Genomic DNA, 144,179 nt, shown 5'->3' with positions numbered 1-144,179 from the left:
GCAAGTGCATGGGAGAGGAGGAGGGGAAAAGTGCATGGAAGGGGGGAGAAGTGGAAAGTGTGAAGCAGAGGAGAAACAGAAAAATAACAATAAACAAATAATAAAGGCAACAAACAGTGGTAGTGCAGCCAGCAATTTGCAAGTGCTAGGTTTAAGGCAGCAGACAGGGTAGGTCTGATAAGTGCAGGAAGAAAAAGGGGGGGCTGTATGTGTACAGATACAGACCCCAGTGCAAGGGGTGGCCCAGAGGCAGTGCTGGGGGGTGGCAGGGTGAGCAGGTACCTGGGCTCGGAGGACAGAGGGTGGCCAGGTGCACAGTGCCAAGAGAGAACAGATCAGCAGGGGGGAGGGGAAGCGAAGGCAAAACAAAAGAGGAAGGTCTTGAGGTGCTTCCGGAACCGGAGATGGTTCTCCTCAAGTTTTAGAGTGGCAGGGAGGCTGCTCCAGAGGGAGGACACAGCCAAAGACAGAGATCTACCCCCAGCTGGTTTCTTTGAAAAACGACTGACCCTGAGAGAGTTAGAGGTAGAGGAGCGAAGAGCTCGAGAGGGGAGGTATTTGCGGAGGGATAGCTGAAGGTATTTTGGACCCAGGCCCCAGAAAGCCTTGTGGACAATACAGAGGGTTTTGAATTTAATCCTTGCATCCACTGGGAGACAATGGAGAGATTTCAGAGCTGGAGAGATACGATCCAAGGGCTTAAGGCCAAGGACAAGTCTTGCAGTCCTGTTATGGATTAGTTGCAGAGGGCGGAGAGTAGAGGCAGGTAGATTTAGAAAGAGGCTGTTACAATAGTCCAACCTAGAGAGAACCAGAGCTTGGGATACCATGAGCTTCTAGGGGTAGGAGAGGAAAGGCAGAGTACCTCTGAGGAGGTGCAGTAGGAAATTTGACTATTTAGAGACCTCAGAGATGCGGGTAGAGAAGGAAAGGGTAGAGTCAAAGATGACCCCGAGGTTGCTAGCCTCGCAGGTTGGGCTAGGAGGAGGGCCAAAGGAAGCCGGCCAGAGAGTGAGGGGAAAGGATGGTGAAGGTGTGCCGATGAAGAGGATCTCCGTCTTGCTGGCATTCAGACAAAGATCATTGGCTGCACACCAATCTTGAATGGCAGCTAGGCAATCAGAGATGAGAGAGGGAGAGGAGGTGGCAGAGGGCAGCTTGAAAATGAGTTGAGTGTCATCAGCGTAGCACTGGACATTTTAGCAGAAAATGGCAATGCAGTGGGCGAGAGTTGCCAGGTATTGGTTGAAAAGCCAGGGCGAGAGGTTAGACCCCTGGAGAACACCACAGGTAGAGAAGAAGATAGATGATAGGAAGGACCCAATTTGGACCTGGGAGGGTCGATCTGAGAGGAAAGAGGTCAGCCAGGCCAGGGCCTGATCAGTGATACCCAGGTTTTCACAGAGACAGTTGAGCAGGATGGTATGGTTGACCGTGTCAAAGGCAGAAGAGAGATCAAGGAGGATGAGGACCGAGGGAATGTTAGAGTCAAGGTTGGAGGGCAGATCTTCACGGATGTTCAGGAGAGCAGTTTCTGTGCTTCTGGCAGCTCTGAAACCAGACTGGTGGTCATGGAGACAGCCAACAGAATTGGAATGAAGGTTAAGCTGAGAGATGGCCAACTTTTCCAGGAGTTTGCCCACAAAGGGAGTAATGGAAATTGGGTGATAGTTAGCTGGACAAGAAGAATCAGCTGTGGGTTTCTTGAGAAGAGGATGCACAAGGGAGTGCTTCAGAGGGGGGGTGGATCCTGAGGCAAAGGAGTGGTTGCAAAAATCAACAAGGGCTGGAGCGAGGGTGTCAATGTGGTCCTTGATGGGAAGAGAATCAACAAAGAAGTGGGAGACCTCTACTTTAAAGGCAAAATGTCCACGGGGGATTGACTAATGTAAGCCTGCAATAAGGGGTCCAATCCCTCTCCTTGTAACAAGTGGTCTTTTTGATATTGATATTTTATTTCTATCGCGCTCGTACACAAATGTTTCAAAGCGCAACAAGGCAAGGGAGGGGAACAGGGGAGAACAAAACAGCGATCTTACTAGGCCCAGTGACATTGAGAACGCGCAAGTGCATGGGAGAGGAGGAGGGGTAAAGTGCATGGAAGGAGGGAGAAGTGGAAAGTGTGAAGCAGAGGAGAAACAGAAAAATAACAATAAACAAATAATAAAGGCAACAAACACTGGTAGTGCAGCCAGCAATTTGCAAGGGCTAGGTTTAAGGCAGCAGACAGGGTAGGTCTGATAAGTGCAGGAAGAAAAAGGGGGGGCTGTATGTGTATAGATACAGACCCCAGTGCAAGGGGTGGCCCAGAGGCAGTGCTGGGGGGTGGCAGGGTGAGCAGGTACCTGGGCCCAGAGGACAGAGGGTGCCCAGGTGCACAGTGCCAAGAGAGAACAGATCAGCAGGGAAGAGGGGGAGGTAAGGCAGAAGAAAAGAGGAAGATCTTGAGGTCCTTCCGGAACCGGAGATGGTTCTCCTCAAGTTTTAGAATGGCAGGGAGGCTGCTCCAGAGGGAGGACACAGCCAAAGACAGAGATCTACCCCCAGCTTGTTTCTTTGAAAAACGACTGACCCTGAGGGAGTAAGAGGTAGAGGAGTGAAGAGCTCGAGTGGGGAGCTATTTGCAGAGGGATAGCTGCAGGTATTTGGACCCAGGCCCCAGAAAGCCTTGTGGACAATACAGAGGGTTTTGCATTTAATCCTTGCATCCACTGGGAGCCAATGGAGAGATTTCAGAGCTGGAGAGATACGATCCAAGGGCTTAAGGCCAAGGACAAGTCTCGCAGTCCTGTTATGGATTAGTTGCAGAGGGCGGAGAGTAGAGGCAGGTAGATTTAGAAAGAGGCTGTTACAATAGTCCAACCTAGAGAGAACTAGAGCTTGGGATACCATGAGCTGCTGGGGGTAGGAGAGGAAAGGCAGAGTACCTCTGAGGAGGTGCAGTAGGAAATTTGACTTTTTAGAGACCTCAGAGATGTGGGTAGAGAAGGAAAGGGTGGAGTCAAATATTACCCCGAGGTTGCTAGCCTCGCAGGTGGGGCTAGGAGGAGGGCCAAGGGAAGCTGGCCAGAGAGTGAGGGGAAAGGATGGTGAAGGTGTGCCGATGAGGAGGATCTCTGTCCTGCTGGCATTCAGACAAAGATCATTGGCTGCACACCAATCTTGAATGGCAGTTAGACAATCAGAGATGAGAGAGGGAGAGGAGGTGGCAGAGGGCAGCTTGAAAATGAGTTGAGTGTCATCAGCGTAGCACTGGAAATATTAGCAGAAAATGACAATGCAGTGGGCAAGAGTTGCCAGGTATTGGTTGAAAAGCCAGGGCGAGAGGTTAGACCCCTGGGGAACACCACAGGTAGAGAAGAAGATAGATGATAGGAAGGACCCAAGTTGGACCTGGGATGGTCGATCTGAGAGGAAAGAGGTCAGCCAGGCCAGGGCCTGATCAGTGATACCCAGGTTTTCACAGAGACGGTTAAGCAGGATGGTATGGTTGACCGTGTCAAAGGCAGAAGAGAGATCAAGGAGGATGAGGACAGAGGGAATGTTAGAGTCAAGGTTGGAGGGCAGATCTTCACGGATGTTCAGGAGAGCAGTTTCCGTGCTTCTGGCAGCTCTGAAGACAGACTGGTGGTCATGGAGACAGCCAACAGAATTGGAATGAAGGTTAAGCTGAGAGATGGCTAACTTTTCCAGGAGTTTGCCCACAAAGGGAGTAATGGAAATTGGGCGATAGTTAGCTTGACAAGAAGAATCAGCTGTGGGTTTCTTGAGAAGAGGATGCACAAGGGATTGCTTCAGAGGGGAGAGGAAGGATCCTGAGGCAAAGGAGTGGTTGAAAAAATCAACAAGGGCTGGAGCGAGGGTGTCAATGTGGTCCTTGATGGTTTTAGAGGAACAGGGATGAACCTGTTTTGACGAGGCTTTCATAGATCGGACTTGTCTAGCAACCTTGTCAGGGGAGAAAAGAGGAAAGGACGAGAAGGATGGTGGGGGGTGGCTAAAGGAGGGTCAGCAAGCACAAAGGAGAGGGGAGTGGAGGAGAGGGGGTGCAGAGGGTGGACAGGATGTCCTGCAGTTTTTAAATGAAGTGAGAGGCAAGGGCATTGCAAAGAACCTGGAAGGCAACAGGAGGGGTAGAGACTGCAGTACGGTTGGCGAGCTCCTTGCAGATTTTAAAGGGTTCGACTGAGTTGTTAGATGACGCAGAGACACAAGCTTGAATGTGGACTCTCTTCTTGGTGAGGACAGAGAGTCGTTATTGCCTTTGTAGCAGGCAACAGGCCAGTTTGTCAGAGGATGAACAAGAAGCCCTCCATTTCCTTTCAGCCGCCCTACACTTACGTTTAAGTGTAGCTAGGTCAGAGTCATAACAGGAATTGCACTTGGCTTGGACTTCAAATGGATCCTCATGACAGGGGCAAGAGCATCAGAAATTGAAGAGTAGAGCAGAGACAGGGCTGTGTCAGGGTGTAAGACAGCCAAAGGTGGAGGGGGGGGAGAGAGTGGTGGCAAAAGCCTCAACTGACACACGCTTCATGGGCCGGAAGTCTGAGAAGGTAGGTGGCAGTGTTGGGGTAGGCTTGGCTTGGAGGGAAGAGAGGGAGAGATAAGAGGAGAGGAGGGAGTGATCGCTCCAGGAGAGAGGAGTGGTCAGAGGGATGGAGAGGTGGAGGTAAGAGGAGATCAAGACATCGAGTGTGTGCCCTGCAGAGTGAGTCGGGCCAGAGGGAAGTTTGGACAGGGAGAGGGAGTCACAGAGGTCATGGAAGAGTACAGAGGAGGAACAAGGAGAGTCTAAATGTATATTGAGGTCACCGAGGAGGAGGAGTTGAGTAGTAGAGGCCAGGAGGGAGGAGTAGAGGTCTGCCCACTCAGAGAGAAATGAGGTGATTTGACCAGGAGGCGGGTAGATGGTAGCCACAGTAAGAGCATGGGTAGGTGAGAGTGAAAGCCTACAGACAAGGCATTCAAAAGAGGAGTAGGTCTGAGTGGGAATGATAGAGGCAGGAATCCACTCAGGAAAGATCAGGGCTATCCCCCCACCGGACCGGGAGTATCTGGGTGCGGAGAGGATCTTGTAGCCATCAGGGAGGAGAGTGTCAAAGCTTGTGACAGAGCTTGCCATGAACCATGTCTCAGTAAAACCAAGGACATCAAGGTCTAGTTCTTCAAGGAGGTGACAGATGTCAGAGGAGTGTTTGACAGCAGAGCGAGAGTTGAGAGTGGAAATAGGAAGAAGGTTGCCAGCCTTAAAGACCTTCCGGGGAGAGGTACAGATCAGAGGTACACCATGCGGAGGAGAAAGAGCCCTAGGAGGGGCAGAGGAGGAGGGGGAGAGAGAGGGCAAGGTAGCCAAGCGGGGAGAGGAGGGTACAGCAGGAGATGAGAGGAAATTGATGAGGCGAGGGAAGCACCTATAGAAGAGGAGGAGATTGGCATGAGGGCCTTGGACCATGATGGTGCCATTTAGGTAGACATTAATGATGACTTTAGTGGAGTCAAAGGAAGCCATGAGAACTTCCCAGTGAGTGCCACCATTAATGGGAGAAGGGGAGATAGGGCAGAGCACAGAGATCATATGAGGAGTCCATAGATCTAGCGAAGGAATGACAAAGAGGATGTCAGTGAGGGTCTGTCTGGAGGATATATTGGAGTAGGTGTTGGCGATAGGAAGACCAGGGTTAGAGACCAAGATATCCTTTTTGAACTTCTTACTACCAGACTTAGTGAGAAGGGAAGGATAGTCAATGGAGAAGCAGTTGGAAAAGATTGGAAAAACAGAAAGCACCATGGGGGTGGAAGTGAGGAGAGGATGGAGAAACTGGGGGGGCTAAGGCAGGTAGGTGTGGGACAAAAGAGAGTGGTGAGGTCACTGGGCTGGCAAGTTACAGAGAAGCATCAGTATACAAGCAAAATACAGAGAATTTCACAATGGGCAGCAAGGTTTGACTTTTTAGCACAAAGCAAATAAAAACAGCAAGATTTGACTTTTCAGTCTTGGAATCAGATGTTAGCAAAGGGTTTTAGGAAGCACTGTGCATCAGGATGACAGCATAGGAGTAACAAGCAGAAAGAACAGTGATAGTCAAAGGTGATAGGAGTGAGTCCATAAGGAGGAAACTAACTCATAGTTCTGGAGGAGGCAAAGTCAAGGAAGTCTGGGTTTCTTAGAGGAGTGAGTTGGCAGCATCATTGTGGTACGGAGCAGGGAGGACCCCAATTAGAGTTCCGGAAGCGGACAGGGAGCAGACAGGGGCCTTAGAAGTGGGCCTTCACTGAGAGGGACGGCTAAAGCCTGCCGGTCAATGATTGGATGGAAGAAAACACTCAGCAACCAATGGGAGTGCTGCACAGGGAGAGTAACAAGCAAAAAGAACAGTGATAGTCAAAGGTGATAGGAGTGAGTCCATAAGGAGGAAACTAACTCATAGTTCTGGAGGAGGCAAAGTCAAGGAAGTCTGGGTTTCTTAGAGGAGTGAGTTGGCAGCATCATTGTGGTACGGAGCAGGGAGGACCCCAATTAGAGTTCCGGAAGCGGACAGGGAGCAGACAGGGGCCTTAGAAGTGGGCCTTCACTGAGAGGGACGGCTAAAGCCTGCCGGTCAATGATTGGATGGAAGAAAACACTCAGCAACCAATGGGAGTGCTGCACAGGGAGAGGTGGTTCAGCGCAGCCTGCCTACACAACCAAGGAAAACCATGGTGGCCATCTTGGAAGGGCCAAAAAACCGTCAAATAAGCAGGCAATAGTGGGAAAAATGTGTGCTTTCAAAATAGCAAGGCAGCTCCAGGTATTAAAAAGCTCCAAAAATTGCAGCACGATGAAAGTGCCAAATAAAACGCTCCTTTCCAAAAAATGTATGCAAATTTTGTTTTTTTTCTTAGTTTTTTTCAAATTTCGATTTTTCAGGTTCAATAATTCCCCTGGAGATGCAGAAATGCACAGGAAGTGCACCTACCTAATGGAAGGGCCAGCAGACAGGCACAAACTCCACATGTGCAGCAAAACAACAGATGACCAGGAGGGTGGAAACAGGACCTCACTCTCAGTGAAAAGCAGATGAAAAAAGTCCCTTCTTGCAGTATACTGAATGTGCTAAAAGAAGTGAAGGAGACAGAAGGAAGGAGAGGCACAGAGAGAAACTATGCTGAGCTCCCTCGGTCTATATTGACCCAGCCCAATCCCAAATCCACAGCATCAAGGGCCTATTGGTATGCAAAACTATGGTGTGAGGCTAGTCCTTTTGTGTAAAGTGTGCCCTTTGATTCATTGTTCCTAGGATAGCTCCTGCTGAAGGTCTGTCTTTCTGTTTTACCTGAACTCACAAACGATCAAAAGAGAGGCAGCCCCATCTGGCAGTGGTCCTGCTGGGTTCAGTGGATGCAGCCAATCTCGGTAGAACACACACAGCCTCTGCATGAATGGTTTGGCTTCAAGTGTGGGCACAAGTACGATACAGATCAGGAATGGCTTTAATAATAAGATGAAATACCAGCCACCATACCCCAAACTCTGTTATGTTTTATTGTTAAAGATTAAACTGCCACTGGGATGGTCACTCGTTATAATTATTTAGTTTTAAATGCAGCTACTGTGCCAAAGTGGCTTTGCTGTCGCCCAAGCTGTCAAGAGGACACCTGTCACCTCTGAACATGCTCTATGCCACTGAAGAGCAGGTACTGCAGTTCAGGATACTGATGCAGTAGGGCACAGGACTGATTTAGCAGGGCACAGGTGTATATGCTTTTGGCCTGGCGTTTGTGGAAAGACGCATCTGGCAAGCAGATAGAATTACTCACATCATTTTATTATTAATAAAAATAATTAAAGTCAGGGTTTCTACACCCTCTTCACATGGTGATCCTTCATACCGGCACCTCTTGCTGCCCCTACCCCTCTACTGTTTCATGTGCCATTTATTTATTGGGTTGCCTTTTCCCCCAGTTGTTTTCACTGTTTCCATATCAGCTATACATATGTATCGTTAATGTGGAAAATCGTCAAATTGGGCTGGATCGGTGAATTTTCGATTCTCTAAATGTTTTTCATCACCTTGGCTGCAACCTGCAGTAGTTTTCACTCACATAATTGTGCAACATCTTTTTGGGGAACGACAGCTAAGGTGGTCTCTATGTGGGGGCTCTCTGTCCTCCATGGTTCCCTCGGAGACAGTGGCCTTCTTGGAAAAAGGAAGATCATGCAGTGTTGCAGGTATGCATTACAAGTGAGGATACACTGACACATGTCATAAGCCAGCAAAAAGCTGGCATGTTTTCTGGGGAGGAAGCAAAAGGCTGGTTGGAAATCTAGACGATGGTTGTCATGAACAGCATACTCGAAATTGAGATATTAGGTGACGCTAGGCTGAGACGTGGACGCTGAAATTCTCATTAGGCAGGGAAAGGCTGGTAGGGAATCTAGGAGATGGTTCTCATGAAAAACAAAATCGAATTGAGCTCCAAAAACAAGCTAGGCTAAAACCTGGACTTATAAGGAAAAGTTGTACTTGGAATTTAAGCCAGACAACAGGACAAGGGAACCTGAATCAGGACGCAAGTAAAGGGGTAAAGGAATGCAAAGAACACAAGAAGGAAATGAAAGAACAGAAGGAAGCTACCAGAAGACCAGAACTATTTGTTATGTTGGAACCAACACAATGAGCTTAGAAAAGAAAACAGGCCATAAAAATGAGGGTGCTTTTATAATGCAAGCATATTGAAAGCCAGGTACAGCAAGGAAGGCAGGACGAACAGACATTGGCATTACAAAATGGGCCTTCAAGCTTAATGGGTGCCAGTCTTGAAAGGAGCATACGTATGGTTCAATCTTTTAGAGAGGATGTTCTGCAAAGAATTTGAATAATATTTCAGTAAATGTTCTGTAAGACTTGGGCACTTGCCGTCGGTCCTGCAACACTTGCTTCAAAAAGAAAATTGTGGTTAAGAGATCTCATCATTTCAAAAACAATAATTTGACGTGGTGCAAGTTGAGTGGGAATCCGTTCATAAAAAAACAAAACAAAAAAGAATGGGAGATTTGACCGAATTTCAGGCGTATGAAAATTACGTGCGGCTGAAAATGTTGACCAAGTCCCCCATTGGGTGGCATTACAGCAAGCAAGGACAGCAGTGGCTGCTGGGGTGTCCCCTGCGCCCTTGTTCACTGTAAAGTCAGAAGCGGTTGTGGGTGTTCCCCCCACACCCGTCAGGATAAAGTTTTAAAGAAGAAAGAAAAGAAAAGAGGACCCTGCAGCGCCGGTTGCTGTCCATGCAAGTGAAGGGAACTGGCTTTGCAAAGGGATACAGAACACAGCGGCACAAAAGGAGGTGTGCGGCCCAGAGATATGCAAGGGGGTGGGTGTGTGAAAACAGAATCAAAATATTGAGGCTGAGTACCCCAAAAGGAAATACACCGAACACGGGTTACAAAGGAACATACAAAGTACTTTATTTTATACTGAATCCAGTTACAAAAACAGAGCAAAATCAGATAGCTATCGGCCCTCAGTACAACACAATGAACTCCAGTGTGGTTCAGTTTGTTCAGTGAGAGACGTTGTACATTAGAATGCATTAGCTTTTTATACACTTGGTGGGCACGATGTCCAGCCCCACTTCGGGTTAATATTCCATTTAATACATCACCGATCTAGGGTTCATGCCAAGTCTCGAACAACCGCATACATGTATCAACACGCCTATGCAATAACTGTGTATTCTAAGATTTTCCATGCAGGCCTTCTCAAACATTAATACAATGTAGTTAAACAGATGTTCTACGTTCAGTATTTGAATACATTGTTTCAACATATGCTCATGGATTAGTTTCATTGCACGAGTAATCCTTTTACACACAGGTCAACGAAGGACAAGGTCTCAGTTCATGACCTCAACAAGTGGCCTGCAGGCAAGTTACATATTAGCTATGTACAGAGGTCAAGACAGCCATGTTGTATTTTGGAATGACATCGTCCACCATTTTAACTCACAGGGTGACTTTTACAAAGCGAATCCTAAAATGGCCGATTGACCTAAAATGGCAGCTTACATTGATTTAAGGTCAGGACCTTGCAACACGGATTCTTTTGCAAGCGACGTTCGAGCAGCTTGGCGTAGGCCAATATTCATATATTTATTGCAATAGTAGGCACGATATGATTTCTCTTTTGACAGGCGTAAGGGGGTAGTCCAAAATGTCGAGAGAAGAGAAAATCGAAAGTTATTTTTGGTAAAATAACTTTTGTTTTTTTTCTCCTTCAGACATTTTGGATTCATTCTTTTCTTGGTAATCCAGTTGAGTGATCTCTTTTAGATTGATAATAGGGTGCAGGCTTTAGTAAAAGACCTGACGAGAGAAAGATTTTCTTATATGAGACAGAATATGATGGACTACCGAGGGGTTAATAATTTATATCTGCATTGTTTTGAAGTTTATCTCCATTATCTGTCCATTGGCTCCTCTACCCACTATCTTCCTGATGCATGTTACTGTCCTTCCTTTCATACACAAAGATTAGAAATGCAGATGTAGGGATTGCATCATACAACGTTTATTTACTGTATGTTCATTTTTTATTATTACTTATTGGTTGAATTTATTGTCACTTTAATATTTTCATAATTTGAGATTAGCATTCTCTAGATGTATGATTGTATAATCCCTGTGGGTCAGGTGCATCTAATCTGGAAAGCACCTCTGGAACATGGCCATGGAAATAAATTGTGAACTGCAGTTGATTCATCCATTGGGGCTGAGCCACATTGTAATTCTGTGCTGTCTGTAGAGCTGAATTTTGGGAATTCTGCTTTATTTCCCATTGCCAAAAGGGAGGTATGATGAATGAAAGGCTTTGCAAAAAAGAGAATCCCTAGGATTGCTCTGTTTACCCTTCCGGACTATCATTTTGCAGCCTACCAAACCATCAGAGAAGGAGAAAAACAATGTGCAAATTAGCTTTAGTCACACCCTAGTAGGGTCAGTCAAAGCCAAACTGCTCAACATATCCTTCTGCCAAGGACGACAAGCAACCCCAGTCCTATTTCTGAACTTAATAGGCATCATCAGCTGTATCTGGGAATCTAAGCACAGCAAACTCATAACATAAATATCTGTCCCTCTTAGGTTGGCTTATGAAAACTTGAAAAGTGATGGATAGAAGATTTAAAATAAAATCATAACAAATGTCATTGCTCTGACCTAACCTCCAAATCATTTTTTTTTGTGTCTTGTCATTACAGAAGTGGAACCTTCATATGCAAATTAGGCTCGGCCCCACCCAAAAACTGCAAGGTCACACTCCTTCGGCATAACATCACCAGCAACCCCATACATGTTTCGGCCTAATCGGATATCCTCATTGAATCGAGGAGGTAGCAGGAGAAGGGTGATTTGGGCTGGAATGAACTAGAATGCGTTGTACTGCACCAGGCAAATGGTCAAACAGTTCTGGTCACCTGACTGGCAGAAACTCAGGGCATTCTAGGAACATTCCAGCACTGTGATAGGGGCAATTGCAATTTGGCAAGGGTATGAAAGCCATCTTTGATTTTTATTGATGAATTAAATGATGCAGGTAATTCCATCTCTGAAAGATTCAGAGGGGACAGTTGCCGATCGGACAACTGCAGTGAGAGCCAAGTCACTGTAGTGCCGGGGCTGTATTTTAGATATGCAAACCTGTAGAAAAAGTATGATCATTAGAAGTAGAACATGATGGTGGCACGGTAAACTCTAAATATTAGGCAGGGTAAATTCTAAATATAAGCTATGCCTTAGTTTAGTTTAGTTTAGTTTAGTTTAGTTTAGTTTAGTTTGTTTATTTATAAAGCGCGTCCGAACCCTCAGGTAGATGGGAGCATAATCATGTGCACAGCAGAGTTACATATCGTTACACAAACACCTTAATACACCAGTCAGAGCATACATTAGTCCAGGCTCTGAGTAGTTACATACAAGAATAAAGTATACAGAGAACAGGGTACAAGATAGTTACAGTGGAGAGTGAGGACCGGGTTACAGGGTGGTCCTGAATCGGATAAAGCCAGGGTGAACATTACTACATGGTGGCGAACGGCGGCTGGCCGAATGTGTCATTGAGAGATTGGATGTTTAGGCTAGTAACCATGATTTCACCATGGCTCTGAATGGCCAGAATGCGGCTTCCGATCTAATTGCAAGAGGGAGGGTATTCCAGCATTGTGCTGCGAGCACTGGGAAGCTTGAACCTCCTGCTGTTTTTAGGTTATAGTTGGGGATCTTTAGTTGGTGCAGGTAAGGGGTTCTGGTGGGTCTAGTGGTGCAATGTCTAGCGAATTTATCTGAGAGGTAGCGAGGGGCGCTGCGTGACAGGCACTTATGGGTGATGACCAGGGTTCTTAGCTTGATTCTGTCCCGGATCGGGAGCCAGAGGACTTCTTTGCTGGCGGTGGATATTTGAGCCTTGCGCGGGAGTTTAAGGGCACATCTTAGTGCATTATTTTGCAGGATCTGGAGCCTGTTAAAGTTTTTTGTGGTAGTGCCTAGGTAGAGTGTGTTGTAATAGTCTAATTTAGACAATATCAACGCTCTTGATAAGGTGAGGCAACTAGAGGTGGAAAGAAAAGGCCTACAGGCATTGATCAATTTATTGGTGTAGGTGTTGGCTGAGATGGTGGAGTTTATTTGTTTTTTTAGTGACAAGGTGGAGTCGAGGTACACGCCTAGTGTTTTGACCTCTTTAGAGACTTTTATAATGTTGCCGTCAATGGTAAAGGATTGATACCTTTGGTCTAGTTTGTTGAGGCGAGCCTGGGAGCCTACGATAAGCAGTTCTGTCTTATCGTCGTTGAGGCAAAGACTGTGTGTGGCCATCCAGGCTTGGATTTCTAAGTAGGTTTCATTAAGCTTTGCGACATCCTCTTCATAGCTACCAGTAAGAGTGATGAGGTCCTGGGTGTCGTCTGCATAATTAGTGTAGCTGACACCTATATCGTCAAGACGGTCAAAGAGGAGCTTTGTGAAGATATTGTAAAGTGTGGGGGAAATACAGGAGCCTTGGGGCACTCCACATGTGATTGCGATAGGGTCCGCTGCCACAGTGGGGGCGAAGACCCTAGTCGACCTGTCAGACAAAAATGACTGGGTCCACTTGGTGGCATTCTGAGAGAATGCAGCAGCCGAGGAGAGGTGTTGAGTGAGGATCTGGTGGTCAACCAGATCGAAGGCAGCAGATAGATCCAACAAGAGCAAAATGGCCAGTTTGCCCTTATCTTTGGCATCATCCATTTGGATTTTTAGACCAGGAGAGCAGTTTCAGTCCCGTGCCTTGGTCTAAAGCTGGATTGTCACAGGCCTAGGATGTTGTTGTCTTCCAAATGTTGTTGTATTTGGAGGTAGGCAACCCTGTCTAAGATTTTGAGGAGAAATGGGACTGTGGTGATGGGCCTGTAATTTGTGGGGACGTTGGGGTCTAGGTTGGGTTTTTTGAGCAGGGGTAGGACCCACGCTTCTTTAAGGTTATTGGGGACCACTGAGTTTTTGAAGGAAGCATTAATCCAGGAGGTGATGAGAGGGGCAAACTCATTAGTCCCGTCTTTGATGACGGAGGCGGGACAAATGTCACCTTTGCAGTTGGATGGTTTGAGACTGGCGATTATCTTGATTACGTCCTCTTCTGTGACTGGTGAGAAGTGGAAGGAAGGGCAATTAGGGGTGGTGTGGTTTATTATGCTCATGGGATTCTGTTGGGAGGCAAGGTTGGCTTTTTTTGCTTCTATCTTAGTTTGTAGGAGGGCAATTTTATTAGCGAGGGCCAGCTGGATATTATTGCACCAGGCCTTGTCTTTAATCCAGTCCTCTGAAGGAGGCAGTGGTGATTCGAGTTCCCTTAGTATAGAGAATAGTTCTTTAGTGCCAGATTTGGCGTTTTGTATTCTCATGTTATAGATCTCTTTTTAGCATTTAAGATGGCGGATTTGTAGGTGGAGTCTGCTGAGGCGAACTTATCTTTAATGGAAAGAGAAGGGACTTTTCTCCAGCTAGTTTCTGCAGTTCTTTTGATATTGCGGAGAGCCTTTAATTCTGCTGAGAACCATTTGTTGGAGTGGGCAATGGGTTTGGCTTTTCGTTGTTTAAGAGTCGCTATCTGGTTGAGAGCTAGTTCTAGGGTATTGTTGTATAGGTCTACAATGGCTGATGGGTTGTCATTTTGCATAGGTAGATTAGTTTTACTGATAGGCACGAGAAGAGGTCTAAGGTTCTCTATAGTGATGTTGCGGTTATTAATGGAGATTATTTGAGGTAACCTAGTGGGTAGTGTGGTAGATGGTATGGATCTGGGTAGAGAGAAGGTAATAAGGTGGTGGTCAGTCCAAACACAAGCAGTGATGTCGGTCAGTGAGAGGTTGCAGTTGGCGTCTGCAAGCCAGTCCAAGGATCTTCCTTTTGTATGTGTAGGTTTATTAATGTGTTGGGTGAGGCCTAGATGAGTAATGGTGTTATTAATGGAGGTGGCCTGATTGTCATTGGGGTCATTAAGTCCCAAGTTGAAGTCGCCCATAATGATGATTTGAGATTTAGGTTTCAGGTTGGTAGTGAGTAAGAGAGAGATATCTTCTTCAAAGGTGGAGGGGGGTCCTGGAGGTCTGTATATAATGTGGAAAAGGATATTTTGAGTGTCAGATAATGGGAGTTTGATGGATAGGAGTTCGGCTGAAGGTAGGGTTGTGCTAGTTACTTCTCTGATGTTTAGGGTGGATTTCGCAATAATTGATATTCCTCCTCCTATTCCATTTTTTCTGTCAGCTCTGATGATGGTGTAGTTATCCAGGGTGGCTAGAGCTATTGTGGGACTGGCTGCTAGGTGGAGCCATGTCTCCGTGATAGCGATAAAGTCTAGGTGGTTGGTGGAGATAATGTCGGCGACATCAGTAGCGTGGGCTACCAATGAGCGTGCGTTGATGAGAGCTCCCTTGATGGAGGTCAGTGGAAGGTTGACTTTCGTGTGTGGTGGTGGGTGAGGTGTTACAGGCTTGTGACTCGGTGGAGGGTCAGTAAGTGAGGTGGGCTGTGTGAGATTCCTAGCCTGATTAGTGAGCATTCTGGTGAGTTTTACAACAGGATTAGTGCGATGGCTGAGTCTAGCGTTTCTAATCATGGTCGGTGGAGCTGCTTTCAAGAAGGTGGTAGAGGGTACAACAAGGCGAGAAGCTAATCTTGTATTTCTAAGAGGTGTGGGACAGGGTATTAAGGGTGTAGCAGGGCTGGCAAATCTGTTTATCCAGTCCGCTGGAGATAGTAAGTCTGGGTAAAGTGGTGTGGTTGTGTAGGCACAGTTCTGAAGTGAGATATTCTGGAACAGAAGGAGGAGAGTAGCCATAGTTAGAGTGGCACCTCTAAATGAGGCCATCATGGGTAACTTGGCTCTGGAGATAGAGGCAGTGAGGTTCATAAATTATTAGCAAGAATAGTTTGTACGTTCAGCTAATGTGTGTGTGGACACTAGTTAGGCGATCAATGGCAATAACATGGGCATCAACTCAAATTGCAGTCAACTCAAATTGCAGTGTGCAGAGGGCAGTGTGGAATGCAATTCAGGGCACAGGGCACCTCTAGGCTAGTCAATGCAATTTACAAATGGGCTAAATGCAATTCAGGGTGCAGGGCACCTCTAGGCTAGTCAATGCACTTTACAAATGGGCTAAATGCAATTCAGGGCGCAGGGCACCACTAGGCTAGTCAATGCAATTACAAATGGGCTAAATGCAATTCAGGGTGCAGGGTACCTCTAGGCTAGTCAATGCAATTACAAATGGACTAAATGCAATTCAGGGCGCAGGGCACCTCTAGGCTAGTTGATGCTAAATAAAGAGACATTTGGGTGCAATGCATCCATTGAGTGTCGTAGTACATCTTAGATAAAGTACATAGTGTAATAGTGCTGCTGAGCAGTAGGCGCTTAATGGCGCAGTAGGACGGGAAGGCCAGGTATAACAAGACATGCAGGGATATCACCCACAAGACACATTTGGCAGTGGGAGTAGATGAGTAGGGAGGAGGATGACAATGCACGTGATTCAGGCTAGGGGCGTGGTCATAGCAGTCAGGCTGTATAGGCATAGGTAGGACCATCAGTACATGTTGAGAGAGTGGTCACACGTATGTGCACTGAGGCAGTTAAGGCATGGTGCTTGGCACTACTCATGATTATTGCTACCACATTCACATTGATATCACACATGTGTCAGGTCCTGTGAGCCTGCTCAGCCATGGAAGGTAATGTGTATTCTGGCCAGTCAAACTGGCTCTTTCAACTGACACAATAGGAACCGGAATGACCAGGCCTCTTCTATGGTCTCTTTGTGAGTTTAGGTAACTCCCCCCACCAGAAAAAGCCAACAGGACACTGGGCCCATGCATCAAATGATCATGCCAATTCCAAACGAGGAGCCTTACACCAGGGTGCTGCATTTGTAAAGGTTTGTGAACCTAGTGAGAAGGGGAGGGGGCAGGGTGAATGTAGACAGAGGAGCACTTTTCAGTGGAGGAAGATGTCCGCCACCTTGCTTCTCTCTACCTCTTTCTCTGCTTCCTGTTCCTTGCACTTCCTCTAGAGTAAAGAACTTTGGGTGTGATGTCAAAAGAGCAAAGTCCACTTATTTCATGCGCATAAATGGACCCCTACAGTCCAATCACCTACAGGATTTTGTCTTTAAGAGAACCCGTCTCCCACCATGGGTGCAGATCATCTTTTCAAATGCAACTCTGGAAGACGATTTCATTGGACCTCTTTTTGGAGATTTGAGTTTCCAGAGCCCTCCACCAGTGAGGTAAATACTGACCGACCAAAGCAGAGGTGAGATCTGTTCCATCCCCTTCCACAGGGAACATTGCGGGTGAACTTGCTGCTGGAACAAGACTGGCCTCTCTCCCAGCCACACTGCTGTCAGGACCTTAACTTGATGAAGGACCCCTGAAGGTGTGCACAATCCTCCCTTGCTGGGAGCCAGAGAACAAGGACTGAACTGCTCCCCGATACCCCCTACTGGGAATCGCAGCATCCAGAGTGCCAAGACATCCCAGAGAACCCTACTTCTGCGCATCAAATCGGTGGAACTTTTTTGAGCCAAATCCACTGCAATTTGAACAAGCAGGATCATCCGGAGCTGCCTTTGACCCTCATAAATCTTTTTGAATTTTCACTCATCATTCAAACCTGTTCACCACCACACTATGCTAGCTTAGTGTGTTGTTGCCTTGTTCGAAATGCAAGCTCCTATGTTGCATCTGCCGCTGCCGAACCCATGCTCATTCTGCCAGCATCTTCGCTGCTGATCCTCACGAGCGGTCAAACTGACCCTGGTGGATCTTCAAGCACCAACCGTTAGACGCCACAGTGAATTGCTCAAACTGAACCTGCACATCCAGTCACCAGCATCTTCAACATCTACTTGACCATCGAACCGACCCTGGTGGCCCTCATGATCCGGTGTTTCTTTTTTGTGCAGTTTTTCTTTATAGTTTTCTTGCATATGGTGTGTTTAATTAAAGTATTTTTTTTGTATAGACGCTTGATTGGACATTTTCTTTCTTTTGAATTGTGGTACCTTTCTGTTTGGGTTACTACTGAATCACATTAACACCTCACTTAAGAGTTTAGCCTTCCCTCGGTCCACGTTTCCACAAAAGCCGAATGAGGGATATATCTTGACTGTGCCTGTTTTACCTTTATGACTGTGTTGGCTCTTGGTTTGTAGCAGTATGATGGCTGAGTGGCTGTCCTGCAGGACAGAAGTCAATTTCTCACTGTGATTTGTCAAAACATTTGAATGCCCTGAATGGGTGACCTGCCCGCCCACCCGGGTCTCTCAATGGGAAGAACGGCCACCATTTCACCCAATCAGTTAGTTTTGGGGCAATAACACATTCCAAACAGTTGTTGTGGGAAGTGTGATAACAAAGGGATTGTGCCCTCAATCTATCGTTCTGCTGCACAGTACTCAGGCTTGCTTTTTTGACACACCCTAACATCAATGCAATGTTACCTGTAAGAGACAGGAGAACAGGGGTCTGAAGACAGTCACCTGCAGGGACCTCGGAAGCAGCCCCTGGTGGCAGGATGACAGGATTTGATAAAGGCAATTTTATGATATTTCCATTTCTTATATTTTATCTACTTTACAATACAACATATCTCTGACATCTGCCAAATGTACTCGTCCTCCCCATCTGAAAGTGTTATCTATTCCCACCTCTAATCAATCTTCATACCCCAACTTCCTGCCTTGCTTTCTGGGACTTACATCAAGTTCCTCCTATCCTTCTATGTTTATACTGGCCCCCTGCATCATCCCCCAAGATAAACATTTGAAATCACCATCTCACCCCCGGAAGGAGGGCCAGTATGGCTTGGTACTGCTGCTCCGCTTGCTCAAAAGGGAGCTTGAGTGTCAAGAGTGCCCCTCTGCTGCCCGTGCCTCAATTTGTGTACCCAAGCCAGTCTACCTACCCTCCATCTCAAGGTCAGGTAGGGCCTGGGATTGGGCACCACAGTCAGGAGACTGCCAGGTGTAAGAGCAGTCCTTAGGCATCCTCACGCTGGGCATCTCAACTATAGGCTCCACTGACCACGGTAGGATCTGTTTGGCCTTGCTTGGGACTGGTAGATCTGTGGGCCGTACCCCTTCTCTCCTCCACCCGGAGCACAGTATTACTGCAGCACGTGGGTATATCATTCATAGCTGCGTTGTTTCTTTCACTGTTCTCTCCTTTACTATCTTCGATTTCCTGCTCCTAACCTGGCATGCCTACATCTTTCTGCGCTGTTGTGAACCTAAGTTTGGCTTAGGTCACACTGGTGGTAAAACTATACACGCTCTGTGGTTTACAAAAACTAAAACAGATCTAGTTTTTCCTGTGCCTTTAAAAATGAATCCTGGTCTATTTTATCTGTGTGGGTATCCAGCTAGACTGATCTATTTACCTTTGTGTTTAAAGCATCTTGATCTATTTCAACTATGTGTTTAATTCACAAATAAGATCTGGTTTTCCTGTGCATCAAAAGCAGTTGTGATCTATTTTATCTGTGTGCAAAGGGCAATCCCGAGCTACTGTTCCCTGAATCTTAATTTCCCTATAGCCACCAATTTCACCGTTGCTACTTCAGTCTCGACCCATCTTCTCAAGTTATTTCACTATTATGTACCCTCTGGTTAGATCCTGGAACCGGCCAATAAACAAAATGGAAATGGCTACCCTTAAAGGTAACACTGGAATGGGATGCCTTTTGCCGAAACCAATGCAAACCTTGCCTCTAGGGAGAATGTGAACCAAGCTTTCTTCCTTTGGAACCGTGCAAAATATTGTGGCACCAGATGGAATATTCGCCAAAGTTCCTCCCTGAATACTAATATGGGCCTTAACATCTTCAGAACTATCATGACAAAGAGCAACCAGTTGAACTTGATTACTTTTGATCACCTGCATTCAACCTCCTTTCCTTTCATGTATCTAACCCCTCTGCTGGAAGTTCCCCTGTGTGAACAGCCTCCAGGTCTGCAACCCATACTGCCCATTTGAGGTTGACTGCCACCATCAGCTATGTTCCCATTGCTGCCCAATTTCACAATATTGCCTGCCACTTGCGCACCAACAAGGGCAGTCCTAAATTATATTTCTATTTAGTACCTGGCGAGAGTCAAGCAGAATGCAACACCCATTCTGATTGGCTCTTGCCGGGTCCTTATGCGGCCAAGAATCCTTTGATTCTCGGCCGGGATTGCAGCCACCTTGTCCTCGGCGGGGGGCGTGGCAGACCCTCAGCCAATGAGGAGGCTTGAAGCGGGGCCATCTCTGCTCCGAGCCGCTCCACGGCTGAGAGGCTACCTTCGCCCCCCACTGTGGACTCAGGTAAGCTTTTTTTTTTTCTTTCCCTTCCCTCCCCGCCCAATTATCTTCTATCCCTTGGTACCTGGTGGGGGACAATGGCAGCCCCCTGCTGTGTGGCGACTCGGAGCGGGGCAATCCCCGCTCCGAGCCTCCACACGGCTGGGGGGTTCCATCACCCCCCACCGGGGACCCAGGTACGTTTTTTTTTGTTCATTTTTTTCCCCTTCCCCTCCCTTTTGAACTGCACTTACCTTCTTTTTTTTCAGGAGCAGACGCTCTGGAAACGCTTCTGTTTCCAGCGCGTCCGCTCCCAATGGCAGCCATGGAAAGGGAAAACGCATTCCGTTTTCCCTTTCCCGGCGGCCATTTTCTTTGTCATCTTTTTTTTTTTAGTGCCCCGGGAACGCAGTTTTTGTGGACCGGGGTACTAATAGCTATATGCCCCTCGTGGCCAGGGCATTACCAACTCTGGTAATGCCCCAGGGCCTTCGTTAATGCCCTCGCTTCGCTCGGGCCTATAACTATGGGCCCTGGGGCATTACCTGAGTCAATAATGCCCCCGCCGCTCGGGGCATATAGCTTTATTGAGCACCGCAGGTCTGCCAGAATGCCTCCAGCATTAATGACTTGCTAAAGGAACATTAAATTGACTTCCTTTACCTCACAGATACCTGGTTCTCTACTAAATATATGGTCACTGTCCACACCTGGCTCCATGATGACTTCAAGACAGGCTCGGACTGGCCTATAGGGCAATAGGCCCATGGGCGAACCAAAAATGGGGGACATTTCATTTTTTGAGGTGTCAAAATGTGCCACTATATTTGACCAATGTGGGCCAGTGTGATGAATTACTTCACTATGCAGCTAATAGTTTTGACCAGTGTTGCTGAATAAATATTCTTTAAAATGCACAATTTGCATCATATTTTATCAAAAAACTCCCCCTTGGGTACTATTCAAACTGTGCCACAAGGAATGAGTAGCCATTTACAGCTGTGGGCGACTATTTCATTGGTGCCAGAAACAATCTTATGGCCCAGCTGACCCTGCTTCAAGATCATTGCAAATAACAGACTCAACAAGATGGGTTGAGGTGCTACCCTTATTTTTCCTGCTTCCATCACTACCACCAAGATTGCAATGATTGACTTTCCTTCGCTCGTAAGCCTAGCAGGGAAATGTATTCTAGATGCTAACAAGAGCCTTGCCACTTTACCGATTTAAATGCCCCTGGTGACACCACCCCCCTCTCTAGGAAATTGCCAGCATCACTGAAAGTAACCCACCTGTCTCTATCATGATCCTCATTCTCTGAGAATTCAAAATCTGTTTGTTTATACACCCCTAAGAACGCAGAAACTTTCCTTTTTCTAAACTCCTGTTATTCCCTGGCCTTTGAAATCTGTAATGGGGACTGTCATACTCTGGATACTGTATTATCAACTCAGATGTCACTTCCCAACATCATCAACATAGCCTTGCCTTGGAATGACCATTCACTTCTAGTTAGGTGAAACCCACTGTAGTCCAGAGCTGAGGTGAAGTTCCTTTGCCGCAGACCTACAGTGAGGGTCTCTACTGCTTCTCCGTGGTCTATCATGGACCTTACCTACTGGGATCAGCTCCTGAAACTCTGCTTGCTAGACTCCATAGAGTGCTTTGCAGCAGTCTGGATATTCTTGCTCCTGTTGTCAGCAAGAGCCCACCTATAATATAGTTGTATTAACTCTGAGCCTGCCAGTAAAAGAAGGAATAGAGAAGAGGAATGCTGCTGGCACAAATTGCATCGAGGGAGAACAAGCTGGCTTGTATATGCCATATGAATTACTACGCTACTATCTAGCACGAGGAACAGCCTCCTGCACCTGCACATCGGCCTGGTGACCAAAACATCTGTGTAAGTGTTCAGCACCTACAGGAAGACAAGTAACCCTGCTGCTTTCTCTGCCTCACCTATTGCCACCCAATCCCTTGTGGACAACGTGTCTTCCTGCTTCATGGGGAATCGTGACTCGTTCAACAGCACCATTGATTGCTATTCTAAATCCATAATTTCTACCTCCAGACATTTCAGCTGCGCCTGCTTCCTCCTCCTCTTTTAATCTGGTGTCTCCAACAGATATCATGAATGTGGTGCAAAAGATGAAGACATCAGCAGAGGAAGTGTTCCCCTGCACTGCCAGAAAAATAACATAAAATATTGACACCCTGATCCCTTCCCTGGCAACCCTGTTCAACAGCTTGTTCCATTCTGTTATCTTTCTAGAAGACTCACAAAAGAATGGCATGCAAATGCCAGTTTACACGCAAATAATCCCATGAATCAGGACCTAAGTGCCTGCCATTGTTTTTTCAAAGCAGTCTTCTGAGAGTTCATGTCTTAATTGGAGCTGTAAAGTCACTACTGGTGCAATACAAATATCTGAACCAGGTCTGCCTTCTGCCATTGGATTTATAAGCACTATGCATGTTCTACACTGAAGTCCTGTTAAAAGCGAACATTAGTAAAGCCAACAGTTTGTGAGTGTGTGTGAGTAGATTGAGTATTTAACAGGCGCTGCAATTACATGCCGAGCTACTTGCACCATTTTGCCCATGCTATCATAAATGGCCAGTTAATACCACTACGGCAGTGCCTCACAAGTGCCTTTCCCATGCCTACACAAAAGCCGAAACTGTTGGCGATGCCAATGCTTGCTTTTTGTTTCTCAGGCTTGCCCTCTCTCTAACGAATTGCTCTCAAATAGCCATCAGTATTAACACTTTGCAACAAAATAATTCCCTCCTCCCCACCTACACTAAGAAATACCCACTCTCTCATCACATCGTCTTTGTTAACAGGAAAGAAGTTCAACTCTACTTTAATTATTAATTTGGACAAAAATACTGACGATGGGGAAAAGCCATCAAACTGCGACAGATAAAGGCCACTGGTATTTGAACAACATGAAAGTTGAAACCGTGTCTACTATGAAATACTTGGGAATCATGATAGATTCAAAAAGGTCAGAAAGTGCGACCTACTCAGCACTATGGACTAAGATCAAAACTCTGACAACCCAAACAAAACTAGTAGATCGGAAATATGGTAAATTCTCACTTCTTCCAGCGATCCAATTCTACAAACAAAAGGTAGTTCCGTCAATAATCTATGGCATGGACGCTGGGTTAAACATTGACAATACCATATGGACAAAGCTGGAAGGCCATCTATGGAAAGCCGTGCTAGGTCTGCCTAAATCCTCCTCAATTGCCGCGGTTAGACGTGAATTGGGCTTATTATCATTGCAAGCATCAGTTGATCAAAGCCAGATGCGTCTCTTCCGGAAAATTATTCTTCCAGATACCCTTCCTTTCTACAAGCTGGTTCAGATAGAGCTCAGTCAAGGCCATTGCATAGCACTAAATAATTGGGACCAAAAACTCACAAAACAATTAACAGATCTGGCTTGCTCAGCAGAAGACCTGATTGTGAATCCCAACAGAATCAAGGCAAAAATAGCACAAGCCGATTGGATCCAAACTGGTGAAAAAACAACAGGAAACAAGCTCCTGGCTCATTTACCAGCAACAACAAATAAACTTAACCAACCCATGAGCTACTGCATAAAATTTCCCAACAAAAAAATGCTGAAAACCTTTATGAAAATAAGATTCAATCAACTACCAACACAGGAAATCATAGCAATACGCACAAAAAACGATGCTCAATCTTGCAGATTTTGTTCGGATCCAGAAACAGTGGAAACTTTAAGACATTTACTCATGACTTGCACCAGAACTGAGTTCTTGCGAGAAGCCTACCTGCTCCCTTTGATTTACAATGTAACACTACGAGAGGAAAACACATGGTGGTGCCATCTGATTGTAGGAGACAGAACTAAGTGGTCGATAGCGACAGTAAAGATTTTAGAAGAAGCCCTGAGCCTAAACCAGAACTTACAAACTAGACAAGTCTAACTCAATGAATACTGATTCTCTGTGCTGTTTGGACATTAAGTTTCTGTGGTTAAGTACCTAGTATGCTGGTTTCAACTTTTCTTCTTGTTATCTTCTTGTATCTTTTCGCTTCTTCTCTGTCTACATCTATGATATTTATTTTACAGATGCAAAACCGCACTACAGGAAATGTGCACGACAGGAAACATGACGAGAATAAATGGCAGTGGTGGAAGTGGAGCTTGTAGAAAGGAGCACTAGGTCAAAATTAAGGAAAAATCTTACATAAATATAGACACAAGAAGAATATAAACCAGCCACGCAACTGAGGGAAAGGTCAACGTTACATAATATTGCAACTCTTGCAATCAGAGTTCCTCTTTTCTCTTCTATTCATTGTGAAGTTATGTAATTCTGTGAAAGGTCTCCGCCCCACCCCTTGGCAGTGGCAGTTTAGCGCATACCATAGGTTGCTTAATGCTTACGGCGCATGAAGTCAGTAGGTAGGAACAGCATAACAATACACATAGACTAGAGTGTGTTAAGAGCCAGACTGAGATATGTGACAGCGGGAGCGTGCTAACACCTGCATTGGGAAGGTCAAAGGGGAAAAAAGACAAACATAGCAATTCAGCCAGCATTTCTGGGCGCAGATTAGCCAGCACCCTCGCGCAGTGGCGCTGGCTCCCAATATGGTTTATTTGCAATGCAGGTCTCATTATAAGAAGGAACTTGAGAACAATGAGAAAGAAAAAAAAACAGGCAATGGGAGCACTGGCCAGCGACAGCAGACAGCAGAACAGATAAGAGAAAGGATATGGAATAAAGATCACTTTATGCAAACTACTACTGGATAATACATGTTATTTTTGCTTTGTGAGTGGGACTTGCAGAAATATGAAAAACCCATATTGCAACAGGAATTGGGTTCCATGTGATAATGTCGCCTGGAAAAAGTCCCCAGGTTGGCGACTTTTATTTCTTGACCCTCTAGAATACATTCACTAAATATTCAAGGAGGGTTATCGTTGTATATTATAAAGTCCCATTAGGTAATATTTGGGGAAAGTGTTTGATTTTCATGAGGGTACATTCACTAAATATTCAAGGAGGGGTATCATTGTATATTATAAACTCCGATCAGGGAATATTTGGGGAAAGTGTTTGATTTTCATGAGGGTGCATTTTTTGGGAAATGTCGCCCTCTGGCGGCCATTTCCCAGGCAACCTTATCACTGGACACCAGTTTGTACGGCAGAAGTGAGTTTGGAACATCCAGAAAAATGTGCAAACCGCCTGAACTTCCATTTCTGATGTCCCTTTTTGTTGTTTTATTAATGGTGTTCCAGTCCATATACCATCCTTTCCCCAGCCTACTCAACACCCACACTTTTATAAACCAACTGGGAGCCCAATTATAAAGGTTAAATTGGCACAGCCAAGAGATTTAGCTCTCTTGCCTTTTGGGGTAACGTGGGCAGAGGGAATGGTATACTCTGAGAAGGGGTGGGGATGTGATCCAGTAGCAACCCAAACAGCAAAGTGCAACAGTCCGCTCAAGTTTCTACATACAAATATATATTTTAGTTAAACACAGCAATGTAGAAATAACTATAAAAACTATTAAAAAAGCACCCCTGTAAAAGAAGACAGAGAACTGCAAAAAATACTGATGCAGGGACCTGGCAAGAAGGAAAGACAAGAAGTGCAACAAGGAATATAAAAATAATATGTTCTTAGTGGAAAAAGGTGCAAAAGGAACTTATACAGTCTCTAGGGTCCTGAAAGGAGGACCAGGGTCACAGGGTGAGTTCAAAATATCTTGTTCCAGGCTCAGGCCGTTCAACGTCATTGAACCAGGGTTTGAGCTTTAATGCCGTGGAGCTTGAACCATGTTCTGGTGCAGCGAGTTGTATTGGGTCAACCTGCGAGCTGGCATCTATTTGCACCTTGAAACACTTCTGTATAGACGCATTACAAATACCCAATCAATTAAAAGAAATTCAATAAATATTTTGTTGGAAGTGGGAGTTTGTTGCGTTTCAAGAGCAGCACTCGGGTCGTGCAGATCAGATGGCTCACAAGGGTCAGTTCGAGGGTCGATTTAGGTCCAGACGTTGGTAACTACCAGCTCGGTTAGGCGAGTGATGCAATGCTTCAGCGGTTTCAGTCGAGATCCGGCTGTTTAAAGCGATGACCCTGATGATCCAATGCAAAGTTTGAAGAGGCACTGGTTTGAGTTTTCTGCAGCAGTAAGCTGGTCATTCCAGCCAAATAGGTGACAGGCATCACCTGTGATGTGCAGCAGCGAGTCAGTTCAATGGATGCACAACAGTGGAGGTTTGAATGTCCATGGAGTGCCAAAAACAGCACTGACGGGTCCCTCTTGTTCAAAAGCGATGAACACATTTAAAATGAAGTTTGACGGGCACAGTGCAGCAAAACAGGGATCCAGGTTGATTTAGCTCTCCAGATGCTGTGAGACAACCGGCAGTGGCTGTAGGATAGGGTGAGTCCTTCCAGGTCCTGCTCTCCCAGCCAAGGGAGGTTTGCTGTGGAGTAGCAGGTCCTCAGCAAGAGGTCCCCCCAACGTGCCCTGAGAGTGGGTGGGGAGCAGAGCTTACCTCTGCCATGGCGTACTCCTTTTACACCTCAAGGACAGAGGTCAAACTCACCAAAAAGAGGACCAAGTTGATTCTTCCTTAAAGCCTGTATAGCCCAGAAGTGAATAAAAAAAGTAGTGGGAGACCTCTACTTTTAAAGGCAAAATGTCCTTCACTTCCTTTAGGACATTCAGTATGCTGCAAGAAGGGAAAGGCCACTTGTTACAAGGACAGGATTTGGACCTTATTGCAGGTTTACGTTAGTCCAATCCCTGTCCTTGTAACACGTGGCCTTTCCCTTCTGGCAGTATACTGAATGTGCTAAAGGAAGTGAAGGAGACAGACGGAAGTAGAGGCACAGAGAGCAACTGTGCTGTGCTCCCTCTGTCTATATTGATGCAGCCCATTCCCAAATCCACAGCATCAAAAGCCTATTGATATGCAAAACAATGGTTTAAGGCTAGTCCTTTTGTTTAGAGTGTGCCCTTTGATTCATTTTTCCTAGGATAGCTGCTGCTGAGGGTCTGTCCTGCTGGAGAGAGGTTTTACCTGAACTCACAAACAACCAAAAGAGAGGCAGCCCCATCTGGCAATGGTCATGCTGGGTTCAGTGAATGCAGCCACTATTGGGAGAATACACACAGCCTCTGCATGAATGGTCTGGCTTCCAGCATTGACACAAGTGTGATACAGATCTGGAATGGCTTTAATAATAATAAGATGAAATACCAGCCACCATACCCCAAACTCAAGTATGTTTTATGGTTAAAGATTAAACTGCCACCAGGATGGTGATTCATTATGCTTATTTAGCTTTGGAACAAAAGTGCATGTTTTAAGAGAAGCCACTGTGTCGAAGTGGCTTTGCTGTCACCCAAGCTGTCAAGAGGACACCTGTGACCTCAGAGCATGATCTGTGCCACTGGAGAGCAGGTGCTGCAGTTCAGGATACTGATGCAGTAGTGCACAGGACTGCTGCTGAAGGGCCCAGGTGTATATTATGTTTTGGCCTGGTGTTTGAGGAAAGGGGCATCTTGGCAAGCAGATAGAATCACCTGCATCATTTTATTATTAATGCAAATAATTAAAGCCAGGGTTGCTCCACCCTTGTGACATGGTGATCTTTCATACCTACACCTCTCGCTGCCCCTAACCCTCTACCTTTCAGTGTGCCATTTATTTGTTTTGTTGCTTTTTTCCCCAGTTGTATTCACTGTTTCTATATCAGCTATACATATGTATAGTTAGTGTGGAAAATCATCACATTGGGCGGGGTCTGTGAATTTGGATTCTCTAAATGTTTTTCATCACCATGACTGCAACCTGCAACAGTTTTCACTCACATAATTGTACAACATCTTTTTGGGGAAAGACAGCTAATGTGGTCTCCATGTGTGGGCTCTGTGTCCTCCATGGTTCCCTCGGACACAGTGGCCTCCTTGGAAAAAGTAAGATCCTGCTTTGTTTCAGGTATGAATTACAAGTGAGGAGAAACTGACAAGTGTTATGAGGCAGCAAATAGTTGCCATGGATTCTGGGGAGATAGCACAAGTGTGGCAGGAAATCTAGAAGATGGTTCTCATGCAAAGCATACCTAGAATTGAGATATTAGGTGACGCCAGGCTGAGACGTGGACACTGAAAAGTCTCATTAGGCAGGGAAAGGCTGGTAGGGAATCGGGGAGATGGTTCTCATGAAAAACAGACTCGAATTGTGCTCCAGAGAAAAGCTAGGCTAAAACCTGGACTTAAAAGGAAAAGTTGTACTTGGAATTTAAGCCAGACAACAGGACAAGGGCACCTGAATCAGGACCCAAGCTAAGGGGTAAAGGAAAAGAAAGAACAGAAGGAAATGAACATGACCGACCAGAAATATCTCTTACGTTGGAACCAACAGAATGAGCTTTGAAAACAACACAGACATTGGCATTACAAAATGGGCCTTCAAGCTTAATGGGTGCCAGTCATGAAAGTTCGTACTCCCTGTTACCTCTGACAGCTTTTTCTCTTTTTTCTCTTTTACTGGTTTACCTGGGCCTGTTCCCTCAAACAGTGTTCCCTTCTACTGTTGTCCTGTCTCCTCAGACAGCGTACAAATCTTCTTTTGGCGGGGGTGTTGCCAACCAAACGCGCTCCTTTTTCACGCTCTTTTACCTGGCAGACGGTGAGTCACGCACGTATCTAACATCTGTGCTTGCCCCGTGTGTAGCCTACCCCTTCAGAGGTCATTCTAGGCTGCGTGTGACACGAATACGTTCATTCTTGTGTTACTGGGTGCCACAGCGTGGTGTGGTGGTGGGTGAGAACCCACAAGTGCTGCAGGTCGTGCTCTCAAGGGGTGTCTCTGGCTGCACCTCCCCCGAGCTGTACTCAGGTGTAGATTCGGATGATGAGACCTACGTGCCGTCGCAGGTGAGTGTTCCAGGAACTACAAAGAATTGGAATAATATTTCAGTAAATGTTCTGTAAGATCCTTATTCTGTATTCTTGGGCACTTGCCGTCCATCCTGCAGCACTCGCCTTCAAAAAGAAAATTGTGGTTAAGAGCTCTCATTGTTTCAAAAAAATAAATTTGACGTGGTGCAAGTTGAGTGGGAATTCGCCCATATAAATGAATCTGAGATTTGACCGAATCGGGCATACGAATTTCGGGCGTACGAAAATTACGTACACCAGAAAATGTTGACCAAGTCCTCTATTCGGTGGCATTACAGTGAACAAGGGCAGCGGTGGTTGCAGCGGTGTCCCCTGCACCCTTGTTTACAGTAATATCAGAAAGGGCTGCAGGGGTGTCCCCCGCACCCGTTGGGATAACGTTCTAAAAAAGAAAAAAAAGAAAAGAGGACCCTGCAGCGCCAGTTGCTGTCCATGCAAGTGAAGGGAACTGGCGTTGCAAAGGGATGCAGAACACGGTGACACAAAAGGAGGTGTGCGGCCCACAGGTAAGCAATCGGGTGGGGGTAAGGGGGTAGTCCAAAATGTGCAGAGAAGAGAAAACCGAAAGTTATTTTCAGTAAAATAACTTTTTTTTTTCTTTTCTCTTTCAGACATTTTGGATTCGTTCATTTCTCAGCAATCCAGTTGATTGATCCCTTTTCGATTGATAATAGGGTGCAGGCTTTAGTAATAGTTCTGACGAAAGAATGGGCCTCATTACACGGATGGCGGAGAACCATGGCGCTACTAGCGCCATGGTTCATGCCGGTAAAATACCGGCACCGCCTTGGCGGAAAGGGGAATCACCGCCCCATTCCAAGGTTGGCGGGGCAGTAATTCCCCATGCACCATTGGCCCTTCCCCATTCCCATTTTTGCCCCATAGGGCTCAATGGGAATGGGGAAGGCGTTAATTACGGTACCGCAAATTGCGGTACCGTAATTAGCTCCCTGGGTCCATTTGCGGGTTGGTTTTTAACGCCTGCAAAAAGCAGGCGTTAAATCCCCCAACCCACAAAGGGACCTCGTAGTAAGGCAGTAAGGATTTACCGGTACCGGTATTTTACCAGTACCGGTACCGGTAAATCCTTACCGCCATCCGTGTAATGAGGTCCATTGTCTTATATGAGACAGAATATGATGGACTGCCGAGCTTCCTTTAATAATTTATATCTGCATTGTTTTGAAGTTTATCTCCATCATTTGTCCATTGGCTCCTCTACCCCCTGTCTTCCTGATGCATGTTACTGTCCTTCCTTTCATGCACAAAGATTAGAAATGCGGATGTAGGGGTTGCATCATACATCATGCAAAGTTTATTTACTGTATGTTCATTTTATATTATTACTTATTGGTTCAATTTATTGTCACTTTAATATCTTCAGAATTTGAGATTAGCATTTTCTAGATTGATGATTGTATAATTGCTATGGGTCAGGTGCATCTAATCTTGAAAGCACCTCTGGAACATGGCCATTGAAATCAATCGTGAACTGCAGTTGATTCATCCGTTGGGCCTGAGTCAAATTTTGATTCTATGCTGTCTGCAGAGTTACATTTTGGGAATTCGGGTTTATTTCCCATTGCCAAAAGGGAGGTATGATGAATGAAAGGCTTTGAAAAAAAGAGAATCCCTAGGATTGCTCTGTTTACCCTTCCAGACTATCATTTTACAGCCTACCAAACCATCAGAGAAGGAGAAAAACAACGTGCAAATTAGCTTAAGTCACACCCTAATAGGGTCAGTCCATGCCAAACTGCTAGGACACATCCTTCTGCCTGGGACGACAAGCAACTCCAGTCATATTTCATGACTTAATAGGCATCATCAGCTGCATCTGGGAATCTAAGCACAGCAAACTCATAACATAAATACCTGTCCCCCTTAGGATGGCTTATGAAACTTGAAAAGTGATGGAGGGAAGATTTTAAAAAAAATCCTAACAAATGTCATTCCTCTGACCAAACCTCCAAATCATTGTTTTTCAGCGTGCCTTGTCATTACATAAATGGAAACTTCAAATACAAATTAGGCCACACACCTTCTGCATGACATCACCAGCAACCCCATACATGTTTCAGAGTAATCGGCTATCCTCATTGAATCGAGGAGGCAGCAGGAGGACAATGATTTAGGCTGGAATAACCTCAAATGCTTTGTACTGCCACCAGGCAAATGGTCGAAGGGTTCTGGTCACCGAAGTAGCAGAAACTCAGGGAATCCTAGGAATATTCTAGCACTGTGATAGCGAGCAGTAATCTGGTAATGGTATGAAAGCCATCTTTGATTTGTATTGATGAATTAAATGATTCAGAAATTCCAACTCTAAAAAGGTAATCAGCTGATCAGATTCCATACAAAAAGCATAGTGTGTATATGTGCCCTTATGCATTAGCATCCTGATCTGCAGTGCCTGCTCTATCAGTGGCAAATGGCAGATTCAGAGGGGACAGTTGCCGATCTGACATCTGTAATTTAAGATATGCAAATCTGTAGAAAAAGTGTGTTGATTATAAGTAGCTCATGATGGTGGCAGGGTAAACTCTAAATATAAGCAATGCCTTAGTTAAGGCATGGTGCTTGGCACTACTCATGATCATTGCAGCCACATCCACATTAATATTACATCCACATTAATATTACACGTGTCAGGTCCTGTGAGCCTGCTCAGCTGTGGAAGGTAATTTGCATTCTGGCCAGACAGTCTCGCTCTTTTAACTGACAGAATAGGAACCTGAATGACCTGGCCTCCTCTATGGTCTCTTTGTGAGGGTAGTTAACTCCCCCCACCAGAGCCAGCACTGTCCTGTGTCCATGCATCAAAGGATCACACCCATTCAAAGTGAGTAGCCTCAAACCAGGGTGCTTCATTTCTGAAGCCCTTTAATCCTAGTGAGAAGGGGAGGGGCAACGTTACTGTGGACAGAGGATCTCTTTTCAGTGGCGGAAGACTTCTGCTATCTTGCTTCTCTCTGCCTCTTTCTCTGCTTCCTGTCCCTTCCTCTAGAGCAAAGAACGTTGGGTGTGAAGTCAAAAGGGCAAAGTCCACTTCTTTCATGTGCATAAATGGACCCCGACAGTCCAATCACATACAGGCTTTTGTCTTTAAAAGAACCCATCTCCCACCATGGCTGCAGATCATCTTTTCGACTGCAAACCTGGAGGAAGTGTTCATTGGACCTCTTTTTGGAGAGTTGACCTTCCAGAGACCTCCACCAGTGAAATAAATACTGACCGACCAAGGGAGAGGTGAGATCCTTTCCATACCCCTCTCCAGGGCACATTGCGGGTGAACTTGTTGCTGGAACAAGAGTGGCCTCTCTCCCAGCCACACTGCTGCCAGGACATTAACTTGTTGAAGGACGCCTGAAGGTGTGCACAATCCTCCCTTGCTGGGAGCCAGAGAACAAGGACTGAACTTGTCCCTGAGACCCACGAGTGGTAATCAAAGCATCCATAGTGCCAAGAACTGCCAGAGACCCCTGCTTACTCTAATCGAATCGGTGGAACATTTGTTGAGCCGGATGCACTCCAATTTGAACAAGCAGGCCTGCTGGAGATGCCTTTGACAGTCATACATTTTTTGAATTTTCACTGATCATTCAAAGCTGTTCGCCATCACACTATGCTAGCTTAGTGTGTTGTTGCCATGGCTCGAACTACAAGCTCATTGTTGCATCTGCCACTGCCGAACCCATGCTCATTCTGCCAGCATCTTCGCTGCTGATCCTCATCACCAGTCAGATTGACCCTGGTGGATCTCCGAGCCCCAACCGTTAGACACCACAATGAATTGCTCATTCTGAACCTGCATATCCAGACATCAGCCTCTTCAACATCTACTTGACCATTGAACTGACCCTGGAGGCCCTCATGATCTGGTGGGTTTTTGTACAGTGTTTCTGTTTAGTTTTGTTGGAGATGGTGTGTTTAATTAAAGTATTTTTTATAGAAGCGGATTGGACATTCTCTTTATTTTGAAATGTGGTACCTTTCTGTTTGGGTCACTACTGCATCACATTAACACCTCTCTCAAGAGTATAGCCTTCCCTCGGTCCACGTTACCACAAAAGGCGAAGGAGGGATATATCTTGACTGTGCCTGGTTTACCTTTATGACTGTGTTGGCTCTTGGTTTGTAGCAGCATGTTGGCTGAGTGGCTGTCCTGCAGGACAGAAGTCAATTTGTCACAGTGATTTATCAAAACATTTGAATGCCCTGAATGGGTGACCTGCCCACCCACCCGGGTCTCTCAATGGGAAGAATGGCAACCATTTCACCCAATCAGTTCGTTCTGGGGAAATTACACATTCCAAACAGTTGTGGGAAGTGTGATAACAAAGGGATTGTGCCCTCAATCATTCTACTGCACAATACTGTGACTTGCTTTTTTGCCGCACCCTAACATCAATGCAATGTTACCTGCAGGAGACAGGCAAAGAGAGGTCAGAAGACAGTCACCTCGGGGGACATCAGAAGCAGCCTTTGGTGGCAGTATGATAGGATCCTGATACCACATTTGATAAGGGCAATTTTATGATATTTCCATTTCTTACATTGTATCTACTTTACAATTCAACATATCTCTGACATCTGCCAAATGTACTCATCTTCCCCATCTGAAAGTGTTATTTATTCCCACCTCTAATCAATCTTCATACCCCAACTTCCTGCCTTGCTTTCTGGGACTTACATCAAGTTCTTCTTATCCTTCTATGTTTATACTGGCCCTCTGCATCATCCCCCAAGATAAACATTTGAAATCATCATCACACCCTCGGAAGGAGGACCGCAATGGCTTGGTACTGCTGCTCCACTTGCCCGAAAGGGACCTTGAGCGTCAAGAGTGCCCCCCCCCCATTTTTGTACCCAAGCCAGTCTACCTGCCCTCCATCTCAAGGTCAGGTAGGGCCTGGGATTGGGCACCACAGTCAGGAGACTGTCAGGTGTAAGAGCAGTCCTTAGGCATCCTCATGCTGGGCATCTCAACTATAGGCTCCTCTGACCAGGGTAGGATCTTCTTGGCCTTGCCTGGGCCTGGTAGGTTTGTGGGCTGTACCCCTTCTCTCCTCCATCCAGAGCACATTAGTACTCCAGAACGTGGGGTATATCATTCATGGCTGTGTTGTTTCTTTCACTGTTCTCTCCTTTACTATCTTGACCAGCTCTACTCTGTCCCTGCTCTCACTTCAATGTCCTGTTCCTACCCTAGCGTGCCTTCATCTTTCTGCATTGTTGTGAAACTAAGTTTGACCTATGTCACACTAGTGATAAAACTATACACCTTCTGTGGTTAATAAACACTAAAATATGTCTTTTTATTCTAAAGCCTTTATAAATGAATCATATCTATTTTATCTGGGTGTGTATCCAGCTAGACTGATCTATTTACCTTTGTGTTTAAAGCATCTTGATCTATTTCAACTATGCATTTAATTCACAAATAAGAGCTGTTTTTCCTGTGCATCAAAAGCAGTTGTGATCTATTTTATCTGTGTGCAAAGGGCAATCCTGAGCTACTGTTCCCTGAATCTTCATTTTCCTATAGCCAGCCATTTCATCATTGCTACTTCAGTCTCGACCCATCTTCTGAAGTTATGCCACTATTATGTACCCCTCTCGTTAAATCCTGAAACCGGCCAAGAAACAAAATGGAAATGGCTACCCTTAAAGGTAACACTGGGATGCCTTTTGCAGAAACCGACGCAAACCTTGCCTCTAGGGAGAATTTGACTCATATTTTGATAATATGCTATAGCCCTTGTACTGGGCAATCCATCATGTTTTCCAAGCTTTCCTCCTTTGGGACCGTGCAAAATATTGTGGCACCAGATGGAATATTCGACAAGGTTCCTCCCTGAGTAGTAATATGGGCCTTAACATCTTCAGAACTATCATGACAAAGAGCAACCAGTTGAACTTGATTACTTTTGATCACCTGCATTCTCCCTTTTTCCCTTTTCATGTATCTAACCCCTCTGCTGGAAGTTCCCCTGTGTGCACAGCCTCCAGGTCTGCAATCCACACTGCCCATATGCACTATTAGCTGCTGAGGTCGACTGTTACCATCAGCTCTGTTCCCTTTGTTGCCTAATGTCACACTACTGCCTGCCCCTTGCCCACCAACCAGGAAAGTCCTAAATTATATTTCTAATTGAGCACCCTAGGTCTGCCAGGATGCCTCCAGCCTTCATGACTTGCCTGAGGAGCATTACATTGACTTCCTTTACCTCACAGACACCTGGTTCTCTGCTAAATATATGGTCACTGTCCACACATGGCACCACGATGACTACATGACAGGCTCAGACTGGCCAATAGGGCAATAGGCCCATGGCCGAACAAAAAATGATCGTGTGGGACAGTTATTTTTTTTGGGGGTCAAAGTGTGCCACTTTATTTGGCCAATGTGGGACAGTTTGATGAGTTACTTCACTATGCAGCTAATAGTTTTGACCAGTGTTGCTGAATAAATATTCTTTAAAAGGCACAATTTGCATCACATTTTCTTAAAAAATCTCCCCCCCTGGGTACTATTCAAACAGTGCCACAAAAGGAATGAATAGCCACTTACAACTGTGGGTCATTATTTCATTGGTGCCAGACACAATCTTATGGCCTAGTCCGACCCTGCTTCAAGATCATTGCAAATAACAAACTCAGCAAGGTGAGTTGAGGTGCTACCCTTATTTTTCCTGCTTCCATCACTACCACCAAGATTGCAATGATTGACTTTCCTTCTCTTGTAAGCCTAGCAGGGAAATGTATTCTTGATGCCAACACAAGCCCAGTCACTTTAGCGACCTAAAGGCCCCTGGTGACACCACCCCCTTCTCTAGGAAATTGTCTGCATCACTGCAAGTACCCATCTGGCTCTATCATGGTCCTCTCATTCTCTGAGACTTCTGTTTGTTTAGAACGCAGAACCCTTCCTTTTTCTAAATCCTGTGATTCCCTGTCCCTCAAAATCTGTAAAGTGGACAGTAATAATCTGGATACTGTATTATCAACTCAGTTGTCACTTTCCGACATCATCTACATAGCCTTGCCTTGGATGGACCATTCTCTTCTAGTTAGGGGAAACCCACTGTTGTCCAGAGCTGAGGTGATGTTCCTTTTCTGCAGACCTACAGTGAGGGTCTCTCCTGCTGCTTTTGGATCCATCTCCATGGTCTATAATGGACCTAACCTACTGGGACCAGCACCCGAAACTCTGCTTTCTAGACTCCATAGTGTTTTGCAACAGTCTGGATATTCTTGCTCCTGTTATCAGCAGCAGCCCACCTATGATATCGTTGGATTAACTCTGAGCCTGCCAGTGAAATTAGGAATAGAGAAGAGGAATGCTGCTGGCACAAATCTCTTCGAGGGAGAACAGGTTGGCTTGTATATGCCATATTGATTACTATGCTACTATCTAGCATGAGAAACAGCCTCCTGCACATGCACATCGGTCTGGTGACCAAAACATCTGTGTAAGTGTTCAGGAACTACAGGAAGACAAGTACCCCTGCTGCTTTCTCTGCCTCACCTATTGCCGCCCAATCCCTTGTGGACAACGTGGCTTCCTGCTTCATGGGGAATCTTGACTCGCTCAAGAGCACCATTGATTGCTGTTCTGAATCTATCATTTCTACCTCCAGGTATCTCAGCTGCACCTGCTTCCTCCTCTTTTAATCTAGTCTCTCCAACAGATATCATGGATGTGGTACAGAAGATGAAGACATCGGCAGCGGAAGTGTTCTCCTGCCATGCCAGCAAAATAACATATTGACACCCTGTACAGAGCCCCGCCTTTCCTTTCCATGGTGACCATCTTGGGAAAAAGGATTTTCCTTCCTACAGCGGGACGCATGCGTCCCGGTGTAGGAAGAAACATTCTTTTTTTTTGGCACCCCGGTTTCCCGCCTTGGGAACTCGGGGTGCTAATGGCTTTCATCCCCCATTGCCGGGGCTGGAATGGGGGATAATAGTCCAGAGCCCTTGTTATCCAACCTCGCTTCGCTTTAGCCGATAACTTGGGCTGCCAGGCCGTTATCCCTCATTGAACGGGGGATGAACGCTACATTATTCCCATTAACATAACACAAAATGCTAATGGAAATGTTGGAAAATCTTTACTGAGAAATGTAAACTAGATGGAGTCTATAAGATTTTTTCTTTTAGTTCTATTTTTTAACTGTGAAAGGTAGTTCCTAAAGGAACCTTTCTTTTGTTGTTTTTTTAATGTATTTTGTTTTGCAGGAGAGATTAGAAAGGAAGGTGGGCAGCGAAATGAGGGAAGAGGCACCAAGCACAAATATTGAGGGGCAGGTGGACGGGAAGAAGTTGAGCGTGTGTTACTTCTTTTCTTTATCTTTCTTTATTGTTTTACAATGAACAAGTAATCAACAAGACCCTTAATCCCCAAAATGACTCCCCCACCCTCCCCACCAACTCACAAAGTTACTGACAACGATATGCATTTATCTCATTGTTGTTGAAGCTATCATCACGATGTGCGTACGAATGTGTGGAAAAGTGTACCTTTAGGACCACACTACCTAGTTGTGCCAACATGTTTTCTGTCCCCTGCTTCGACACCTTGGTGTAGGTCCTGGACATTATGTTACCAGTATGTTGTCCCACTGATATTGTCTAAAGGGGGACCAATAGTCGAACGGGCAGCTGGTGGGCAGAAGTGAGGAAACATACCTGGTTTCCCTCTGTTCACATAGGCACATACACTCTAACCACTTCGGAAATGTGGGAGTGTTAGATTTCCCCCATGTTCCTGCCACCAAGTACCTTGCTAAAACTCAGGCCATACATAGCAGTTTCTTTTTGGTGCGGGTTCCTCCTTCGATTAGATCCAGGAGCCAGAGTTCCAGTGAGTATACCCTTGTCGAGGGTAGCATTTTGGATATCGCCACCTCAATACTTCTCCAAAATGGTCTAATATGAGGGCAGTTCCAACTAACATGGTAGAAGTCCGGTAATTGCGTATTGCATCTCCTACAGGTGGAGGACCTCCCAGGGAAGTACCCGCTCACCTTGAGGGGTAATAATAGATCTGATGGATGAATTTGTGGTGGATCAGTCTGTATCGGGAGTTTAGGGATGTATGCGGGTTTGCATGCAGATAGGACTTCCACTTTCCACTGTACCCCGTTTAGTGATTTCCCTAATGATGCTGCCCATGTGGTTTTGTACGTGTGTTTCTTAACCCCCCCTTCCGGTTCTAACCAGTCTGTAAATGGTAGAGATAAGCTTGCTAGTGGATAGAGGCTTGATCACGTAGCATTGTGCCGGTTGTGGGATCAGGGCTAGTGTGAAATCGGGCCATTTGTTTCTTAGTATGCCACGAAGTCTGTAGTAATGAACTAAAGTTACGTCATTATGTTCACCCCTAGATCTTAACTCATCCCAGAGCACAAATCGACCATCCTGTACCAGGTCCACCAGGGAATGAACCCCCAGGGTCTGAAAGTGTTCTCTGAAAGATTATATGTGTGTTATTGGTATCCCTATTATGATGTGTACTGGGAGATCAGGTAGAAAGTGGAGGGAAGTCTTCAGCAGCTGGTTCATGCGTTCCCATGCTCTACAGGTGACTGCTATGGGTTGAACCTCTCTCCTAGGGACTGCATTTTTGTTGCCCCAGATCATGTTCATCAGAGCGTCCGGTTGGGCGATGGCCTTCGCTAACTGGGAGTGGGGGTGTCGGGTCTAGGGGGTTCAATCCAGCAATATATTGTACCTGGGCTTCCAGGTAGTACATGTACATATCCGGGTACTCCAAGCCACTGAGTTCGTATGGGCGTGCAAGCGTGTCATAGGCTATTCTAGGTTGCCCATCAGCTAACGATAGTCTTGTCATCAGTCTCCTAACCAGTAGCTGGCGGGGGCCCATATGGAAACATTGTTAAAGATATACAGTATCTTAGGGAGTATTATCATCTTAGCAAGTGCTACATGTGCCGCTTGAGAGATGGGGAATATTATCCAGGCTTCTACTTTCTGTTCTAAGATCTTTAGGGGGCCTATATAGTTGGCTCTGTATAGGGCCTCCCATGTAGTGGTAACCACAATGCCCAAGTAGCGTATCCCCTGGGGGCACCAGTGAAAATTGTCGCTCACATCTGCCCGCCAGACTCCTGGGGTCAAGGGGAGGATCTTGTACTTGTGCCAGTTAATCCGGAGGCCAGAAAATTCTCCAAATCGAACCACCTCTTGTGTTAACTGAGTTACATTGTGAAGAAGATGCTTAACATAAAGACAGATGTCGTTGGCATATAAAGGTATGACGGAGATATGTGTATGTAGGCAAATCCCTCGGTGTGCATGCAGCTCCCAGACATGGCACACTAATGGTTCCATCTCAAGAGCGAATAGGACCGGAGAGAGAGGACAGCCCTAGCGGGTGCTGCGTGTGGGGTAGATATGCATTGAGATCATGCCATTCATGTAAATCGATGCTCTGGGGGCTGTATACAGTAGTTTAACCCATCAAATGTATGTTAGACCGAATCCAGAGCGTCGGAGCACTTCAAAAAGAAAGGGCCACTCAACCGAGTAAAAAGCTTTTTCGGCATTGAGTGTTGCTATCGCCATTGGTACCTGAGGGTTTATGTTGCGCATAAGGGTGAACAGGAAATTATTTTGCATGGACCTACCAGGTATGAATCCAGCCTGGTCTGGGAGTACCAGGGTTGGCATGTGTGGGAGTATACGATCTGTGAGGATCTTCGCAAGGATTTTATTGTCCGCATTAATTAGTGATAGTGGTAAGTATGATGATAAGTGTTGGGGGTTTTTACCGGGCTTCAGAAGTACCTTCACCAAGGCAGATCTGGTAGATTCCGGAAGGATGCCACTGGACATTGCACTGTCGTACATACCCATCAAGTAAGGGACCACTTGATCTGCGTATGCCTTATATAATTCTGCAGTAATTCCATCCAGGCCGAGAGCCTTACCATTGGGAAGTACTTTTATAGCCTTTCGTATCTCTTCTTCAGAGATAGGGTCATTGAGAGCATTCCCTTGATCCTGGTCCATTCAACCTAAAGCTATTTCGTCTAGGTATCGTGTTAGCTCATCATGGCCAGGGGTAGGGAGCATTGTGTATAGCTCATCATAATATTCCCTGAACTCGCTATTGATCCCCTGTAGGTCTTTTAGAAGAACCCTCTTCTGGTTTTCGATCTCTGCTATGCTGGTGGTTGGTTGTTCCCTCTTGATCGCCCAGGCTAGAGTCCTACTCGGCTGGTCTCCCTCCCTGTATCTTGCTGCCAGTATGGGGTCTCCCAGAAACCTGTCCTCGCTAGTTGACAATAGTAGGAGCTCTTTTCTACGAGCCTGTAGCTCCTGGCAGAGTTTGGGCATGTCTAAGGTTCCTTGTCTATTTTCCCCTTCACGAATAGTGTCTTCCAATATTCGCATGGACCTCTGTATGGTTTTTAGTACCCCACCGTCCTTTGAGATACAGCACCCTCTTAAATCACCTTTAAAGGCTTCCCAGATTACGCTTTGTACGGGGACTGACCCTTCATTGGTTTGGAAGTAGAACCTAACGTCCTGGGCCATCTCAGATCGGAAGGCGACATCCTCCAGAGTGGTGGCCCTGAATCGCCATCAAAGCAAGTGAGGGGGGCATAAATTGGTCGTAAACCAGACTTATACTGGCGAATGGGCGCATAGGGTTGGGGGGAGAATGGATGCTGTGGAAACATTTTGAAGGATGGGAGTGGTGACCATAACATAATCAATCCTGGATGAGCAACCGTGCAACCGGAGAAGAATGTGTACCCTCTGTTGTGTGGATGTTCACAGTGCCATGTGTCATGAAGGTCGTGGCTTTGGGATACGGAGGACCATGCCCAGACCGCTTGCGAAGGGGTCAACTGAGATGTTGTGGACCTGTCCAGCTCCAGTGTAAGGGCCAGGTAAAGTCACTAGCCCATACTATCTTATGGTCTGGGAACTTGTGAATGTGTTTGGTGCATTGGTGGAAAAACTCAGGGGAATCAATGTTGGGTGCGTATATGTTTATAAGTAGGAGCTTGGTACCGAACATCTCCCACGCAAGTATTATGTACCGCACCTACTCATCTTTAATCTGTTCATGCAGCCTATTTTGTAGGTAGCAACTCCCCTGGAATGTGAGGAAAAGGTTGAGTTATATCTGTGAATAACCCATCCCGCCATCATCTAGGAAGAGGTACGGCCCGGGCTAGGTGTGTTTCCTATAAACATAATGTGTTTGCTCCATGGTTTCTACTGTAGTTTGTGATCAGTCGAGACTTTTTCTAATTAGTGAGCCCCCTTATATTCCAGGATAAGATAGACAAGTTCGCCCCAGGTTTCCCACTCGTTACGGGTGTAGCTATGTTACTGGTTGGGTTATGGCAATTAATGTTGATGGTTGATCAGTGCGGGTATTTTTTGTGACATCTGTACCAGTTGGGTGTGGTGTACCCTTGTGAGTCATGTGAGTTGTCAAAGAACTACTTAAGAGATGAATAATGTCCAACACTGTTGCTCTTCCCCTTCCCAAGCACTCCCATGCCAGAAACAGTAACCTACCGGCTCCCATACCTCCCCCTATTCTTGTCTAAACCCATAAAAAAACACAACATAACTGTCCTGCAGTGACTGCGGGTAGTGGTGCGCTAGGGGCGGCCAGGGCACTCCAATTGGCAGTGGCCATTTTGTGTCGCCCTTGGGCCCCACCCAGAGGGCTCCGGAGCCGCCTCCCTATTTTGTCAGGATCATGTGGTATGGGGCATCTTGATATCATATATCATTCAGGGATGCTGCGGTGAGTGTCCCTTGGAGCCCCCAGGGTCTGGAAGGTTTGATGCGAAGCATTCGGCTGCCTTCGGGGGAAGTGAAGAAAACAGTGGATCCATTATGTTGCACTCTGTGTTCGCCGGGTACAGCTGTCAGGATCCATGCCCCTGACCCCCTCAGGTATAACAGCTCCCTGGCATCAGTGGGGCTAAAGCCCTTCACACCGGCCCCAAGGGCCTTAAAACTCCATCAGAAACATACACAGAGCCAGTCCTTGCGCCTTTATCATGAATAAAGCAATACCAGTTTTGGACCTTAATCCAACATGGAGGCCTATTACACAGCTCAGTTCTTTAGAACCAAGCTATGCGGTCTAGTGTTTTGGGTGTGGCTTGGCCTGGAACTATTGGCCTGGAACTACTTTACCTAGGCTATTTAAACCACACCCGCGTTATTCTGCACTGCAGCATAACGCTCACTGTGTCCAGCTCATGCTCATCTGCCTCTCCAGTGGCCCGATCCTGATGCCCTAGTTCCGGATTCCATTAATAACCTGGAACAACAAGAACAGCATTAGCGAGCAAGAACACTTACCTGTGAAGTAACCGGCCTTGAATCCATCCTGCGCTTCACTTACCTCGCCCATCTCCGGAGTTCGCCGCAACCTGCAAAGGTAAAGAAACAAGGACAGCATTAACAACAATTATTACCTGGGCAAGCAGCGAGTCCTGGCAGCACCCTACGCTTCTCTTACCTCTCCCATCTACGGGTTTCACTGCAACCTGCAAGGGAGTAGGAACAAGGTCAGCATTAACAAAGCACTTACCTGAGCAAGCAGCGCTTCGATCGCTCATCACTCCGGAACATCACTGCAACCTGTACAAAGAAGAGAAAAGAACACAGGTTAGCAATTAACACCAATAACAGCGCAGCGCTCCGCGCATCAATAACTCATCGCCATCGGCACGGCAACTCCGAGATCGCAACCATCCCTGTGAAAACAAAAAGAGACATTGTTAGGGAACAGCGTAGTGCAGCAAGACGCCGAGAAGACGGAGAAAATGGAGGGAAAGAAAGAGACAGAATAAAGATGTTAAAGATATCATAACTCACCTGGGACACAGCAAGCATAGTCGGAGTCACAGGCGGTCCGTACCCGACATAAGGGCACACGGACCAGTGAAGCAACTAGGTCCACGGAACTCCCACACCAACCACACGCCCCTGCACAGAGACGCAGGATGGAGAGTTCAACGCACAAAACCTAAGGCGCTACCCAACGTCTGGCACATAACCAAGCAGAGAGGGGTCCGGGATAGCGCTTAGACCTCCATCCAGTATCATGTGGCACCCCCGTGGATAACAGGTGAGCGTAACAACAGCATGGCGTATTTGATTCCCTTTCTGTGGAGAGTGTCCTTCGCAGATTGATACGTTTTCCGCTGGTCTTGCACTCCTGCGCTGACGTCTGGGAACAGACAGATTGTGGAGGAGCCCCAACGAAGTTCCCCCTCTCCATGGCAGAATGGAGGATGATGTCTCGGTCTCTATAGCTGAAGATCCTGGCTATTATCGGGAGGTTCTGGGACACCTGGAGGGGGTCTTGTGATTAGAGATCAGTGGGCTCTGTCTATACAATATTCTCCATATTGTCGATAGCAGTCGATTCTGGTATCCCCAGAATCCGAATATTATTGCGCCTGGATCGACCCTCCAAGTCTTCTGTGCTGCACTTCAAGGTCAGTAGTGTTTGGTTCAGGGTTACCACATCTATTTGAGACAGCGCTTGGCCAGGAGAGGATGTCGGGGGCAGCTGAGGTTGGTCGGGGCATGCAAACTGATCCATCCTAGCTTGTTTCTTGGGGTTCACCATGGTAGTGTTACCCTAGAAGTGGTCTGACCCAGTAGTGTCGTTGTTCCAGCCCCAAGGGGGGTGGCACCGTAGCCGTGGTACAGGAGGCTGTGATGTGTCAGCAGGTACGGTTTGTCGTGTATGACTCAACCAAACTGGTGTTGTGTATGACTCACGCCAAGTGGTTGCCCTCTGCAGCAGGTTGGACTGGACTATTTAGTTGACTCGAGTGGGTAGGTCCAAGATTGCGAATTTCCTATGGCGGCAGTATCTGGGTACCGGAATCGAGGTCCTCAGGTAATGACTATCTGATGTTGTGCGATGATATTAAGGCTAGCAGCAACCAGGGTGGTCCAGGTCAGTCTGCGCTGTGCCCCGTGTGGCTGTCCCATTTGCCGGTGGTAGGGGCAGAGGCAATGGGGTCCAAATTACAGCCAGCAGCAATGGCACCCCCGTTATGTGTGAGGCAGCGTTTCCGTTTGGGTGCTATCCACACCGGTAGGTTACTGCCAATTCCCCCATCATCTACTTGGAGTTGCTGAATTGGAGGGGTTATGTAGCGGTCCCTAGAATGGTTCGTTGCAGCCGGGCCCGCCAGCAGTGAGGGCACTTCTCTTGCATGATGTAGTACTAGCCTGTTGTTGCTGTTGTTGTGTCCTATGTTGGGGGCTGCTATCTTTAGGCCCTAGAGCACAGAGGGAGGGGAGTTGTTTGCCAGGAGGATCAGAAGTCTGGTGGTCAGGACCCAAGGGTGTTCCGAGTAGCGGAGTCTCGTGATATGCCGTAGCTTCACTGCTGCACCGGGTGTGCAGTTTTGCCTATTTGGTAGTCCACCCCAAGGAGCCCACCTCCGCGCGCCAGGAGATCAGTGGGTGGGGGTCTGTGTAGCTCACCAGGTCCGCGGATCCTCTATCTGGAAATGTGCTTACGCTAGCAATATGCTCCAGAGTTATAACAGGTTTGGCTCTGGTCAACGGTCGCACTGCCACTTGGTATGTGGTAACTTGTGTGCCGGCTCTCCCCAGGGTCTGTAATGTGGCAGCCTGTTGTTGTGGGGGGGGTAAGTCTTGGTATTACTGGGCACAGGGTATAGTGGGTAGTCCCTTCACGGTGGGAACCAAGAGTATGGCGCTAGTAACAACGCTCTTACGGCCTTGCCCACTCATCTTCTGCTACTTTGTTCTGGGCTGATGCCATGTATTTCCACACATGGACGACTCCCAAAGCTGCCCAGGGCAGCCTGTGTGGACAAAGATTACCCAGATAATAAGTCCTATCCCTCCTGTAGGGCGTCTTACCAGAGCTGAGAGTGGGGTTATAACCCATGGGAGGATACTCTGAATGATGAACTTTATGCCAAAAATGTATCCAGCGCTGCAATGGATCATCGTGGCGGAGTCCCTTCAGCTCCTGTTGGTTCCGCTATCGGGGGTTGTTGGTGGGCTTCCCCTGGGGGTTGTGGGCCATGGATCCACTCTACTCCAGGCCAGGGGAAAGGACGCAGTGCAGCGCTCCTACGGCAGCTCCGACTCCAAGCAGGTCATTCCTAAGAAACACCGAGGTGGCCAGGGGTCATTTCAGTGATGCGTTGCAACTGGTGTTAGGGGAGTCTTCGTTCGTGAGGAGACTCGATCAGTGAGGTCCCATAGAGTGTGACACCAGAACACTGCTGCCTGAGTCTCGGGCCGGGGTACATCACGGCCCGCGTGGACCGCGCCAATAGATCACGCCCCGAGAAGGAATTTAGGGGGCCTTGCCTGTATACTGGATCCTCCGATGTCACGGCATGGGCGCTGGTGGGCAAGCGGTGTGTTTAGAGTTGGTCCCGGGATCCACCTCGCCAAACTCTCCCCGCGCTGGGATGTTGACCTCTGCGTACACGGCTGGCATTTGACGTGGGGTGCAGCTGCCAGGTACCGCACACTGTCTGTCGCAGCGAATCCGCTCCTCCCCCACACCATCTCCAGTGTCTGCGTCGGGGCTGTAGCTGGCTGGTTCCTCGTTTTGCTCTTCTAGTGTACGACAAGGTGCGGTTTTATGATCAAATGATGCCCCAAAGTTTAATATTTATGGCAGCGAGGCTCTGGAGGGTGAGCAGGACTGCAGGGCGAAGGATTTTCTGTAGGATATTGGTGCCACAGCCAGAGCCTTTCAGGCAGCGGCCATCTTGATAGCCGCACAACAGCGCCCCCCTGCGCGTGTATTAATACTAAGGTAGGGGCACTGTTTATCATGCTCCATGATTACAGCTTAAAAAAAGCACTTTGAAATTGCTTCCCCCTGCAGAGTGGTGTGTTGCAGTATATGCAGAGGACTGTTGTCTTCGAAAGATATGGATCAACAGCCTCTTTTATTACTTGCAAAGTAGCTGGTGGGATTTTGTGTCCCACAGAAGTAGGCTGTGTGGTTACAGTATTGGTTGAGGAAGACGACGCCAGATGTTCACAGACATCAACAGACGCAAAAACACTGGAAAAAGTTGTAAAAAGTGTACAGAGTGTTAAAAATGATGCTAGAAGGTGGGAAATTGCAGCGTTTTAAGGTGAAACTTTGTAAATTAGACACAAATATTGCAATATTGGGTTAAATATGATATTAGTAAGTTGTAGAAAAATAGCATGCACTGGTAAAAACCTATGAAATTTACTGGAAAAACTTTGTTAAAGGGACGTTATGGTTAAGTTGCACTAATAAAAATCTATGAAATTCTGACTGTCAGTGAACAAAACCACCTGGCCTAGATATGTCAGTGAACAAAAAAAAGTGGCTCAGATATGTGATGTCATCAATGTGATGTCATTTTTGATGTCCTGGGTGTTAGTCTTAACAGTGCACGGTGGTGAAATGAGTTATGGTTGCTTAGCTTACCATAACCCGTGAATTCCTGAGGTTTTTCCGGTTTTACTTGCAACCTTAATGTCCCTTTAACAATGTTTTTTCATTGAATTTCATAGGTTTTTATTGGTGCAACTTAACCATAATGTTCCTTTAACAAAGTTTTTTCAGTGAATATATATATTTTTATATTCATGGAAGAAACTTTAGTTGTAGGGACGTTAAGGTGAGAACTTAACACAAATAACCCCTGAAATTCAGCTAAAGCCACCTTAACTTTGCGCCCCGTGTTGCGTAGCCTATGACCACAATGATGACATCACAGATCACATCACTGATGACATCACTAATTACATTACAACAGTAGCTGGCATTAAGCATGGCCTTCCGCCATGGTCAGTGTGCATGGCCAAATATATTTTAACACATGAATGGGTATTAGTCATGGCCTTCAGTTATGGACAGTGTTCACAACCTTCACCCATGTGCACTGAATATTAAAAAACACTAACAGGCTACCAGCCATAGATTTTGGCCTTCATCATTGAATACAGCGTTCAACCATGTAAACTGTATATTGTATACACTGATCAGGCACTAGCTATGGACTTTAGCACAGTACAGGCCTGTGGCCATAATCCTTGGATGTGCCCACTATATATTCTAAAATATAAATGGGTCACTAGCCATGGCATTTGACCTTGAGCAGTTTGTACATCTTTTGGTCATGTCCACTTTATATTCTAAAATGATAAAATGCAATAAGCGATGGCCTTCGGCCATGCTCACTGTGCATTATACAACACTAACCAGCCACTAGCTATGGCCTTCGGCCGTGCACACTGTATATTATATACACTAATCAGCCACTAGCCACGGACCTTAACACAATACTAGCCCGTAGCCACAGCCTTTGGCTCTGCTGACTGTATATTCAAACAAATTAATGGGCACTAACTATGACTTTTAGCCATGGCCACCGACTACAGCTTACAATGTTGCCCATTGTATATTTTAAAACAGTGATGGGCTACTAGGCATGGCTTTTAACCATGCACATTGGTATTTTTGATCACTAACCGACCACTAGCTATGGCCTTTGGTGCTGGCCAGTGACAATAGCCTTTGTCATGGCCATGGCCTAAATTGTTATTAAGGTAATCAAACCTTTCATGATCTAACTTAAAAATGATGTTATGTCTAATTCCATTATTAGTCAGTTATATGCAATGTAATTAGTGTTGTCAAAAGTGATGGCATCAGTGATGTGTTTGTAATGTCATCAGTGTTCTCAAACAACATATAATTTGTGATGTGATCAGTGATGTGATCAGTGATATCATCTTTGTGGTCATAGGCTGTGCCACAGGGGGTGTTATGTTAAGGTGGCTTTAGCTGAATTTCAGGGGTTTTGTTGTGTTAAGTTCTCACCTTAATGTCCCTGAAACTAATGTTTTTTTCCTTGAATTTCAAGGCCTGTGTTATTCCATAGATTTTTAGAACGCTTACAGACCACGAGCACAGTCTTCGCCATGGCCAGTGGGCAAGACCACTCTGTATTTTAAAACACTTGCAACCCATCGCTCAAAGACGTTCAACAATCACAAACTGATTTTGTCCTGTTTTGACATTGGTATTGTTGTGTATAAAAGATTGCAGGCTTTGAGAACTCACAATGTTTTTAGGCAATGCACAGTGAGATTAAATGATTTGCCTGGACCATGAACTTTGGTTAAGCAGCATGCTCCAAGCCCCTTCTTTTATGGCCGGTCTCTTGGTGACTGTTGTGATACCTCGCACATCCCCAACTAACTGCATTTAAGCAGCATGGAAAAAGGTAAACAATGACCAGCCTCAAGAATAACATAAGCCTGGGTACTTTTGCCCTCATAGCGAAAATCAAAAGCAGGCACCAATGAATATCGTACAGTAAGTGACAATATATTTTAAATTGAAATACATAAATGTAGTTCAAATGAGCTTCTCCTTAGAAGAAAGTGCACAAAACAAAATAGTATTGGACATTTTAAAAAAGTAATGAACACCAGAAAAATAGGAAATCTCCCAATAAATATGCTGCCAACGTTTAAAAGGTGCTCACCTTTTCAACCCAGCAATATGTAGTGAAATATTCCAATGCAAACAAAATCCCACTATGAAACAAGTGCATGTCGTCTTGTGGGTAAGCGTCTGCACTGGGAATATGACAAGAGTAAAATTATCTTATCCAAATACTTGTGCAAGCTTGCCAACCTCAAACAAAAACAAGGGTTTGCGCCCAACCTCTAAAATAAAGTTACGCTGTCCACTGTCCACCCACATGTGTCATTTACTGGTGCCCTGAAAAGCAGCCATAATTAGGGGAAAATAACTGCACCAGTGTCAAAAACTCTATTGCCACATCGTGGGCAAATACTCATGTTTTATATGCCCTCTCATCATTTCCCCTCTTCACCCACATGCCTGGCTTTAAATAATACCCTGCTTTATGCAGCTAACTTGAAAAGGACACATACCATAGTGTCACTCAAATATATACATTCTTATAGAACTATGTTAGGCAAAAAGTGCAAAATTGTGGCATTATTCCCCCAACCTTGACAGTGAGATTACAAATGCCAGAATGAAATTCAGCAAAATGCAAAAAATGGTTGCTGAGTGCAATAATTCAAGGACTGACAGTTGCACGGTTTAAAAAAAAATAATGCAGTTGCTGTGTGTTATGAGATATTTAAAACTAAGAAAACACACAGCATTCGGGACTATGGACTGTCTCCCATCCATGGAGTAACCTGGACCGACGCTGCTTAGTTTCAAAGCGAGGAAGAATCCAGCCCCATTAGGCCATGTTACTCTAAGTTGTCTTGTAATGTGGGCTCATTTATTAGGCAACATGGCCTTAGGGGGCTGACCCTTTCCTCGCTATGAATCTAAGCAGGGTTCGTCCCAGTTACTGCCAGGATGGGAAACCCACTGTTGCTGTAATAATATGTTTTTTTATTTTTGACTGTGAGACTACAAATACCAAAATACAATTCAGCAAAAGGCAAAAAATATTCTCTGGGTGCAAAACATTCAAGGACAGATATTAGAACGGTTAAAAAATAAAATAATTTGGATGCAAATTTGGTCGCCCATCCATGTATTAACCGGGACTCACCCTGCTTACCTTCAAAACGGGAATGACGCTGCTTACCTTCAAAGCAAGGAAAGGGCCAGCCCCTATTTCTCTAAGTTGTCTTGTAACTTTGGCTCATCTATCAGGCAACATTGCCTGAAGAGGCTGGCACCTTCTTCATCTTGAGGCTAAGCAGTGACTGTCCTGGTTACTGCCTGGTTGGGAGACCTGGATAGCAATCATGAAACTGACCATGGCTCTAGCCAGTGATTTTTCACCCCCAAAGTCACTATAGCTGTAAAATATCCATAGTCCTTTATAGCTGTGAATATCAGAAAAATGGCACTAAAGAAATGCCCCCAGGCCCTCATCAAGCCCCCCCCTTATCTATGCTAGCTCCCTGCACTCCCCAGATGGCCCCCTCACCTTCCAAGCCATCTCAGTTTCCCCCACAACACACGCTGTTTCTGTGATGCAGTTTGCTTTGAGATGTCGACTATTTGAGACTACAGAAAATGTTGTGTTGCAAACCCACTCCACAGACCCCCTCCAAATCCCAAATTTCACTTGGTGCCCTCTAGCCACTCCCCACCTCACCTCTAGTCTGATGGAATTCGCATTTTTTTTTTTGCAATTAGATTTCTTTCTGCATTTCGTTTTCCCATATCCTCAGCTATAGCTTTGGTTATCTCTTGCATCAAGAGAAAAACAAGATGGCGGCTGTTTCATTTCTAAAAACACCCAGTATTGGGTAAATCTTAGAGGTATAGCTATCTATTTTTGAGAAGGGCACCCCCTTCTCCGTCAAATAGTTAAAAAAATGACTGCATGGAACAACCCATGCCACAGCATGGATCGCAAGTCAATGCTTCTTGCCCAAGTTTTTTTTGGACCTGGTCCAAATCTGTCCATTGGTTTGAGCTGTGCACTTTGGCAAAAATGTACATTATTTGTCTATGGGGCATTTAAATGCAGTTAATTTTCACCTAACATTCACATATGTTTGCACTGCAAGTGGATAATCGAACAAGGTTGGAAGGGCTCTGCTTCCATCCTACAAGTGCATAAAACTGTCCGGGCTTGTTAGGAGCATCACCAGTAGTAACAGCCCCCTTACGAAAGGGAAATTCACTTTATAGAGCTAATTCAGTAACTCAAGTTTTGCCATTGCACGACGCTGTTGAATTCGTCAATGATTTTACTATTCTCTATTACTTTAGTTATTAACTGCAGATCTTCTTTGATTTGCTGGGCCCAAAATTGCCCAGGGGCGCTTGTCGTGTACTATATCCATTGTGACATAGGAAGGAACAATTTGACACCTTTGTGGGCCTAACCAGGCTATCACTTGTGGTTATTTTGACCAAAGGACGTGGGGAGCAGGGGGTGGGGAGGAGTCGGACTCCGGGTGCCCCTCACGTTGATTGCAAATTCCCGACTCCTGCACCTTCACAGTTTTATAGTTTTATGCATCGACTGGGGTTGGAAGAGCTTCATTTCGCTTTAGGAGCTTTTTTCATCTTCTCACTATAGTTGCATGTATTACACAATTCTTCTGTTGTCCATTTTCTTCCAGGAATATTGTGTTTCTGTGGTCAATCAAACCCATTAAGGCAATGTCCCAGAGGAAGGCTATCACAGAGACCTCCCCTAGGCTGGGCTCTAAAAAGAAATGTTTACAAAATGTGTCACCCTATCAGAGAATTTAATTTGTATTTATTTATTGTGTTTCAAGGCACAACAAGACATGGGAGGGAGAGGTACATGGAAGGGAAAACAAAGCAATAACATTCCTACTAGGTCTTGAGAAGTGCTGTAACAAGAATGAGGGTAAGAGGGGGAGAAGGTGAGGTGTAGGAGGGGAGAAGAAAAGGGAGGACAGACAATAACGTTCCTACTAGGTCATGAGACAATTAAGATCGTGCAAGAGCAGTAACAGAAAAGAGGGGAGTGGGAGAGGAGGGGAAGTGTTGGTTGGGGACAGGGAAAGAAGGACAAACAGTAACGATACTACTAGGTCAATGGACAATTCGGATAGTGAAAGTGCAGTAAAAGAAAGAGGTGAGAGGGGGAGGATGGGAAGTGCTGCAAGGGGAGGAGGGAGAATGCTCAGGAGGGAGGGGAAGGGTAGAGTAAGTGCAAGAGAGCATGTTCACATCCAGTCCCGGCTGCAAATGAAGAACGACACCTGATTTGGGGCACACGTTGGGGAAACCTCACTCTGTGGTGCAGGGGGCAACAACAAGTTTTCATGTACAAGTATGTAAAATGCAATAGGAGAGCCTCACCATGTGGTGCAGCGGCAACAACAAGTATGCATGTACAGGTAAGTGTAGCAAGGCATGCTACAAAAATTGCTGGTGAACAGGTAGGTCAGATAAAGGAGCAGCACATGGCTCTGAGTGTCAATCCAGTAGAGACAGGAAAGTATGCAGGTAAAGGTAGGAGCAGGGAACCTTATAAGGCCAGACAATCAGAAGTGACAGAGGAGGTAAGAATGAATGCAGTCTGGAGAAGCCACGCCTCATGGCACGAGGGGCTGCATCAGGCAATTCGGAAGGCCAGAGAGATAAGTAGGAGGGGAAGCAGTGTGATGAATACAGAGGAAGCATGGGCAGAGAGAAAGGACATGCTCAGAGGTTACCAGCAGTTCAGAAACTACATGGTGCAAGGCTAAAGTAAAAGCTCAAGGCGGTAGTTGCAGGCCAGGGGGAAAGCAGAAGAAGGTCAAGGCTGCCGAGAGAAGGAGGGATTCTGAAAGGTGTGCACGCTGCTCAAGAATGAATTGGATCAGGAAATTGGGGTAAGAAGGAGTAAAGGCACAACATTCGCTGCCACCTGAAGGGGGAGCATAGGAGGAAGGCAGGTGGGAATGCGCAATCAACGGGTAAGGTGAATGGAGAATAGCCCAGGAGTGGGTCGGTGGATTTGCCCTCCTATGTATGACTAGAGGCAGAATGGAGGGGGCAAAGAAGCAAGTAGAAGGCTGCGAGAAGGGGTGAGTAACCAGCGCCTGTATGTGATCCACAGGCATAGTGATGGTACTAAGTACAAACGGAAAGGGAAAGTGGTTGAAATAGCAGGTGAATCGGTGGGAGCTCAACGCGCAGTAATCACAACTTGCAGTAGAGGCACCAATGAGGGCACCTTAACTCAAGTGCAAAGGGATGGCGGAGATGTAAGAAGGGTACGGCTCCAGTACAGGATTGGAAAGAAGGGGTACCAACGGTGCACTGTCTGTGCCCCGGACAGGCCCAGACAGGGAGGACACCCTTAAACGTTGTCCTTAGACAGGGGCCTTCCGTAGGTTGCAGAAGTACTGCTAGCAGCCAATCTGATGCAAGCAGAGGTGGGTGCAGGGCTGAACAAAGCCCCACATTCAATACGGAGATGCAGCCACCATCTTTGCATGGGGCCTGCCCTCCGAAACGAAAGCATGGGCCGATTCAATGCTCTCCTTGTATGTGAAGCGGGCCTCATACATTGCCTAGTTAGAGATCTGGCATGAAGGCTGGGGGCAAGACGGTCTTCCCCCTTAGAGTGTGGATGTCTTCTGGCCCAGACAGGGAGGGCATCCATAAAAACGATGTCCTTAGATGGGGGTTAGCTTCGCCTGCTGGCACCTTCCATAGGTTGCAGAAGTACTGCTAGCAGCCAATCCGCCATAAGCAGAGGTGGGTGCAGGGCAGAACAAAGCCCTTGCTTTCAATATGGAGATGCAGCTGCCATCTTTGCATGGGGCCTGCCCTCCAACAAGCAAGCATGGGCTGATGCAATGCCCTCCTTGGATGTGAAGCAAACCTCATACATTGCATAGTTGGAGATCCGGCATGGAGGCTGGGGATAAGATGGCCTGCCTCCTCAGAGTGTGGATGTCTTCTGGCCCAGACAGGGAGGGCATCCTTAAACTGTGTCCTTAGATGGGGGGTGGCTTCGCCTGCCAGCTCCCTCCATAGGTTGCAGAACTACTGCTAGCGGCCAATCCGCCACAAGCAGAGGCGGGTGCAGGGCTGAACAAAGCCCTTACTTTCAATACAGAGATGTGGCCGCCATCTTTGCATGGGGCCGACCCACTGAGAATCAAGCATGGGCCGATGCAAGGCCCTCCTTGGATGGGAAGTGGGCAACATACATTGCATAGTTGGAGATCCGGCATGGAGGCTGGGGACAAGATGGCCTGCCCCCTCAGAATGTGGATGTCTTCTGACACAGACAGGGAGGACATCCTTAAACGATGTCCTTAGACAGGGCCGGCTTCACCTGACGGCTCGCTCCATAGGTTGCAAAAGTACTGCAGTGGCCAATCTGCCACAAGCAGAGGCGGGTGCAGGGCTGAACAAAGCCCTTGTTTTCAATACGGATATGAGGCCACCAACTTTGCATGGGGCCTGCCCTCCAAGAAGCAAGCATGGGCTGATGCAATGGCCTCCTTGGATGTGAAGCGAGCCTCATACATTGCATAGTTGGAGATCCGGCATGGAGGCTGGGGATAAGATGGTCTGCCTCCTCAGAGTGTGAACATCTTTTGGCCCAGACAGAGAGGACATCTTTAAACGGGGGCCAGCTTAGCCTGCCGTCTCCCTCAATAGGTCGCACAAGTACTGCTCGTGGCCAATCCGCTGCAAGCACAGGTGGGTGCAGGGCTGAACAAAGCCCTTGTTTACAATAGGGAGATGCAGCCGTCATCTTTTCATGGGGTCTGCCCTCCGAGAAGCAAGCATGGGCCGATGCAAGGCCCTCCTTGGATGTGAAGTGGGCCTTGTACATGCCGTAGTGGAGATCCGGCCTGGAGGCTGGAGCCAAGATGGTCTGCCCCCTGTGTGGAGGTCGTCTGGTCCAATGTGTTAATTACTGAAATTAGTGATCTTTTGTGTGACATAGAAAGCAATACTATTTCTTCTGTAAAAAAGGCACCCTCGATCAAATTGTGCTCTGCTTGGAAATTATGTTAATCGCATAGGAATTTTGGAAACAGAATCTGACTCCATTACCAAATGTTCCCATAACTTGAAATCAAGGGGTAAGGCTGTAGGATTGCATAAAGAGCCATTGAACACCCTGAGCAGGTGTGGGTGAGAACACTTGGCTAATTCAATCCTGCCACGTGTTATTGAGCACTCAGAGGTGACCAGAATGGGGAACACTGATGAGTTTCTTCAGCCCCGGTCATAGTATGGTTGGCCCCAGAGATCGCTGATGCCGGAAGGGTGGTGAAATACCCCTCTATTCTCAGCCATAACATCTTCTCGCCATTGGTCGCATTAGACTCTGGGGCGAATTCTGTAGCTTTGGGGAGCGGTGTGGCTGGGGAAGTAGTTGGGGTGAGAGAGAAAAAGGGAAGGGCTGTAAGGCCCTCAAGGATGGAATCCCCTCAAGGAGATATAGGACGGTACGGGGGAAAGTTGCACTTCTTGGCAATAGAAAACAAATTTCCATTAAGACTAAGCCACAGAGAGGAAAATACCTAAGGGATCGGTGCATAGATATTCCTATTGAAAGGACCCCTTCTGTTGATTTAATTTTGGAGTTCAATCATTTGCAGGACAGTATTCTCGAGTTAATGGTCTCTGTTAAACAGTTAGGCGCCAAGTTGGATGATTTATGCAGCAAACAATCTGGTGCAGTGGGACTCCCAAATCCAAGAGTAGGAAAGTTTGATTGTCCCTCGCCATTAGTCTGGAGTGTTTTAGCTACTACCCGCTTCAATAGTGGAAACCTAAGTTACAGCAATATATTCCAGAGGTTCCTGGACTGGTCAAAACCTATCAATGATGTAATTAAGAAACACATAGAATCTAGACCCCCATATAGGCAGGCACGTACGTCCTTGCCCTGCCCCCCCTTGTAATAGGACACAAAGCTGTCATGCCAATGGGTTCAATGATCCTTTTCAGGGCATGGGGCGGACATACTTCATCTCCTTACAGGACCTGGTGGAAAGGGCTCAAATGATCACTTTGTGATCATATATAATGTTCCAAGGCTAACGCAGGGGTACTTCGAAGGTCAGGATGCACTATATAACAAAGTAATCCATTGGATTCACCACAAGAATACTTGTCTCTCCATAATCAGGGAAGAAATTGTTAGAGGTAAATGACTGTGCAAGCCTTGGGTTCCCGACAACTTTATACAAATATTTCTAAAGGACGCGTAGCTGGTGCAGGGTTGCTGGCAATTGAATTCAGAATGTATCCACCATATGGATCTAAAACTACTCTGAGGGCAGTATCCTATCAAACAATTCTTTTCCCCCTAGTTTTAAAACTGTCAGGAGCAAGGAACCATCCCGGGCAACCAGTAATCCTGGCAATGTCAGCCTCCTCTACCTGTCTGGAGTAAAGGAGTGCTCCTTGGAGAAAGAATACCTAGATGAGATCGACTGGCCATTGTTCAATCTTGGAGAGTCAGACCATACTCTTGGATCATTGTTTAGGGTCTTATCCTGGAACGTTGCTGGGTGTACTAAGCATTTTGTTAATAGTGACTGGCATCTGTTCCTTGAGGGGTTCAATGTAATCTTCCTTCAGGAAACATGGGCCATGGAAGATGTAGCCACCAAGGGGTATTATAAACACCCAGAAGAAGTCAAGGGGGAGACCCTGTGGCATCTCCTCACCTGGGTGGAGGTAGTCTCAACTGTACCATCGAGTATGTTAATACGGGTTCTCTGGATTTATAACAGAGAGTAATTAAAATCCCTGGTTGTTGTCCCTTGCTTTTATTTAAAGTATATAACAGACCTAATTCTACAAATGTCTTCGGTACTACTTCAATTTTAAAGGTCTGATTCCTTCTATCTATGGATCCATCTCTGGGCACATTGAGCGACTATGCTCTAAGGAATGTCTGGACAACAAGGTAATTTTAGTATTTGATAATATGAAGACTTTAATACAGCCTTTTGTTACCAGCTCTAAATGGTAAATTAAAAAGCGTGTGAAGAAGATGGAACTATGGCCCGATAAGGAGTGTAGAGAGGCCAACCAGCCCTATTTTCATATTAAAACCTGCAGTCTCGAGTAGATAGGACCCATCTGCAAACCCTGAGATTAACCTATAGGAACTTAGGAACTTAGTCAAGACAAAGAAGAAAGACTTTCGGAGTAACAAGTGGGATTCCTTGCTAGAGGCTGCCAAGACTGGCGACTCCAGTGGATTCTGGAGACTCATTTCAGATAGAGAGCTCAGGGGTGACACTTTGCTCCAGGCTTGCATTACTCCCGATATGTGGAGGGAGCATTTTGAAAACTTGTATTAGAAATTGAATGTGACTGTGCCTGGAGGACAAGTAATAACTACTAGAACTGAAGGAATATGCAGTTCGAGGGTTCCATATCTTCAGTTGTGATCGAAAGACATGGAGGATGTACTTAAATCTCAAAAAGCGGGTAAAGGAGCAGGCCCTGACAAAATACCAGCAGATTTGTTTAAAGAAGAACCAATCATATGGGTTCCAGTCCTAATGAGAGTTTTCAATGCTATTCTTGTCACAAGGAACATTCCTGAATCTTGGCGGTCTGCTGAAATTGGCCCAATTTATAAAAAGGGCAGTAGGGAATAAACCATCAAAGTACCACCCCATCTGCCTAATGGACATCTCAGGGAAATTGTTTGCGAAAGCTCTTCTAAAAAATCTCCAGGAGTGGGTCAATAGTGAAGATCTCAGCCATTTACAGGCAGGCTATAGGTTTGGCTTGAGCACTGTGGTACACGGCTTTCAGTTAAACTTGATTATCCAGAAACATGTAGTTTTGACCAAGACCAAATTATATGCCGTTTCGTTGACCTAAGAACAGTGCTTGAAAGTGTCCCACGGAGGTTGCTATGGGATATGCTACTGTCCAAGAACATTACGGAAACACTGTTAACACCAATCCAGCCTTTATATTCTAACAATTGAGCGGTGGTACGATGGAACCTAGTGGGAGATGTAACTGCACCTTTTACTGTTGATAGAGGCGTCTAGCAAGGATTCATCCTAGCCCCATTATTATTTTGCATTTAAATGAATGCTGTCATTGAGGAGTTAAGTTGGTTTACCATGGATTCACAGAGTTTAGGGAATTGGAAGATTCCGGCACTATTTTTCGTGGATTCTGTTGCTCTTTTGTCTACCACACCATCTGGCTTGAGAGCATCATCGTCATGTTTTTCTAGGAAGCGTGTTGATTTGGGGCTTGAACTAAATGTTGGCAAAACGAAAACTATGGTCATTAACAAACACCTGCATATAAATGTTAGAGGTCTAAACTTAGAGCAGGTGTCATGGTATGATCATCTTGGAATTCGATTTTCCAGAAATGCCGGGTGGGCATGTCATTTATTTAAGGCCATTTCTGCCCTCGGAAAAAACAAAGAATCTCTGAAAAAAATATTTTTCAACCATGGTGGTGGAGCAGTGCAGCCAGGTTCCAAATCACAAGCTAAATTGGAAGCTTTGCATGGTGCTGAAATGTAGGGATCTACTAAGAGCCAATATTTGACTACAATTGAAAACACATTTTTAAAAGGAATCTTACTACTTCCTCAAAGTTCTCCAACCTCAGCTGTACACATGGAATGTGGCAGTATTCTACTGAAATAGGAATATGAGGGAATTTGACCCTTGTCAAATACTGTGAAGACTTGATTTATACAATGAATTTGGAAGAGGAGCGTAACATTCCTTGGTTAGCTCATGTGAAAAATTGTCTAGCAGCATTGGACGTATTCTGTTATTGGATCACACCAAGTTTGATCTCTAAGGAAACGTATCTGGTAATAAAATTGTGGCAAAAATGTCACCGGTAAAAGAAATCGCTGCAAAAATGCAGTGGGTTTGACCCGGTAAAGGTGTACCTCATTATACCATTTAAGGGGAGCAGGATTTGCAGGGGTGTCCCCTCTTTCCCTTAAATGGTATAATAGGTCCGGGGGTTGCCGGGTTGTCCCCCGCATCCTTTACATGATTGTGGCAGCAAAACCACAGCATTTTTGCCACAATATTTTGAATCCACAGCCATTTTTGCTGCGATTTTAAGACATGCAACCAAGGACACACTATTCATGATAAAAAAGGCCCGAGTAGAATTTAGGACCAGAAAGATGGAAAGATCTTGTAACTGTCTGTCACATCGTATGTATTATCTGATCTCCAAACAAACATTTGGTTATGAGAATTACCTTGATGTGATCAATCCCAGCTATGCAAGTGCACATTATAGTTTGTTTAGAATCTAAGTTACAGTCTTATACAGGAAACATTTGTCTGGTGTAAATTGTCTAATGTGTGGTGCTGGGGAGGATGTTATGCATTTTATGTTCACTTGTAATGGGCTGAAATGTTTAAGAGTTATATGCCTCAAACCCTTGTTTATATTATATAAAATGTGGCACTTTGACTGAGGCCATGCAACTTTGGAAGTGTTCTTGTAATATGGATGTGGTCTATTTTGTTTCAAAATATATACACCGGGCATGGTTGAGAAGATGCACTCTAGCAGTATACTGCATACTTAAGTCTTCTTCCCCATAATTGCACCGCTTTTTTTCTTTTTTTACATGTGATCAATCCCTTTATTATAGCTTGTCTTTTTAACAGAGGTGTTTAACGATTTTAAAAGATTTTGATTAAGATGACTGTTTAACGATCTGTGTTTGAGTTAGGAATTGTATATATTGTGCTGTTTTGTGCACCTGATGTATATTTATAAATATATTTCACAAAACGGAGGAAAGACCTCAAGATTTCATCGCACACTCACAGATACACACGTCATAAAATGTGAAGACACAACATCCAATGTTCTTTTCCGGTAGTGAATTGCAACTGTATTCAAAGCATTTTCAAAAAACAAATGTGAGTTCCCACTAACGCGTTTCCCCGAAAGGGCTTCGTCAGAGTTGAGCACATTAACTTGAATACCGTGTGTCTCCCCTGTACAATCAGTCTGTTTTCTAATTTCAAAGCATGTAAAAGTCAACAGAAGTGTAGTCTTTTTCACTGCCATCTTGCACTGATTTTTTTTTTATTGACATCATTCTGTTTAATGAAATAGTTAATTCATAGATGGTGGTGAGATATGATGTACTTGATCTAAATATACTGATCAGCTGCTCCAGTTAAACTGCTTAATGTACATGATGCCAGTGGCACTTGTAAATCTATACATTGCCTATGTATTATTTGTTAAAGTATATGTAGAATAAAATAAAGTGCATAATGCAGAAGCTTACTATTTGCAAAATAAAGTGCATAGTGCTCACAGTGTAATCCTTGTAATGTCCATTAGGTGCTTAGTGCGCGAGCTCACTGCTTGCAAGAAAAGGTGCCTGGTACCTAAGCCCAGAGCATGATCTTTAAGGTGTCTGTATGTGAAATAATAAAGTGCATAATGTCTGATAGCTTACACTATCAAGAGTACAGTACTTCATCACACATGAGTATGCTTTTTAGATTCACTGTCTATTGTCACGATTAAAGTGCATAGTACTTAAACTGAAGACATTGGGCCTCATTACGAGTTTGCCGGTAAAAAAAGAAAATTACCAGCATGCCAGTGCTACCGTGTCCGCATAGCACTGCTGCCGGAATCTATGGTAGATAATGAGTCAGCATGCACGCACATTAAGGCATGCCAGAAACGGTGCATTGGCATGCCTGTAATGGCCCACAAATCCCTGATACCAGCATCCTAGATGCCGCCAGCACCGACGATGCCGTTATTAGCGGCTCCCTGATGCCGTTAATACTGGCACCGGAAACAACGACATTACGCCAGAACGGGAAATGCACTGGCGGCCATCTTTAAAAAACGCGATACATTGCAAACCTCAGTCTACAGCATTCCAACAGGATAACTGAGTAGGCAGCAACAAACCAGAGCACCATGTCATCCAAGCAAGGCACCGTCCTTCGTAGGAAACCAAGATTTAGTGAGATTGAGCTCAACATGTTGGCGGACACACTTGTCGAACATGCCGATGTCTTTTGTGCTGTCCTGCAACGGCCAGCCCAACTGCGCAAAAAACACATATGGGAGGAGGTTGCCCGCAATGTATCGGCAGTGTGGACAACACCCCGGACTGTCTGCGATTGCCGCAAGCGCTGGGATGATCTTTGTCTGCGGGTCCGGAACCTCCTTGCTGAAGAGTGCTGCCAGGGGCTGGCCACAGGAGGCGGAGAGACATCCCCCCTTAAACTCACATCCTGGGAGGAGACGTGCAGCACCATCATCCACATAGAGGGTATTGAGGGTGTCAGAAATGCAGAGATGGGACCTGTAACATCGGATGATGATGGTGAGTATCCCTTACCGTCCTACCAAAGTCACAACACACACCTTCATGCCCAATGCCAATGGCAAAGTCCAAAGGCCAAGTAGGTGGCACCAGATTCCTGCTGCATTTAAACCCACCGAAAGCCACCTCCCACACAAATACAATGTACCTGACACTAACACATTCAGCACACACCACTGACACAACCCACATGACCCCTGTTTTGCCAACACAAGTACCATCTGCATGTGCACAGACACACACACATCACCGTACAACTGCAGCCGTCACCACCCTGTCACCTCAGGGCAAGATGCACACATCACCACCACCAGTTGCACGCACCCAGCATGTCCATACACTCAGTGTAAACATCAATGCATCAACGTACAGAATGGGAGTACATCAGTCCCACAATGAAACACCACATGGACCACAGCCCCTGTGGCATGGCCACAACACGCAAACCACTAGACATCTGTACCCCACCCAAGAGACACCGTGCACCTCATGGCCGCACCAGAAAGATGCTCCGACACTGCATCAGCCCCCCCCATTCTTGTCTGCACCATGCCAGGCCCTCCAACATGTCCATGAGAATGCGCATGACTCGGAATGTACTAGCACCAATGTTTGTCAGATGGATACACACCCATAACTAATGCCTTGCCTCACTGTCCCCCACAGGCACAGGAACAGACAGCGAGGGCGAACATGTCACAACACCCCGGAGAGCCGCTGAATGTCGACACCACGGCGAAGACACCGCCTCCACCCAGGAGCCGTCCATCTCCACGGCAAGACAGAAGCGTGCCACACCATCCACGGCACAACCCCCCGCCAACAGGAACCCATGCAGCCACCATCAACATCCAGCAAGGCCCCCGCCAAACATCTACTCTGGCCAGCAAAGCCCCCAGCGAACAACTACTCCTGCCAGCAAGGCCCCCCGGCAAACAAATACTCCTGTCAGCATAGCTCCCCGGCACACATCTAAATCTGGGTCACATGAGGCACAATCTGCAGTGCAGAGTGAGAAGGGTGAGGTGGCTCAATCCACACTGCACAGTGAGGAGGATGAAGCAGACTCCCCAGGCCACAGCCAGCATGAGGAGGCCGAATCAACGCCACCCAGGCAGGCTACCACATGTGGCACACCTGTACATAGCTCAGGTGAACACTGCACAGTGGAGGCCAGTCGCCTTGACACACACAGCAACAACACTGTGTTCAGCCCCGCGAGTCCTCACAGCCCACCTCCCCTGCCAGTACCTGGTCTACAGCACATCAGGGACATTGAATGCCGACTCACACGCATGGAAGGGTGGCAGCAGGCAATGCAGGCCATGGTCCCGCTGTACGTGACGGATGCAGAATTGACACGGCAGGCCATGCAGGATGCCCTGCAAGACAATGCAAGGATGGTGAGCCGAGCCATGTACCGCGTGGCCAGGCATCTGTGTGAGGGGAATGCAGTTATAGCTGCCATGGCCCAGTCCATCTCACAGTTGGCAACCACTATAGCAGAACAACGAAATATCACCACAACCCCCCAACCCGGTCCATCATCCAGCACAACACCAGCCAGTTCGACTCAAATGAGCCCTGTGCATTGCTCACAGCAACTTATTTGCCACCCAGTGGCTCACCCCCTCCTCCAAAAAGGGGGCGTGAATAGGAGAACTCACAAATGTATGTGGGGAGGGAGTAGTTGTGAAGTTCTTGTGGGGTTGTGGGGGAGGGGGTGATGGGGTATTGGGTGTTGGGGTTTTGAGGGTGGGGGAGGGGGTGCTGGGAAATTGGGTGTGGGGGTAGTGGGGAGGGGGTGTAGGGGTATTGGGGTGGGGGTGGTGTGGGAGGGGGTGCTGGGTAGATTTAACGGGGCGGTAGTGGTACTTAAATATGCAAATTTATAAATAGTTATTCATAATTTAATACAGCTGGTGTGTAAAAGAAAAACAAATGACTGGACATTGCTTCTTGAGTCTGTGTCTTTTTAATTATGTACAGTGCCCCATGCCCAGTGTGACACATGCCCAGTCCAGTGCCTTGTCTTCTCCAGACCATCAGAGGTAGTTGGCAATTAAATCTTGCCGTATTGCACGTCCTTCATGTACATTGTGCGGCTGAGGTATTCCACCATCTTCCTCATCCTCAGGTGGCATCATGTCCATGTCAGAGGACAGGTGTACGTTGCGCCGAATGCACATGTTGTGTAGCATGGCACATACTAACACTATTTTCCCCAGCTTCTCCGTCCCTAAATGAGTGTCCCCGACCTGCTAAGGCAGCGGAACCGGGCCTTCATGTGGCCAAATGTCTGCTCAATGGTGACACGAGTGCATGCATGTGCACGGTTGTAGTCCTCTTCGTGCCTGTTGACTGGTTGCCTGATGGGAGTCATGAGCCAGGCCTTTGGGGGATACCCGGCATCACCTGGATGGGAGCAAGAGAAAGGGTATTTGTGATTATTTTGTTTATTCCATGTTAGCACTGCCTGTACAGTGTTCATGACAGAAAGCAACTAAAGATTCATAACTGCACATGACATGTTCAATTTTCAATGACCCTGGTAAGAGTACCTAGGGTTGATCCATGGGGGGGGTGTATGCAGTTGCCGTCCCAAGGACCATTCAATGTGAATCTGCGTTCTCACATATCAAGTCCAAATATCCATGATGGCTTACAATTCCATTGATGTGTTACCAATGGAAATGGACTGTGAATGTACAGTGCATAATCACACATTTGCCTAATTCGCTTCATGCAACACAGTGGTATTCCCAGTATGCATTCTACTTATTCATGTCTCCATGTACTGTTCCATCAACATTTTCACCCATATAAATAGGTTAGTATTACTTTGGTGGTATGGTCCATGTGTGAAGGGTTACGTTTCTGTGATATGGCTGCGTGGGGTTTGTCATGGGGGAACTAAGGTACTTTGGATGAGTCCCGCTCCTCTCAATCATATGTTGGTGTTAGTCAATGATTGCAGATTTTAATAGTTTTCATGCTTCACCCATTGTACTTGGAGGTGTCCCTTGAGGTGACATGACCGACATGATGATCTGTGGTGTACCTGTGGACTGAGTGCAGTGAATGATATATTTCAGTGTGGCAGATGGGTTTTTCTCAGGCAGGGCAGCATGACTCGTGATTACCTTTGCTGACATTATGTATTTCATGCATTGTCACTACAGGGTGGTTCATTGTTGTACATGTGGTTCATGTTTTCTGATGTCCCTGGTACATGTGCTGGTGTGTGCACTGTGGCTGTTGATTGGATGTACACACATCTGTGTAGGCCTTGCACATCTGCAAGCATTGGCTGTGTTGCACGTTCTGTTTAATTTACTAAGGTCACAGTTGAAGGCACCCAGGATGCTGTGTGTGGTCTTCTTCCATTCTATGTGTGTGGTTTAATATTGTGCAGATTCGGAATGTAGAGGCTGATATGTCTGATTCCTCTTCCGACTTTGCCTTCTGTTGCCCAACCCAGTCCACTTCATTGCATACCTGGTAATGTTTACTCCTATTTGCAGGAGTGGTGATGGTTAAAGGCATGCAGTGTACACGGTTCATAGACATAATTTCGAATACAAAATATTTGAAAGTCAAAAAGTCGAAAAAAAAATGTCGAAAAAAAAAATGTCGAATTTTTTTTTAATGACGTTTTTTTTTCGAAATGGGGGGGTTCCCCCCCACCCCCTTTTTTTATTTTTACCTATTTTTTTCACAGAAACTAGAGCCAAAAAAAAATCGAAAAAAAAAACAATTCAACATTTTTTTTTTCGACATTTTTGATTCGACTTTTTTTACTTTCGAAATTATGTTTTCGAAATTATGACTGGACACCAGTGTACACTTGTGCTCCTCAGGCATGCATTCCTATGCTATGTTCCGACAGCCCTCATTGCCCAGCCAGCAGACACGTTGCCTATGCTTGGGATTCCCCCACCCAAATCAACACCCCTCATGTCCCTGTGGTCAGACTCAGCCAGCATCCAGGTACGTTGTACAACATGTTGTGCCATGTAGCAGGGAAGCGTAGAGTGCACAGCACCATAGCGTCATGTGTGGAGCCAGGGAATCTTGCACAGCAATGCATGATAAGTGTGGGTACATCACACACCATCTGTACATTCAGTGAATGGAACAGCTTCCTGTTGTGGTACACTACCTCCACAGCATGTCGGACAACCAGCACCACATGTGTACAGTCGAGGGCACTGATTGCATTTGGCATGCTTGCCAGTGCATAGAGTGCTATTTTGGTTGCATTCATCTCCTCCGCAGTCCATGGTAACTTGATGCGGTTGCTTGCGTGTTTCAGGAGTGCATTTAGCACCTGGTTGAGAACACGGGAGAAACAGGGCTGTGAGATTCCATGCAGCTGCCCCACTGTGTGCTGATAAGCGCCTGTGGCAAAGAAGTGTAGCACAGGCACTACCTTCAGCAAGGGGGGGATGGCTGTCTGGATATTGATCAGGTTCATCAGGTCATCATGGATGAGGTCCACTATTGTGGTGATGGTGTCCCTGTCCAGCTGGTACAGTGTGTGGATCTGGGCAGGGGTTAGGTTGAATGGGCTGGTCCTTAGCGGAGGGATTGGTGGCTGCCTGCGGGGTACAACTGCCTGCACAATGGGTATGTGCTGGCCCAATCTCCCCCTCCTTCTCCTCCTGCACCTCTGCTGCATTCTCTGCCTCACTGCCTCCTCAAAGAGTAGCAGTGCAAGCATGTCCTCCAGCTCCAGTACTGCAAGTGCTATTGGTAGCATTGTGGATTTGGGAGGGGTGTGGTGTGTGGGAGTGCTCCTTTTGTGCAGTGTCAGACTCCTATGCCTCCACCTGTGCTGATTGTGTGCACCTGTGGCAGGCTTCTACACAGCAGATTCCTATTAACTCCTGCACCGCAATGCCGGTGTTAACAGCATAATTGTATCCGTTATTACCGGCATGTCAATGCCGGGAATTGCATGTCCGTGCACCTCTTAATGTGCACTTAACTGCGGCATGCCGGTGTCACTGGCACGGCTGCTGCATGTCGCCGCTCATACCGGCTATGATGAGGCAGTTCACAACGGGTCCCTGCTGATGCCGGTGACACAGGCATCGAGGTTTGTAATACTCCAGTCCGGTAAACGATGCGGGTACGGTAATACCGGCATTGATTTTAACAGACCGACAACCTTGTAATGAGGCCCATTATCTGTAAATGTTTAAAATTAGCTTACTGCCTCTTGTGCCATTCTTAGCTCAATGATGACCCGTAAGATGTCTCATGCATATAGTAATTTGGCATACTATACGTCAATAATCCTGTAGTACCATTATCATTTTCTTTATCAATTACTATTGCCTTTGATGGGACCATTGTTATCAGTAGCTTAATGGAGCATGCCCGGGAAAAAGTGAATTACAATGATGTATAAAGTGCTAAGTGCCTAAACTAAAAATCTAAATTTCAAAGCATAAGCATGATTCAAACATGTTCCTTCATATGCTCTTCTAATACAGTATATGCCCATGACATCCATGAAACCTTACCATTGGGATAATAGACCCAGTGCCATTATTTCTAGATTTGACATCTACTTCTACAAATACCTGTAATTTTATCAGATCTCCACTCCTGCTTTAAAGCTAGAGAACAAGGCTGAATGCTGTTTTATGTTAAAACATGTGTGCCAATGCGATGGAACAAGGACATAAAACAAACAATATGACGTACCTTAGATACTATTGTGCAAAATATGTGCAAAAAAATTCAAATTTTAAAACATAGCTTATTTGGGGTCTGCCAATTCTTCTAAGCCTTCTAATTAAACTTAATTAGGTCATAATGGGAAGAACATGCAGAACAATATTCTCCACTCTCCCAAGAATATATACATCTCTTCATCCACATTATGTCTATTAGGCATTTTAGTATCAAAGTCCAATATATATTGAGACTATTTTTGTTGAACTTTTTCTCTCTCTCCTCCTCTGAGATGTGTGTCAATATCGTCTATCACAAAATATCGTAATGATGACAAGTACCCTTGATCTGTTTCCTGAAAATGTTTAGCTAATATGTATGCTGGATATTTGTTGATAATGGCATGTATGTGAGGCAGAATAAACATTTTTGTCATATGCTTAGTGCTGCCAACATACTACGTTCTAACCTACACTGAATGATGTAGATGGAAAATGTGCTCTCACATGACAGATGTTTATCAATAGTCATCTTTTTCTGGGTGCATGGATGGATATATGTTTTAACATTTAAACCATATCTGCAGGCCTTGCATTTACTGCACTTGTACATTCTCTGAATGAGCCTAGCATCAGATTGGTGAGTATCCTCGTTGGTCTACTCTGGATGAACAAAGGTACCACTTTATTTTTTAATGGAAGCAGGTTTCTTAAATGTCATTTGAATCTGTATGGATAGGCATCTAATCTTGGATATCAAAGAGGCATGTTGTTTATCTGTGGTCAGTCAAGGGCAAGCGTATTATAGGTTTTTAGTGCAGGAGGAAGGATTGCTGTCTGACATGGCCATGGGGTAGCTTTGTTCAAATGGAATAAATTACAGCTTCTATGTGATCTTGTGTTGTATGTGTATTATCTTACTGTCAATCCTAGAGCTGCTACAGTGGGCAGACAGTATTAGCCTGATTAACAAAGATTTGCACTGGAGCCAAACAGGGGCTGCCCATAGCACCTCAGATTTTCTCGTGCCGCCTAGTCATAAATTCAAAATCTGAGCAGGTCTCTGGCTGCTTGGAGCATTGCTTAGAAGATCATCCGCAAATGTAATTCACAAATATTTGCTCACAAGCATCTCAGAGATACTCCAGGCAGCTACAGACTTGCTCTGGGTTTAGACTGAGGGCCTCATCATGAATTAGGCGGCAGCCCTTGCATGTGGCGGTAACTGGATTACCGCCACATTTACCGCTCCGCACAACCTCGAGCCCGAGATTTACCCCCAGCTCAGAGCTGTGGGTAAACACACCGGGAAAATGCAAATTTTTGGCACAATTCCTGCCGGTGGTATTACTGCATGGTAATTGCGCTGAAAATTCTCCGTAACGTTTAGCACCCAACCCGTGATCCGCAAGATTGGGTGGGCGCTAAGGCAAATAAATATGGTCGGATACCGAGCAACACGTGATGAGGCCCTTTGTGACTAGGGTTTGAGCTAGCAGGAGCACACTTGTGGTACTCAGGGCATCTCCTTATTTGCTCCATTGAAAATCCTTGTCAATCAGGCCCTATATATCTGCGTGCCATTGGTATTTTTATTACTTTAGTTGTGCCTGGGGCCAGAATAGGTATCAGTGCCTTTATTTCTTCCCCCTACATTCCAGCCTTGGGTGGGGGTGGAGGGGGCTGCTTGGATTGCTCAGAGTCATTTAAAACTTGAATCTTGAAAATGGTTAGTTGTGATAAGTCCTCGAATGTGCACACCATCCTTTCCCATCACCTTTTGTCCAATCAACGAATACATGCAGTGTCAGCTCTGTGGTTCACATCTCAAAATGATGTCTGTCCCTGGAGGCCTCTTCACCTGCAGCAGGGAAAGTTCTCCTGCATATGAAGGCAGTAAAGCTGCATTGATGTGGGTGTTTTCAGTTGTTGAAAGGCAGAAGGGCAGGGCAAAAATGTTATATACGTTTTCTGGGCAATAAGCACTTTCAAGTGGTGAAATGTTCTATTCCCTGTGCACCTATCTGAACACAGTGTCTCTCTCTGGCCGGCCTCTCTTTGCCCTCTCCCTGCTCCCACTTATGAGGCTAAAAACCTCAGGGTCATCTTTGACTCCACACTCTCTTTCTCTCCTCACATCTCCGACGTCTCTAAGAAGTCACACTACCAGCTGCACCTCCTCAGAGGTATTCTTCCTTTCCACTCCTTCCCTCAGAAGCTCACTGTCTCCAGAGCTCTGGTTCTCTCTAGGCTGGACTAATGCAACAGCCTCTTTCGAAATCTGCCTGTCTCTACTCTCCGTCCTCTGCATCTCATCCAAAACAAGACTGCGAGACTTGTCCTTGGCCTCAAGCCCAGGGATCGTATCTCTCCAGTTCTGAAATCTCTGCACTTTCTCCCAGTGGCTGCGAGGATTAAGTACAAAACCATCTGCATTGTCGACAGGGCCTTCTGGGGCCTGGGGCCTCAATGCCTAAATATCTTCCCCCTCAAGCCCTTCGCTCATCTGCCTCCACTCCTTCAGGGTCAGTCACTTCTCCAAGCAACAAGTTGATGGTAGATCTCTTTCTTCTGCTGCAGCCTCCCTCTGGAACAGCCTCCCTGCCGCTCTGAAACTTGAGGAGAACCATCTCTGGTTTCGGAAGCACCTCAAGAACTTCCTCTTTGCTTCTGCTTTCTCTCCTCCTCTCCCCTGCTGATCTCCTGGCTGAAACTGAAATTGCACTGGTCACACAAGCAATGCCCACCTGGCAACTCCCTGCACTCGGGGAGCTGTTTCTGTCTCCCTACAGAACCCTACCAGCACCTGACACCTGATGTCTGCACTTACCCCTGCACTTGCCACCACTAGACTGCACTTAATATTTATTGCATTTATTGGTTTTTATTTATTTTATTGTTGTCCTATGTACTGCACTGCCTCTTCCCCCTTCCCTCCCGCACTTTTCCCTTTCCCCTGTCCCCTGCACTTGCGTGATCTCAATGTCACCTGGCCTAGTAAGATCTCTGTCTCTGTCTTCCCTCTGTTTCCCCCTCCCTTGCCTCGTCATGCCTTGAAACACTTATGTATAGGCGCGTTATAAATGCCATATCATATCACATCATTATAATATCATATAATACGAAATGGGAAGAATCTTTGGAAACTTATCTGGTTGTTTCCCATACATTACATTATAGACTTGTCTTCACTGGATAGTGCGTCTCCTAGATCATGGCAATGATACGAACGTTGTTTCCCTACTGAATTTGTGTATCTCCACAGCATCAACTTGTGGCTTGATCCTGTGGCAAAATCCTAAATGACGCAAGCTGGGCAGTTGGGGAGGCTGTGTTGTGAAAATTTGCAATGAACGGAGAAAGGTAGCCAGCAGCGTAGCAATTACCCCAAGATTCACTTTAAGAAAAGTTGTTGTCTTTGTCTAAACCCGCTAACCCCCTCAAGGTGTGATTAATGGAAAGAGTTGGAAACGCCTTTCAATGTCCCTGAATGTACGTGCATGGTGCCACCACTAATTTCTTCATGCCTTGGGCAATACAGGCAATCATAAGAATGCAGCCCAGGTGATTCCTGTAGTGACGTCTATTGACGTACATACCTATGGAAGCCATGCTCCAATCTATCCCTGAAGGCTGAGTGAGCAGTACAAATGCGTCTAGACTACACAATAGACAATTGCATACATTTATCATAAGTAAACGCGATTACATAAGTGGATTTCATAAGGGTTGGCCCGATAGCATGCGTGGTCCCTGAGGGAGGATGCTTGGAACCGTGGAAGACTGCCCTGGATGCTTCTGAACTTGGCGAGACATCTGTGTTTCTTCATGGCTTAGGGCGGGGCGTGCATACACAGCCGGGGATAAACTGGCTGGCATTTCATGCCAACTTGCTGCTGTATATCTGTACCTCCCTCGTGTATCCTAAGCGAAGGCAGATTTATGTGCCTGACGGTCCTTGGAAGAGTTCTGAGGGAAGTGATAACACGTGTTTAGTGGGGAAGTGGAATGCGTGGAGTTGGCCGGCAGACACTGTGGTGGGCTGGGTGGGACGCCACTGTCTGGATCATTGTCAGTTCTCCTAATTTAAGGGTGATGAACAGAGAAATATAGTACAAAATAAAATACAGGGTTTAGCAACAAGGATGGTGAGATAGAGAGGCCATGATTTCAGGAAGCTTTTACTTAGAAAGTAGGCTGGGCTGATATTATTTGGGGGTTCTCTCACTGCCCCTATTGTCAGAGTGCCTTCTTCTGAGCATGCCTCAGGCTCTACTAATGGTCAGTGTCTCTCACATCCACTCTCTGGGGACGAAGGGAGTCATAATGCGCCCTTCCACACAGAAATGTAACTTTCCAAGCACGCTGTTCAGATCACCCACAATAGCCCTTTGGCTGCAGGCTATCACCACACAGCTCCATTCAGTCACACTCACCAGTAATTTGGTGACATTACTGGCAGGCTTGCATTTAAGCATACCTATTTGCCAATTGTCAATCACTACACATCATGCATTGATAGCCCCGTCAGCAGACAGCTGCTGCTGTGGCAACCTGAACGCATGGAGACTCCCAGTGTCTGTTGAGTATTTGTTTATGTTTTGATCTTGGTTCACACAGAGGTGGCACACCAATTTCCTACTACCATTCTGGGCAAGGAACAGACAGGGAGGCACTCAAAAATCGAAATGTATTTAAAAAAAGAATAAATAAACTGGGTCTCCAGCTTTATGATGGAGATTACTACAGCATTTTATGTATCCAATATTAATACTTAAACTAAACGAAATCTTAACGGGCTCTATGAATCTGACTGTTATAAGTCCACAAAGGCATCCACTTTCAATCATGCAGGTCTTCCTTTATAAATCATGATAATCTCAAAGGCACTCGACATTCTAACATCTCTGCTTTACATTAACGTCCTTAGATCATTTAACTTAGCTTATGACCCGTCAACATAAGGCAAACATATGCATTTACTCATTGGAAAGATTTCACACCAGTTTTAGAAAATATATTTTTTTCCCGGCAACCATACAAGAATGGCACCCGAGTAAAATGAGTTACATTCAAATATATCAAAGCACCCACTCCCGGGTGCACATGTGAAAGTGTATCTATGTCAAGGCCACTTAACCCTTAAACAATGACCGACTAGCATGGGCCTATGTATTAAGCCATGCACATGCAAAAAGGTGCCTTGTTTGCATTGGCTCATGTAATTTGAATTCATGGATAATGTTCTCAGAAAGTTATATTTTCTGCTCTGAACCCACAAATGTATTTCGTTCTCTAAAAGACAAGGTCACAGCTTTTACTAATCATGCTTGTGTGACTTTAGGTAAACATGAGTGGGTGATTCGCAATCTATACATGTTAGTGTATGTATGTATTCAAAACAATGAGACTCCAGGTTTTAATAGTTGAGTGGGTCGTTTCTCTAATAACAAACTAAACAAAAAAAATATAAAGCCATTCAACTCAACATTGTGTAGGTATGACTGTAACTCGAAACCTAAATATTAGAAACGAATAACAAATACATTTGGTTTTCTGGTTACTATCAAAATGAGAACCTGTTTTTATACAAATCCTATGTTGCTGTAACAAAATTGCAAACTCCAGAGTGATAATAACTAAAATCAATATTTTATTCCTATAACAAATCTTAACAGGATACAAACCTGTTTACTGCTAAATACTCAAAAAAGTGACTTGTGCTCCACATATAGAGGCTGATTCATGGAAATTGTGCGCCGAAAAACGGGGATTTGTGCGCCATTCTGCCCGCAAATCCCTGTTTAACAAATGGGGATTTGCGGGAAGAATGGAACACAAATCCCAGTTTCTTTGGCGCACAAATTCCATGAATCAGCCCCATAGTGTCTTGTGCAATAATTAATAATTGACAGTAATTTACACTACATTGATATATCATAAAAAAGTGTTATCCAATAATTGACAGTAATTTACACTACATTGATATATTATAAAAAAAGTGTTATCCAACGCTTATTGCTAACCAGTGTACAAAGGAATTGTAGTCGTGACACATAACAAGTGTGTGTCACACTTCCTGAATATGAGTCTAGAAATGTCCTTGCTATTAATATGCAGCAAACAATGCCAATCAATGGTTTTTGAAACAGCTGCATATAAGTGCAGTTGGTATTGTTCCGACATGATTCATTCCACTTCGTATAGTCATACAAATAACAGAACGTCTTCAGGAGTACATTCTGTAGGGAGTTGATTAGCTTAACAATCGAACTCTCTGACATTTGATAAATCTTCACAATGTCTATAATTCAAATATTTGGATATTGTTTCCTTATTATGGATGTTAAATTACACCACCACTGTTCAAGTATTGTATTAAGGTGGGTTAAGCGCCTATCAAATAGGTATTTTCTTGGGCAATGATCATGTGGCTAGCGATTCATCCTAGATACGCGTAGATATACAGTCCTTGAATTGTTTATTTCTGCATGACCTCTTATCAAGTGTCTCCTAGTGTTGTTCAAGCCCTTTAACATGAAAGAGGGGTTATGGATGGTCAAACTTCCAGCCCCTTACGAGAACATGAATATTATGCAGCCTTTGTCACCACCTATTATTTGCGGTTTCTATACGTCTTGAAATTTGGTGGCACTGCACTGACTCATGTAATTTGAATTCATGGATAATATTCTTAGGAAGTTATATTTTGTGTTCTGAACTGTAAGCGATATTCAATCAACACTTCAGCTAAGTCAATGCCTAGTCTGGGATGCTGAGGAAAACTCTTATTGATGTATTTTTATATCCAGTTCAGTACTCTGGATGACAACCCTTGTATAACACCCCCCTCTTAGAATCCCCCTGACCCCACTGAGCCAAGAAGTAGGTTTGTTTTGCAAATTAAAAGGTTTATTTGAAAAATTAAACAATATATATATCACACTTTTATAATAAATTAATATCTGATAGTACACTTAGACATATGATGTTGATCAACAATGGGTAATCTGGCACTAGCACACTTCTTTACAATCAATGAGGAATTAGTATAGGATGGATAAAGTAGCAAAAATACTTTTATGGTTTCAAGGGAAAAGCAATGAGGAATAAAATGCAGTACAGAAATACTTGATAAGATTTTAGCAAAAGATAAGATAATCACTTTTTCTCTGGCAATTCACCCCCCTCCCCTATGCAATGTAAGTAATGGAAGGAGATGGAAAGAGGAGCACACAGTTCTCAGGAATGCAATCAAATACAATACGAAATTCAGTTCCCCCCCAGTAAGCTTAGAGGAAACAGGTAGGAGTTTGAAACACAGGCGCAAAATGCTTTTTAAATGTGATGGCAATGGATGGGAAAATGTGCCAACTGATTTGAATTCCCTCTAGAGATTCAGGGTGAGTGGGAGATGCGTGTTGGTATTAGTTCAGGCTCACTTTAGCAATGCTCTATGAGTTATTACCAAGTTGCAAACGGATTTTAACAAAAGAAAGAATGGAGCTGCTATTTTGACAAGTGGAGAAACTGAGCCAAAATCGCAAATCACGGTAAATTTCGCGGGTGCGTGAATCGTGATTGTGGAAAAAGTATAAGGAGTAGATTCTAAGCTTTCAGAGGAAACTTAAATCTGGTTCCTAGCCCAAACGGTTCCAGTGATACGGACGATTAAATAAAGGTAGTTTTTCGGATTTAAAGTAAACTCAAAATGACAGGTGACAGCTTGCAGATGCAGAATTTACAGGTGACAGTTGTGCAGCTTTAAAAATGACAGATGACACGATTTCTAGGAGGCAGTTCTACTTAGGTTAAAATAGTTTGGATTAGATTATTTTAACTAAGAGATTGGTTCTGCACAGTTCTGCTAGGTACTCACAATAAATTTGAACTAGGCCTCGTCACGGATCTGGTCAACATGTCCGGCTGCGGTTCTGTCTGCTCGGCGGGTCAATCAGGCACCGGTTCTGCTCACAGCGATCCGGGTCAGCTCTAGCCTCTCTGGATTCTGGATGTAACACTGCTTTCTGGGTACTGCTACAGGTTCTTGCAAAAATTCTCGGCAAAACGTCAAACAGCTCGCCCGGCTGTTGAATAGTTTGGTTAGTTTTGAGGCCCGCCGAAGAGGATTCAGCTGGTGGATTCAGGCCTCTCTGCTACAAATTCTGGAGTTAATTTCTGCTACAGGTTCTGGAGATTGATGGATTTGAAGTCTGGATCTCTGGATGTGAAGTCGTCGGTCAGCATGCTCCGCAGCAAATGGAATTGAATGTCTCTACCTGTCCCAGCAGTCTCTTTTTATGTGTTTTGGAAAGTGGGTGTGTGCGTTGGTCATAACTAAACCTGCCCCTCTCACTTATCATTGGCCAATTCCTCCTCTCGCCCTAGATTGCGGGAAGGAAATGTGAGTCAGAGTGATGCTGTAGGTTTTATGGTCAGAGGAACCTCCCCTTGTCAGATGGCACACAAATCTATTTCTGACCCAAATACATATTTATCTATGTACCATTTTTCTAATATTATAGGTCCAGTTAACATATTTTCTGTAGCACCAAACCATCCAATCCCTGTCTTTGTACGATGTCGTGTCCACTGATGACAGAATTCTCCCCTTTTCATCCAGATAACGACCTCTAAACCTTTTCAGATTTTACACAAATGTGCACCAGGGATATGGGTTACAGATGATAAAGTGTCAGATTTTTAACATGCATACATTTGGAGTGAGACCCTATTTTCCGCTAGTAACCCCCCAGAATACACCACAGGGTCCTAACGCCTCTTAAAATGTTCACAGAAAAATCACAAAAATAATGATATTACTTATATAATTCTGACAAGTCCGCACTATGAGTTATCTATCTTTTTAAAATTATGCTCTGGTCAAAAAGGGGTGTGGCTTCCCACATCACAGGGTGGAATAACTGGTTTATCCACTTCCCCCAAGCCAGCTTGTTCACAGAGGCACAGCTGCCCCCCAGTTTCTCCCAAGAGGAAGCTATTTTACGACGCCCCCAATATAACATTTGCCTGAGTCCAGGACAGGCCTATGTTCAACTCCCTGTAGTCCCCAGCTGCTCCACCCCTAATCTAATCAGAGAGGTGACAACTCCTTTTGGCAAGGGGAAGAGTGGCTGAGCAAGTTTCAACTCCTGTCGGGGGTAGTTGTCAGGCAGAATCCAGTTTCATTAAGCCAGGTTTCAGCTAAATGTCACTTTTTGTTCCCAGTTTAAATCACTTACAATTTTTAAATATACATTAAATAATTACTTCCTTCAAGTCATTTCAGAATATAGTTTTACATTGTATCCACCTTTTAGCAAGTCTTTCCTTGGTCTGGTTTTGTTTAATTTGTTCAGATTTACACAAAAGTCTGGTGGTTTTAAAACGCCGGCTTTCTGATAGTGGTGAGTACTGGTAATGCAACCATTTTTGGGATTAAGAAAATGAATTCCCCACAGTTCTGAGTTGCTTTTTTGGCAATCAGCATTGCCATTCCCAATGGTTTCAGGCTACTGTGTGTGTAGCCAATGGTGGTTTTAGGCAGTGCCCTCCTGTGCTCACAACATAGGCAAAAATGGGTGGCAGCCTATTCTTCATGTTTTCCCTGTGCACTCTCTGGGGAGTTCTGGCCATCATGATGTTTTCCATGCCAGAACTGCACAGTTTTATGTTAGGGCTTGTATGCATGGGTAAAAACATCCCACAAGCCCCCCCTCTTGCAATGGCCATTCTGTCCTTTCGCTGATGGAACTCGCAAGATCTGGGATGTTCGCCTCCTCTTCTTCCAATTCCATGGATGGCACAGTTCAGCATCTTTTCCTCCCTCCAGTCGATCAATCAGTTCTCCTTGCTGGTCCTGATGGGAGGATTGGGCGGTACCCCGGGCCCCTCGGGTCTCTGCTCCCGGTCCCCGGTAGTCCACCTTGGTCAGTCTCCATGGTTTCATCTCTCCTAGGATGATAAAGCAAAGTGGCAATACCTATTTGTAGACATTTCTTCACCACTATTAATGGTGTGGCGAACATATACATTTTATGAATCAGAAGATATGAACACATACATTTTCTTTTTTAAATTAGGAGACAAGAACATATATATATACAAGGATCAGAGAATTTTATATGCTATATGTGGAATATTTTAGGGTTGGAACTGAATTACTCTGGAGCGGCCCCCTCTGGGATTCCAGTGGATTCCTCCAGTTGTTGCAGAGTGTGCCTGGGATGGCAACACTTTAGCTGATTTATATGTACCCACTTGTCTTCCCCTTCCACCAGACTGCCTTTGGGGATGCAGATCTTATAGGCAACAGGGGAGATCTTGTCTATAATTTCAAACGGTCCCTTCCATGTAGGCAAGAATTTTCGCTGTTTGGCCTGGTTCCTTTGGAAATTGTATGGATAGACCCGATCACCCACCTTATATTCCTTTCGGGTAGTTTTTAAATCATAGTGGGTCTTCATGCTCTCGGCTGATCTTTCTAGATTCCTCTGAGCATAGGCAAAAGCATGCTGAAGGTGTTTCCTTAAATTCTCCACATACTCATGAGTTGTGGAGGCATTTATCAACGTTTGCTCTTGGGTTCTGTAGAGCAAATGCTGGGGAAGCACCATTTTGCGTCCCGTCATCAACTCAAATGGTGACATTTTAGATGCAGATGAAGGGGTAGATCTGATGGCCATTAGGACCAGAGGTAATCGGATATCCCAACTTGGCCCAGAATCTGCCACAAACTTTTTTAATATGCTCACAATGGTTCGGTTGTATCTCTCCACTGCTCCAGAAGAAGCTGGCCTGTAAGCAATGTGTAGCTTCATTTTAACCCCCAGTATCTCCCACATCTTTGTCATTACTTCACTGGTGAAGTGGCTACCTCTGTCTGACTCAATCCTTTGAGGTAGACCAAAACGGGAAAAGATGTGGTTAATCATCAGGGCAGCTGGTGTTTCTGCCTTGCAATTTGGGGCCGGGAGACATTCCACCCACTTGGTAAACAAGCATGTAACGGTCAACATGTACTTGTTTCCTCTAGACGAGCGAATCACAAGGCCTACAAAGTCGATTTGCAAATCTGACCATGGCAGTGTCATCCCCCTCTTTTCGAGAGGAGCACGGTGTGTGAGGGATGATGGATGAAATTGTGCACACACAAGACACCCCTTTAAGTATTGGTCGAGATCCTGCCCCATGTGTGGCCAGTATGCAACCTCTCTTAAGATTTCCAGTGTTGTGTGAAACCCCCTATGACCGGCGGTGGCCGCATCATGGGCGTGATTTAACATCAGGCTTCGGAATGAGTTAGGGACCACCCACTGATCGTGGCCAGCTTTGGATTTCCTTACCAGAAAACCGTCTTGGATTCGGAACATTTTTGGACATTTCATCAACACTCTTAGGTCCTCTTTCCCAATGTAATCGGTATCCGTCAGGGGAAAGTTCTCAGGGTCCTCAAGGTGTTGGTAAAACTTACCAATAATTGGATCCCTCTTCTGAGCTGTAATTAAATCAGCATCAGGGATCTCCTTACTCCATTGGGCAGTTGAAAGATCATTGTGAGCATTTGTCTGGGATCTAGTGATAGCAGTGACCTGGATTTCCCCCAACAGGAACTCTATTTCTATTAGATCCCCTTGGATGGCCCCGGTTTTGGCCAGCTAATCAGCTAAGTCATTTTTCAGTTTTGTCTGGTCCCTCTACTTTGGAATGACCCTTGATCTTTTTCCAGTAGATGCTCATCCCATTCGATGTGACCAGATCATCAATATTTTGGATTAGCTTCCCATGTTTCAGGGGTTTGTTATTAGCGCATAACATGCCTCTGGTTTTCCAGTTGACCAGGTGCTCCACGAACCCGTTCCGTACATAATCCGAATCTGTGATTATGACCAGTTCGTGGAGTTGATGCTGGACAGCAGTGAGGATGGCCTGATGCACAGCCATCAATTCTGCCACCTGACTACTTCGGGGACCAATTTTGTATCCAGCGGAGTGTTCTGGGAACTCCTTCACCCATGCATTCCCTACGCCAGCCACCAGTTCTTTCTCCCCGTCGTTGTCAACATGGTAAGAGCATCCATCCACATAGACAGTGGGCATTCCCTCACACTTGTCTTCTTCAAAGACTTTGTGTGGGGAATTAAGGTATGCCTCCATGTTGTCCTTGATTTTTAGACTTTCGTGCTCAAGACAGTTTTCTCTGGCACAATCATGCAAGTCTGCCAGACCTTGCACGAGGGGACTCTTCTTGTTTTGGCCATATCTGACCTCCACGGGAAAGCCTTGCATTGACAGAATCCAGGAAGTAATTCGGGAATTACTCACATTTCCGGCCCGGATTCTGTCACTTTGGAGATATTGCAGAGGCTGGTGTGGAGTCTCCACTATGATGTGTTCCCCCTGGATAAACGGGTGGTAATTCTTCAATGCCCACACCATTGCCAGGAGTGCCTTCTCACAATCGTTGAATTTTTCCTCCACAGAGGATAAAGTTTTGCTCGCATAGGAGATTACTTTATTGACCTTGTCATGCTTTTGGTATAATACTGCCGTCAAGCACGTATTAGAGAACCCCGTCTCCAGGAAGAACTCCTTGTTTCTGACAGGGTAAGCTAGGCAAGGCGCTTGTGAGAGGCTTCTTTTGAGTTGTCTTACTGCCTCGGCTTGTTCTGGACCCCATTCCCACTTGACCCCCCACTTCAGGGGTCTAGTGATCTCTGCGTAGCCCTCAATGAACTTTCTGCTGTAATTAGTCAGTCCAAGGAGGCTCCTTAGTTCCCGCAGAGTTGTGGGGTCTTTCAGTTTCTGGAGTGCTTCCAATTTCTTTTCTTGGGGACAGAGACCCTGAGGAGTAATCTCATACCCCAAGAAATTAACACAGGTTCTACACCACTGTGCTTTCTGGAAGGAAAGTTTTGCTCCGGCGGCCCTCAACTGTGTCAGAACATAACGGATCTCGGCTATGTGTTCTTCCACAGATGAACTTTTGATGAGGACATCATCTACATAAGCCAGGTTACCCCTCACACCCAGGTTGGACATGGCCTTATGTAGGAAAATGTTGAATTCATTGCCGGAGTTGAGGTATCCGAAGGGAGTCCGGGTCCATGTGTACTGCTGGCCCCCAAAGGTAAAAGCCAGTTTGTATTGGTCCTCCCTGCTGACAGGCACGGTCCAGTATCCATTGGTCAGGTCTATTGCTGTGAATACCTGTGACCCCTGAATCTGGGCCAGCCCTTGGTCAATGTAGGGCAGAGGCCATCAGGACGTATGGACCCGTTTGTTGAGCTCCCTAAGGTCGGCGCAGAGTCTCCACTGGCCGTTTGGCTTCAATATTCCCAGCACCGGATTATTGAAAGTGCTGTGGACTGGACAGATTATTCCCCGGGACTCAAGGTTCTTAATTATTTCAGTAAGGGACTCCATGGATGCGAGAGGCAAGCGATATTGCTTCACAAACACTGGAGTCATTCCAGGGTCCGTGGGAATTGTTGTGGTGTGGATGTCGGTGCGACCACAGTCATATGAGTCTACCGCAAAGAGATCTTGGAAATCCAAGAAAACTTGTTTCAACTTTTGCTTCTGTTCCAGAGTCACACGGGCATCAGCTAGGTTGACTTTCTCTTCCACCATCTGCCTGAAGCCTGGAAAGACTTCTGGTTTGGCTATCTCAGCGACCTCCTCCAGCTGGGTGGAGAAGTCCCTGGTCAGAGTGCTAATTTGGACTGGAGGCTTCAGGTGGGAAAGGCAGCCCTCATGGACCTGGAAAATCACCTCATCCCTCCTGAAGTCACAAGTCACATCTTCTTTACCATAAGGGCAAGAAGTGTACACCAGGAAGTTCCCCCCATGCCGGGTGAAAATCCTGTCTGGTGTTGTATTGTCCTCACTGTCACTGTCAAAAAAGTCCTTGGGGATTGGTCCTAACAGTTCATTTCCTAAATCAATGGAGAAATGTCGGTCATCAACCGCCATTCCAATAGTGGTGCCTGCGGCTAGAGTAATATTCTGTAAGTCGCTGTTATCCACCTCTATTGGAATGGTGTCATGTTCTATGTTGACTAATGGTGTTGGGTTTACCCCTAAACCTTGCTGTTGGAGAGAAGCATTTGGATGAATATAAGCATCAGGGTTTTGCAATTTTTGTCCTCTTTTAACTTTCACTTCCAGGGAGAATTGTCGGGTCCTTTCTGGGATGGTGACTTCCTCTTTGAGCTGAATTTCAACTGCATAAGGTAGCAATTGAGCTGACCTAAATGCTTTTTCTGGATCATCAAAGCCCATGGGATTATCCGCTAATCGGGACCAAGCTTTGAAGTTTATTAGGTCCAAACTAATGGCAAAGCGATTTAGAATGTCACTGCCTAAGTAAAAGGCGGCAGTGACGTCTCGCACGACCCAACAATTATGGACTATGCTCTTGTTGCCAATGGAGATTTTTAGCATAGACTTGCTTGGCAGGAGATGTTTGGAATTAGGTGCTTCCAGGTCCATTTCCCATTTGTCTATCAGTTTGAATGTGGGAATAGCTGGATCCTTTGGGAGTTGGCGGAACATGGCTTCGCTGATGAAGCTCTTATCGTTGTTCACACACACTCGAGCGAGAACAGAGTCCTTCCCATAATTTAACTGAACAGGGATGAACAACTGCTCTCCAATTTGCTGAATATCAGCCAGGCTCTGAGCTGATTTCACATGTTTCTGGACTATAGGAGTGGGAGTTTCTGATTGTGGATTAGTAAAGAATTTCAGGGTGTTTCCTTCCAGTGTGGAATACCACTTTAAACTGGAAGGAAGGTTGATTTTCAGAAATAGAGAGGACCCCCCATCACCAGTCTGTTGTCCTACTGCTATTACTGTCACGTCTGGAATCTGGTTGTTCTGGAAGTGAAATTCTACTTGGTCAGATTTTTGTTCAACCATGTGGAAGGTGCCGTTTAAACTAACATGGTTGACACTCTGTTTTAATTTTATTAGTCGGCTAGTCTGGGTCCAGAGGACCTTGTTTACGCAATCTATTAGGGGTTACAACCTTCTCAGGAGGTCATTCCCTAGTAAACAAGGGGTGCCCTCTGGAGTCACTACTATGACCGGGTGTTTCACCTTGTGTCGCCCAATTTTGATGTCCAAATCTGCAGTCCCCTCGACAGGAATTTCCTTCCCGTCAAAGTTTTGCAGTTGTCCAGGAAGAGAGGTGAGAGGAATACGGTAATTCTCCCCCCTTCCTGCATTTAGTTCCTCAAAGGCCCTTTTGGACAGAATGGTAGCTTGGGATCCAGTGTCCACCAGTGCCAATATTGTACCCTGCCCCTGTACTTGTACCGGGGCATAGTATCTTCCCTCCTTCTCCTCAAGGGGGCACAGATAATGCACATTTTTGGACAACTGGTGGGCTAACTTTCTGGTTTTGGACATTGCTAGCGAAGAGATTTGGGCAGAATTCTCTGGAGAGCCTTGGGAATCTGAAAGAAAAAAGTTGGCAACTGGAGATCAGAGCCATTGTGGGTTCCCCTGGTTCCGGTTCTGGGCCGCCCCGCCCTTTTTGGAGGCAGTCATCAGGATGGGTTTGACCCTTGGGATTTTGGTATTGTCGGTTCTGGTATGAGATGATGGGCGGTGGTAGCTCAGTCTCCACATCTCCCCAGTCTGGATTGGAATCCCTTGGGACCCATTTTTCCTTGGGAGGAGTTCCCCCATCTCTGAAGGAGAAGATCCTTTTCCCGGGATCTTCTGAGGATCCCTCTCCCTCAAATTGGAAGACCTGTACCTCCTCCACAAAGTGGGTCTGTTTGGGTCCTTTGTTTCTCCTACCCTCCCTCTGCTCCTTGGGAGGCAGGCTTTCAGGGGCAGGAGATTTTGTTTCCGGTTCCTGGTTTTCCAGGGGCTGTTTACAAGTTGGGAAGGAAACTTCCTCCAAGGCTTTACACCCCCCTTCCCCTTGTGCCTCCTCCCTGGGAACCGGTGGGTTATCGGGGTGCTGCCCCCGTCATTGTTCTGGAGCACCAGGTCCAGAGTTTGGGGCATTCTGCGGTGGCATGCTCATCTGAGGGTTCTGTTGAGCCCTCAGTATGTGACTCATATCTCGTGCCATATTTTGGACCTGGCGCTCAAGTTGTGAAACCCGCTCAGGCTGATACGGGGTTCTATTTTCCCCCCTGGGCTGATCCTGGGAAGGGTAGCTATCCCTTCTCTGGTAGTACCCCTGGTTGGGAAGATTTTGGTACCCCTCCACCCTTGGCCTCCCCTCTCCCAGATTAGGTTGTCTGGGCTCAGGGAATTGGGGAAAGAAGGATGGATGATTTATGGGCTGGAAACTGGGTGGATACTTGGGGAAAAAGTTCTGCCCAGGATTTGGTGAATTTCTGCCCTCCTGGGGGAAGTTAGGAGGGAAGTTCCCCGGGTCAGGTGCTTGGCTGGATCCCCCCCTTGGGCTGGAGGAGTCCACACATAACCCAGGATTGGTCGGTTTCCCTTGTAGCAGGGACTTACATAGTCAGGGGGCCGGGGGACCCCATTTGTGGGACTACCTCCTCGACTCCCTGTCTGTGACTGGCCCGAGGGCCTTCTGGGCTGTGAATTATTTGGTGCAGGCAGGTTTTTAGGCCCTCCCATCTCTAAATCTAAAACGGGGGCAACCTTTACCTCTGCCACCTTGGCAGCAGCAGGGGTGCTGTTGGTTTTGGGGTTTTTCGGCGCGTTATTTTTATTTTCGATGGGCTTCCGCACCTCGTAGATCCGGGTAGCCTGTTCAATGACCCAGTCTAAAGATCTTTTCTCATGAAAATCTCTCACGAGCTGGGTCATTATGTATTTGGGTAAGGCATGGAAAAACGTATTAATAAATTCTCTGCTATCCGTGCGCACCCTTCTGGTGGTCTGCGCAAAAGCACGCTTTAATTCTTGCACAAACTCTTGTGGGGCCTGATCCTCCCCACATTGCAAATTGTAGGCTGCCTTGCGAGCCTCTTGAGGATTTCTGTGCACAGAAAAATGTTTCAAGATGGCCGCCCTGTATGTGGTCCACCTTGAATGGTTTTGATACTCCAGCCCCGCAAAGAAACTGGAGTATTCTGGTGAGAAGGTCCACTTTACATATTGAATACAGCTTTGGCTGTCCTTCAAATGGAAAGTCTCCATCATTTGCTCATAGAGCTCTAAGTGTTCCCAAAAAGAATACTTGGCGTTCTTATGATAAGGCGTGATGACACTCCTTATTGCCTTTATTTGTTTCAATGGGTCCTTAAGCAAGGCCCTTTTTGCCTTATTGGCCTTTTTGGTTCGGGTAACCCTGGTCCATTCATCCTCCGACTCAGAAGCGCTGCTCCCAGAGGTGCCCGTCTGATCTTCCACGTTTTCCCGGATTCTGCGAGCCTGGGAATGGCTGGCAGAATGTGGGGACCTGGTCTCCTGTGTCCTGTAATGCTCAGAGGAGTCTTCAGACCCCTCCTTGCTGCCAGGATTTGATGGGTACCCCCCACTGACCTAACTGGGCAGAGGTTATCAGGATGCCCTTAATGGGCCTACTCTCCTGGGGTTCCCCACTAAATTGCACTGTGCTTGGGTGCCCATACCCGGATGCCCGACCATCCATTCCTGGGAGGTACTGGCCTATGAGCCCCATACTTCTAGCTGGAAAGTAATCTGCCATCTCCGTGGCCCTGGGCTCATGTGCGCGAGAGGACATGGGGGTGGCAGAGTCCAGGGACTGGGAGAGATGAAGGCCTCTGGTACCAGGGCTCCTGAGGTTATGCTCAGGTGTTTCCCTTTCTCAGCGCACCTCGTCTCTATCACCCCCTGCTCCCTGTTGCAATGCAAGAGCCTGCGCTTTCAGTTCCTCAGTTAAGGCCTTACTAGACTCTATCAGTCTCTACTGCATCGCTACCTGTTGCTGGAGCCTATCATTGTGCTGACAGAGAGCCTCATTTTCTCTCTGTGCCTCCTGATTGGTCCTGGAGTACTGGGCCAGTCTCTGCTGCAGGAGGGTTACCTCCTGAGCTGTGTCCCTATTGGCCTGCTCCTTTCTTGCCAGAGCATCCTCCACCCTCCTGGTGTGCTCTAACAAGTTCTGGTGTTCTTTTTGGAGGTCACCCAGTCCCTGGAGGGCCAGGTGATTTTCTTCCATTTTCCTTTTTAAGTGGCAGACTTCCTGGCCTAAGGTATCCCTTTCCTGACTAAGAGCCTGCATCTGTGCCGCCAGGTCGTCCCTTTGCCTTTGGAGGGCACCAGCTTTCTGGCACTCCTGGTCAAACGCTGCCTGGGTATCCAGGTCTTTCAAAATCAGTCTATTGCTCTCTGCCTTCTCCCTATCTAGGTGGCTTTGCAGGGTGACTACCTGCTCGGCACATGCCCTATTGAAATCTAATTGTTGCTCCAGCTTTTTCTGGCTCTGCAGTAGGGAGTCCAAACCTTCTTGGTACTCCTTCTGCAAGGCCAGAGATCTGGTATCCTGGTCCACCTTTTCCTGTTGCAGCACATCCATATCCTCCTTTATTTTAGTGATGTACTGTCTGCTGTCCTTTTCTGACTCCTGGCTCCTGAGCAGCCTCTGCTCAGAAGAGTCCAGATCAGATTGGGCATTCTCTAACGCCATCTGTTGCCTATTTGCCAGATCTTGGCCTTCAGCACATTTGTCCTGCATGGCTCCCATATTTAGATACAAATATGCCGCTATCCTGGCAATCTTATTATGTTCATCTTTGGCTTTAGGGGCCATATAGAGTTCACTCAGGGCCACATGAAGGGGACCCTGATCTCTCCATATATCTGACCCTGTTTCAGTGACCTGTTGCGCGATTGCCTGCAACCAGACCGTTTCGTCCTGATGAGTCCACTCACCTCTTACAAATAGCTTATGTAAGAAGTGCTCTCTGGCTATTTTGATGTCTACCAGTGTCGTCATTCTGGAATTTGAGTTCCTTCCTGAGTTACAGAAGTTTGTATTTTATTTTGCAAAACAGACCGTTTCCTTAGAGCGTTCCTTTGAGGGATGCTTTCACAGTGTAAAACAGCGTGGTGATCTAACCGGATATGTGTATCTGGTCAGTTGGCACACTGTATTAATCTGCACAAGTGGTAAGTCTAACCCAGAATATCCCGGACGAGCCCCCACTTTTGTAAGCGATATTCAATCAACACCACAGCTAAGTCAATGCCTAGACTGGGATGCTGAGGAAAACCATCATTGATGTATTTTTATATCCAATTAAGTACTCTGGATGACAACCCTTGTATAACACCCCCCTCTTAGAATCCCCCTGACCCCACTGAGCCAAGAAGTAGGTTTGTTTTGCAAATTAAAAGGTTTATTTGAAAAATTAAACAATATATATATCACACTTTTATAATAAATTAATATCTGATAGTACACTTAGACATATGATGTTGATCAACAATGGGTAATCTGGCACTAGCACACTTCTTTACAATCAATGAGGAATTAGTATAGGATGGATAAAGTAGCAAAAATACTTTTATGGTTTCAAGGGAAAAGCAATGAGGAATAAAATGCAGTACAGAAATACTTGATATGATTTTAGCAAAAGATAAGATAATCACTTTTTCTCTGGCAATTCACCCCCCTCCCCTATGCAATGTAAGTAATGGAAGGAGATGGAAAGAGGAGCACACAGTTCTCAGGAATGCAATCAAATACAATACGAAATTCAGTTCCCCCCCAGCAAGCTTAGAGGAAACAGGTAGGAGTTTGAAACACAGGCCCAAAATGCTTTTTAAATGTGATGGCAATGGATGGGAAAATGTGCCAACTGATTTTAATTCCCTCTAGAGATTCAGGGTGAGTGGGAGATGCGTGTTGGTATTAGTTCAGGCTCACTTTAGCAATGCTCTATGAGTTATTACCAAGTTGCAAACGGATTTTAACAAAAGAAAGAATGGAGCTGCTATTTTGACAAGTGGAGAAACTGAGCCAAAATCGCAAATCGCGGTAAATTTCGCGGGTGCGTTAATCTTGATTGCAGAAAAAGTATAAGGAGTAGGTTCTAGTCTTGTTGGAAAGCTTAGATTCTAAGCTTTCAGAGGAAAGTTAAATCTGGTTCCTAGCCCAAACGGTTCCAGAGATACGGACGATTAAATAAAGGTAGTTTTTCGGATTTAAAGTAAACTCAAAATTACAGGTGACAGATTGCAGCTGCAGAATTGACAGGTGACAGTTGTGCAGCTTTAAAAATGACAGATGACACGATTTCTATGAGGCAGTTCTACTTAGGTTAAAATAGTTTGGATTAGATTATTTTAACTAAGAGATTGGTTCTGCACAGTTCTGCTAGGTACTCACAATAAATTTGAACTAGGCCTCGTCACGGATCTGGTCAACATGTCCGGCTGCGGTTCTGTCTGCTCGGAGGGTCAATCAGGCACCGGTTCTGCTCACAGCGATCCGGGTCAGCTCTAGCCTCTCTGGATTCTGGATGTAACACTGCTTTCTGGGTACTGCTACAGGTTCTTGCAAAAAGTCTCGGCAAAACTTCAAACAGCTCGCCCGGCTGTTGAATAGTTTGGTTAGTTTTGAGGCCTGCCGAAGAGGATTCAGCTGGTGGATTCAGGCCTCTATGCTACAAATTCTGGAGTTAATTTCTGCTACAGGTTCTGGAGATTGATGGATTTGAAGTCTGGATCTCTGGATGTGAAGTCGTCGGTCAGCATGCTCCGCAGCAAATGGAATTGAATGTCTCTACCTGTCCCAGCAGTCTCTTTTTATGTGTTTTGGAAAGTGGGTGTGTGCATTGTTCATAACTAAACCTGCCCCTCTCACTTATCATTGGCCAATTCCTCCTCTCCCCCTAGATTGGGGGAAGGAAATGTGAGTCAGAGTGAAGCTGTAGGTTTTATGGTCAGAGGAACCTCCCCTTGTCAGATTCCACACAAATCTATTTCTGACCCAAATACATATTTATCTATGTATCATTTTTCTAATATTATAGGTCCAGTTAACATATTTTCTGTAGCACCAAACCATCCGATCCCTGTCTTTGTACGATGTTGTGTCCATTCTCCCCTTTTCATCCAGATAACGACCTCTAAACCTTTCCAGATTTTACACAAATGTGCACCAGGGATCTGTGTTACAGATGATAAAGTGTCAGATTTTTAACATGCATACATTTGGAGTGAGACCCTATTTTCAGCTAGCAACCCCCCAGAATACACCACAGGGCCCTAACGCCTCTTAAAATGTTCACATAAAAATCACAAAAATAATGATATTACTTATATAATTCTGACAAGTCAGCACTATGAGTTATCTATCTTTTTTAAATTATGCTCTGGTCAAAAAGGGGTGTGGCTTCCCACATCACAGGGTGGAATAACTGGTTTATCCACTTCCCCCAAGCCAGCTTGTTCACAGAGGCATAGCTGCCCCCCAGTTTCTTCCAAGAGGAAGCTATTTTACGACGCCCCCAATATAACATTTGCCTGAGTCCAGGACAGGCCTTTGTTCAACTCCCTGTAGTCCCCAGCTGCTCCACCCCTAATCTAATCAGAGAGGTGACAACTCCTTTTGGCAAGGGGAAGAGTGGCTGAGCAGGTTTCAACTCCTGTCGGGGGTTGTTGTCAGGCAGAATCCAGTTTCATTAAGCCAGGTTTCAGCTAAATGTCACCTTTTGTTCCCAGTTTAAATCACTTACAATGTTTACATATACATTAAATAATTACTTCCTTCAAGTCATTTCAGAATATAGTCTTACATTGTATCCACCTCTTAGCAAGTCTTTCCTTGGTCTGGTTTTGCTTCATTTGTTCAGTTTTACACAAAAGTCTGGTGGTTTTAAAACGCCGGCTTTCTGATAGTGGTGAGTACTGGTAATGCAACCATTTTTGGGTTTAAGAAAATGAATTCCCCACAGTTCTGAGTTGCTTTTTTGGCAATCAGCATTGCCATTCCCAATGGTTTCAGGCTACTGTGTGTGTAGCCGAATGGTGGTTTTAGGCAGTGCCCTCCTGTGCTCACAACATAGGCAAAAATGGGTGGCAGCCTATTCTTCATGTTTTCCCTGTGCACTCTCTGGGGAGTTCTGGCCATCATGATGTTTTCCATGCCAGTACTGCACAGTTTTATGGTAGGGCTTGTATGCATGGGTAAAAACATCCCAGAGAACCCACATATGTATTTTGTTCTCTAAAATACAAGGGCATAGCTTTCACTGATCATGTCTGTGTGACTTTAGATAAAGATGAGTTGGTGTTTGACCCCCTTCTCTCCCACATTACACCTGACTCTGCCTATGCATTACAAGATAAGAGAATGCAGAGGATTTGCACTTCACACAGTTCTCAATGAATAGAATGAATGCATAAAGCATGCATTTTAAGGTGAAAACATCCAATCTATAACTATGCCTCTCCATGGGTGCATAAAATGCATTATATCTCTCAGGGTCAGATCTCATAAATCAGGGTTCTGCAAGGGTAGACAAGTTGGCTCACTTAAATTGTCCATATAGCAATCTTGGTCTCACAGTGATTTTTCACTTCTTCCTTCTTTTTTAAATTCCTTTTGCATGCCACGGGTACATAGTAGCCCGTTGTGCAGCTGTCTATGAATGAAGAATTTTAATTTTGTGATTTTTTCGTCACAGCATAAATTAGCCATTCCCGTCTCCTTCCATCCACTTCGTCCTGATGAGGCTGGTACGCAAATCATTTTGAGGACCCTTGGTTAAAGTCGAAACTCGAGTCAATGAAGACACTGGATACATGTATCTCTAAGAAATATAGACTTTGTAATAACATAAGTAACAGTTATGCAATCATTAAACAGTAATACCAGAATAGTGTAACATTTGGACACTGGTAGATAACCCCTTGGTTCAATGTATCCAGTCTGTTTTTTTATGTATGATTCTATATGATTTTAATTTGTGTTTTGATTACGATTGGTAATGTTATATATGTTTGTGGTATGTATGAGTGGCGTGAGAGTAGTAGGTGTGGTTGTTAAATGGTATGCCAGTAGTGTTAAATGTGCATTGTCAACCAGCACTGCAAGTATTGTTTTATGTTATGTTTTTTTTAAAGAAAACTTTCAATAACAATACAAATGAGAATAAAGAAATATGTTTGCAAAGGTAGGCAATGTATATGGTGGAGGAGAGTGGGCATACGACTGATCTTTGAGGCAGAGGAAAGGCCTAGAGGGTGTTGGGGTCAGAAGGGCCCCGAGATGGAGAAGGACGGTTAGGGAAATAGGAGGTTGCTCTGTTGAGTTTGGTGTCCTTGAAGGAGGGAGGCATCCACCACAGTGTCAAAGGCAGAGGAGAAGCATGAGAATGGAGGCGAGGTAATTAGAAGGAAAAACAAGAATGTACTTGAATTTGTTTCAAAAAATGTGTAACGTTTGAATTAAACTTTGTTCCAAAAGATGGTGTGTCTCCATAAATTGAAACAAACTAGTTTAATTAAAGGGTGACTAAAATGTATTTTTATATTTGTATTAACGTTAAAATAAAATTTTCATACAAACATCCATAAAGCTCTGCGATGGCAGAGCAAGACATATGTACTGCTGCTGAAACTATTGCTGTGTTTGAAATGTTATTATCACCCTCAACGGGTGCGTCCAGCAATCTGATTGCTCCAAATTCCAGACTGGATCTTATGAGTTAAGCCCACATTTGGACCAACCGGAACGGTGGAAGAACCCACCGCCCATCTTCCCTAACACTCCCGGCCACCTCTCTGCTACCCCGCACCGCATTACCTCCACTGCCAGCCCCCACTCAGCTGACACGGCACCACAGCACTGAGCTGCACCTCACCTTCCACCCATGACCACAATGGAGATGGAAGAGGTGCTCTGCAGGAAGTTGTGTCCTCCATTTCCATGGCAGTTATGTAAAGAGAGGAAAGATTTGACGCAACCCCTTGTCTCACACAAATACGTTGCTGTTAGCAAACCTGGGGGGGGGGTAGTCTTGGGGTGCTAATCTCAATAAACACCCATTGTAGGGCCTTCACTGGTTGGTAATGGCACTCGGCCCAGAGTTACGCATCTCAATTTGCACAGGCCTATAAACTGTGCCCCACGCTTCAACCACCCAGTGAAGCCCCCAGAATGAGTGCTTATTGCTTAAGAAGATCATTATGCGCTCAGCACACATAACAATGGACGTGATCAAAGCAAGCGCTTGTATACACTGTGCAACTATGTCACACATTCTCTGCAAAAGCCACATGTTCATAGCAGCTGATAAGTAGCGATATGATTGCATGCTCTCCTGCTTTGTATTATGCTAATGAAATGTCATTGACCTCCATGTTAAATTGAACCCAAGCCAAGAGTAAGCAGTGCACTGGGCTGCACCTGAAGAAGAAAAAGGATTGTCTGGAAATCTTCATTTATTAAGTATCAACAATGCTGCCCTTTATTTATTTTATATGCCTGTTTATTAATTTTGTTTATTAATTTTGCTATTCTGGTCATTATTTTCTCCCATACATTTTCAACGTGTGCATTTATTGTTTGTGAACTGTTCACTGTGCATGTGTCTCCACAACATGCACACATTTTTTGTCTCCACTCACTTTCACCAGTTTCGTGTAGCTCCTGTGTAAACCCTACCTTTTGTACCCACACCTTTCAATTGATAATCGTCGTTTAGGGGCACCAGCCAGTCTATCACTGTTTATATTGTCAATATCCTCATGTACAGTTGGCTGGCACTTGGACCCAGCGCCCCGTAGAAAGCAGGACTGGGTAACAGTGAAAGCTCATTATTCAGCCAAGCTGCCCCTAACTGAGGCTCCTGCTGGCCGAATTCCTTTCCCAATCCCATGACATGCGCTGCATGTGACCGCCCGCTGGCACAAAGGCAAAGCGATTGCATTGCAACAAGAAGGAGGTGACATTGGGGACTAGGGGAGACCTTGAAGCAGCGCACTGTGGTGTTTGCTCATTGCACAGGTTTCAACGACGTAACAACAGGATGTTTGGTGATTATAGAACAAGAAACAGAAAAAGATATCACTTACTGGAACTAAAGCACATGCAAACTGCTTGAATGGTGGTAGTTTGTTTACCACGACTTACCGGAAGTGGTAGAGTCAGCGGCAGACGGCTTTTCAATGATACTTGTGTGGAAGGCCAAACCCAGGGGATCAATGCGAGATTTAATGTAATTCGGTGGTAAAGTGGCTGAATAGCTGCAAAAATCATTTACCGTTACCACCACTTGGCCCTGTGGAATTACCGGATTACAAGTGGTGGCAGAGCAATGTAATACCCCATTTTTTAAGCCTTCTGCAACAATTCTAACAATATTTGGAGGCAAAGTGGTGGATCTGCAGTACCTCCAGCAAACTGCTAGAGGCAGATACTCCACTTTACATCCAAACCTTATAGAACGGCGGTGCGGTGATGAAGCGGTTAAGCAATGGTAACAAATGTACTGCCACTTTGTTGCAGTTTTTACCCTGATGAGGCCTTTTGTGGCTTCCATTGGTCCTGGTGTGTTTGATGCCGCCCAGGTGTGTGTGGATGTGGAGATACTGCGTGTGAGCATGGCGTGCATGACAGCTGCAGCAGCCTTCTACTGAGCGATTCCCACACCTACCATATCAGCCAACGTTTAAACACAAACAATTGTGTTTAAAGCAAGGCATTTTAGTCGTCAGCCTCCCCTGTGCATGTGCTTTTGTCATCAGCTTTCTGGAGTTGTCTTACAGAATCCTTGTTGTGAAGCTGCCATGATTCTGTAGCTGGTGAATCGGTAATTGGTTATTATAGCCAGTGGGGACTGGCATAAGCAAGGCTGGGAAAAGTCTAGTCAGTACGACCCGGTTTATTACAATGGCCCTCATTCTGAGTTGGACACAAAGGGATACCGGGCACCGTTAAGGACATCGGTTCCGGTAATCCCTTTGCGCCATATTCCGAGGTCCCTTAGCGGGTCCCTTCCTGGACAGGGTCCGTTAAGGGACTTCAGAGCTAATAACGGTACCGCAATTTGCTGTACCGTTATTAGCGCCTTCCCATTGAGCCCTATGGGGGCTGAAATGGGAATAGGGAATGGCTTTTTTCAATGGGGACTTACCGGTCCCTCAAAGGTCAGAATAGACCGGTAAGTCCCCATTGAACCAGGGCAGACTCGTTACTGGTATTGGAGGTAGTCATGGCGCAAATAGCGCCATGTTTACCTCCAAACTCGGAATGAGGCCCAATGATTGCATTTTAATGTTTGCAAGACCCTAACTTGGACATGATTCACATAGCGTTTTTCAATGGGATTGTACCATTATAAAACGCTTCTTTGAATCAGACCTAACAAGCCGACTCTTAAAATAATCTTTAAAACGTTTGCCGATTTGATAGGAAATGTAACTTTTCCGGGTGAATTAAAGTAGTATCTTCTGTGAATTGAATACTTGCAAATCAATCCAAAAACATGTATTCTTTGATAACAGCGGAAGATATCCTCTAAAACACTATCATGTTTTTACTATTATTTTAGCCACTATATGATCGGCTTGTATACTGACATTGTTATTCAAGTATTCCCTCTAAATGCCAGGTATATATCATCCAATGCCATCTACTACCCACCCATCCCAGGCATTGCTAATAAAAGCCCAGGTACTTCCAGCCCTTTTAATGCAGCGCTATGAAATTCTGTGTGCCACTGGCCACATGTCTGGTATTGTCCTCGAATGCCATATCTACACACACTTCCCATCACATGAACAGGGACTTACATCTACAACAGGTATTGCCATGAAGCACCAGGTTCACATCATAGGTTCAGAGTCCATCACCACTGTAGTTGTCTCACGGCACTGGGGATTCTCGGGAAAGAGACATAGGCCCTCATTACGATACTGGCGCTAAATCATGGCGCTATTAGCACCATGGTTGGTGCCTGTATCGTAACGAGTCTGCCAATGTTCAATGGGGAATTACCACCCCATTCCAAGGTTGCCGGGGCGGTAATTCCCCATTGAACATTGGCCCTTCCCCATTCCCATTTTTGCCCCATAGGGCTCAATGGGACTGGGGAAGGCGCTAAGTATGGTACCGCAAATTGCGGTACTGTACTTAGCACCAAGGTCCCTTTGCGGGTCCCTACTTTAACGGCTGGTCTAGACCAGCTGTTCAGGTTGGGTCCCGCAAAGGGACCTCGTAGTAAGGCGCTATGGGTTAACGGCGCCGCAGCCTTTTACGGCGCCGTTAACCCATTAGCGCCAGGGTCGTAATGAGGCCCATATCGTGCCTCTGGCGGGCTAACCAGACCTTGGTCTGTGGGGGGGAAGGGAAAAGGTGAGAGGGGTAGAGGGAGAGGCAATGTGATGTAGCAATAGGGGTGTGGCAGTCGATCAAATAGAATGCTGATCAGAAAGAGGAAAAATAGTACATCTTTTGATAATGAGCATTTACATGTGATAGAATTTTCTAGAACTTGGATGGTGGCACTAGGAGTATTAAAAACACAGCTGTTTAATGAACCTGAGATGTGCTCAGTCATGCCCATGCATGCATGGTGTTAGGGAGAATTCTAATTTCTGTGCTAATTCCCTTCAACCTTAGAGACTCCCAGCTCTTTTGCTGGATTTTAGGACTTTTTAATTTTAACCCTGGAGTGATTGACGCCTTGTTCTCACTCTCTCATGTGTTTTGACCTGATTTTGATTATGTGTCTCCTCTGTTTTTGGAGTCTGACAAACTCCATAGGCATCTACTTTTTGTATGGTGACACACAGCATCTTCAGTGCTTAAATACCTTTTCTTGTGTGAACTACTCTTCCCAAGAATAGTAAAGTGAAATTGATTTTACTTACATTGGGCCTCATTACGAGGTGGGCGGAATGGGTTTAACGGCGCTGGTAATGATGCCGGTGCTGGTAAACCCATTCCGCCCTATTACGAGGTTCCCTTGCGGGACCCGCACAGAACGTCTGGTCAGACCAGACGTCCTTTGCGAGTCACGCAAGGGGACCAATGAGCTAATAACGGGCCTGTAATTAACAGGCCCGTAATTAGCTCCATCCCCATTCCCATTGAGCCCAATGTGGGCTCAAATGGGGATTGCTTTTGTGAATGAGGAATTACCGGGTCCTCCAAGGTTGGAATGACCCGGTAATTCATCATTCACAGAACACGGATCCGGACATGATTTTGTAGGCAGCCATAGCCCATTCTCTCTTTGTGGGTCCAGCACACCCCATCCTATGTGGAGTGCTGGGGGGTTACCTAGTAGCCACTTATCCAACATTCTGATTTAAAAAATGTTATGTAACCCTCACTACTTTAAATGACTGTTGGCAGTGGTTTAATTTTCCTACCATTGTGCTTTTCTACCGCAGGCTGAGTCTTCAACTGCAGTATAGCACCCATTGGTGATAATTTGGCCCCATTCTTCTTTTTTTGCCCTTTTCTGTTTATGAGGTCTTTCTTGGGGTTTACTCTGCACGCTGAGCCCTTTGTTTGTTTTGCCTTTGGCAGGCTTCAGTCTTCAGCCTCTGGCTCCAGTGTGTCTGGAAAGGCAGGACGTGAGGGAGGTTCCTGAAACTCCTCTGTCCTTTGTCTCTAGGAATGCCTGAATGCAACCAGTCCTGATTGGCTGGCTGTCCCTGCTGTGTGATTGACAGTCTAGGATGTGCATGAATGGGAGAAACTTGCTTAAAAGGTGAGGGTTTTGGGACCAGTGACGTCATTTGGGGGACCTCTGAGGTCTCCCTTGCGACCTCTGTGGTATCCCTTGCGACCTCTAAAAAAAAAAAAAAAATTTTTTTTTTTTCATTTTTTGTAATGCAAGGTCCTGGAGTGGCTGGCTTTCATGTGTCAGGCCCTTTAAAAAAAGAAATAACTAAAATAAGAAGGAGTGCCGCAAGTTTAACACTTTCAGCACTGACCCTAAATAAGAAAGAATAGGAAACCAAATAATGTGTCTTTCTGGAATTCTGTACAATAATTGCTAGACTCATTAAGGGTTTATTTCAGGCACACTTCAGGGGGTGAGTCACTGATTTAGTCTGTTCTTAAACGCCTCAACTCAGTGTAACGCTCACCTGACTCCCACGGAGGCGCTGGCCTGGTTCGCGCTGCTGTGACCTCTTCTAAGGTGAAGACGGACTGGACCGGGCCCCCAAATCTGGCTTGTCTGGCTCGCAGAAGTATCCTTCTGTAGGCGAAAATAGGGGATTAACTGTCTGCGGGGTAATGCAATCAGCCTCCCACTTTCCCCTCTCACCCTCCTCGAAACCCTTCTGTGATTCCTCATAGCGTCTCACCTTAGGGTCTGGAAGGACGAGCTCTCCATCCTGCTTCTGATGCAGGGGCGCGTTGGTATCCAGTTACTTCACTGGATTTTCGGATTGGTGAGAACCAAACTTGCTTGGCTTCCAGGTAAGTTTTTTGATAAGAGGTTCCCCTTGTGTCCATGCATTAATGTACTAATGCTAGTGTCTTTTTCCCCATAGGGGCCGGGGTCCGGAAATGCCAGGATGCGGCGCGGACCCGAAATGAAGAGGGAATGAATCAACAGGTAAGTCTTAACCTGGAGATTTAGCTTTCCTTATTCCCTTCTCTCTCTCACCTTTTGTTCTGGTCTTTTTCTCCGTAGGTGCTGGGGCGTGACTGCGAATCCGGATGATCGCTGCTGAACATGGAGGCGCCCAGTAAAGGTGAGTGGAATGCGGCGCTGCAGCGATCGACGCGATGAGCTTTTAAATAAAAGTCTTCCTTTTCAGGATTGTCGGCGAAATGTCTCTGGGATGCGGATTTAGCAGGTAAGGACTTTTCCTTCTTCTTTTCTCTTCTTCTCTTCCTTTGCAGGTGATCCAGGATGCTGGCAGGCGTGGCAGAAGTCAGGATGCAGGAGCAGACACGGTGAGCGTCCAGCTGCTAGATGCAGAACAACGCGAAGCACGTGTGGCTGTTCGGGTGGGGTTTAAATAGCCTTGGAAGAAGTTCCAGGTATGTATCCTTCCTCCAATCAGGTATGTATCCTTCCCCGACCACGCCCGGATGGTAAATTAGTCCCACAGGTAAAGTAGTTCCTTTCAGGCCTCAAGGAGGCCGGGATCCTGCAGCATGGTCTTCATCAGGTAAGTGCACCCAAGCACTTCCATAATGAGCCTGGCGCCTATGGCGCCAGGACTGATGTCTTTTATGAGCCTGGCGCCATAGGCGCCAGGACACTGGCCAAAGGGCCCCTATATGGGGTTGCTGGGTCCTTCCTTGGGGACTGGATGTCCGCTTTCGGGGACGCAGGGCTTGAACCGGCTCCCCGGGAGCGGGCATCATGACACTCAGCCTTTCATCCTTCTGAGGTCGATAAATGAGTACCGACACAGGTTGGATGATATCGGGTGTATATTTTTTCTATATATAGCGCTTAAGCGTAAGTGCTATATAATAACAGCATTATCATTTGGTCATGGACGTCTGCTTGCATTCACAGTAATTTGATAATATGGGCCTATACACACTGATCTTAACGCTACATAAGGCGATCCATTCTTGCATGAAATGTACATCACATTATAGTGATATCGTAACCGTATTTTTCGTAGTGTACAATGCTATGTGATGTCACTTCCTGTTTTGTCAACGGGTGAAAGGTCATGTTGCATCGCTTCCCGCGATATCACTTCGGGGTGGGGTCAAATGACATCACTTCCTGTGATGTCATCAGGGGTTAAGGGTCGTGTGATGTCACTTCCGCTACCCCTGGCATTTTGGTGAAATGACATCCCTGTTTGGGACTAGAGTCAGAGTCGACCACTGGGAGAAACACCCAACGAAGAATCCATGAACGAAGCTTGCTGAATCCTCCAGATGTCCTTCCTCTTGTGCCCACGACTGAGGATCTGGAACCCAGGGTCTGCACTGCTGCAACATGACAGGACTCATACAAACACTGATATCAGTGACTATTAAAGCCTTCCATTCACATTACGAGACTAAAAAAAATGAGCTCCTGGATTATTTGGATGAAGCAGGTCTCATGTTATTGCTTTGGCCCCAACCAGCATGAAAATGTTTTCCAAACTACTCCCAGGTACTTTTGATGTGGTGACCAGGAATCTATTGGCGTTCCTTGCAGAATTGTATGGCTTTTTGTGCCTAGATTTTCTGAAATTTGGGCTGTAAAGTGCACCATTTTATTCCATCATTTAAAAACAATTCTAGGTGGAGAACCCCACAAAGTTGCACCTCCCCTCAAATGTTTCAGGATCACTCACTGCACTTGTGGAAATCCCAGGACATTTTTATAAACACCATTGCTAGAAAATATCACCAGTGGCAACTGTGCCCCCGTCATAATTTCACGTTTTACTACACACACACCTGGATAGATGCAATCAAATAACTACTTATAGTGCTTACAAATACTTCTTATCATGACTGATTTCATTTGTTTAGCTGATTTCTTGAAAGGTGAAAGCTATGCGCATCTTGCTTTGTGGTGGGTGACAGGCCTCATTGAAATAGCTCACTGCTGGACGCCTAAATGAAGTGAAAAGTTTCCGCCACGTGCTGACACAAGGCCCAATTCTGTACAAACAGAACAGGCGTAGCCAGGATTGTCTAACAAGTGGGGACGGAAGCTAATGTAGTTGTGCCCACCGAAGTACCATTAACATCTGTAAATTCCCACACAGTCCTGCTGAGTGGGCATTTACAGATTTTGGTGAGCCTAGCCTGTCTACTCCTCGAACTCTCCGAATTTTCGGTCTGGTTAATGTCTAAACAGTGATAGGTTTTGACAGAGCCATGGCACTTATCTTGTGTCTGGGATTTTTCAGCAATTACTTTCATATTGGAGAAATACTGCAATAAACATTATCTGACCTATAACAATCCACAACATTAATTGGGCTTTAATAGCATTCACTGCCTCTACCAACTCTCCCCCACCTCCATCCCCAAAGTTCTGCAAAACATCTAATTTGGGTGTTGCATCAGTTATGGCTGTCATAGCAAGCATGAACTTATCGCTCATAACTCATCAAAACCTTTTCCTTCTCTCTGTTACCCAAGACCCTGCTTTATACCAGACAGTAGGACAAAAGTCGTTTGCAACACTTTTGGCATGATTTTGACATTTTATTTATAGTGCATCCCTTTCACATGTGCCAAAAAAGTTGTTCTAAATTCATAAAGGCAACTCATTCCCATCATTAAGGCAGGTAGATTAGTGTGATGTTTGTAGTTTAGTGAAATTAATTATTTCTTGTTTGTTTTGTCTTTCATGTATGTTTTAACTTTTCGATCATGGAAATGAAAATGTTCTTTTATTCTGTATGAATTTGAAAAGTTGATATTCTCCATAGCGTTCAATCATGCAAAGCAGAGGGTGGTGCGATCTATATCAAAGCAAATCCCGAGGTCACAAATGGGATGTCTTTGAATTGGTCAAACAACAGAAACATTATGCAAGGGAATGGGCAATGCATTGCAAGGTTACTTTCTTGTTTCTTAATGGATCAGCAGCTATGCGAACCAAAGGATGGCCCACTTGAGTTTCTGTCAATCAAGCGACAATGTTTTAAATGAATACATTTTTTTGTATTTCACTGACGTGGATTGTTTAAGAGCGGTCACTGTTAAATATGCTCCCTGACGTGGATTGTTTAAGAGCGGTCACTGTTAAATATGCTCCCAGCCCAGCTCCCAGCCCTATGTGGGTGTTGGGCCCTAGGGGACAGTCATAGACAAGAGTCACGAGAGACTACACCCTCAGCATCCCACAGGTTGCTTCCTGTGTGAAGATGAACAAATAGGAAAGGAGATCCATCCTGCAAGGCTGAAGCAAGCAGTCCATAGTCAGTGTTGGTCTCATGGAGGGGGCAGTCATCAGTCTGGGCATCTTAGAGATGAATTCTCAGTATACCACGCAGAGCAGAATGCTCCCTAGTGACTCTTGATTAATGACAACAGAGCTTCTGTTGACTATCACTGTGGTCACTAGAGCTGGGGACACAGTAGTAGCAAGGCAAGCAGCTCTTGAGAACATGGGCCCAGGGGCTCTTTCAGCTGGAGAATACTAAAGACCTGAGATGTTCGTAGCACCTAGTCTAGATCCTAAGTCCACAGAGGCGCCTGCTCTTTCTGGAGAGGGGCTAGTGGCCACCGATCAGCCCACTGTGGTAGCACAAGATTCAGTGATCTCAGGGTTGCCTACTGACATAGAACCATAACCTGGAGTTGAGGGCACAGTGGTTTCAGACATCAAGGGACTACTAGAAATGAGTGAGTTGTCACCAGCTGGAGGTCTAATCCAGGCTGACATTTTCAGGATGCAGTGAGACTGACCCACTCTGGCTGATCTGTGTGAGCAGACAGAGAAGCAGTCTACTGGGGAAACCCCTGGGGTGTTCAGGGTGTACTAGGAGAATAGTCCCCTGTACAGTGAGCCCAGGAATTCTCTGGAGTTTGGTTATGCCCCGATGACAGAACAGGTTTCTACTGGACTTGGTTCACAACATTCCTTCGGCATGTCACTTAGGAGTGACCAAGGCCTCTGAGAGGCTGTCTGCACATTTTTACTGGCCTCAGATTGGAGTAAAAATAAAGGTGTTTGTCTCGTCCTGTCATACTTGCCTACTTGGTAAATCAGGCAGGGTGAAAAAGACCCCCTAATCCCACTACCAGTGGATTGGCAAGGACACTGTGGGTCCTTTGGATACCTACCATTTTAGGGAACTGGTACATCTTGGTAATTGTAGACCCTGCCACCCAGTACCCTAAAGGCGCATCAAAGCCCCTCTGGTGGCAAAAAGATACTATTATTGTATGGCTTGCTACTGTTAATAGCTCTCACACCCCTGAAACTATTGCATGCCCTCTGCCTGAGCTATCACACAAGCTGAAGTAGGTATACCTTTGTGGTTGATAGTAGTACTGGTTTATTAGTAGTGTGAGGTTGTGTACTGTCTAGCCACTACTCATCCCCATTCTCCTGCAGATCAATAGTCATTTTGTTAGTGTGTGTGACTGAAAAAACCTCAGCTTCAATGGCCACAAGGAGAACTTCATTTTCTTTCAGGAGTTACCAGATGATTTGTAACTAAGACCTGCAGGGATTGTTCCTACATGTTGTAGCTTCTGCAACACGGGTGAATATGTGCTCTGATCATGTGGAAGCACCTGGCTTCATCATGGCACACTCCCTGTCTCTCATTATTTCTGAGCTTGTGTCATGTGTGCAGTTCTGCATTTAAGCAAATGCCGGAATCCCTGTTGATAACTAGACCACATTGACTCTCTAGGCAGTGGAATCCCTGCATCACCCATCTATGCTATCTGTTATTTTAATCTATGGGTATCCATTTTGTGGCTCATTTTCTGAGCTTGGGATTTCACAAAACCTTAATTATAATCCTTACTAGCAGAACATGCTAATGTCCCACATATACACAAGCATCCAAGTGGTATGGTATGGTAGGGTAATGTTAATTTATAAAGCGCCTATACACAGGCAGTGTTTCAAAGCACTCAATGAGGGTGGGTACACGGGGTAAAAAAAAACAACAGTCGCTCAGAGCCCTTGAATTTCTGAGACGATAACAGTCTGCACAGGCAGAGTATGTGAATGTGATACATTTAACAGTTTAGATGCAGCAAATAGTCCTGACAGCGATTCTGCAGTTTTATTCAAGTGCACATTAAGGGGTGAAGACAAGGGAGAACAGACAGACAATCTTCAGGCAGAGCAGCATTCAGATCGTGCAAGTGCAGGCCAGGCATGGGAGTGGCAGGGTTCCAAGTGCCCCCAGTTGGTAGAGACTGGGGTACGTGCGGAGAGCGAAGCTTTCTAGAATTTATTACAAGTGCAGTAAGGGGGTGGGATGCAGGGCCCCGGGGCAAGTGCAGACAGGACTGACAGGGGTGCCTGGGACCTGTGAGACTCTGAGGTGCACCAGGCGGCAAGTTTGCAAGCTGTATGGAAGAGGAGGGAGAGATGGAGGAGCAGAGAGCTAGGTTACCAGGGTAAGGGGAGAGAGAACGAGGAGGAGAAAAGGAAGGTCTTGAGCTGTTTCTGAAACTTAATAAGATCGGGCTAAAGACGGAGGGTTTCAGTGAGGCTGTTGCAGAGGGAGGCGCCTGCTGAGGAAAAGGATCTCAGTCCAAATATCTGTTTGGAGAACCGGCTCACCTGCACAAGGTTAGAGGTAGATGAGCGGATTGCTTGAGAGGGACAGTATTTAGGTAGGCAACGTTGCAGGTTGGTGGGTCCCAGGCCCCAGAAGGCCTTGTGGACAATGCAGGGGGTCTTAAATTTGATCCTTGCAGACATGAGGAGCCAGTGGATTGATTTCGGCGCTGGAGATATGCGGTCCCTGGACTTGAGGCCAAGGATAACTCTCGCGGTTCTGTTCTGGATGAAGTGCATGGTCATTCAGGCATTTGGGCCAGTTGTGGCTACAGCACAGTTTCATCCAAGAGCGAGCTGGCAGACGCCACGGTCTGTACGTCCTGGATTTCATGTTCAGAGATTTCCCATGTTTTGCTATAAAGTTGTGGGTAAACTGTGTTTGCTGCAGATAATGGGATGTTTTTCTTTGTGCTGTGTCTTGGAATGATCGTCGTGAAACATGTGTGTTTATTTGATTAATTACATATGAATGCAACAGTGAATATAGGGGGAAAGAGGCGTGTGAGCAATAGGTTATTGCAATGCATGCCTTGTGTTGAGGAGAGGAAATTGCACATCTAATTCAGTACAAAACATCCTCTGCGCAATACATTGAGAGTGAAAGGGGGCACGATGGGGCAAACCAGTGGAGAACGAGGTGCAGTGAGAGGAAAGTGGTAAGTGGGCTGGATGGGTCAGGGAGGAGGGGTAAGCTGACTGGAGAGTGGTATGGGTGTGAAGGGAGAGCAGGGGAGGGGCGAAGGTTGTAGGGGCGTAGGAACGCGCAGGCTGGTGGGGGACATGACACACTCATCCATTTTGCGAATCCCGCTGTGTATTAGACCCATGCAATGGGGATGTGAAAGGATTAATTTTGCAAACTGAGCGCAGGACCTTTTTTACTCAGGGAAACCACCAGTGGGAGCACTTTAGCACTTTCATTTAGCACTTTTTTCTAGCATGTCCAGAAGGCATGATGCAAATGACACACAGATTGCTTTCTGTCACTATGGCCTTTCTGTGGAACCACGTCATATTTCTTCATGACTCCTACAAATGCACGATTTGAAGATTGACAACTTTCTCAGTCTGAACGCGTCAAAAATTAAATTGTTTATTTTGTCTCACCTGTTTTCCTGATTTCCCTTTTGCTGGCCTGTCTCCCAGGGAATCCCTCTCACTCTGTTCTTGACAAGTACAGGAGATCACTACGAGATCTCATTTCCGACTGCATACACTCAAACTGATTCTCCCCTTTCTGTAAAGGGCTCAGGTCACGAGAGCCAAGGTCCTCCCAATACTTGCTTACTGCAGCAGGAGGTGGGGTGCTCTGCCCTTAAGAATAATTAATCAGTTATAGGACATTCAGAAAAAGGCAGCCGCCAATAATGATCCTAAACCTCCAAGATTACATCACGCTAGCCTTGCCCCCTGTCCAATGACCCTCAGGTGCTGCCTGCATCAACTTCAAAGTTCTGTGTATCCTCAACATAGCCTTCTGGTACTGTGTCCCTGCCAGGGTGTTAATTGGGATGGGTCTACCCGGGGCCAAGCCCGGGCAGTCTCTGAGATGGGGTCCCAAGCTGGGGCTCTTCCAGGGCCCAGTCGGACTAGCCCCAGCCATGCCGACCTCTCAGGCAGCTGTTTAGACGAGCGCTGCATGGTTACACGGCTGCCTGCAGGTGTCAGCATTTTGGATTAGAAAAAAAAAAGGCATGACCTTTCCTTTTATCTAATCCGAAATGCTGACACGTGAAGTCAGCTGTGTAGCTGAGCAGCGCTTCCTCTAAACCTGCTGCATGATATCTCTTCATTGAGAAACAAGAGGAGGACTGGAAACCCGGCACCTCCTCCTGTTTTGGAATAAATGTTATGTTAGAGTATTTCTAAAGCACCAAAGCCCCAAGGCATCCAGGCGCTATTGCCACCAGCGACTGCAAGTCAACTCGGCCAGAAGCAATTTATTTAAACAGTCTAGTTTTCAACAGTTTTCTAAAGGTCAGGTGGTTTTCCTCCTTCCGAAGGGTCTCCGGCAACACGTTACAAGCCCGGGCTGCCAGAACTGGGAAAGCGCAACCGTTTCCTTGCGCTCTTCTTATATGGTCAACTTGTAGGCAACCGGCCTTTGAAGATCTAAGATCCCTATTTGGTCGGTAAATGTTCAACCTGTCCTCGAGGTACTGGGGTGCAGATCCAAAGACACATTTATGACATAATATCAAAAGTTTGAAAAGAATCCTGGCCGTGACAGGCAACTAGTTCAGTTAACTCCGAGCTACAGAGGTGGGCTTATTTTGACTCATCCAGTACACCATACATATTGCAGCATTTTGTACTTTTTGTAGCTTCTGGATATCCTCTCTATTTGCTCTGCCCAATAGAGCGTTACAGTAGTCCAGGCATGGCAGTATCACTGCCCTCGCTAGTTTTGCCCAATTTTCTTCTGAAACTAGCCGTGCAACCTGTTTTAGTACTTTGAGGTGATAATTGGTGTTTTTTTACTATCGCCTCTACATGGGCACCCCCATTAAGGCTGGCCTCCATGTAAGTGCCAAGAGTTTTCACTATAGAAGTGACTCTTATCTACCATCGATCACAAATCTATCAAAATCCTGATTCAGGTTATCTCTGGCATGTTGTGATCCGTATATCATGAGCTCAGTCTTGGCTGCATTTACGCATAGCCAGTTGTTTGACATCCGACTCTTTATAGTTTGGTAAACAAGGTTCAGCTTTCTCTAGTCCTCCTCATCATTTCCACTGATCTCAAGCGACAGCTGGAAGTCATCTGTGTAGTTAGAAAAGAAAAGCCTCAGTTTATATATATATATATATATATATATATATTAAAGTGTGGGGGCAAACATGCCCCCTGCAGAACTCTGCATGTGGTAATTTCCTCTTCGGATTAGTTTTCACCCCAATAGACCCGGTCCTCCAAAAATGATTTTAACCATTGGACCGCCTCCTCTGAAAGGCCTCCAAAAGAGGTAAGCCTATCCAAGATTTGATGATCAAGCAAATCGAAAGCTGTCGATAGGTTTAATAAAACCACCAGCCCGATCTACTCTTCTCCAGCATAGACAACATATGAGTCTGCAAATCCAGCAAAGTAGTTTCCGTGCCATGAAAACCTCTAAAACCGGACTGCTTATTGTGCAAGATTCTATTTGCTGTGATGTGGGATTGTAGTTGTATAGACACTACTTTATCGATCAATTTCAGGAAGAACAATGTGTTGGTGATAGGTCTTAAATTAGCAGCATCATTTGGGTCCAAACCCACCTTCTTTTTAAAGCAGAGTTACTGCCAACCCTTTTATTAAATGAGTAAAAACACATGATCTAAATGAGGCATTCACAAACCTGCACAGAAATGGTGCAAAGATGTCCTTATGTTTCAAAATTATTTTAGAGGGGAGGAGAGCTCCAGGGCAACTAGTGGGCCGCATATCTTCGAGGATATCGAGGATCTCTACAGTTGACATAGTAGAAAACCCAAACCCCAAAGAAGGTACCCCCTGATTCTGATCTTCCATATTATCTATCTTATTTCCCTTCTCCTTGCATCCTTGCTCGCTATCTGATTTACCAGGTGTTAATGCTTGCACCTGCTCAGCCAGGTTTTCTCTGATCTTACTTTGGGCATGCCGCAGTTTATCTGAAAAAGCTTTTTGTGCTTGTATGCAGTCATCCTTGGTAGGTTTAATAGTCGAATCTAGAGCTCTGGGTTTTTCCCAAGATCTAAGAAGTCCAAAAAGCTCTTTTGTCTGGTTGCCAGCTTGCTTCATCTGATCATTATAAAAGCTAGACTTTGCTTCAATGATCTTAGTCGTGTACTCCTATTCCTTAACTTTCCAGGCTGTCCTATTACTAGGGGTTTGATCTTTCAACCAAGCCTGTTTCATCTGTCTCTTACTATCTTGCTAAAGAGACATCCCACAGCAGGCAGCCCATTGAAATCAAGGAGCCTTGTGGTTAAAGGGTTGCCTGGGAGGGTCAGTGTTAAGAGGGATTTCTGAACTCTGACCAGGAGGGGCAGAGGTTCAGAAGGCCAACCTAGTTTCTTGGAACAGGGTAACCTCTGGACAAGCCAGACCAATCAGGGTAGCTATGGCACACAGTCAAGACTAAGTCTCAGGAGCGGTGAGGGTGAACTGGATAACCTCAATGAGCACACAGAGCTAAAAATGAGCACACAGAGCTAAAAATATAGACACATTTATTACAAGGCCTTTGTAACATACACCATAGCAAAGAATCACAGTAACACTAAGTAAACCAATACATCACACTCAAAACCATACATATACAAAACCAAGGGGGTCTAAAAGGGTGACTGCTCGAAATATGTCGACAACCTAGATGGGAAGGAAACAGGCAGTGCAGTTAATCTTTAGGCCCAGTTCAACATCAGTTATTCACCTAACTAAGAGGCAGTCCAAGCCCTAAGAAGAGGGGAGCATTGTGTTCAATAGTACATGTAATGCAAACGCATGCGGTTGTTCCAATGGGCAAAACAGGGTCTCTTCAGGGCTCTTTAGCAGCTCGGGAAGTTTGATGAGGCGATGAAGAATAAGTTCCCATTATTCAAGAAGGACCTCCACTTGAAGGCAGAGGCAGTTTGAGAGTTCAGGATGAAGTTGCTGTTGCACAATAGTGGTGGACAGGAGAGGGGCCCCCAGGGGCCACTCGTGCGTAAAAATGGGCTCTTGCGCTAGGGACCACTGGTTGTGGTATTGATTACTCACCGGTCCCTGATGCAAGGAGACCTAAACTTCATCAGGTTAATCCAATTCGGTTGCAGGTTCGAATGCGGCAAAAAGGACGTCTCGGCACCTTTCAGTTCCTGAGATCCAGCGATGATTCCCAAATGGGACAGTGGCGATTTCTGCGCTCCGGGTGGATGAATCACCCCAGTTTCACTGCAGCAGGCTTCAGGGGCAAGAGGGTCACAAATGCAGAAGACTTGCAAAGGACGTTGCCGCAGCAGGGCAACACGGTAACCGCGTTTACTCTGGTCCAGGCGCACTCGTCTCACTTTATACCTGGAAATGCCAAGTGTACGTAATTTGGTGTGAGGGTGCCATGCACAAGGAGCTAGCAGTCTACCAAGTTTCGAGGGCCTCCTCTAAACGACGGCGGAGACAGAGCAAAAGTCCTGCATAAGCTGGTCAGCCCACTGGTTGGCCCATGGACACTTCAGAGAAAGCTTACTTGCCGGTTTTGGTGAAGGTGCCGAGAATAGTTCGTCCCACTTTTCCAATGGGTCGAAGCGTCTTCTCAGACCTCCTAGAACAACCAGATGCAGAGGGGTCCCACGGACGACAGCGGGCTCAGGGTGCTAAACCTTCCAGCGGGTCACCAGCGGTTCCTCGACTCAGCTTCGTAGTTGCAGGATACTTGGATCCTATCCTTTGTTCAGTGAGAACTCAGGAGATCGACTTGGTAGTGGTGTTTCCAGCCTCCTCTTAACCAAAGTTCCCTTCGCGCCAAAACGGAGAGGACCCAATGGGAGATCTGCTCACAAACACACACTCCATATGTGGACCAATCACAGAGCACGGTGGTCTCAGGCATTCAGGACACTCCAGACTCTGGCACCCATGATGTGTATTGGGACCAGACATCCCAGCCCACATCGTGGAGGCACACACACAAGGCATGCAGAAGCCTGCAAAAGCATTGGATTCATGGGAAAGTGCATGACCAAATAAGAACTGGCCCGTGTCGACTGGACCTGGGGAAGGTGAAGGGGCAAGATGGCCAAAGGACAGGACAAAGAACCTCGTGGCATGGCCATTTTGGAGCCAGGCCACCCATTCGTGCCAACCGCGGTTAACACAATTAACATGGCAGGAAAGGGTTAAAAAGAATGCGAAACGATAGCTGCCACCAGTCCTGTCCATGACACATCTGCACAGTTCATAAAAAGTCCAGCGAGAGTATCTAGGGCCTTTGGAAATGACTATAGACCCAAGTGTGCTGTATGGTAAAATACACTGCACACTTGTTACATGTTGCACAAAAGTTGCAACATGAGAAAAGAACTAAGGGAAACAAAGTCTTTCAGTACTGACTCTCTTAAGGGCATGTCAGTTTCCCTATAAAAACTGAGAGAAAGCCCAGAGGAGTGCAGCTGAAGGCTGTGCTTCTCTGGCAAAGTCAGTCAATGGTGTCAAAACAGCAGCAAACATTTTGGGGGTTGACATATGGAGGGAAAATTGCATACAATTATGAAATCTTTCCTAACACCCACCCCTCCCAGACTAAAGACAGGGGGAACAAACCCACCCCTGGATGAGTTTCTTGTTCAAGTCAGTTAAACATTCTGGACAACCCATCAGCATTGCTATGTTGGACACCTGGCCTGTGCTCAATAGTGAAGTCAAAGCCTTGCAGACTTATGGACCACCTAAGCAACTTTGGATTCTCGCCCTTCATGTTCATTAGCCACTTTAAGGGCTTATGGTCAGTTTGCACAGTGAAGTGGGTCCCACAGAGGTAGGGCCTCAGCCTCCTTAGGGCCCACACAACAGAGAAACATTCTTTCTCTACTGTGGACCATCTGAGCTCTCTGTCCTTAAACTGGCGACTAATGAAGCCAATAGGGTGTTCCTTACCCTTCTCATCTACTTGTGATAGTACAGCTCCTATCCCAGTGTCAGAGGCATCTGTCTGCACAATAAAAGGTCTTTGATAATCAGGGGCCCTGAGAACAGGGGCTTGGCACAAGGAATCTTTTAAGCCAAGGAAGGCCTTCTCACACTCTTGAGACCAAGTTCCCTTCTTGGGTTTCTTTGGAGTAGTGAGAGCAGTCAGAGGGGCAGCTATGGTACCATAGTCTGCCATGAAATGTCTGTAACACCCAGTGAGTCCCAAAAAGGCTCTCACTTGGGTCAGTGTAGTGGGGGTAGGTTGTGTACTGCTTGTACTTTATTGGGTAGAGGCTGTATCCTCCCTCCACCTACTTCATGTCCAGGGTAGACCACTGATCCTTGTCCAATCTGGCACTTGCTGGCTTTTATGGTCAAGTGGGCCTTCTGAAGAGCCTGTAACACAACCCCAAGGTGTTTCACATGGTCTTCCCGGGTGGCACTGAAAACTGCTGTATCATCCAGATATATAAAAGACAGAATTCATCCAACCCATTCAACACATGATTCACAAGCCTCTGGAAAGTGGCAGGGGCATTCTTCAACCCAAAAGGCATTACCCTGAACTGGTGAAGATCCTCTGGTGTTGAGAAAGCTGTCTTCTCCTTGGCTTGCTCTGCAAGGGCTATTTGCCAATAGCCTGCAGTGAGGCCAAACGTGCTGAGGTACTTGGAGGCACCCAAAGTATCCACCAGCTCATCTGTTCTAGGCAAAGGGTGTGCACCTGTCTTGGTTACAGCATTCAGAGCCCTGTAATCCACACAGAACCTCAGATCAGAAGTACCTGCTTTTGGAACCAACACCACTGGGCTGGACCAAGGACTACTGGAGTGTTCAATCACCCCAAGATTCAACCTTTTGTTGAGCTCGGTCTTAATGTAAGACCTTACTTTGTCTGACATTCTGTATCCCCTACCTTTGGTAGGTACACTGTCTCCTGTGTCAATGTTATGTTTGTATCAAGGTGTCAAACCGGGGGTCTGTGAGAACAAGGGGGAAAATTGCCTAAGCAAACTTTTCAACTCAGCCTGTAGATCAGAAGTTAGGTGAGGGGCCACTTGGACAACCTCAATGAAGCTGTCTGAAGGACTGCTTTGGAACAGATCAGGAAGAGGTTCAGACTCCTCTTCTTCAACATCTCAAGCCAACAGCAGTGCTGCAATTTCAACTCTTGGGATGAAAGCCTTCAGCCTATTTCCATGGAACACTTTTGGAGCCTGACCAGCCCTTCCAAGGTGCACTAAATAGTTGACCTCACCCAGTGACTCCACCACTATGTAAGGGTCTGGCCACTTGTCCTGTAAAGCTCTAGGCCTTATAGGATTCATGGTCAGGACTTGCTGACCAGGGGTTAAATTGATGAGGGAAGCCTTCTGGTCATACCAGTGTTTCACCAGAGCTTGCCCTGCCTTCAACTTTTCACTACCCAGACCCATCAGGAGTACCATCCTTTTTATGAGCCCTAGCACATAGACCACTATGTTGGTAGTTATGGGGGGAGTGGGCATCTCCCATCCCTCCTTGACTATGGCTAAGGGTCCCCTTAAAGGGTGACCAAACAGAAGTTCAAAGGGGCTGAAGCCAACACCCTCTTGTGGTACCTCTCTGTAGGCAAACAGTAAGCATGGTAACAGAAGATCCCATTTTCTTCTTTGGGGTTCTTCCAGAGCCCCAATCATGCTCTTCAAGGTCCTGTTAAACGGTTCAACTAGGCCATTTGTCTGTGGGTGATATGTAGAGGAAAACTTATAGGTGACCCCACATTCGTTCCACACGGCCTGCTGGATGGAAACCCTTATTGATATATCTTTATGTCCAGTTCATGAGTTCTGGATGACTACCCCTATATAACACCCCTCTCTTGGAACCCTCCTGACCCCACTGAGCCAAGAAGTAGTTCTGTTTTGCAAGTTTAAACGGTTTATTTGAGAATGTAAACAATATATATATATCACACTTTATAATAAATTAATAATTAATATCACACTTCAGAACATGAGCAGTTAACAACAATGGGTAATGTTCTACTAATAAACTGATTTGATTACCCAGGAGTAGTTTAAAGAATGAGGTAGCACGCTTGGGAATAGGAACAGAAGAATAAGGTGGTAGAGAATGCTTTATCTAGTTTCAGATGGATGCAATGTTGAATGAAAATGCAATACAGAAAATGCTCAATATGATTTCAACAAAACAATGTAATCACTTTTCTCTGGCAATCCACTCCCCCCCCCCCTTATGCAATGTAAGGAAATGAAGAGGAGAGCACACAGTTCTTAGAAATGCAATCAAATGTAATTCAGTTCACCCCAGCAAGCTTAGACTACAGAAGTTTGAAACACAGGCAAAATGCTTTGAATATGGTGACAACGCAGTGAGAAATATGCTGAAAATGCTTTTAATTCCCTTCAGGAGGTTCAGGGTGAGTGGTATCTAGTTAATATGAGTTCTGGCTCACTCTAGCAATGATTCAGGGATGGTTCTTAAGAGGCAAACGAAATTTAACAGTTCAGGCAAAAGCAGCTATCTTTTTACAAGTAAAGAAATCGGGCCAAATCGCAAATCGCGGCAAAATTCGCAAATGCGCGAATCACGATTACGGCAAAAGTATATGGAGTTCTAGGTTCGTTGAAAAGCTGAGATTCTAAGCTTTCAGCGGAAAGTTAAATCAAGTTCCTAGCCCAAACGGTTACGGAGTTACGGACGATTAAATAAAGGTAGTTTTTCGTATTTGAAATTTTAAAAGTTCAAAGCGACAGGTTACAGCTTGCAGCTAGAAAATGACAGGTGACAGTTCTACTTAGGTTAAATAGATTGAATTATATTATATTAAACTAAGGGATAGGTTCTGAGTTTTGCTGAGTACTCACAAGAGATTTTGGACAGGAAGGCGACTTTGTCACGGATCCGGTCACTGCGCACAGCACTTCACAGCAATCTGGTCTCCGGTTCCGAGTACAGCTCTGCTTTCTGGGTCACCGGCACTGCTCCTGGATCTTGGGTTCTGCTGGTCTGGTCTAGCACCGGTCTGCACGGCTCCTAGTCCTGCTTTCTCCGGACACAGCAATGTTCTAGGCAGGGAATTCAAACAGCTCGCCCGGCTGTTGATAGTCTGCAAATGATTTTTGGGCCTGCTGACAAATACTTTTGCTTGCAGTGGGCCTTCTTGGTTCAAAGTTCTGTAGTCTCTGTTTAGCTTGGAAGTCTAAGTGTAGGATCTCTGGATGTGAAGTCGTCGGTCAGCATGCTCCGCAGCAAATGGAATTGAATGTCTCTACCTGTCCCAGCAGTCTCTTTTTATGTGTTTTGAAAGTGGGTGGAGAGGCTAGCTTTCTAGGCCCAACCCCTTCAGAGTTCTGATAGGTTGGAGAATTCTTTGCGTTCTCACTGGAGAACAGGATTGTGTGTCAGAATGATGTCATTTAATGGCTTGCAGAAAGGACACTCCCCTGTCAAATTACACACAAATCTATATTTGACCTAAAGACATATTTCATAGATACACAGTGGTTTGAAATTACATGCACCCATCACGGATCACATGAGGTATACTCTGTTCAAACTCTGATGTTTCTAAGAGCTCGCATTCAGAACTGGCAACATTTTGCGTTTTTTAACTGGTTTTGCAACATTGGTTTTTCATTAAAAATTATACACATATACACGGCCTGTCCATACATACTCCAGTAAATTCCCATGTCTCTAGCTTAAACACAGAGTCTGTGGTGTCAATAAATAACGGGGTTTTGCCCCAGAACATCACACAAATTCCCAACGCGTCTTAAAACGTGCACCGAAAAATCACAAGAATTATGGTATCATTTAAATAATTTTGACAAGTCCGCACTGTGAGTTATACATCTTTCTTAGAATCATATTCTGGCCAACAGGGGTGTGTCTTTTCAGGTCACATGGTATAGAAACCAGTTTATCCAGTTTCTGCCAAGCTCAGAGACCCTGCCCCTCCCAGCTTCTGCCAAGAGGAAGCTGTTTTACGGTCCCCCCAATAAACCATCTGCCTGAGTCAAGGCAGGGCTTTGTTCAAAAGGAAGCCATTTACGACCACCCTAATAAACCATCTGCCTGGGCCCTTTCTTTAGTTTCTTGCAATCCCCTGGTAATTCAATCAGAGAGTATGTGACCTCCTTTTGGCAGGAGCAACAGAATGCAGCCAGGCCTGGGAATGCATTTGTTGGGCAAGCCCCCACTCCTGTCGGGGGTAGCTGTCTGGCAGAATTCCAGTTTCCTTAAGCCAGGTTTCAGGTAAAATGTCACTTTTTGTTCCCCAGTTTAAGTCAAGACAATTTTTACATATGCAGCTAGAATGCTGATTCTAAGTTCAAAACTATGACATTTTAACAGTTACAAACTATGTGACACTCAAAAGTAGGTCACTCAGTTAATTTAAACATTTTCGATTTTTGGTAGTTTTAAATCCAGTTTCAGTTAGGCTGCTGCAGACCTTCAGAGCTCAGCCAGTCTTGTTATGAACATTGTTTTGGGGCTCTTCAACTTCCCAGATTTAGAATGCAAACATACTTCATTCTGCCAGATGTCCGCTGGTGCTCAGTGAGATTTTTGGATGTGTTGCAATGTTTGAAAATAGGCATTTTGAGCTGGCATTCAGAGAAACCAAAGGTAATTTTAAAGTGCGGTTTTTCCTTTGGCCCACATTTCACTCATGGCACCCCCGCCCATCCTGCTCGCACTGGTGGGTGGCAAGTTAGGCAACCATTTTAGTGTGCACAAACTGTGTGGTTCTCCTGGATTTTGGCACACATGTGGGCTTTTTGGCCATCTTGGATTTTCTAAGCCCACAGCACCAAATGTTGCAGCATGATAGCTCAAACGTGGGTCAGGACACCCAACACTGCATATACTTGAACATAAAGTTGCTGCCTCTGTCAGACACAACTTCTTTAGGGAAGCCAACCCTAGTAAATATGCCAAGTAAAGCTTTTGCAACTGACTTGGCAGTTACAGTTTTCAATGGGATGGCCTCAGGATACCTGGTGGCATGGTCGACCAGCACCAGGATAAACCTACTGCCTGAGGATGTTTGGGGGTCAATGGGAACAACAATGTCGATCCCTACCCTCTCGAATGGTACCCCCACAACTGGGAGTGGTACCAATGGAGCTTGGATTGTTGAGCCACTCTTACCAGATAACTAGCAGGAGGCACAACTCCTGCAGTGACTTTCTACTTGCACCCCCATCTTGGGCCAGTAGAACTGCATGGATAACCTTTGCTTTGTTCTCTTGATTCCAAGGTGACCAGCAAGGGGCACTTCAGGTGCCAGCTGCAGGAGGAAGGGTATTTCAGCAAGGGGAACCACCAACCTTCTATGGTCTCCTTCTGTAGACACTGTAGGCTCACTATACAGGAGCCCACCTTCCCAATAAATCCTGTGCTTCCCAGGAGGTTCACCCTCAAGCTGGGAGCAGGCCTGTCTTCTTAGGCCTTCCAGAGATGGGCACTCACGTTGGCCCTTGCTAAATTCTTCCTTATGAGGACCACCTTCTACTAACAAATCATTTAGGTCAGGATGGTCATGTGGGTCAATTATTTCAGGTATCACCACCTCCTCGTCAGGTCCTGGTGATTGACAAACTACCTCTACCTCAGTGGCAGGAAGTAAGGGTGAACGTTTTCGTTCCCTCTTTTAGATTTTCTTACTCCTTTAGCCTTGGATTTCCCCTTTGGCTGGGTCATGGCATTGGTCTTGGCCAGTGCTGCCCTTGTTTGAGCCCTTGTGCAGGGTCTTTCAGCTGTATCTCCCACAAGCCCTAAAGCTGTGAGATAATTTCACAGCAAGACCTTTCCGGGGACATTCCTCTGTATGTTCACTGGAATTCTGACTGCTGTGCCATTGATAGTAAGAGTAACAGGTATTACTGGGAACATGAGAGGTGGGACATCAGCCAACTTAGTGGGGGCCAAAGGAGCTCTGGCAACTTCCTCTGGATCTACCGAAGTAGAATCCACTACGGTTCGACTACATCCACTATCCCTAAGAGCTGGAGTATCTACTCCATTGATCAGCACACTGTCCTTAAAGTAGTGCTTGGTATTATTTGGGATCCTAGCATAAGCCTCTGAGACTTTAGGATCCCAGGCACCCAGGGAAACTAAAACTACCAGAGCTTCTATCCCACTGGGGAAGGAGTCTGAGGAGAAGGATGCCCCTGTAATCTCTTCTTCCTCATAGGAGGAGAAGGCCAGATTAACAGAGTGGACCCCAATATTTTGACCTTACATCTGGGGTCCCCCTTCACATGGTCAGTTTCTCCACAAGAAAAACAAGATCCACTGGGTTTATTTACATAGGGAGGCTTACTATAACCAGAGTTCTGTTTTGGGGGCTGACCTCCACTACCCTGTGGGTTCTCTTGTGTCTTACCCTTATTTTTTTCCTTTGTGGCCCTTCTGGGAGGAAGTTTTATCAGTTTCCCCACCCTCCTCATCTTTTGACTTTTTCCCCTCCTCCTGCTTACCAGGATGAGTCTTGTCCTTATGGGACACTCTATGTGACAACCACAAGTCTGCTGCTATGGCCAGTGCCTTAGGATCTATCTCCTTTGAATCTGCCAAGTGCTGCTTAATCTCAGGGGAAGAAGATGCAAAAATGTGTTCAAGCATGACAAGACATATCATACCTTCAAACGTAGAGACCTTATAACCTTCAACCCAGCCAGTCAAGTCTTTTAAGGATTCAGTTACATAAGATACCCAAGTACCACCTTCTTTCTTTTTGTACTCTCTGAATCTTTTTAAGTATTGGGCAGGAGTCTTTCCAAACTTTAATATGAGAGTTTGCTTCAACATTGCAAAATCTGCTCTCCCAGCTTTCGACATTTCGATAATGGCACTGCAGCCAGAATGGGGCAGTCTGCTATGTAACCAGGCAATTATTTAAGCATTGTCAACTTGTTGAACTTCACATGCATACTAAAATGTATTCAGCCAGTCCATAATGTAATTTATTTCCTCATACACACTGAGCAGATCCTTAGGCTACCTTGGATGAGAGGAGGCCCCAGACCCATGTCCACGACCCTTGGATCCATTGGCAACCTGAAGCTTGGCCAGTTCCAACTGGTGATCCCTGTCTTTCTGTTTTTCTGCCTGCTCTATTTTCAGTTTGGTCATGTTAAATTCAAGCTCCTTCTGCCTAAACAGCAGTTCTTGCTTCTTGAATTCAAGCATGGCCTCACCTTCATTACTGGCAGAGGAAACACTAGATTACATCCTCCAAATCCTCATGGGTCCCATGAAAAGGTGCAGCTACAAAACTGTCCGTTCTGCCAGTGGGAGCAGCCCCACCTCCTTCTGTACTGTCCACAGGAGCTATAACACTAACCTCAGCTTCTTGCCAGTCCATGATTATTTGGATCATTTCCATTTTTGTGCCTTGAGCAGAGACACCTCTCTCAGCACACATCTTTCTCAATGTTTCAGATTTAGAAGCATTTAAATTTAACAAGGTACTTGTTTTCATATGTTTGATAGGACTATGGCATTTTTCAGTTATACTACAACAATTCACTATGTGTCCTGGTAGGAATAACTTGAAATGCCTTCACTAGTATGCAACACTGGATACCCTCAGTCCGATCCCACCGCTTTACACCAATTTGTTAAGAAGGATTTCTGAACTCTGACCAGGAGGGCCAGAGGTTCAGAAGGCCAACCTAGTTTCCTTGAACAGGGTAACCTCTGGACAAGCCAGACCAATCAGGGTAGCTATGGCAGGCGGTAAAGACTAAGTCTCAGGAGGGGTGAGGGTGATTGATGGACCTCAATGAGCACACAGAGCAAGGACACTTACAATTTACTCCAGACAGGTGTTATATAGACACATTTATTACAAAGCCTTTGTAACATAGACAATAGCAAAGAATCACAGTAACACTAAGTAAACCAATACATCACACTCAATACCATATATATACAAGACCAGGGGGATCTAAAAGAGTGACTGCTCAAAATATGTCGACAACCTAGATGGGAAGGAAACAGGCAGTGCAGTTAATCTTTAGTCATAAAAAACCCTTGGCTTGGAAGGTTTGGTCTAAACTGGCGACATCCGATAGTGGTAAGAAACTGAATGTCATAAATGAAAGTAGTCCAATAAGTCCTTGAAGTCGCGTCCCACCAAGTCGGGGGTTTAGCCAAGTACAAGACCCCTTGCTGAATAGTGTGAAGTGTAGGTGACCTGGGAGGAGACTGCACCTGATTCTTGCACACGAGACTTATTTTTTTAAATTTTATATTTTTTATTTTTTATTTTTCAGAAAAAATTGCCCTTAACGTTGATGACACGTGTTTCGGTCCTCCAAGGACCTTTCTCAAATCAGGGCTATTGATTAGTCTTATGGTCATGTAAGAGGCCCCTGTCACAAGATGGGGCCCCCTTGAGACTTGTAGCAATTTTGCGATTGTACGCGCTTAATCTGAACAGCAGGGATTTATCCCAATGATATATGGAAGCTTATCTTTCACATCTTGTGACAGGGGCCTCTTACATGACCATAAGACTAATCAATAGCCCTGATTTGAGAAAGGTCCTTGGAGGACCGAAACACGTGTCATCAACGTTAAGGGCAATTTTTTTCTGAAAAATAAAAAATAAAAAATATAAAATTAAAAAAAATAAGTCTCGTGTGCAAGAATCAGGCGCAGTCTCCTCCCAGGTCACCTACACTTCACAGTTAATCTTTAGGCCCAGTTCAACATCAGTTATTCACCTAACTAAGAGGCAATCCAAGCCCTAAGAAGAGGGGAGCCTTGTGCTCAATAGTACATGTAATGCAAACACATGTGGTTGTTCCAATGGGCAAAACAGGGTCTCTTCAGGGGTCTCTAGCAGCTCGGGAAGGTGGATGAGGCAATGAAGAATAAGTTCCCACTATTCAAGAAGGACCTCCACTTGAAGGCAGAGGCAGTTTGAGAGTTCGGGATGGAGTTGCTGTTGTGCAATAGCAGTGGACATGACAGGGGCCCCCAGGGGCCACTCATGCGTAAAAATACGCTCTTGCGCTTGGGGCCACCGGTTGGGGTATTGATTACTCACCGGTCCCTGATGCAAGGAGACCCAAACTTCGGCAGGTTAGTCCAATTCGGTTGCAGGTTCAAATTCGGCAAAAAAGACGTCTCGGCACCTTTTAGTTCCTGAGATCCAGAGATGATTCCTAAACGGGACAGTGGTGATTTCTCCGCTCCGGCCATGTCGGAGCAGAGAAATGCCATGTCGTCAACTACACAGCAGCTGCCATGTAGTTGACAACATGGCACTTACAAAGTAATATGCATTTCTGCAGACGGCCTGCTGGAACCTAAAGTTCTAACATTCAGTTAATGTTCTATCTAACCATGGGTACCCCTGATCCAAATTATACATAATTGGGTACCCTCAGGGCCTGGTGGCAGTTGATAGTTAACTCAATATAAGCCATGTCGTTTGACAAGGTGGCTGGCAGGATATTTTATGCCAAGAAGACCCATTCATTCACTCACACTCTACAACATGGAATTGCGTTCAAATAATAATATTTGTATAGAATTATTCTTGCTCCCTATACTTTTACCAAATTCATTCCAAAATACAATATAAACACATCTGTTAAAGGGCTAGTGCGGTGATATCTCATAAGAGCTCATTATACAATACAATCATTTTGTGAAACAACATATCAAACACCTTTTTTTCATACCATCTTCATAATTCATCCATACAATTCATTAATTCGCAAACAATACAATTTTAAGAACTACTAATTTAAACACTAATAAACACATAATGTGTTCAAAACTTGCTTTAGATTGTATGTATTGAGACAGGTTACATCATTAATTGACTTATTTATGTACAGCTTGCACACACATTAATTTACACAACTCCAATTTTGACCTACTCTCTTATCAGAAACATATGGATATTCTGCCCCTCTTTCGCCTTCTTTACTTCCATGTTTTGGTACTTCCCATCTCTAAGCAATTTAATCTACCAGCAATTTTAAATGAGCCAGCCACCTGTAAAGTGTACACAAGCAACACATTACCAATTGTACACAGTCCATTCTCGTGATGTCTACATCAGGGGTTTTTCTCTTGCATTAGGAAGCACTTTCAGGCCGCTGGAATGACAAAATAAATCATCCAGTGACCACCTCACTCAAATGCCACTCAGGTTGAAGTATGCCAGGACTCCTTGAAGTACAGTTTCAGGTAAACTTTATTGTTACATAGGACCCGGTCCCTGCCTGCATCCACCACCTCCCGTCTCACTCTTCAACCCTTCCTACGCCCTGTTACAAATGAACCTTCTCATCTTTTCTAATCCAAACATTCCGGGCACGCAGATGCAGGCGACAGACCTTCCATGTATTACACTTGCATATAATACCTGTCACAAAGCAAATAGAATACAACACTATCCACCCCCCTTGAACTAACTGAAGATAACATTGAGAAAATGAAAGAAAGTAGAAAGACACATATTAACATATATACAAAATGCAAAATATAAAACACAGATTATTATAAAATGTGAAAGTCTATTGATCCATAACATAGTCTTTGGCCCACACCGGACGCCTCCTAACTCTTGTACCTTGAACAATCCTCCTACCATCAGTACCACCAGTCTCATCTACTCGGTGCACATCAACACCACCAACATCATTACTCCGTTGCTCGTTCACTCCAACAGAATTCATGTGCAGATCATCATCTGTTATCCCAAATGTTCTCTGCTGTCTTTCCTTCTCATTCGTTCATCTACACCTCCACTGCCCATCCAATTCCACTTACTGATCCTATCCATATTCCAGACTGACCCATCTCGGACCCTAATGGCCCTCCTGAACACCTCTATCACTTTCACTGGATCGGAGTATTTGGATTCACCTTTTCTCAATGCACGTCCCTTTCTGATCGTAACAAAATCACCAGGAACAATTCTGAACCTGTTCTCCTCTACCTGTTCATTCTTATCAACCTTCCTATTTTTTTCCTATAGTTGACCCAAACAGGATTGAGCAAAGTGTTTGGCACTATGCCTCTCATCATTTCAAATAGAGACTTTTGTGTGTCCCTCCTGATAGAAACTCTGCTGCTACACACCTTTTCCTTGAGGGTCTCCTCTATAGGCATGTTATTCCTTATCGCTTGTTCAATAGTCTCTACCAAAACTCTATTGCATCTTTCCACTAAACCATTGGTTTGGGGATGATAGTACAATGAAAATCTCCAATCAATCCCTAAATGCTCTGCAAACTCCTTCATTTCTTTACTCTTGATTTGTACTCCATTGTCACTCACAACAACTTTAGGGTATCCTTCTCTCCTAAAGACTTGCAGCAAAAATCTTATTATCTCATTGGTGTCTACTTTGATAACTAATTTAACCTCCATCCATCCAGAATAGTAATCTACCAAACAATCAGGAATCTATTATCATGCATTATATTTCCATATGGCCCTACAATGTCAATTCCTATTCTATCCCATGGTGCTCCAACCTAAGACATGTTGATTGGCTCTACTTTATATCTTTTACAACTTTTATCGCAATTCTGGCACGGCCAACAATCTCTGACAAATCTCTCAACCATTAAATCCATACCAGGCCACCAATACTTTGCCCTTAAATTGTTTTTAGTCCCTGTAATGCCTGGGTGTCCTTGATGAGCCTTTTCAACCAGATCCATTGGTAAAACTTGTGGAGGAATTAACTTGTCTCCTCTCAGTAATAAATCATCTTCCACAGAGACTTCATCTCTTGTTTCCCAGAATGTTATGCATTCATCATCTAACACCTTCTTGTCAGGCCATCCTGTCTTTGTAAAATCCATGACCTTGAGTAAAACTTGATCCTTAGAGAGTTCACTCAACCACGCTTCCATTGAGGTTACTTCAAATACGGTCGCCACCACTTCAACATCCTCAATACCATTAGTCTCGTAATCAACTAACAGCAACCTAGACAAAGAATCTGCTATCAATTTTTTTTTTCCTGGAACATACTTCACTACAAAATGATAATCTTGTATTCTAAGACTCAATCTGGCTAATCTGGGAGTAGCTCTGCACATACCTCGAACCGTAAGCACTTCCACCAGTGGCTTGTGATCCGTCTGTACCAGAAATTTATTTCCCCATAAGTATTTCCTGAAGTAATTTATTGCCCAAACACAAGCTAGCATTTCTCTTTCAATAACTGAGTATCTACTTTCGGTATCCGTGATTGCTCTGGATGTGTGATTTATAACCTTTTCTTGACCATCCTCTGTGGCTTGAGATAATACTGCCCCAATCCACTACCACTGGCATCTACAGTAAGTCTAGTCAGTCTTCCAAACACAAAACCCCCTAATTCTACAGCTCCACAAATCCCTTCCTTGATACATCCAGCTGCAACTCTGCATTTATCATCCCAAATGAATTTCACATCCTTTTTTAATAGTCTCCTCAACGGTTTGGTGACATTGACAAAATTCTCTACAAACCTATTGTAATATTCACATAATCCAAGAAATGATCTACGTTCATCTTTTGTGATGGGATCAAGGGAATCTTTGATTGCCTTCATGGCCTCTACTTTAGTTTTGTACCCTTTTCCATTCACAATGTGTCCTAAATACTCCACTTCTTTCACCTTGAATTTGCACTTACTTCCCTCTACTTTCAAACCACTGGCATCCAACCTAGATAATACCTCATTCAATCTCTTGTCTTGTTCCTCAGCACCTCTGCCATATACAATTATATCATCTTGATATACTAAAACTCCAGCCAAACCTCTTAAAACTTGTGTCATAACTCTTTGGAAAACTGCTACTGCAGAAGCTAACCCAAAGGGCATACGTTTATATCGATACAAGCCAAATGGCGTCACAAAAGCAGTAATGTAACTGCAATCTTCTGTGAGAGATAATTGGTGATACGCACTTGACAAATCTAAAGTGGTAAAAACATCTGCTCCTTCAATACAATTCAACATTTCTGAAATTATTGGTAACAGAAATATGTCCACAATAATGTTCTTATTAACATCTCTCAAATCTACACATATCCTTGGCCTCCCATTCTTCTTTATGGCTACCACAATGGGGCTCACCCACTGTGATTATTCTATTTTCTCAATTACATCCTCTAATCCAAGTCTCTGTAGTTCTTGTTCTACTTTACTGACTAAAGCAAATGGTATTGTCAGGCTTTATTGTGAGTCACAGGTATTGCTCCTCGTTTTAGTCTTATTCTGTGGGCAACATTTTTTAATAAACCCAAATTCGTTTGAAAGACATTGTCTGGATTTGGCTCTGTTTTCTCCAATTTCGCAATGCTGCTATTCACTATCATTACTTGTTCTTCTTCACACAGATCCAATCTTATTCACAGCGCTGCTTGATCCCTCCCACCTATTATGTTTACCCCTGTCTCTGCTATATAGACTTTTACTTGCGCTTGTCAATCTTTGAACTGGATGATGCTGTAAAACCAACCCTTGATTTGTATCTTTGAGCCTTCAAAATCCACCTGGATTCTTTATATCCAGTGTTTTCAAGCTGCATCTGAGACCTTCTGCAACAAGTCTCTGCCATGTCTTTCTTGTGATAATAGTGTAAAGTGAGCAACTATCCACTTTGACAACTAACTTCCAGTTGTTTAAAATAACCTCACACCTTGGACATTTAAATTCTCCTCCAGGCAGTTCATGAATCACAAAGGCCCTTTCTTCATCAGATTCATCCTCCTCTTGTATTGCAGACACCCTTTTCTTATGCCTACAGGTAACTGCAAAGTGTCCCTTCATCCCACAATTTCCACATTTTTGTCCAATAGCTGGGCAATTTCTGGAGTATGCGTAGTGGCCTAATCTGCCACAACGTAAACACCTGTCTCCTTCTTTCATTTGTGGAAAATGACTATTTGAGTCATTCTTTGTCCAGGGCTTCTTATAGTTCCCTCTCACTTCTTTATGTTCTGGTACCCTGGTTCTGTTATTTCTATTTGCAACATCTTCAAATCGTTCCTTTGTGCGTACTGCATCCAGCAACCCCTGTTCTTCTGCTTCTTGTATGTTTTGGTTGTTGAGTTGTAACCTGTTTTGGGTAGCTTCCTGTTTTTTACATTTCACTTCCTTTGAGCATAACTGACTGTGTTCAATTATTTTCGCGATCGCAATTGTTTCTGGCAAAGATGGATTTCCCACCGTCCACAACCGGTCTTGCATCAATGAATCTCTTGTATGAATAATTATTTGGTCTCTAATGAGCTCATCTAATGTAATAACATGTCCAAAACGGCATGTGCGGGTTAACTGGAAGTTCCCTATACTTCCTCTGACCCTCTAGACCTAAAGCTAGAAGCAATAATAGTTTCTTCTTTTGAGGCATTAGTCCTTCTTGTTCGACAGTCTGGATGTAATTCATCCAAAATTCGTTCCATTCTAACCACACCACGGTTGGCTTGGCTTGAAGTTGGCAGAAAACTTGCAGGTGGCTGAATGCTGATGCCTTGCATGTTTCTCTATATGCCACTTATATGCAAATAAGAGTTACTAAAATCTCCAGATTCGTTTGTGTTTGGGTATTCCTTAAATAAAGTTAAGAAAAAAAAATTCTTACTGGGACGAGGAAGAAGTGTGTAGTGCTAATTCCTGCCTGACTTCCTTGATTTTGACAAAATAGTGCCACGCAGCGTGACATCTTTATGTCCTTTCCTATAGTGTTTGTTTTCAATGTTACGCTTGATGTGTCTGATGCATCCTTTTCGAATGATGCGTTGCTCTCTCCAGCGTTTATTGGCTCCTCTTTCCATTTTTTTTTCTGTGTGTAACGACGCCTCCAAAGCAGATGGCTGCTCATACAATACCAAAGGTCAGCGTGAACTGGCTTCCAGGTTGTTGCTGTTTGGAGTATCCTTTCTTCCGACTATCAGCACGGACGAAAGCTAACTTTCATCTGGAGCAACAGCTCTCCGTTGTGCCGCAATACACTTCATTTTTCTGTCAGCACAGACGAATATTAAATATCCGTCCGGAGCGCCAGCTCTCTTCAACGCCACAATATACTTTCTCCCGTTTGTCAGCACAGACAGATGTCAATATCTGTCCGGAGCATCAGCTCTTAACAGTGCCGTGGATTCTCTGCACCAGGTCATCTTGGTCACCATTTGAAGTATGCAAGGACTCCTTGAAGTACAGTTTCAGGTAAACTTTATTGTTATATAAGACCCGGTGCCCTGCCTGCATCCACCGCCTCCAGTCTCACTCTTCAACCCTCCCTACGCGCCGTTCCAAATGAACCTTCTCATCTTTTCTAAGCCAAACATTCCGGGCATGCAGATGCAGGCGACAGACTTTCCATGTAATACACTTGCATATAATACCTATCACAAAGCATATAGAATACAACATAGGTCCCCCCCTTCTGTACAGCATCCATGTTATTGGTCTCTTCCTTATACCCTCCGGAGATGAGGCACAACGTCTTTCGTTTCCTGCGAAACGCGGCGTGTGTCTGTTCCTGCGTAGAGCTCCACCTGTGGCTTTCGCGTCTACCTTACAACGGCTTCAACCTTTGTTGCTCGTGCGACGGTCAACGCTGTCTCTTTCACCATGTTTGTTGCATAATTACTTAGTACACGTTACATGCTCATAGCATTCCAGGGTTACTTCCTCCAATGTAGTCTGTTTAAAATCTCTTGAGCCCTGTTATCAACTAAAAATTCCCTCACTATGTAGGCACAATGTACCCCATGTGTCATAATTAGCATAATTTTCCAAAAGTGCATCTCATTTGATCAACATACCTAAGACCTAGACAGTTGCTTTTAGTATGGAATATTAGCTCCTGTTCTTTCCTAAGCAAACGTTCTTTGTCTGATGCATCATCGTCTAATTTTCCCACAATGCAAAGCACATTCCACCTTAATTCTTCTGGTTTATGCTGTTTTACAATAAAGGCACAATGTGTGAGAACAGCAAAGACATTATGAACTAAATCAAGCTTCCAAAAGATAGGTATAATAAGTCAAGATGCTCGCTTATGCTTTCACATGTAGGCCCCAAATCTTTGGAAAAATACAAATCTCAATGAATTAATGTTGCACAAACATCATACTGAAGTAAAAGTACTGATCATTATGTAACAACATTATTAATACAGTCTATTTTGTGGGAAAACAGAGATGAATCGAATAAAGTGACATGAAATGGAGGGAGAAAACGTCACCACCAAAGACCAGCTGTTGATAAATTACATGACAGAAATAAGCCCATGGTGGCTTTAAACGATTTTGAATCAAATACAGTCTGAAACAAATCAAATTAAATCAAATGGAGTTAAGTTATGCTGTTTTTCTTCATTATGGCTGACAGGCAGCACTGTCATAATTCTATATACAGGTTTTATGCTCCGTCATTCTTACTCTCATTTTTCTTTGCGTCTCGCCTATATATAGTAGAGCACATCAGCACCAAATGGCCTTAAAAACCATACTCAAATTACACTTGGTAAATATGTTTTTACGTTCTAGTCAGACATATCAACTTCTACACTTATCGTTGTTTGTTCATGGCATTTACACTGTCCACAGGGGGCATGTCCCATCTGTTCCTTTGTGCCCCAAATGTCTGACCGCTTAAGTTGGTTTCCTTTTTTAATACTTATGCCATTTCTCATGTTCTGATCTTTGAGATGTTTGCTCTTCTTACCCTACCCCCTATTGCCTGCATGATGAGAGTCTGAAACTGCACCATGCTTGACACCAGTAGTTGTGACCATACCGCAACAAGTGTTCGAAAAAAGGTATCCGCCAAGGAAGCCATACCAGATGTATGTTCAAAGAGATGACAATCTAAGGGAGGAACACGCTGAAGGAGTCTGAGAAAGAGCAAAAGAGGAGCTAGTGATGTCAAGGGGGACGAGAAGTAACGCACTAACACTGTCAGCTGAGGAGAATGTATGGACCTTTATCGAAACTGATGACGAAGTCAAGAATCAAGTACACTACCATATGCTGGAAGAGGATTGCATATGTGTGATGCACTGCAGAAAACGCAAGCCGTTCAATTAATGCACAGTTGCAGCAAAGCAAGTAGACTGAGTGATCATAGAAGCCGGCTATACGTAGTGAATAGACTGCAGGCAAAGCAGCCATTGTATATATGGAAACTGGACATCGGTGTCACGATTATAGTAAACTCATACCCACGGAGAAAGAAGGATCGAAAACTGTGTTGCAACAAATAAATAGCTGGGAGCAGGGAAGAAGAGAGAATCAAGAGGTGTCAAGGCTGAAAGCAGCCAAGAACTGGTTATCTATCCTCAAAGAACAGAGAATGTGAGAAGTTGGATCATCCTTATTAAGATGCAAGGAAGAAACAACATGCATGCCAGGTTCTTTTAATTCGAGGCACTTAAATGCTACTAAAAAGGCCAAAATATGGTCTCTTGTCACGTGAGCCTAAAATGAAAATAGAGGTGGGCACGCAGTCCCAGGACTATGATAAGCGTGTGCCCATACTCCCTTTTAGTCCCAAGAGAAGAGAATCTATTGCAAGGCCAAGTTCAATGACTATTGTCATGGCAGAAGGCATGGGTGCTGAGAGTTATGGGTCTAATTGGGTGGGAAGGTGAAGTTAAGTTCACCCCCCGTCACCTAGGGTATGAGCTTACGTGTTGCTAGTGAGCGGAATGTTACAGACATGGCACGAGCATGCCAACCAATTGTAGAGGACCATGTAATGAAGAGCCTTATATTTAGAGAGCACATAGAATACTGTGTTTCTAATTACTGATGAAGATGACTTGCACTAGGGGTGGGCATTAGTTGTCCACCTGACTGTAGAGACCCAATCACAATCCCAGTCACCATAGAAAGTATATTTAGATGTTCTCCTTAGCCAATCACAACCCTTGATAGGTTTTTCTAATTTGCCACTTAGAATGACATTGGATGACACATTTATGATATATAACTGTATTTTTATGTGATTTACGCTGAGAGCATGAGCGAACGTCCGTTGATGTCCGTTGTAACTCTCTGTTTTAGACAATCAATATGAAAACAGTCAAATTGGACTTTGCCAACTTCCTGAGTCGGTCAGATCATTTGGTTTAAAAGTTACCCTGCATCCCATCCTTTGCATGACATGTTACTGATTAAGGACTATGGGCCTCACAACACGTTGTGCGGTAAAAATCGACATTTACCGGCATGGCGCTATTAACGTGTCCGCCTTGGCAAGAGGCCGCTAATAGCGTACCATTACGAGTACGCGGACACGAGCATAGCACCATGCCGGTAATGACCCTACCACCATGCCGCTAAAGACCCCAAAAAGACCCTTACTGGCACAGATGAAAGCGCTGATAGCACTTCCGACCTCCCGCAATATGCAAACAGCGGTCACCGCTAATAGCGGCCATCGCAATTAGCGGTCACCGTTAAATAGCGGAACTGGAAATAGCGTCATCGCACAGGAACGGGAAAGGGCACAGCGGCCATCTTTAAAAACACAATCCATTGCCATCCTCTGTCCCCTGGACCTGTTTCGAGAACTGTGCCATTCCAAAGCCACAAGAATTCCCTCGCCATGCCTAAGGCCATAAAAAAAACAACCGACCGCCAGCGCAAGCAGAAGTTCACCAACGAGGAGCTAACAATGCTCACTGAGACCCTTGCAGCGAATGCCAATGTGCTATTTTCCAACGACATACGGCAGGAGACCCTGATCTGGAAGAAGGCTATCTGGGCAGAGGTTGCCCTGAAAGTGAGTGCGGTGGGCACCACCACCCTCACTGTCCGGGAGTGCAGAAAGCGGTGGGACGATCTCCGCCTCCGGGTCCGCAGCATCCTGTCTGCGAACCGCAACATTGCCATGGCCACAGGAGGTGGAGCCGATTCACCAATAAAATTGAAGGAGTGCGAGGAGACCTGAGCCAACACGATTGGTGTTGAATCAATCGAGAGAGTCGGGAGCATGGAGCATGGTGTGGCCACTACATCAGATGGGGGTGAGTGTACACATGAAACTATGCACTGTGAATGTTGAGGTCCCCCCCCAAATGTGAGCCCAAATTCACCTCATGGATGCGCCAACATCCATACATGCATACAACCCTGGCCATGTCAGTGTCAAACCCAAACACACACACATGCACGCATCACCACAGAAAAGTGCCACACAGAACCATGCATGGATGAACCACTCAACAGACCCATCACCTGCATCCCTACCAATGAAGTCTCAATTCACACAACAGCATGATTAACGTATTCTGCATGAAGTACATTGAACCATCACCAATGCCATTCACCTCTTTGTCCCCCACAGGCTCACACACAGACAGTGAAGAACCTGGCACTGCGACTCAGGCACCCCCTGCCAAGACAAAACCCAGGCCACAGGACACAGGGGACACCCCCACTACATCAAGGGGCAAAGGGAGAAGTATTCCCATGCAGGGTGCCAAACATCGTCGGAGCGCCACTGCTACTATACCACAGTCCACACCAGCAACAACTGCCACACCTTCAGATGTGAACCCCCCACCACAGATTCCAGCCACGGAAGGCCCACTCTCCGCTGCCACAAGTTCCACAGGTGAGGCGGCAGCCACAGCGCCGCTCTAAGATGTGGAGGACCTGATAGAGTTCTCCATGGAAATGCACACCCCAACCCCCCCAGGAACCCCAGAGGCAACTCTATAACAAACACCAGGGTCCAGTGTTCATGGCCAGTCTGGCAAGGGCAACACGGGAGGGTGCAGTAGACCACCGGTGGCTTCACCAGATCTCCTGGATGCAGAGAAAGGCGCAGCAGCCACAATACGAGCACGCCACAGTGCCCTTGACCTGGCCAGCATCAGGCAGCGCCAGGAGGACATTACTGTGCTGGTTGGGCATCATGTGGAAGAGGCTGCCCTGGGAGATAACAGAGACTGCCAGGCACTCGTGGGAGGCGGTTGAAGCCTGTACCAACAGGCTGTGCGTGGAGATTGGCCAACTCAGGCAGGTCCTCACGCGTATAGCGGACGCGATGGACCGCTAGTTCCCACCACCACCACAGGGACAGACAGCCACATCATCATCTGCTAGTACGAGGCAGACAAGCCCCCTCCGCCGCTCCACATGCACCATGAGGCGCACATCAACCCAGCCTCCTAATGCTGGTGGTGGCAATGGGGAATAGGGACTGCAGGGTCAACCTTCCACGTGTGCAGCAGGATAAAAACATTGTGCCAGACACATAAGGGGTTGTTGTCGGGGGGAGGGAGTAAAGGGTGTTTCAGGACTGTTGTGGGGGGAAGGGTGTTTCGGGATTGTTTTGCGGGGAGGGGAGAAGGGTGTTTCGGGACTGTTGTGGGGGGAGAGGGGACGGGTGGTCGGTTAGTTGGGGACATGCACTTTTACATCTTAATATTCCTTAATACACTGGTGATTACTCAAAACACAGGCTTGGACTTCTTCATTGTGTATGTGTACTTTATTGGTGCCAGGGTCCATTGTGCGTTTCAACACAGACACCAGTGCATTACTACCCATATCCATCCTACAGAGTAAAACCATGTTACTCAGAATATTTGGTTGATCAGATGCTGTCTCACATCACGTCCCTCCTGGCCATCGCCTCTTGCATGACCTGCATCCCCGTCACCTCTGTCCTCATCACCATCATCATCCTCATCAGGTGCTTGTATTTCAACGTCAGGGGGCAGTGGCACATTCCGTCTGATACACATATTGTGCAGCATGACACATGCCATGGTGATCTTGGCCACCTTCTCATGGCCGTACAGGAGAGTGCCACCAGACCTGCCAATGCACCTAAACCGTGTCTTCAAAAGGCCAAAAGTCTGCTCAATCACGACGCGGGTAAGGGTATGTGCACGATTGTAGTCCTCTTCGTGCCTGTTCTGTGGGTTCCGTACAGGGGTAAGGAGCCACCTCTTCAGGGGATAGTCGGCATCACCTGTATGGGGGGAAGAATGGGGACCTGTTACTGTTCACCTCAAGAGCGGCCTGTACATATCACACAAATCGACTTTGCATTGTGATTGAAATCCACGATTACCAGCATGCATGCAGACGATCTGTGTGACTGCAATGTGCAAAGGTGAGCTCGACCCTGCAAGTGGACATGCCTGATTCATGCCTCTGACAGTAAATGACATGTCCTGGGTGAGGCCAGGTCTTAGGTGTCCCTGGGCCCAGGCAAAATTGGTACCACACTGCTAGTGTACTGCCATTCCGACATCGATGTTGCCATGCTGTGAAGCATCACTTCAGTGGTGCTATAGGTGCGTGGTTCAATGCTATGGCTAGGGGTGATCCCTTTGCATGCATTCAAGGGCACTTTGCTTTATTGATGTTGTGCTGCGCTAATTCTGTATAACTATCTTGACGCCATGTTGCAGATTTGTGTATTATGTGGTGTGGCATGATGTGCAATGTGGATGTGGATGGATGTGTGATATTTGGAAACCTGGATTGTTCTCAATGTTGTGCAGCTTCAAATTGCATGTGGGTTCTTCTCAAGTACATTGTGGCCTTCCCTGATGGACATTGGCGTACATCTGTATGTCCATTTGTCCTACGGACGGCTGTTTACACCCAGTTGGAGTATGTATCCCCCCCCCAATCACACCCAGTTGGAGTGTATATCTCTCCCCCCCAATCACACCCAGTTGGAGTATGTATCTCTCCCCTCCCCAAATCACACTGCCATGTGCTTGCCCTGCTACTCACCAAGTAGACACGAACGTTGTCTGGCTTGTCGCTCAATGTAGCGTGGTATGGTTGAGTTCCGCAGGACCATTGAATCATAGGTTGATCCGGGAAATCGGGCACAACAATGTGTGATCATCTTGTTGGCGTCACATACCATTTGGACATTGATAGACTGGAATTGCTTTCTGTTTCGGTAGACTACTTCATTTTGATGTGGGACCACCAATTCCACATGTGTACAGTCGATGGCCCCGATGCAACTTGGGATGCCTGCCAGTGAATAGAAGCCAACTTTGGTGTTTGCAATCTCCTGGGCAGCCCGTGGCAGGAATATGTGTTCACGTGCATGCTTCAGGAGGGCATCGAGTACCTGGTTCAGCGTGTGTGAGAATACTGGTTGTGAGATGCCATGCATCTCCCCCACTGTATGCTGGTAGGTGCCTGTGGCCAAGAAGTGGAGCACGGTCACCACCTTCAGTAGAGGGGGGATGGCAGTTCTGATGTCTATGAGGCTCACAATGTCATCATGTATCATGTCCACAATGCTGGTGATGGTATCCCGGTCCAGACGGTACAGGGTGTGTATCTGCTCAGGGGTTAGGTTAAATGTACTGACTCGGATCCTGGGGATTGGTGGCTGCCTCTGTGGTATTACTAGGTGCCCTGGTGGTGCTTGCTGCACCTGTCTTGCCCTCCTCCTCCTCCTGCATCTCCTCTGTGCTGCCTGTTGTTGTTGCTGCTGCACTGCAATCATGTCCTCCAGCCCATGTAATGCTGCTAGTATTGGAACCATCTTGGTGTGGGAAGGGGTGTGTGAAGGGGTGTGGTGTGCTCCTTTAGTGCTGGCACAGTCTCCATTGCCTCCACCTGTGCTGATTGTGTCCACCTGTGGCAGGTGGGAACACTGCTCAGTTCTCTTAACGGGTGGTTCGTGATGCCGGTATTAGCGCCATGCTGGTAAGGGGTTTTTGGGGCTTTACCATGCCACTATTTGCATGCCCGCATGGCTTGTGATGGTGTGCTATTAGCGACATGCCGCTATTTACGGGATGAAGGGTCGCGCGCCCGTGATCTAACCGCTATTAGTGGCACCGTACTTAGCGGTGCCGCTAATAGCGGTAACCTGGGTCGTAATTGGGGTTGGGATTTAACGATACCGGTATTCCATTACCGGTAACGTTAATCCCTTAAAGCACAACGTGTAATGAGGCCCTATATGTTCACTTTCACTGCAGTAATGGCCGTGGGTCAAAAGGTGGTGTGTCTTTGTGGGATTGAGTTTGTCGTACCAGGACGTAGTCTCCCACCTGTAGGCTGGGTTCTCGAGCACAGCGCCTCGATCCGCGTGGTCCTTAATTTTATCTTTCACCTGATTGTCCCGGTTCCTGATCTCCTGTGCTTGTGAATCTTCCTCTTGGTGTAGCGGTTCATGGTATTCGCGATCGCACATGACGACCAAACAATTTCAGGTAGTGTCATGGGGAGTATTTTGATAATCCCTCAGGAGCTGACATAGCGAATGTTCAATGGGCATGTGAGTGACGTTCGCTATCCTGCGGCTCTCTTTATGTTTGCCATGAACCGCTCTACGACTCTGTTTGTTTGCAGCCAGAGGGGTGTAACCTTCCTGTGGTGAATCCAATGTACATGGCAAAATGTGTGAAATCCTTTCCCATGAATGGAGTGCCATTGTCCGATTACACCACGTTGGGGACTCTGTATGCTGAGAATATCCGGTCTAATGCCGGGATCATGGCTGTGGTGTCTGTGGATGGGAGTATTGCGGTCTCAGGGTACCTGGAGTGTTCATCAAGGACCACTAATACGTATTCTCTGGATCGTAATGGGCTGGAGAAGTCAACTGCGACTTCTTCCCACACATCCTCTTGGAGGGGTGCCATGTGTAGGGGTTCCGGGCACACTTGGGGTTGCAGGCTGAGACAAACATGGCATGCTTTTAGTGTGCTCTCAATGAGCAAGTCCATGCCAGGGAACCATACTTTCCTTCTGAGCATGCGTTTTGCGACACAATCCCTCTGTGGTTTTTATGTGCGATATTGACTGCCCTCTGGTGTAGGGAGACTGGCAGCATGATTCAATCACCTTTAAGCACTAGGGACGATGGGGACAGAGAAAGTTCATCTTTGGATCTGGTCATAGTCTTGAACAGTTGCGTGTCCAGTTTCGGATTGTTCTGTACCGATGCTTCAACCAATCTCCACCTGCCATTGAGAATGCAGGTGACTGCGAGGGCCAATGTTGCGTCATCTGCTCGGGGCACTACATGGTGAATGATGTAATTAATGTATCTGTCGGCCCAGTCATTGGGGGGAGGGAGTCCTGGAAGTGGGTGGCGGAACAGGGGGTCAGCTGGATTCTCGTCCTTTCCGGGTTTATGAATAATGTTGTACCTGTACTCCGGCAGGCGGAGTCCCCACCTGGCTATCCAGGGATGCATCTGGGCCGTGGGCTTTCCGTATATGGCGATGAGGGCCTGATGGTCTGTGATGATGGTAAACGGTTTGCCATACAGAAAGTGGTGGAAGTGTTCACATGCGCATATTACCGCTAATATGTCTTTTTCTGCATGAGAGTATTACTGTTCTGCTTCTGTGAGGCTTTTTCTGGCGTATGACATGATTCTCCTGTTTGCATGTTCACTGCCTGAATGATGTGCACAAATGGCACCTAGCACTTCCGGGCTGGCGTCAACCATGATTCTGGTGTGCATGTTGGGGTTAAAATATGACATGCAGAATGTTGTCGCAATGTCTTTCTGAATCTTGTTGAATGCCTTCTGTTGCGCTGCCACCCTCACAAAGGCGTGGTCTTTTTTTGTTAGGGCTCAAAGTGGGGTACTTGTGGAGACGAAGTCCGGTAGGTAACAAGTATAGTAACTTGCTAATCCAAGAAACAGCTTCAATTGTGTAATCTTTGTTGGGCGAGGAGTTTCCGTCAGTGCTCAGATCTTGTCTGTGTCTGGTTGGATGCCCTTCTCAGAGAAGATGTGCCTGACAAATGTGTGTGTGGTATTGTTGAATGAACATTTCTCTTCGTTGCTCATTAGGTGGGCTTCATTGAGCACGGAGCACACTTTCGTCAATATTGCCTCATGGGTATCCTGTGATTGACCGAAGATGAGGATGTCGTCAATGTAATTTATGCATTGTGGCATGTGACAGATTATTTTGCGGATCTCTTCCTAGAATATCTCCACAGCTGAGGATATACAGAATTTGAAACACTTATAGCGAAAAAGCCCTATATCAGTGGGGAAAGTGGTAATGTACTGCAACTCCTAGCTTAACTCTATTTGATGGTATCCTTTATTGAGATCTAGGCGGGAGAAGATTCTTGCTCCATTGAGTAGTTGCATCATATCCATGATGCACAGGGATTGATTATGTTGCCTTAGATTGACTTGGTGTGGTGCCTGCATGTTAACACACAGCCTTATGTGTCCTTCTGGCCCCTTCATCATCACTGGTACTACTGGGAAGACCCATAGGGTGGGGCCTGATACTGGCTCAATTATGTTATCTTCCACGAGGACGAGTAGCTCCTTTTCGGCGAGGTGTTGAAGGTTAAATGAGATTCCCCGGCAGTGTTGTGCTGCAGGTTTCACTGTTTCATTTATATGTAGTTGGGTTCCCTCAGCTTCCCTAAACCCTTAAATAGGTTGGGAAAGTGTGCAGCTACTTTGGATGTATTTGTCTGCCATTCATTGGTAAAGTATATGAATGAGACCCATCTGTTTGGCTATGCGGTCCTGTTTGTCTTTCTGGTTGCAGGTGGTTGTGAAGGCCTCTAGGAATGGGAGTGGTTGTTTTGCCCCATAAGCATATATGTCCATGAAAGCTTTCTACAGTTTTGGATCTTGCTCAAGGTTGTGATATTCATCCTCTGGCATTGCGTTAATCGTGGAGCCTGAGTCGACAAGGAAATTGAAATCCTTTACATGTATGGTGATAAGTACCGTGGGTCTATGTTCTGTGGCTACCGGGTTACCCAGGGCATGCAAGTACCCTCTCGTCCTTCGTTCTGTGCTCACCTGCGACTCTGAACCGCTCATGAATGGTGTGCTCGTGCGCAGGTGGTGGATCTTTTCGGGGAGTATCCGGTGAGGGTGAGTGCTTTGGTCAGGCATAGCATCTTTCCCTATTGTGTCTCCGTTTGGTATATTTGGATCTGTCCTCTCGATAGTGTTGTGGAGGTGTTGTATGTTGTTGTGCTCTTGGGTCGGCTCGGTCATTTCTGGAGGCTTTGGGGTTTCTGCACATGATGCAAAAATGGTCTTCTTTGCTACAGGCAGAGCGTGTTTGGCCAATGGCTGGGCACGACCTATCGTGTGAGAGGTCGTAACCATATCGAAGCACTGGCGTTTCTGCGTTCTGGTGTCTGGGGCTGCATGTGCCGGTGCTATGAGTTTGTCTATGGACTCTTTCTTTATTGTCGCTGATGGTGATATGTGGACCTTGCTCAAAGAGGATATCTGGAAGTGCAGCGGTGAGATTGTCCTTGCTAGGACGAGGATTTCAGGCAGTGTGCGTGGCACTTGCAGCATTTTCTTATTCCGGGGAATGGATTTGCCACCAGAGATAACCTGCGATTTGATGGCTCTGTTGTTTGTGTAGTGGTGGAATTCGCAGTGTTTCACTTTAGAACGAAGGCCTGTAACAAATTAGCCCATGCTCTCACCTGGGAGTTGTTTCATGGTATGGAACTTGTGCCTTTTGTAGCCTACATTCCTGTGTATGGCGAAATGTTCATGCAATATGTTTTTGAGTTCCTCATATTTGTATACAATGTCTTCTGGAATTTCAAAATTATGTTCCGCACTTCAGGACCAGCGGTAAGCGTGAGGAGCCCTATAATACATTTGTCTTCCTGGTGGCCTAGTGCATCAAGGTATGCATCAATCTCCTTCATCCACCGGGACCATCGTGGGCCAAGGCTAGTGGAGTCTGAGGTGTCAAAAGGAAGCAGAGATGGTTATGGGAATGCGTCCCTCCCTTGATGTCTTTTGGGTTCAGGGACAGCTGGGCCTTGGTCTGGGGCCTTGGCGCTCATGTTGCTGCACTTGTGCTGGCTGCCTGTTGCCCTGACTTCTTCCTAGGTCAGAACTGTCTCTCCCCGAAGGATACCCAGATCTCTGGTGTACTGCTGGGCTCCCTCTGCAGTGTTCCCTGGCCTCCTGTGACTACTGGAGCGTGGACCGGCTGCTGTGAGGCTTCACGATGCAGCGTCTGTGCACCCGTGTGATCAGAACAGCTCTGCGAGAGAGGCTCTGCCCCTTCCTGAGCTCCGATGGGCTTCTGATGTCGGTCCTGGATTCCGAGGGTGTGTGCAGCCAGAGGTGCTGCAGCACCAGTGTGGGATCAATGGTGGCCATGGGCTCACCGCCTCGTCTCCATTGTGATTTCACTGATGGGGGTGCGCTCAGGCAGAGGTGCAGCGCAGCAGCACGCAAAGCCTACAACCACATAGGATGCCGGTAAACGTAAAACTGCTTTATTTGGGCCTCTAGCGCGCTCTCATTAACATCGATCATGTGTCCGTTCGACATCCTGATCTCGGGTCACCTGACTCGGTGACATGGAGCGAAGCTAGACGCTACAGCTGTGGTCTCCTTATGGTGGGGCCACAGCTCCATGTCTATGCTGTCTCTGTACACATGCAAGATAATATCACTTCAAGATAAACAAAAACTGCTTCCTCTAATGGAACTTGCCATGCACTCGAAACAGTTTCTTATGGGCATTGAGTAAGGAAGATGCGCCTCTCTTGGCTTCTGCGGAAATAAACATGTTGTCTACATCTACTTCCTATCTAAGATGATTTTGGATGCAACAATTGGTGATGAGGCATTCCCTTAGTGAACAGCATGGAGGATTCTACGAAGAGGACTCATGAGATTTCTAAAATACTAGGTATACAGGAAATGCTGCGTCCTTCAAGTTGAATGGGTCAATCCGCATGACCAAGAGGTGTGTATGATGAGCGTGAGTGAAGCGAGTACCATACAACATACAAATGAAATGAATGCATGTTTGGAAAAGACAGGCACCTTCTAAATTACCCCCCCTCCCACCCCGCCGGCTTGGGATAAGACTTGAGCTGCCTGTAGCAGGAAAGGTCACCTTGCAAAGGGATGTCATGCTAAGGAAAAAGGCAAGAAGTAAGAGAAGCCAAGGGTGGCTCTGGTGGGAGTGAATGCAGAAAATGATGACAAGCAAGTAGCGGCATTGCAGTCGCTGTTACTGATGCAAGTGAGGACTATGTGCCACTAGATGAGGTGGTTCACATCAGTGGTGTGGCAGTCAAGGCCGTGTGTCACTTTCTGTCTCTGTGATCTTTAGGTGAGGTCTGCGGTACATGTGTCGGAAGAAAGGCAAATGAACATGTGTTATGTACCCAAGCAGGTGCACAGCAGATAAGAATGGTTTGATTGTTGAAGGGCGCTGTACCTTGACTTCCAACGTGCACTAAAACCACAAGTGGTTGCCTTGCGCTGGCTTACATACCCCAGATAACTAAGAGCTCATTAATCAGCATACTGCGACCCAAAAGAAAGCACAACGACCCAAGTCTCTTCCTCCTGACGATTTCTAATGAAGGAGCCCTACCCGATATAAGAGTCCTTAGGCCTCATAACAAGAGTGGCGGAATGGGTTATCTGGTGCCGCAAAAGGATGCGGACCCGTTAACACCATTCCACCACATTACGAGGTCCCCTTGCGGGACCCGCTCTGCACGTCTGGTGAAACGTCTGGTGAAACCAGACGTGCAGAGCGGGTTCCAAGAGGGGAAGAGGAGCTAACAACGGGCCGGTCGTAATCGGCCCATTGTTAGCTCCCTCCCACATTCCCATTCAGCCCTATGGGGGCTGAAATGGGAATGGGGAAGGTCCGGGCCTGGGTTCCTGGAGGGAGGAATTACTGGACCCTCCGAACTCGGAATGGCCCGGTAATTCCCCATTCTGGGAACCCAGACCCGATTTTGGCAGCAGCCATGCCGCCAATAGCGGCATGGCTACTGCCAAAATCGTAAGGAGGCCCCTGGCCTTCCAAAACCTAGGAGCCTTTGCCAACAATTCTCATCCACCTCGCCAGGTGCCATGAAAATGCACAGTCACCAGTTAGTTGAACTGAGTGGATCTAAGATAGTGTGGAAAGAATACAGTTTAACTCTACCTAGAAAAAAGTGGGGTGCTGCGAGCTAAAGGCAGCTGATACATGGAAGCTTGGGTGCTATCCATTGCTTAGCTGGAATCCAATGAAGAGGAGAAACATGAGCTGTCTTACGGGTTCCAACCATTAAACATCGGCCACATTGTGACGAATCTGCAGTTGCTTCAGGTTAAACACAGGGAGACCTGACAGCCAGGACCTTGCTGAGTCCAGGGGGAGTGTAATGAGAGCAGCAGCTGCCGGAAGTGTTAGGAAAGGAAACATTTGATGAAAGACTTCTAAATATGACATAATATGTGCTGGAAAGGATAAATGGCCATTAAATGTGACTTACAAATTCTTGTACAAGTAAAGGTTCAGGCTTGCCCCTGGACCAACCGTGTGTCCTCGTTAATCCCTAGTAGCTAGTTGAATCAAGATGCATTATTTAAATAAGGCTTTTTAAACGTATGCAGTGTTTAGCCCTGAAGACGGACAGGTGGACCGAAATGCATCGGCTTCTGGACACTAGCTGGACCACTACTGCCTTTTATGATGGAATAAAAGAACTGAGTGACTAAATATGGGAATACAGACACGATTTAAGAGGATGTCATAAGTAGTTTGTTGTATAATTGCATTTAAATAATTAATCTTGAGGGCCCCTTCTAAAGAGTACAAACAAGGTCGCTTAACCCTCCCCTCAAGAGTGGAATGGCAGGCTGAACGCAGCTGTTCTGTCGCTCGCCTTTGCATGGGATATCTAAGTAGTTGACCAATTTCTCAGTGTGATTTATTTGAACTGAGAACAGTTCATGTGCTACTCCTTAGGATTCAGATCAAAAAACATACTGGCAAAATGCGACTCAGCTCGGCCAGACTGGTTTATGGATTGGAATGCCAACAAGTGGCAGGGAACAGTAATGTAAATGCTCATTACTTTTTTTGTTTTTTTAGCATTTATATAGCGGTACAAACCCTCAGGTATCTGAGCGCTGCTTATTATTACCCACGGTGTGTGGTGCTCATTTATCAACCTCGGAAGGATAAGAGGCGGAGTTTGCCACTGCTGGGATTCGAACCTGTGTCAGGAGGCTCTGCACGGATGTCCAAGCAAGCGCGCTACTTGCTGTGCTATCGGACGGCTTTTTTACACTTATTGGCACAGTAAGGCTGTGCAAGTGGGCATAATGTGGGCACACGTGTTGTTGGTAAATGGGATATGGAGCTTGTTGTGAATACTTGCTTTAGGACACATGGCAAAGTGGGATTGGGTGCAAGCAGGCAAAGCTGATCACATAATGATAACGGGTGGTGAATTACGTCTAGAAAGCAGAATTCTTTTTACAGGGGAGCAGTGGCATCCTTCTAATGTCTCCAATCCCACTCTAGAAGCTCCTGTCTAGAATGCGAACCCTTATGCTATGTTGAAATTATTGGGAAAGTGCAGCGGCCCTTCCAAAGGGAAGCATGGCAGGAAAGCGCAGGAGGAGCAAGAATAAAAGTTCGAAAAGGAATGTTTTCAGCAGGCAGCGAAACAAAAGATGGTCCTACAGAGGGAGAATAAAGCACGGCAGCTTATTCCAGAGAATCGCAGCTGCAACAGAGAAGGTGCGGCCACCAGCTCTGGAGCAGGGAAGGCTCTTTTGTGTCTGTTGCTCCAGGGATTCTGGGGAGTAAGGCAGTTAGTCTCTGGTTTTGAGGGAATGAAGCTGTTTCTACTGTTCCACGGTTTCAACACTTCATGAATTATTTATTTATTTTTACATTTGTAAAGCGTCTAAATCCAGGGGCATCGGGGCGCTGTTCAACAGTTACCCATATATGCCACGATGCGATTGGAAGGTGCCTGGCAAGATGCTCCCTGCTCAGGCCGGGACAGTTCACTGTTCTCTGATTATAGACAGCGACAACTGGATATGGGCGTTGATGTCCTTCATCCATGTGACGCTTGAGTGCCATCCGTGGCCACTCATCAGTCACGTTCTGGTGAGAGAACGCATAATCCCTGGCAACCAGCAACCCTGGCCACTTGGATGAAGAGCATCAGTACGTGGGTAAAGAAACTGCACACTGTGCACCTAGTCCATAACACTCTCCAAAGCTTGCGAGCCATCTGACATGGTTGCCGCTGGGGTGCCCCAACCAGTGCGATTATCTGCAAGTTGGCGAGGCCCACCGCACAGGTGCATGCTCCAGCTGAGTCAGACAGGCAAATACCAGCAAGACAGCATCCATGAGGGCAGTGGTACTCCGCTCAGTCACTCTGGCGCACCGTCAGCTAACGTGCTCAGTCTAAGGAGGCGGACACCAGGCCACAGAAATCCCTCAAAAGCATGACGAGAAGTAGTAACATTGCATTCCTGCATAAAGCAAATGGTAAATATTGCTGAGAGCAACGCAGTACCGGGGTAATCAGCGGATACCCCACTGTTGGACAACATAAAAAGGGCCTTCATATGAAATAAAGGGCTCAAGGACTCTCATTTCTAGTGGATTCAGCATTTCCACGTGGGCTCATTGTTCAGTCCCCCCATTACCAGTGAAGTAGCTGGAATGTTCTGGATGTTATAGAAGCTCTTCAGTGATAGCCCAGAACTCTATGCATTCATACACTCACAGAAACCCAGCACTCGCTGTTCATGGCGACTTCAGACCCCTAGCATGAATCTCTCACAGCCTAGCTACACACATGCACGATATGAGCTTAATCAGACTGCTCTTATGTGCATCATGACCATAACTTGCTGCGTTCATATGTGGCAAGATAGTGAGGAGCCCGGCTGGAGTAACTGGCAATAGATGTCAAATAGATTGCAGGATGGGAAAATAAGTTCCCTGACTACACTCTGCCACTGCTACTTTAGAGGAAACAGTATTTGGTTTTAGCTTTAAAAATGGCCTTTCTATGAGGAGCGCAAAAGTTATTTTTTTACATTAGGTAGATTGCCTGCTCCAAGGACACAGGGACACACAGGAGAAGTGTCCAAGTAAGAGTAACTGTACCGTGAAGTCAAACAGTGCTGCCAGTGGAGGAATAGACACTCCCCAATTAAAACTCCCTGGAAACTTCTTCCACAGCAGCTGCAACACTACCTTCTGCATTCCACATTCGGCCCTGCCATATTCTAGGCTCCAAGACCTAGCTGGTCACCTTATGCAAAAGAAACTACACATTTTTCTAACTAAATATTCAAAGAAAGTATGACTGCAATTTAGATAGGAACAGATTGTACTAGATTGTGTGGGCAATGGAAGGAGGGAATATGACGATGATATTGCAACTGAAGACGGGCACATATTCATGGGCAGGGATGTGCCTATTACTAATATAGCACAAAATCATCAAGTATGGCAGGTGTTTCCTTAACGTGACAGCTTTGATGCCCCCTTGTATTGTGTAAGAGCAAGATGCCAGGATCATCTTGACATAACACACCACTGCAGTCCTCACCACTGCTAAAACCACACTCTTCACTGCTAAACTATTCTTTCAGCAATCTTTGTGTGAACCCAATCTCCAGAGGGAAAAAAAAGGCCACCGCCATTGGAAAGGGGACTTAGTCCCTTTTCCATTTCCATGGCAGCAGCAGGTGGGAGGAGTGCTGGGCTGGGAGCACAAAGCTGCGTTCCAGCAGGTAAGTGGGGGGTAGGAGGGTGGGGTAACAATGCTAATATCTTTGAGGGTGGTGGGGACGTGGGGAGGCAACAGGGAGTCGGGTGGCTGGACAGAGCAGGCGGTATACATTTTATTCTCAACCTGCTCTTCTAGCCACCTGATTGGCTGCGCGTCCTTACACGGGTGCAAATGATGAATATTCCTGGTAATCTGAGAAATGGTCGTAACCGAACACCATAAAATATAACTTAAAAAAGGTCCTTACAGCTCTCCCGTAATGTGGGTGACTCTCCTGGCATGGCCTGGAGCTTCCGAGTAGGAACTAAGCTTTTCATAATCAGTCAATGCAGCGGCTGTGACAGGAGTTATTCCCCCTCAATGTGAATCACAATGACGGCACATTTGAGACAATGAAGTAAAGAGGCACTCCGTGTATAGATAAGTAAGTGCTTTATTCGAGGCCCCCGGAGGGTTCAACAGCTGATAGCAAACTTTCGAGAGCACTCGGAAAACGAACACAGCGTCAAGAGCATTCTGAGAAGTCTCTTGAACGTAATACCTTTAACATCTCCCTTCCATGAGGCAGGAAAGGAGAGGGAGGTGGGAGGGAGGGAGGGAAGGAAGAGGGGTTGGGGCTAGACTGGGTGAGGAGGGGAGAACAAGGAAGCAGGAGGAGGACAAAACTGAGACATACTAAAGGAATGACTAGTAAACAGGGGTGAGTTAATAATAAACGTAGTCGTTGTTGAAGTTTTGGATGATTTTGTGGTTTCTTTTGGACATTCTTCCAGTAGGGGCTCCTTCGTGGATGGGATGGAGTCTATCATTGTCCACATGTTCACGGAAGGATTGTCTTAGGGAATGCGAGGAGTGTTCTGGTGCTCTGTCAAATCTGTTGTTCTTAGATGTGCTGGGTTTGTAGATGTCTTTTATTACTTTTACAAGGTCATCTCCAGACCATCTTTTCCCATCATCCAGGATGACAGACTTTCCATGGCAGCTCACAACTCTCTGTGGGGGTCTAAAGATGGATTCACCCTTGAGAGTTTTCTTCGGTTCCTTGACACAAACCCAGTCTCCTCCTCGAATCACTGTCTCATTTACTCCATGTCTGGAGTCATATTGTGTTTTGTATTTTGCTTGCTTTTCTCTCACTGTCTTCTGAAGTAGATCCATGTTCACCTTTGCTTCTCCTGTGTTCAAGAACATCCACGACGGCCTAAATCGGCTTGCTGCAACCCTACCTCGCATAAGGGTGAAGGGCTCTATGTTTGTGGTGGTATGTGGGGTTGTTCTATATGCATACAAAGCCTCTTTGAGGGTTTCTCTCCACGGGAGGTTGTGGGCCGTGGCTAGTTGAACCACGCTCTTCACGAGCCTATTCATGCGCTCCACAAGTCCGTTAGAAATTGGATGGTACAAGGATGTTGTTATGTGGTTGATGGACCTGTTCTTGAGGAAATCACCAAATTCCATAGACATAAATTGAGACCCGTTATCTGAGACCAATTCTTTGGGGTCTCCCTCCCTGTTGAAGATCTCTGTCAGGAAGTATGCAACTTTCTTTGAGGTCACATTGTCCTCAGCTATTCCCCATTCCGTCCATTTTGAGGTGTAATCAACGAGCACTATGATATATGTTGTGACTGTTTCGAGGTTCTCGAATGGACCCATGATGTCTATTGCCAGTTTAGACCACACATGTCTGGGAGGTTCTATAGGCTGTAGAGGGGTCTTCCTTAAGATCTTGGACTTGTCACTCATGGCACACGTGGAGCAATTTTGACGAGTTCTTCTGCTTCTTTACACATTTTTGGCCACCAGTAGTTGTTCCTTAACTTGTTCTTCGTCAAGCTCCTTCCTAGGTGACCTTCATGTGCCAGTTGGAGTAGTCTTTTTCTGAGTTAAATGGGTGGGATCACCCTGTCGCCTCTAAAAATATACTCATCATCCATGAATATTTCTTCCTTGAAAGGAATGAAACTTGCTAAGGCCTCTCCAGATTCCTCCCAGTCATTGGCCATTGCCTTCCTGATTTCTCACTGCTCTGCCTCCGTACTGGCACTCATTTTCCATTCATCTCTCGAGATGGCAGGACCAATGACAGCTATGATGTCCCCATCTGAAGATGCAATCTCAGCCGCATGGTTGGTCGATAGTCTGGAAAGGCAATCAGCAACTTGGTTTTGTGCACCAGGAGTATAGCATAGCTGGAGGTTGTACTGCATGATGTCGAGGAACCAACATCTGATTCTCGGTGAGATAAGGTGAGGGTGTTTAGACGGAAGTAGATTTACTAGAGGTTTATGATCTGTTTTCAGTATAATGGGTAAACCCCAAATTAGGTTCCTGAAGTGTTGGAGAATCTACCTCACACCCAGAGCCTCTCTTCGGATGGTGGAATAGTTTAGTTCTGCTCCCCTAAGCACTCTCGATGCAAAGGCGATCATCACAATGTTCCCATTTTGTTGCTGTGCCAGGACACCACCAAGCCCGATTTTACTTGCGTCTACAGATATGATCGTTTTGGCCTTACAGTCGAACATTCCCAAAGCTGGGGCTTGGTTAATGTGGGATTTGACTTCTTTGAATTTGTTTCTGCACTCAGCGGACCACACAAATTTGGCTGCCTTCTTCAAGAGGTTCCTCATGCTTTTGGTCTTATCAGCATAGTTGCTTATAAACTTGGAGTAGTATTCTGTCATCCCGAGGAAACTCCTTAGTTGATCTTTGTTCTCGGGCTCTGCAATGTTCAATATTCTGTCCATGAGTTTCCTTTTGGCGCTGATGCCGTTGGCGTCGATGGAATGACCCAGGTATGAAACTCGGTTGCATTTTATGTTGCACTTCTCTAATTTAAGTGTGAGACCACTTTTTTGTATCACCTGCAAGACACCCATAAGTTTTGCGTTGTGCTCTTCTTCCGTGCTGGCCGAGATGAGAATATCGTCCTGAAAACAGTGTATGCCATCAAGTCCTCCAAATAGGTGTGACATTAGCCTCTGAAATACTGCCGCGGCTGAATCGAGTCCGAAAGGCATTCTGTTGAACATGAATGCCCTCAGAGACGTGACAAAAGATGTTAAATACCTTGAGCTCTCCTCCAAAGCAATTTGGTGATAGGCTGAGAAGAGGTCCAGAGTTGTAAAGTACTTTGCAGGTTTCATGGTAGATAGGAGTTCAGATATGTTGGGAAGTGTGTGTCTGTCAACCCATATATTTTTGTTCAGGTCTCTCAGGTCGATGCACATTCTTATGGATTTGTCGTTTTTTTTTACTAAGACAATTGGGGCAAGCCATTCTGAACTCTCGATGGGCTGTATGATATTCTCATCGCAGAGGCACGCAAGTTCTTTCTTCAACGCTTCCTTTGGTCCAAAGGGAATTACGCAGACTCAATGGGCTACGGGCACAGCGCCTCTCTTGAGGACGATTCTGTGTTGGAAACCTTCAAGGAGCCGATCTTGTCGCAGAACACCTTGGGAAACTGTTTTCTAGAATAGACTTGATAT

This window comes from Ambystoma mexicanum, chromosome 1p, assembly GCF_040938575.1.
Source record: "Ambystoma mexicanum isolate Mex_15411 chromosome 1p, UKY_AmexF1_1, whole genome shotgun sequence".
In the NCBI taxonomy this organism is placed as follows: domain Eukaryota; kingdom Metazoa; phylum Chordata; class Amphibia; order Caudata; family Ambystomatidae; genus Ambystoma; species Ambystoma mexicanum.
This window is presented reverse-complemented; position numbering follows the sequence as displayed.